General features: G+C 29.2%; 9 protein-coding genes across 13 annotated transcripts; 5 read left to right on the top strand and 4 right to left on the bottom strand.

Annotated features, from left to right (window-relative positions):
- Positions 1–63,998: 63,998 nt before the first annotated feature.
- Positions 63,999–64,667, bottom strand: LOC118066595 (uncharacterized). Its single transcript, XM_035082716.1, has 2 exons — positions 64,596–64,667; positions 63,999–64,495 (listed from the first exon to the last, which is right to left on the bottom strand). Exons 1-2 carry the CDS (start codon positions 64,602–64,604, stop codon positions 64,187–64,189), a joined length of 318 nt encoding a protein of 105 aa, XP_034938607.1. The 5' UTR covers positions 64,605–64,667; the 3' UTR covers positions 63,999–64,186.
- Positions 64,668–66,839: 2,172 nt separating this feature from the next.
- meng (meng-po) lies at positions 66,840–71,669 on the top strand. Its single transcript, XM_035082709.1, has 2 exons — positions 66,840–67,156; positions 68,172–71,669. The coding sequence occupies exon 2, from the start codon at positions 68,172–68,174 to the stop codon at positions 69,333–69,335; it is 1,164 nt and encodes a 387-aa protein (XP_034938600.1). The 5' UTR covers positions 66,840–67,156; the 3' UTR covers positions 69,336–71,669.
- Positions 71,670–76,336: 4,667 nt separating this feature from the next.
- On the bottom strand, positions 76,337–79,645 carry zuc (Mitochondrial cardiolipin hydrolase zuc). The gene is made up of 3 exons (XM_035082715.1): positions 79,333–79,645; positions 76,824–77,014; positions 76,337–76,729 (listed from the first exon to the last, which is right to left on the bottom strand). Exons 1-3 carry the CDS (start codon positions 79,551–79,553, stop codon positions 76,521–76,523), a joined length of 621 nt encoding a protein of 206 aa, XP_034938606.1. The 5' UTR covers positions 79,554–79,645; the 3' UTR covers positions 76,337–76,520.
- Positions 79,646–79,870: 225 nt separating this feature from the next.
- LOC118066587 (hrp65 protein-like) lies at positions 79,871–88,095 on the top strand. 2 transcript variants are annotated; one of them, XM_035082705.1, is made up of 13 exons: positions 79,872–80,244; positions 80,398–80,583; positions 81,136–81,354; positions 81,542–81,843; positions 81,931–82,226; positions 82,462–82,652; positions 82,736–82,820; positions 82,904–82,923; positions 84,658–86,126; positions 87,108–87,228; positions 87,425–87,513; positions 87,730–87,781; positions 87,974–88,095. In XM_035082705.1, exons 1-9 carry the CDS (start codon positions 80,023–80,025, stop codon positions 84,886–84,888), a joined length of 1,752 nt encoding a protein of 583 aa, XP_034938596.1. In that variant the 5' UTR covers positions 79,872–80,022; the 3' UTR covers positions 84,889–86,126; positions 87,108–87,228; positions 87,425–87,513; positions 87,730–87,781; positions 87,974–88,095. The 2 variants fall into 2 exon arrangements, with proteins under 2 accessions (XP_034938597.1, XP_034938596.1); XM_035082706.1 differs by lacking the exon at positions 84,658–86,126 and having other exon boundaries at positions 79,871–80,244.
- Positions 88,096–89,565: 1,470 nt separating this feature from the next.
- LOC118066592 (cilia- and flagella-associated protein 298-like) lies at positions 89,566–130,110 on the bottom strand. 4 transcript variants are annotated; one of them, XR_004690276.1, is made up of 7 exons: positions 104,937–105,374; positions 103,952–104,253; positions 101,626–101,889; positions 100,830–101,023; positions 95,018–95,340; positions 91,433–91,681; positions 89,566–91,351 (listed from the first exon to the last, which is right to left on the bottom strand). XR_004690276.1 is itself a non-coding variant. In XM_035082712.1 (6 exons), the coding sequence occupies exons 1-6, from the start codon at positions 129,466–129,468 to the stop codon at positions 91,571–91,573; spliced, it is 873 nt and encodes a 290-aa protein (XP_034938603.1). In that variant the 5' UTR covers positions 129,469–130,110; the 3' UTR covers positions 89,566–91,570. The 4 variants fall into 4 exon arrangements, 3 of the variants coding, with proteins under 3 accessions (XP_034938603.1, XP_034938601.1, XP_034938602.1); XM_035082712.1 differs by lacking the exons at positions 95,018–95,340; positions 100,830–101,023; positions 101,626–101,889; positions 103,952–104,253; positions 104,937–105,374 and adding exons at positions 126,395–126,610; positions 126,673–126,843; positions 128,678–128,763; positions 129,100–129,249; positions 129,330–130,110 and having other exon boundaries at positions 89,566–91,681; XM_035082710.1 differs by having other exon boundaries at positions 89,566–91,681.
- Teh2 (tipE homolog 2) lies at positions 106,766–118,480 on the top strand. Its single transcript, XM_035082714.1, has 5 exons — positions 106,766–106,867; positions 112,974–113,471; positions 114,636–114,894; positions 114,981–115,148; positions 115,713–118,480. The coding sequence occupies exons 2-5, from the start codon at positions 113,171–113,173 to the stop codon at positions 115,756–115,758; spliced, it is 774 nt and encodes a 257-aa protein (XP_034938605.1). The 5' UTR covers positions 106,766–106,867; positions 112,974–113,170; the 3' UTR covers positions 115,759–118,480.
- Positions 110,388–112,977, top strand: Teh3 (tipE homolog 3). The gene is made up of 2 exons (XM_035082708.1): positions 110,388–111,974; positions 112,112–112,977. Exon 1 carries the CDS (start codon positions 110,627–110,629, stop codon positions 111,962–111,964), a length of 1,338 nt encoding a protein of 445 aa, XP_034938599.1. The 5' UTR covers positions 110,388–110,626; the 3' UTR covers positions 111,965–111,974; positions 112,112–112,977.
- On the top strand, positions 118,698–124,130 carry Teh4 (tipE homolog 4). The gene is made up of 5 exons (XM_035082707.1): positions 118,698–118,929; positions 119,049–119,259; positions 120,954–121,411; positions 121,906–122,203; positions 122,840–124,130. Exons 1-5 carry the CDS (start codon positions 118,787–118,789, stop codon positions 123,116–123,118), a joined length of 1,389 nt encoding a protein of 462 aa, XP_034938598.1. The 5' UTR covers positions 118,698–118,786; the 3' UTR covers positions 123,119–124,130.
- Positions 130,111–130,365: 255 nt separating the features above from the next.
- cv-c (crossveinless c) lies at positions 130,366–143,353 on the bottom strand. The gene is made up of 5 exons (XM_035082704.1): positions 142,627–143,353; positions 141,620–141,789; positions 131,705–133,738; positions 131,443–131,594; positions 130,366–131,357 (listed from the first exon to the last, which is right to left on the bottom strand). The coding sequence occupies exons 1-5, from the start codon at positions 142,631–142,633 to the stop codon at positions 130,781–130,783; spliced, it is 2,940 nt and encodes a 979-aa protein (XP_034938595.1). The 5' UTR covers positions 142,634–143,353; the 3' UTR covers positions 130,366–130,780.
- Positions 143,354–144,179: the final 826 nt, after the last annotated feature.

The raw sequence follows: 144,179 nt of genomic DNA, 5'->3' as shown, positions 1-144,179 counted from the left end.
TTACCAATTTTTTTGTCATATCAAGAATGAAAGATAAATAAAAATGTCCGTCCATCTTAAAGCCATCGAAATCTTCGATTTTGTATTACTAAGATGTCATCATCCACAAACTCGTAAATTTTCCATTATTTCTATCCTATGATATCAAAAGTTTGTAATTGGAGAAATGTCTATTGCTATCTATAAACAATAGTTTTTTCGAAAATAAATGTTCTCAACAAGATAAAATTGAACACTAATATCGATAGGTTTACAAAAATAAGTGAATATAAAAAAATAATTAAATGACAATCAAAAAACATTTTTTTTCCTCTCTTTAAATCACCTTTTGTTGGTTTTCTATAAAAAAAAAGAATTTATTTGCAAGTGATGTTGACTGACGAGGAATATAATCGATCATCAAAGTTATTGCTGTGAAAAAAGAAAAAATAAAAAGAAAAAAAACTCTAACAGGAAGGCTGAAAAATCAATTCTATACATGGGTTAACAAATTGTATCGTAACATAAATGGACCAATTTCCAAGTTACGCAAAGTGATGTTTTTTTCTATTTTCATTGAACCTTAGTGAACGTTCATGTGTATTAGCTACGATCAATATCACTAATTAGATGAGACAGCCAAAAGTGCACAATGGATAAAGGTAATGACAACAAGTAATTGGCCACATATCCTACAATGTTTCAACCGCAAATGCATGCTTACATCAACGCTTTACGCGTGTCAAAACACTGGTTGTTCGTTTATGTGTACATGAGATAACGAAGTTCTTTACTCAAATATATCTTCTCAATGATGCAATGAATGCAGTGTTTCTCGTTTATTTATATTTATACACAAAATTTTGTTTAATTAAATCACCCTCAACTTATGCACCAGATTTTCTTAGTTAAATTGATGACTTGTTTCATTGTGCTTTTCGAGCATATTGTTAAGAGAAAACCAAGTTGCTTAACTTGGATAATTCAGATTTTTTACATGATACTCTGTAATTGATATTGAATTTGTTAGGAAATAGTGATAAACTGAAGGTATAATTTGTATTTAATTCACTCCTTTATTGTATCAAATACATTCCATAACAGTCGCTAAGATCCCATTGACGCAGCCTCTCAGTTGACTCGAACAAGATGGTGATTTGATTGAGTCCGGGAACTTCACTACTGTAACCTAGAAAATGAAAAACTTACAGTTTTCCATCAGCAAAGAGGAAACTCTTATCACCAGGAAAGGCGGACTAAACTTCTCACCAGCAGGGGTGGCTTTAAGTCTATCACCAGCGAGAGTGGACGATCACTGTTCATCAGCGAAGATGAACCTTCACCTGTTACCAGCGTGGGTGATGAAACTCGCAACAACACCAAAACACTTCTTCGACGAAAACCACTGTACCTGAGAAGCGTATCTTAGAAAAACCGACGATCAACTGGCCCAGAGAAAACACGCGACGACTCTCGAGAGGTTCTTCCCTTCTTTCCTTTTTTTTTTGGAAGGAAAAGGATGTGCGGCGGGCGATTGATTGTGCTGTGAGGAGTAGGGGCAGTCCCATGTACTGGGTCTAGAAGGCTCCGGGAAAAATCCGTTGGAGTCTTTTGTGGTGGTTTCCCAACATTGTGGTTTTTCCAAGGGACTTTCCATGGGATTCTTTTTTTGTCGTAGTTTTCAGACATTCCCGCCGGCCTTCGAACCTCCAGGGTCCGAATTATTGTTGTCATCCATTAGGGTTGGCAAAAAACAAAGTTTTATTACTGGTCTGATGATAGTGGTCGATCCTGTTTTGAGCGTTACAACTCTAACGATATCATCCTTTCCTGGGTGAGTTTTGATGATTCGCCCAAGCGGCCATTTTGCCGGTGGATATCGCTCATCTATAATGAGAACCAATGTACCTGTCTTGATTGGGGGTGGATTGTTTCCATTTGTAGACGCTGTAAATATTCCCTTGACCATTTTCTCTAGAAGCTTTGGATCATTTGTGACATGAGTTACCAGCGAGATAAGTGGTTGATTGGAAGATGCGTCAGTTGAGGCTCTGGAATCGTTTGAAGGGGTCTACCAATCAAAAAATGCCCTGGTGTCAAAACGTTCAAGTCATCCGGATCATCTGTCAGTGAAAAGATAGTTTGTGAATTCAGGATGCATTCTATTTGTGCGATGACAGTGGACATTTCTTCGTACGTGAGTATAGTGTCTCCTACCACTCGTTTTAGATGAAATTTCAGTGATTCAACACTGGCTTTCCATTTTCCGCCAAAATGAGGTGAAGCGGGTGGATTAAATGCCCATGTGGTACCATCTTCTGCAATAAGAAAGGCGAGTTTTTTCAGCTCCCTTGAATGTTGACTAAACAATGTTGTTAATTTCTGATCAGCCCCTTTAAAATTTGTTTTGCAGTCACTCCACAGTGTTACTGGGATGCCTCGGCGAGATGTGAATCTACGGAATGCTGCGAGAAAGGCATCTGTAGTATAATCTGTAACAATTTCTAGGTGGATGGCGGAGGTTGCATGACAGACAAAAAGTGAAATCCAGGACTTATACGTTTTTGCTCCTCGCCCCTTCCATGACTTTAGAGTGAAGGGACCGGTATAGTCTACCCTTGTGTGGAAGAATGGACTCGAAGGTGTGACCCTGGAGGAGGGTAGCTGTCCCATCAGTTGTTGGATTCGTTGTTGGCGAAATCTCGCACATCTTATGCATTTCAAGATGTGGGAACGTACAGGTGCTCGTCCTCCAAGTATCCAGAAGCGGTTGCGGATATAATTTAAAGTCTCTTGGGTTGACCCGTGCAGGGTTTTGTTATGAGCATCCCAAATAATTAACGGTGGGAGTGAAGACTCCTTTGGCAAAATGTAGGGGTGCTTTGGCAGAGTTGTGCAGGCGTCCTCCAACACGCAGCATTCCATGACCATCAATAAATGGCAGAAGTCGAAGTATGGGTGTGGTTCTGGGTAATTCTTTACCCTTTGTTAGTATTTGCAGTTCAGATTGGAAAGCGTTTTGTTGGACTACACGCACCCAGTAGGTTAATGCTTCATGCAGTTCAATAGGAGTAAGTTCTGCGTGAAGTGGACTACTTGATCGTTTTTGAAGCAATCGGACAGCCCTGGTGCAAAGGGCTGTGATTCGAAGCAAGCGTGTTAAGGACGAGTACCTAAAAATTAAGCCCCAAAGTTGGGACGTTTGTACGTGGGCGACTATGAGTGGAATTCTTCTCGAAGCCATGCTGGTCCTTGCCACCAGATAGTATGTTCCTTTAATTCCTTTGCTGAAAGCCCCCTGGTAGCGCAATCAGCTGGATTAATTTTCCCAGGAATATGTCGCCAATATCCATGAGGTACAGTTTCTTGAATAAGACATACACGGTTGTGAATAAAGTCCTTCCAACGCAATAGGTGGTTGCTCAGCCATGTATGGACAATCGAAGAGTCTGTCCACAAGTAGCATGGCACATTTTTCAAATTGAAAACGTCTTGACCGTGTTTAACCAGTTTAGCAAGTATTACGGCAGCTAACAGTTCCAGGCGCGGGATTGTCATGCGTTTTAGAGGGGCCGCCTTGGTTTTTGCGCAGATCAGATTAGTAGTGATGCCAGAAGAGGTATACGTTCGTAGATAAACGACTCCAGCCATGGCTAGTTGTGATGCATCGCTGAACCCTTAGAGTTTGATCTCTGCACCGGGTTCCAGTCCCAACCATCTGGTAATATGGATATCACTGAGCCCATCTAGGAGTTGAAGAGATCTGTTCCATTTATTCAATTAAGGATTTGGTAGCACTTCATCCCATTCGACTTTGATTGACTATAGTTCTTGCATAAAAATCTTGAAATTGATGATAATAGGTGACAGAAAATCGAGGGGGTCAAAGAATTGTGCTATCTGCGACAAGACGCCCCGTTTAGTAGACTTGGTTGTATTGCCTTTGAGGTCAAATTGCACAGTGTCCGGCGTTGGATTCCACGACAGCCCCAAGGCTTGCACAATGTCGTCCTTTATTGGTAATGATGTTGGTGGTGATCGATGATATTCGGGAATGAATGCTAGAATTTCTGGGCTGTTACTGCGCCATTTGCGCAGCGGGAATCCTCCTGATGAGCACATTATTTGAACATCTTGTGCAATCTGTTGCGCTTCCTCAATGGTATTGGCTCCACCAAAGATATCATCTACGTATCTACCTTTCTTGAGTGCTTCCGACGCCGCTAGGTATTTACCTCCTTCATCCTGGATGAGTTGAGTAAGCGTACGAAGGGCCAGATAAGGCCAGATCCTAATCATCTTTGTGGATAGAGATTTGGCGATACATTTTTTCAATATCACATGAAAATATGTATTTGAATTGGCGCACCTAAATGAAAACATCAAGAACGTCCAATTGGAGCTTGAGACCGGTGTCGAGGATGTCATTAATATTCTTGCCGTTCATGGTGCGGCAGGATCCGTTAAATACTACACAGAGTTTCGTCGTGGTACTCGGTTCCTTAGTTACCCCATGATGCGGAAGATAGAAGGTTACATCAGGATCTTTTTCAGACAGAGGTATCTGCTCCATGTGTCTAAGTTCTTCGTACTCCTTCAAAAAGGCTGAGTAGGCGGTGTGAAGTTGCGGATTACTATGGAATCATCGCTGAAGAGAATATAGAGTTCGTGCTGCGATGTCTGATGAGTCTCCTAGCTCAGACTTGGGGCATTTCAAGGGCAGCCGAACGACATATCTTCCTGTAGCATCTCTTGAATGGGTTGAGTTGAAGTGGTCTTCGCATTCTTGGTCGAGCTTGGAGAGGGTTTCGCTCTTTTTGGTCGGGAGCTCTTCTAGCTGCCAGAACATTTCTAATGAGGTGTTGAGGTCCTAATCTGATACACAATGGTTGATCTTTACCTTTAAATTAGCCGGTCTAGGAGTTAAGCCAGAAATAATCCACCCAAGTGACGTAAGTTGGGCGACAGGTGCGTTGACTGGTCCTTTGATGATGGGCCCTTCCAAGAGTTGGCCATATATGTCAGCTCCGGTAAGCTTCGTAAGAATGTGTGTGTCTACATTGACTTTCATCCCGGTTGTGAAATGAGGCTGGATCTCGGTATTAATCTGCCCTTTCGTTTTGTTAGATGCTGTTATCCCTAGAGCGACGATTAAAAGTGTAGATGGCTGGCGTTTCAGACATAATCGTTGAGCTAAACTCTCCGTTATTAATGAGACTTCAGACCCTTGATCGAGAAGTGCTCGGGCCAGAACAACTTCTCCATGATTTCCTCCAATCTTCACTTGGGCAGTAGCCGGAAGCATTGTTAAAGTCACAAAGAGTTCACTGTTGATGTTCATGTGGTTTACTTGTTTCACAGTTTCCGTTTCAGCTGTTTTAGAACCACAATTCACTGCTTCTGTTTTAGGTTTAGACGTAGCCTGCTGATGGATCATAGTGTGATGACGTTGACCGCGTTTCATACATCGACGTGTGGACTGACACTGAGCCAGCCTGTGGGGTCTAAGGTAGTTGAAACATAGCCGTTTTTTCATTACAATTTCATGACGTTGTTTCGATGTAAGTACATTAAATTGACTGCCGTGACTAAGAAAGTGATTCTCAGAGCACATTGGGTACTAGTGTCATTACGTGTTGCTTGTGAATCTTCAGCACCTGTTAAAGAATGATGAGCTCGGGCTGAAGGGTGAAGAGGCTTGGAGACCCACTGTTTTAGGCCTCTCGATGGTTGAGCGTTTTCAAAGGCATGGATAGATCCGATTGGGGTTGTTAAAAATTCTTGCATCTGTATCCAGGTTGCTGGTCTGGAAGATCCTTGGCTAAGTTTCCATGCCTTCGCTGAGTTTGGATCCAATTTTTGCATTATCAAAAACACTAAGAAGTCATCACAATGTTCAATGGGTCTTTTCAATGCCTCTAGAGTTCTATAAGCTTGTTCGAATGTTGTATACAGCTTTTCCATCTCGATTGCGGATTCTCGAGTTATGGCTTTGGCATTGAAGAAGGATTAGATAGCTGAATAAACCAATCGACAATCGTTTTTATACGCAATGACAGCATTCAAAGCGGGTTCAAAGTTTTCGTTAATTATTGCGGTGTTTTTTAAGATGTGAGATGCTGGACCTATTAAGCTGCTCTTCAAATGCTGCAGTTTTTACACAGGTGATAGCGAACTGTTGTTAAGAATTAATGACGTGAACAATCCTTTCCAGGAGAGCCACTCATCCAAACTGCCATTGAATTTACGAACGTCGATTCGTGGAAGTCGGGAGACATGATTCATTGATTGGTGTAAAGCTGTTGATTGACTTGATGCACTTGAAGAATTGCTTGATGGTTAATCACGCTGAGCAGTTGTAGTGTCAAGAAGGTCTTGCATGTGTTCTATGGCCTCTAAGTAGCTGTCCTGAGTTAGTGTATACATCTCTTCACTAAAATAGGATCGGATTCTAATTCGTTGTTGTTCGTTTCGTGACACTATAGGGATAGCTAGCTCGATAGCCTGATGATTAGTCTTGAATGCATGCCATGCATCCCTTATTGCTTGCAGGCGGATTTCTATGCGATTTTTAGATACATTTGATCGCCCGACACTTAGAAGTTTTCCATATGCTTTCTGCAATTTCTTTGCTAACGGATCGCTGTTGATCGATGCGCTTATGGATATGTTCAGATCTCATCTTGAAGTTGAAGGACTGAAAAACACAGGACACTCTAGAACTGAGTTTGTATCACAAGAATTCTCTTTCATCAAAGAACTTCACAAATATTCACTTCACAGTCTTGTCGGAGATCCGGCTCGAAGGACCAAAATGTTAGGAAATAGTGATAAACTGAGGGTATAATTTGTATTTAATTCACTCCTTTATTGTATCAAATACATTCCATAACAGTCGCTAAGATCCCATTGACGCAGCCTCTCAGTTGACTCGAACAAGATGGTGATTTGATTGAGTCCGGGAACTTCACTACTGTAACCTAGAAAATGAAAAACTTACAGTTTTCCATCAGCAAAGAGGAAACTCTTATCACCAGGAAAGGCGGACTAAACTTCTCACCAGCAGGGGTGGCTTTAAGTCTATCACCAGCGAGAGTGGACGATCACTGTTCATCAGCGAAGATGAACCTTCACCTGTTACCAGCGTGGGTGATGAAACTCGCAACAACACCAAAACACTTCTTCGACGAAAACCACTGTACCTGAGAAGCGTATCTTAGAAAAACCGACGATCAACTGGCCCAGAGAAAACACGCGACGACTCTCGAGAGGTTCTTCCCTTCTTTCCTTTTTTTTTTGGAAGGAAAAGGATGTGCGGCGGGCGATTGATTGTGCTGTGAGGAGTAGGGGCAGTCCCATGTACTGGGTCTAGAAGGCTCCGGGAAAAATCCGTTGGAGTCTTTTGTGGTGGTTTCCCAACATTGTGGTTTTTCCAAGGGACTTTCCATGGGATTCTTTTTTTGTCGTAGTTTTCAGACAAAATTGTAGGCGAATAGATAATGAACAACTTTGTGAATAAAACTTAAAAAGTATTAAGTTTATTTGGAAATAAAATCATAAAAGAATAGAAAAATAATGTCAATATAGTTATGGAATAAAATATTTCCGAGGAAACATTTTTTAGATCTTATGAGATCTGGTCAGATCAAACTAGATCAGTATTTCATTGAAGACTGTCAGATGTAATGAGATTAACCAAGAGCTGAAACTTAATTTTTATTACTTCTGATCAATTCAAATTAGATCTAGGGTCATATTGTATTACAGTTGTTCTGATCAATCTGAGGTAAATTCAGTACACTAGAATCTTAGATCTATTTAAATCTGATTATATTTAATCGAGTCTAAAAATATCTCCCAGAGTATCGAAATAATTGGCAAGAAAATTAATATACTATTTATATCATAATTATTGTAATCAAACATTAAAAAGTCAAGCAGTTTAATTAAAAAAGAAACAGTTTGTTTGAAGAAAATGTGTATCATAAACAATAAAGAATTAAAAATGAAAAATTTTTCTCCGCGTTTTTTTGAAGAAGCGGGTAAAGAAAAAAATTAAACGAAAACATTTTAAATTCACAAGACAGTTAGGAGCCAAGGCAATGGAGAAGACTACATAATTTAATGTAAAAAATAATTATTTTCTTTATAATCGCTTTTTTTCGCTAGCTGATGTATTAAAATTTTGAAAATGCCATTTTTAGGTAGCTTTTATGATATGGTATGACAACTGAAAACCATTTTTTCTTTGTAATTTGAAAGACAACAATTTTTATTATGTATTACATGTTTTCAATCTGATCTTTATGAATTAATAATGATCGTGTGAATATATTATGAATTAACAGAAGTAGATAACAGTTGGATAATTAAAATATGACATCCATATTTGAATTCTGATTGTGTCAATCCATCGAATTAATAACATTCAACAAATTCTTAGTTATATTATCGTTAATCAAATAAATTAACATTGTCATAATGTATTTAAAAAATGGTTGCTCTTTACAAATTGAATTTCATCATAAATTTTCTGCTTTCAAATTATATTTATCAACAGATTTTGTTTTATCATTTAACAAAAAAAAATTTTTTTGTAGTTAAAAACTAAATGGTTCATTTTATTTCTTATTTATTCGCCATTTAATTATAAAACCACATTGATTTACTGGTTTTTAGACGAGTGTAGGTATTTTTTTATTGTATTTAGGATAAGTGAAGGATTCATGGACCTACAAGGGCTTTTGAATGGTAAATAATGATTTGTTTTAACCCAAGAGCTAGGTCAACTCGAAATTTTATTGAATATTGACAAAATCAATATGAATGCACAGACTAACATCTCTCTTACTTAAATGTAATTTTAGGTTCTCTATAATACAAAACAAGATAAAAATACTCTGATTACAATTATATCTTCGACAAAGAATCAGTACGAAGACCGCAGAAAAAATTCCAACCACTTGGTGATGATCACCAATATGATGCTTGCTTTTTAGGATTTCTTAGGCTTCTCAGATTGTGAGATCACCACTCAAATGGCGTTGACTACCAAGATCGTCTTGTCCTGATCTTAGCCAGTATTCCAACAATACATTCACGGTAGTTTCAATTAGCACGAGGTGTGGATGACTTACAATAACACAGTTGTACTCGTACAGAGTAGACTTATGAGTTCTAATGCCTGGACAGGACGTGACTGTTTAAGCATGAGTCTCTCTTTCACTTAGCAGAATCTATTCTGATCCCGCAGAGCTTTTCCAATTTTTCATGGGTGATTCACTGGTGGTAACAATATTAATTTTTTAAACTCAATCAGTCGTCGATGAACTTTTATTTTCCTACTTTTTTCAGAGTATTATTCTTTTTACTTCAAGATCTTACAGCCGACCTTTCAGGGCAAGGGGCGCGAAATCATGCGCCCATATTGAGATACATTCTGGAGTGTTGAGTAATTATTTCCAATATTTAATGATTAAGTGATTTGATTCACCTTTCTTACAATAAACTTCCTCGATGTATTTTAGCTTATTGCAGCAAAATTAATGTCATATTTATTCATCATTTAAAAATCGATAATGAGATACGGTTTAAATGACCAGTAAAATTTTGGGAACTCTCCCCTGTATTCTTATCAGCTGAAGCTTTATGAACTTATATCATGATTCTTTGTGATAAATGTGAACCGCTTCAAATCGAACTTGGTGTTCATTGGGGAACGATGATAGAACTACCTCCCAATTCCTAACCCGTAAACCCGTTCATCGGCACAAACCCGAGGTGAATATCAACCAATCTCTGGTTGGCAATAAAAGTGGCATGTCGACCGAAGCGTACGTAATTTGCATTCGCTGACGTCACGTCCTGTCGACGTCAAGGGAGTTCCCCGTTCGTAGACAAAAAGAAATAACAAGAGATTGCAGAAACAAGGAACAAAGGAATTTAAATTCTACAAAAATTCGAGAAAATTACTAAAGAAATTAAATAAATAAATTGAGTTATGAGCTATTTTCCATCATTTACACTAAAGTGTTGGTTTTTTTTATGGTATATCTTACTGATAAGAATAAAAGATAATTGCTGTTGAGATTGACAGATTTAAAATGAGAAATTTCCTGATTGTGCCTTGAAACAAGCACAATTTTTCTGGTGTACTATGAAAAAATGGAACGAAACAAAAAGAAATAAATGAAAAGAAAAATGTTGAAGTTGATCTTTGTAGTAAGACAAAGATAGAGAATAGAAAGTGATGAACCATGAACAGTAATTTTCTGTGATGTCACCGAATCCTATAATCTTTTTTGTGAATGATAAAAAAACAATTTTATTTTAATAATTCTTGACTTATTACAAGATATTAACGAGAAATCACAAAGATAAAGTGCAGTAAGAGAAACATTTTTCTGCTATCCATTTTTTCTAAAAGATAAGTTGAGCAGTCGTTGGTTTATTTTTATAAATCAATGCTACATTTTTTTATTGATTAAAAAATGTAAAAATATCTTTATTCAATAGCTAAAAAAAAGATGCAACAACAAATTCCATCTTCTTGAACTCATTTTTAATAAATAAATTTTTATAAAAAATATAGAAAAAAAACATGATTTAATAAATATTCTTAATACGAGTTTCTTCTCGATATAATTTGAATTGCAATTGAAAGATTTAAAATGTGTAGTACCAGTATAACTATAATTGTACTGAATATTACTGTAGTACATACAAAAGGTAAAAGAGGAACTCACAAGAGTAATATTATTTCTCAAAGCTTTTTACTAAGTCGCGGTGTCTCTTTAATATGTAGAAGTGACCTTTGAGAGACTCAGCCGTCATTTTTTCTTATTTTCTAGTATGCTGCAATGTACTTTGCAGAACTCTCTACCATACTCACAATACTCAAAGGCTCTTTGTAGAGAATTAAACGATATATTGATCATTTTACCAATATTTTTCTCTTTCATTTCATTTCTATTTGCTTGCAAAGTATATCGGGCATTAATAATTATCATAATAAAAAATCCGATTAAAAATGTATTTGCGAAATATTTTAGTTGTCCCATAAAAGCACTATACTGATGTGCTTATTCTAGTAGCAATGCATGTCTAAAGATAGTATATCTTCATTGAAGCCGACCCTGTAAAATGGAAGGGTCGCACGGTCGGTTGGGAGATATTTATTTACATTTCACCAATTAGCTAACCATTAGTCGAGCCTCCAGAGCAGACGACATCCTATTCACCCCTCAGGGATATGGATGAGGAAGCCGGGAGTTTCTCGCACTACTTCTCTACACTGTTTACGTTTCACATTCTAAAACTCTTGTTGACAAATATCATATGAATTTATTAAATTACACCTATTTCATGTGAAAAATACAAACATTAGCTTTTATAAACTCTCCCTCTCTCTCAACTATATTTAAACTTTGTTTCAGGATATTAAATGCATTATTCTTATACTGCATGCTTCGCAATTAAGGCATTCATTGGATTATTAAGAATACTTAAATGAGACTTAGGTTGAGTGATGACAAAAATGGGATTTTGTTGAAGCTTGAAATCATAATCATATTTGCCTACTTCAAATTATTATAGTCAACTCCCATCAAAAAAGTTTTGATCGTTTATGATGAAAAAATTTTTTTATTTATTCTGAGGATAAATAAAAACTCAGTGAGAGTGTAATTAAGCATCAGAAGTGGAAATATTTTACTGAAAAAGTATTTGTAGAATCAGCTGATGAATTTACCAGCTCATTATTGTTATGAGTGTTGTTAATAAAAATTAAAATTTAAGTGATGATTTTTGACTGAAAATATGAGTGGCTTTTGATACAGTGATTATGTAGTGTTTTGGTTAAAAAATTATATGTCATGTATAAAAAAAAATAAAATACCTTGTGGAAAAAATGAATAATGCAAATTCTACAGTGACAGCAGAATAATTTGGCTATAAATTTTTTTTATCGGTAAATTATGATGTAATAATTAATTGTTATCACTGGGACCATTTTTTTAACACACACTTTTTTTTGAGGAGTTAAAGTAGATCATCTCGTTCAAGATACTTATAATTTATTTAAATAAAATTAGAGTGTCTGTCTGTGATTTCGAAAACAACTGCCTCAAACTAAACTAAGAAGGTTATTCGCATGCTCTGAAAGTGTAAATGACTACTTTTAGAATTTTTGTCTGTCCGTCTGTCCGGGGTAATCTCGAAAACGGCTGAATCGATTTTAATGAAACTTTGCAGACATGAAGAGATGGATGTCAGGAGTAACGTAGTCTTCTTTTTGTTTATATGAATTTTTTATGACAATTGCATTTGTTATAAACAAGCAAAAACGATATCGGTGCAATATATACGAGTCTTACCAACGTGATATTTTTTCTTTCACTAAAAGAAAGTTACTAAAATTGGTACAGAAATAAACAGTGACTCTTTTTGTTTATAACAATTGAATTTGTAATAAACAATTAAAAACATTATCTTTAGAATACGTTCAATTTCTTCCAACGGAATATTTTTTCGTCTACTGAAAAAAAGAAACTAACCATGTAACATTAATACAAACGAGTGTTTTGGATTTTTAAAAATTAAATTCATTGTAAACAATTAAAAACAGGATCTATGTTATATATGAGTTCTTCCAACGGGAGATTGTTTTTGTTTCTGAAAAAATATTACTAACTAAGTGACGTGGATAACAACAAACTTTTTTCGTTCATAACAATTAAATTTATTTTAAACATTCGGAAACGAGATCTATGCAATCAATTCGAGTTCTTTTAACGGAAAATTTTTTAATTTATTCCAAAAAAGTTACTAACCACGGTTACATACATGTAACATGGTTGGAAACGAGATTTGTTTATTTATAACAATAAATCATTGTAAAGGAGCAGAAAATGAATTTCATGATGAAATTTGAATTTTTTTCGTTGATTATTAGTACTTACGAGTTTATTACTTTCGTTTTAATATCATCACAGAGAAATACGTGTCTGGAATTAGCTTATTCAAATTTTAAATTAACTATTCAAAATTTCTTTGATCAATCTATTGTTATGTAACATAATCATGCACATTACGCGAGTGAAGTTACAGGAATCAGTTAGTTTATAATAAAAAAGAAGAAAATATTATAATTATAAGTAAAACATGTAAACATATTTAATTAATTTAATAATATTAAATAGATAAAAAAGAAAATTATTATTTACAATTTAAAGTTGGACTATTATGTTTTCATATCACTTCAGTAGTATAAAGTTATATACTCCAAGCTTCAGCATTTCCTAAATGAAATTGAACTTGATTGTGTTGTGTGGTTTACATTCTTGATTCCAACGAAAAAGAAATTCGTTAGAACCATTACTTCCTCAATTAAATTTCTTGAATAATAAAAAACAAAATTTAATTCGTGTTTTTTCAAAACATAGTTTACCATAAAAAAAAAGGAACCAAGTTCAGTGTGTAATTGATTCTTTTATCTCACCACTTGTACATATACAAAACATTTTGTACGATCAGTATAATTAAAAATTAATTATTTAGACAACCCAATCGTCAAATTATACAGTTTGTTTGATGTATGTGTTACTAAAAGTATGAAATAGTCAAAGACAAGCATAGTTGAATGATCAAGAACGAATCAATTTAAATGCTGTTTTGTGCTACACATACTCACAGTCGCGGATGATATGGACAATCTGCATTAATGCGTTCGATCGAATGGAATTACTAAATATTGGCCGGCGGTACATAGCGAACTCTAACTCAACCTATCTATACATCTCCACATCTGAATATTACCATGCCCGATGGGCAATTTCCGCTCAGCACATACCAGCCACTTTGAAGACTCTCATAATTTAAATTTCATTTGTCAACAATATTACATCGTTACTAATTACACGAGTAAATCTAATAATTTTATGAATGACGTGGCTATGAATAAATTTAAAAAATGTTGTTTTTTTAAATTTATAATCCTTAATGCCTACCTAGAGTTACCTCTACCTACATAATATTGCATTGTATCGAAAAGATAAAAAAAAGTAAACCCATCACTATATGAAACGAGATTCAATACGTATTTGCAATTCATTTTATTCGTTGAATTCTACGGAATTCTAGCTTCTCTTCATCTGCCAAGTGGTTTACATGTCGAGTGGAAAACGAGTTGGTAATTGGATCAGTACATGTGTCAATCAAATTTTTTTATTCAAACGTTAAAATTTAAATCAGAAATAAATATTTTGGTGTTTTCAGTATTTTCTTTTCTACTTTTTTTTTCAACGATTGAACGATTGTGCAATGATCAGATTACGAAAAAAATTATTACCATTTCATTTTTACAACTTTGCTCGCACGCAATGCGTGGAAAAAATCAATTGTAATCGGATTAAGACTTCGTGTTGGACGACATATACAGCTAGTTCTCTTGGAATACGTACCCACATGATATGCCGGTGTGAAAGTAAGCTCAGCCGCACCCCCTCGTAAATATAAATGCCGCCAACGTCGGACAACCATCGACGGAGGAGCGGCCGCAACTTAACGAGCACGAGCCATCAATTTCTACCTAATCAAATTCAAAACATCGCACTCGGGTTAGCCTGTAGTGGATTTATCATTTCCGGTCATAAGTCTCTTACGATCTCGACTGTATACTTGAAGATAATTCACTACGATGAGAAAATATTGTCATTGTCTCTACCATTATTGTCTACTCATTCACTAATTATGAAATACCTTGTACATGTTCTTCCTGAGAATGATTATAAATAATATCATTTATATGATTACAAAAAATTACAGCATGAGATTTATAATTATTATTAGATGTTTAAATATTAGATTGTTTCAAGGAAAAGTAAGAACGATATAAGCAAATATTGGTGATGTAATCTATCATTCAAGTTCTGTTCACGTTTAAATCATTAATGCAAAACGATGGAATTTTTTTTTTCTTCAATTGTCTACATTAAAGAAGGTCATAGCATTTAAAATATCTTGATTATTAGAAAAGTCTTAGAGGAGAGGTAGGATCATGGTCCATCAGGTAAGCCTTAAATATATTGAAAAATAAATTCTTGGCAACAAACATAGAATTTGAAAAGTGATAATTGGTGATAATTGAATAGAGTAAAGTATGATTTAGTAAACATAAAGAGTGATCTATCATCCTAACTGCTTCTCCTATCTCAGTGATGTCCATATTATTGATAAATAGCAATTTCTATTCAAATCCAAACTAGATCTAGCCTAAGCCTATCCAGGTCTAATTCAGATCATTTCGATCGAATGTTATTAACAACACTGCGAACCTAAGTGTTTAGAAACTAAACACTTTAAGTGTTCACAATGTAAAACATCATCAACGAACTATGGCAATTTTGTGGTCGATTTTTAAACGCTTTTTGCCGTTTACCAAAATGCTATAGTTTGTTTATTGGTATTCAATAGTATAAACACTTAGGTGTTTAAATATTAAACACTTTAAGTGTGTAACGAAGTTACATTTTTAGGCCGATATTATAGCAAATTAATTCGTTTAATGGATCGATAATCAGAAAAGTTGATTTATCGACCCATGAGAAGTAGAGCGAAATTTAAATTATCGGCAAAGCCCATTAAAACCATGTATTAGAAAGAGAGGGTCATAAGAAATATAATAGATTTGAGAGACAGAGAGAGAGAGATATTGTGATGATTTTATTGCCATGACGACTTCCCCACAACTCACCACACTAGTGGTGGGGGATAGTAAAGTGGGCGGAGTCAAGCTGTATAAATAGGGCCGATTTTTCTGCAGTCGTCACACTTGTCTCCGAAGTATTAGACTGACGAGATCAACGAAAGTTGTAGCTCATGTTGTAAATCACAGAGTTGAAGCTCTGGCTAAGAAGTTGTAGCTTTTTAGTTCCCCGGAAAGTTAAAGCTTTCCAACCTTAAGACCTGGAGGGTTGTAACCACCAGGATTAGCCACGGAGGGTTGTAGCCTTCCGGCCAGGAGTTGGTGCTTTTGGTATCAGTTAGCAATCGAAAGTTGGTGCTCACGATTGAGTCCGTGTGAGAGTTGTAGCTCCTCGTTGACGAGTTGAAGCTCGTCAGTTCTTTAGGCAAGGTTAAAGCCTTCCCTCTAGGAGTTGTTAGCTCCTAGAGTACTCTGGGACGAGTTGTAGCTTGTCCACGTTTAGATAGGCCTTTTAGGTTAGAGGGTGAAGAGTTGTAGCTCATACCCGTATCCCTAGAAGAGTTTTAGCTCTTCGTCGACGAGTTGAAGCTCGTTGATTTCCTAGGTAAGGTTGTAGCCTTCCCTCTGGGAGTTGTTAGCTCTCAGTGTACTCCAGGTTAAGTTGTAGTTCATCCGCGTAGTTGATAGGCTTGGGAGTACTCGTTTTGGGTGGGTTTTTATGATATCCACTCTTTCTCGAGTATAGTAGTGGTATTACAGTTCCAATCGGTAACTAAGGATAGATTGTAGTCATATAAAGACATTTTAAGTTTATTTGTAGAGCTGCACAATTGGAAATCTTGAATAGAATAAATATATGTTGTAAATTGTTTATATAATAAAGTTGAAATTGGATTTTAATTTGTGTTTAAAGAAATTACTTTCTAACATATCCGCCATAGAATCCTGGGCTATAAAATTCGATAATATTTAAATTGGGGCGGGATTTTTCTTGAGGATTCGCCTTAAGGAAATTTTATTCGTTACAAGTGTTTTATCACTAAACACTTGAATTTTTTCGGATTTGCAGTGAATTTATGCTCCTGTAATCGATGAAAAAAGCAATCAACGATAATCATTTTATTCAAAATGTGATTGAAAAAGGTGTCAAAATAAAAATGACAGAAATTCATTTACATTATTATTTTTTACAATACTTCATTTCAGTATTACAAGAATTCGTGGTATGTTTCTGAGTGCATAATAATATCGTTTATGAATAAAAACTCAATACCATCTAAATTGTTAGGTGTGATAAATTAGCGGAAAGGGCATAACATCGTGGAATTGCATAGTAATATCTCATAAATCTGATGTAAATAATGATGAAGAGTTTCGAGATAATTAATTGTATCGATTTGTCATTAGTACTGTTTTCTAAACAAACTACATTGCAAACCTCAAATTTTAGAGTGTTTTATTTCAATTTACTTATAGTGTTTTAAAATAATGTCACCCATCTAATAAACATGGTACATACATTGTATACCGCGATAACCAAGAGTTATAAATTTGACATCAATTGAGCTCAATAGGTTATAATGCATACATATTGAGTGTAAATTGATGTCAAATTTCAACTCTTGTCTATCAGAAAAGTTATGTTTAATACACTTGAACGTGTTTAAAAAGTGATTACAATGCTAATCAAATAGGTATCATCATATTAAACCACTTCAAGTGCATTGAAATAAAACACTAAGATTGCAGTGTAACTAATATGATTCTGTCTTCCACTGTACACTGCAAATCTAGGAAAATTTCAATGTTTAGTAATAAAACGCTTCAAGTGTTTAATAATAAAACACCTAAATGTTTACAATGTTGAACGTGATTAAAAAAACTATAACCTTTTTGTAAACAGCAAGAAGTGATTAAAATTCGTGTACAAAATTACTGTAGTTTATGGGGCTTAACATTGTAATCACTTAAAATGTTTAGTTTCTAAACACTTAAATTTACAGTGTAAATCCCAAGATTTAACAAACGTTTTAAAATAACATGCATAAAATGTGTTCAATGTAAAATATCCATAAACAAACTGTACATATGTGCATATGATTTGTAAACACTTTTTACACATTTCATAGTGTGTTCAAATTTATCGTTTTTTATGGAATTTAATGTTTACAAGCTTAGCGTATTAGAAGTATCTACAAGAATAGCACACTTGGATTTTTAGTGATGCTTAATAATACATGCATTGTAATTATTTTCAATTAAAAAAACCTGAAAATAGAAAGCTTTTAAAAGTTTATTTGTAAAAAGTGGAAAAAATGAATTTTGGAAACCAATACTGTATAGAATTATTTTAATAGATGACTAAAAACTACATCAGAAAGAATAGTTTAGTAAAATATTGAGGAGAGACTGAAATTTTTGTAAGAAATTCTTATAAAAGAAAATGGCAGTTTCAATATCATATGTAAATGACGATGATAAAACGAATGGAATGGACAGAACGTAAATTCAAAATATACATAATGAGCAAAAGATTCTGGAAAGAGTATAAAAGATAGAATTGTTATAGATATAGGTATATAGTTGAGCAGAAGGTGACGAAAATAATTCAACTTTTTAAAGTGTAATTAATAAAAACTTTGGAAACTTATTATCAATTAGATTTGTGCAGCACTCGGTCGCAGCAATAAGTTAATAAAAAAGTCATTTTTCCAACCAACTTTCGTAACAGTCGCATTTGAAAAATTACCGCAGTGACAAATTAAGTGGATAAAGTAATCAGATTATAATTATACTTTCATTGAAAAATCGTTCCGGTAAATTCACTCTTTCAAATGTCTGTTTTCTTTTATGATGGTTGAGTCAACATGGTATGAACATCTGTTGGAAAGTAAAAATATGTTTGACACCATGACTGAATTCAAATTCATAACATTTAAAATCACTTGAATTCAAATCAACATTTTTTCCAAATTTTTGTTGAAATATTTTATCAAATTCGTTCATTTTTTAATTTATAAAATAGCTTCCCTAACAACAACAAATGTCTCATATTAATAATAATTTTTAGTATTCATTTATTGATAATATTCACACATTCGATCCAAGTATTTTTGTTGAAATCAATGACAACTTTATCTTAAATAAAGCCTATAGTTCATCAATCATAGACTTAAAAAAAAATTTTGTAAGCTAACTGTCGACCAATAATTCATCTATTCATTTATGTACAGGTTTATTTGATTTAATATGAACTGTTTTTTTTTTAATAAATGATTGAACGACCAATTGATTTTTCATAGTTCTATGAATTAGTCAAATACTAGATTTGGTTGATCACTATGATATTCTCTTTAATGTCGAATGATTTACGACTAATTAACTATGACGAGCTTCTTTCCGATAATCCAACATAATGTCAATCTCCTCTAATCCCTATCTTAATACCTACCAATAGATTCTTGAAACTGACGACAGGCCATGATAAAAAAAATTTCTTGTATGTGATTATGACTACATATAGAGAGCAGCTTGAAACGTTCAATGAATAAAACTATGTTGAACATCAAAAAAGTTATTAAAAAGAAAAAAAAATGAATCTTATCCAGTTTTCTTCCATTATATTTATATTTTATTAGTTTTTAATGAACATCGTAAATAGATCGCATTAATTTTTTTTCTTCAACGTTTGAAGGAGTAGAAAAGTTACTTTTCAACTCATCTTTGATGCAATTTTTTTCAATAGAAACGAATATATTTTTAAACACATATCGGAAACTTCTCGTTCCCCAAAAGATGAATGAATACGTCAGATAAAAAAATAGTGAGTCGTTAGAAAAATTCAAAAGATTTTTGATAACATTGATGAGAAGTTTTTAAGTTGATAAAAAGTATAATAACGTAAATGACATTTTCGTAATTACACCATTAATGGATTAAAATGCAATCAAATCAAGTGTCTCTTGATGACTTTTGTGTCGATTAAACTTTATTTATCGATGCTTTGATTACCATTATAACATTGTTGATTTATTCATTTCATGATGGAGAAAAAAACCATCACTTACTCATGCAATGCCAGAATAAATAATGTTAAGATTATTAACCTGTTGCAATTAAAATAAATTTTAATAAATGTCGCTCAACACAATTACCATTATTCTCGTTTATTCAATTCATTAATTTATTATAATCATTTTACTCACCATGTATGCTTGTTGCTGCCTTTTTGTAATACAATTGACATGAAAATAGAAGTATTATTTATTCAAAAAAATATCCTAATACAGTTACAACTTTCAATGATGAATTGTTAATCATTTTTCGATGAATTGATCTCTTAAGTTTAATTCCAAAATTGAAAGACCACATTTTCTAATGGAATAAATTAAGTGGATTTAATAATGAATGATTATGTGATATCATAAAGCGAATAATCAATTGTTAAAGTTCATAACAATGCGAAATAAAGAAATTATTACGTAAAAACTTATCAAATTGTAAATAATTTAAAGACAAGTGATGAATATAACTAGGGGCACTTAGAGCAAGACGGATCTATGGGGCGAAATGGTTTCTTGCACGCAAAGAAATGTATAGTAAAAATTACGATAAATTTTAAGGGACTTTGATGACACTGCAGTGTGAGGATAAAAATTACTACACACATAGTAAAAATTACTAAACTGCATAGTAACTTTCACCTTCACATTGCAGTGTCATCAAATTACCATAAAATTCATGGTAATTTTTACGATACATTTTTTCGAGTGCACTGATAGAAGAAATTTATAAATGTTAAAAAACGACTTTTTAATTATTAAAATCAATGTTTTTCAACTATTAATAAATATTTTATAACAATAAAAAAGCCTTAATTATGAACACATTAGTGGTTTTATAATAAATAAATCTCATTTTATCGTAAAGAAATATTTTTTAACAATTAATAAATCGGCGTTCATAACAGCACCTATCCATATATCAACCAAAACTGTCATATTTATCAATTTACCCTTCATAACCTCACTTTTTGCTTTATGCATATCTTTTATCCCAAATCCTAACCTCATTCGAATGGTATGTCATTTTATATTAGAAAAACCATATTGTCCATAATAAAATATAAATTATATTGGTTACATTATACTCCATAATAGTTAAGAAGATTAATTAACTGTTAAAAAATATTTTTTGTACTGTAACAAAACTATGTTTAATAGTTAAGATATAATTTTATAACTATTACAGAATATCTTTTAACAGTTAAGAAGCCTCCTTTATTATTACAAATCTCTTCTATCAGTGTGTGAATATTGAAATGACTAATGCACAAGATATTGTAATTTGAGCAATATCAAATTCGAAGGTGGTTTATTTTAATGCACTTGAAAATGTTTAACAAGTGTCTATATACAATGTTGATCAAAATGCTGACGTCATTTTCAAAGTCGATTCACAATCATCTAGATCCATTAGACTTCATTATTTATTATATTCAAGGATAATCCGTGATATGACGGTAATTTTAATCCAAAAGATTTTTCCAATATAACAAGGCCATAGAAAGTACCAGATTATTATTTACAATTGATTTTCATATCGCAAAAGAGATAAACATTTTCCTTTTCTATTCATTGTGTAGATTTGCGTTCTCAATCCTGTATCAAACGAGGCGCTTCGAATGCAGACAAGCGAAAGCCTCTAGTGGAGGTAGAAACTACATTAATCCTCGATAACGAACATCACTTGCGCGGCGTCTTCATTCCAAAGGTACATATGACAAACTATGTAACAACAGCCATGAGAATGTTTATTCTCATGAAATTTCACCGTATACAATTTCACGATGAATATTGAAGCTGAAGATTCAACACAACTCCTCACAATCATAACAACTGAATTGTCAAGAAATACCTCTCAAATACTCACTGATATAAAAATAAATTCTTTTTTTTACTCTTCTGTGGTTATGATTTATATTTACGAATATAACAAGCGTATAAACCTTTTTTTTTATCATTTCGGGTATGAATATTTTTATACAGGATTTAGTAAATTAGTGAAAGAGTTTTTAGTGTGTAATTTACGAGCCTTCGAGGATTTAACGGGCAAATGGATGCGAGAGTAGCCCGCGCACACCATCTGCAAACGAGAACGTGGAGGAATACGTTTTCGAAACGAGATTCGGATCCAGGATTACCGGTACGACAGCAGTAATGTTTGCGCCACGTGAGCACCCGTCACGGTATTTTGAACGAGTAAAACCTACGACATAGATGCAAATAATTGGATTGCAAATCGAGGACTACGACTACCCTCGCAATTTAATTATATTATTCAATCCTTTTATGGGTAGCTACATGATTTCGTGATAACATACTATATATCCATAAATGAGAGTAGCTTTTCCGAGTACTAATACTAGTGCTCATTATATTCCGCAATGCTCAAAGTTCAATGGAAATGAATATGAACCCTACGGCATTATAAATTTAAAATATCAATGATTATATTAAAACAAGTTCATTACATTTAGATTATTATGAAAAATTTAATTCTTTCCGAACTTCCGTTTAGTTTTGAAATTCGTTATTTTATGCACTGAGAGAAATATAGAGTTTCATTTACTCATTATTAGTTCAAAAAGGACTTACCTATTTTCTGTCGAATGAAAATTAAATCAATTGTAAATTCAACTATGGGACTCAACTATTAATTCTTAGAGTGTGGATGATAAATAATTTTCTACAATTTTAGACTCGTCGTAATATGTTTCTGACATAGGACTGCTTTGATAGTATATTTAGTCATGTTTCACGGACATAATAATTTCATAATTATAGTAAAGGCTTTTGGTAGATATTGTTATCGCAAAATCAGTATATAAATTGATATTATTATATATTATGTAATTAATTATTCTATGTTTATTGATAATTATATTTTGTATAATAAAACGTCATTCACATAAATAAGTATCTTTAAATTGTTCCGGATTTTTAGCTTCTAATTAAGATAAAAAGTTAACGCTTGTACTTTTTTTCAAGTGTTCTTCTTCGAGGTAAATGTGAAGAAGATATTTATAAGTAAGTTCGAACTTTAAAGAAGCTGCTTTAGAATTCTTAAGTGGAATTTAAAATCTCCTCTAGGGCTAATTTATTTAAAAAAATACTTTACAAGCTTCAATAGCACAGTCATGAAATATGGCTGCAGAGAATTTATTAAATATATTTTCAAAAGGCTTACAACCAAGTTATCTCATAATTTGCGAATAATCCTAACCTAAATAGCAATAATTAGAAGTCTATTAATAAAAATGTTTCAAAATTTCAACTCATGGAAAAAATATATGCACTTCGCATGATATTGGAAACTGTTAATATATCATCCAAAAGCTATTTCTTTTCTATGATGTGGTTACTTTCCTCTTTTGAGGTTCGCTTTATACAGCATATAGTCTATCAAACTGCATCAAAAATCTATAAAAATAGATATTTTAAATTTTGTAAACAAACAGAATTTTTATCATCATTCAGTTTCGTTTTATCACAATCGTTGAAAATATTGATTTTCAAAATTCTTAATACATAAAACATGCTAGAATTTTTTTAAAAATAAATTTACATCAGATGTATAAGTCTGAGTATTTATCATATGGTAAAATGAAAAAACTTAAAACTTTAACAGAAAAACTCAAACAAAGTACATTAAATTCAATAAGAAATGAAGTGTCATAGAAGAGAAAAGTAAAGTTTTTCCAACAATTACAAGTACGAAATTTTTTACAGTCATGGACAGAGTTGTTGGCATGGAGAATTCTCATTCAAAGAACATAATGAGCTTTAACTTAGAACCGTAATAATAACTGCTAGTAAGTTGCCTAAGACTTAAAGTCCAAGACTTAGATTCCATGACTTAGACTGTAAATCTTAGAGCCGAGAGTGATCATAATTTTTATGGTCTAAGAGCATGAACATGGTAACATACGGACGGTTAAGCGTTGAGTAAACTTACTTCACTTCATGGCATTCTCTAACTTTATGATTTATTCTCATGTCATTCACCACTTACAGTCTATCACACATTTGTATTTTTTTTATGCAAAATTTTTCTAAAACTAACTTTCTATTTTAACTTTCCCATTATTTTATTTATTTTTTTAACTTGTTATAAAAATAACACATAATAAAGTAAATACAGGTATTTATTTCTTATCTTTCAAGTTTCTGAAATGTGAATTTTTACAATAAACTAAATATTTTGAATTAAATGTACATCTGTAATGAAATGACTGTCAATATCTTTTCCTGTAAATTATTCAAATATTATTTGATACGTTGTGTGTATCCAGAGAGTTTGATACATAAATTATTTTTACAAACCAAAGTGTAACGAAATATACTACAAAAAAGTATTAAATATTTATCTAAATATGTATTGTATAAATATAACTCGAAAGTAAGGTATTGTAATATTAATGAAAATTTTTTATTAAAATAGAAGAGACACTACTAATACTTCCATAAATTAAATAAAAAAAGCTATTACCTGGATAATATTCTTAGCACTTATAAATTAATTAATGCACAGAACACCAATTTTCAAAAGCAACAAATTATACACTGTCATATAATTGATAAAAAATTTCTATAACGCACGATATTTTTATTTCAACCATTACAAATAACCAATTACCATTCTCCAACAAAATGCAACAAAACTTACTTTATAAAACTTTAATCCCCATTTTTTTCTACTAAAATAATAGTCTCAATAAGTTATATAAGCACTATTAAGTTACTTACATAATATATCGATGGATTATATTAAATGCTTGCTATGTTTACCTCACTTTATCTACCAATTATTGTGATTCATATTAAGGAGGTTAATTTTGATGATAACGTACTAAAAATAAATATGACAATACAATAGCGAATATTGTTGATATATACTTGAAAATGATAATCAATTGTGTGAGCCAGTTAATAAATAATAATACTACAAAAATAATCAGCAATAGATATATAAACTAATACGAAATGATGAAACTGCTCTTTGAAGCATAATAACATTCACTGGCAAATTGTAGAATTGGGAAACGAGGAATCCAAATTTTCCACACGACTACCCAGCTAACTCGTTGAGCAGACATTAAAGAAATAGAAGTAGAATAAAAATAAATGAGTTAAAGAGCAAACAAATCTCAAGTAAGATCCGTGCCTTAGATAAAAAGTAAACAACTCGAATAGTAGACTGGCTCCATCCCAGTAAGTACATACACATATATTTTTTTCAGAATACCAGCATTTTTGTGATTATTTGCTCATTTTTTAGGATCAATTTTTGTAAACAGACTCAGCGAAATATGTTTGAGATGAAAATAGGAGAAATGGAATTTTTTATTGATGAATTATTGAAGTGTAATAAATGAATTTGAGTATTCTAATTTCTGTATTTACACTGCAAATCCAAGTGCATTCTTGTTACACGTCTAAACGTGTTAAATATGACATCACCCATTCCATTAACATTTTCGTCACTTTTTACACACTTAGTAATGCATTAAAAATGACTACAATGTTAATCAAATGGGTGACGTCATATTGAACATGTTTAGATGTGTAACAAGAATGTACTTGGATGTACAGTGTATGTTCATGAATTTATACCATTGATGTTAATTATTCAATGACAGTTTTTTATAATATAATTGATAGGTTTGATGAGTCAACATTTTAAATGGGGTTAACCTACTAATTGTTAGCTCTGTACTAATTATTGATGTCCTCAATGCAGTAGTAGGAAACAAAAGTGAGATAGAGTAAATGACAATAATTTAAATTAACGTACTAATAACTGGTGAGTTTGCTCTCCATACGGACATGTTTTTACATATTTTGTTAGCTTGATATACAGTGACATGTTGATATTTATTTTTTTCACCAAGTTCCTAGCAGGATTTCGAGCCATGAAATGTGCTAGATGAATACATATTGTAGACTAGACTTATTCTAAAATTATTTCCAATTTTAAGGAGAATGACTTTCAAGCATGTGGCAGGTGAAAAAATTGAAAAATATTTATTTTAAAAAATGTATTAAATTCCAAACTCATTTTTCAGACTTCAAACTCACTATCAATCATGAACATTTCCATCTTCAATGCAAGCTTTATTTTTACTGGAATTTATTTCAAAATATAAATATGTACATTACCAGTTAACTATTGTTTATAGCAAAATAGCAGATTTTATGTAGGAATCTTTTAAAATAAAATACATTGTATATTCTGATATATTTCCTGAACAAAGAGGAATTTTCTGTGCATAAGATAAAGGTGTAATTCAATACAGGTATTATCAAGATGATGGTGATATAACGTTATGTTGGATGATTGATAAAATAAGTGTCTTGGATCGATGTTACGACGAAAGATACGTAAAAAGGTTAGAACATTGAGAAATACGAGAACATCGAAAGTGTCGTGGGTAAAGAGATAAGTGTCACAACAGGGAATACGAATGTAAAGTCTTCGTTCACTCGATTCTTCTTTATCTTTTTCAAGAAAGAGAAAATAAAGAGGAAAAAACTTGTACCTTTCCATCTTTTTACCACAACTTGGTGAAAAATACATCGCTACACTTTAGCAGTATAGGTATCCAACAGCACATATATATGTAATCTATACTAAAACCAGTAGTGTCACTACTGCGCTCGAGAAAATGCTATAAATTTCACGCTACGAATCTTGTGATATACACGAGCCGACCAAAATATATATATCTCACAGTGTTTCAAGAAGACTGCAAAATGGGTAGGGAGACTCTAAAATCTGCATCCACTGCGGGAATGTCTCCTGCGTTGCGAGCTCAGGCGTGCTCACTACTTGGCCAACTCTCGCTTTATCTTCTTTAGATAGGAGAATGAAATTCACCAAGAGTGCCTGAGGTGCAAATGTATAAATGTAGAGACACGAAGGAGCAGACTAGTAACATGAGGTACTGGCTGAAGTAGTAGTGGTAATCTTTAGCAAGTGGTCGAGTGCAAACGGCCATACCGAGAGGTTACGGCCTCGAGGGCGGTGAAACGACTTTCCGCGCCTTGTGGACTTTGCCTGTCGTACCAAGTAGAACAGCACTACCAGTAGTACGACTCAAGTGGATGAAGCGGAAGCTAATTGTAAGGATGGTTAGAGTCGTAACGACTTCGTACAGTAATTTCGGGGATGTAGATGACGCTGTTTGCAAGCTATGGCAAGGATACTTCTACTTGTGAATGAGACCTTAAATGGTTTTACTTTTATACTAACACTTTTTTTTGTTTTCTAAGACACTTGTCATTTTGGACTCTTTTGATAATCTAGGTGTCACATTCAGTCTATCAACAACCGTTAGCTTCATGTTATTTTTTAACCAAGTGATGTTAATTATTTGATTACTTTTTGTTCATTTTACTTCCAGTTTTCTACGATGAAAAAGATAACTTTGTCAAGAAAATATGACTAACGGTATGATGTTTTTGAATCATTGATATACCTTAGGACAACTCAAGAGTATTTCTTCTAGGATTAAAAATAAAAGATAATGGATGAGCTTTTAAGTTTTTATCTTTTTAATTTATTGAAATGATAACTTTTTTATAATTATTTGTTGAAACTATTTAAATTAGATAATTTCGACTCAAAGATGAACTTAATTTAGGTATCTAAAAATTTCATCCTAAACAATTCACATTCGTTGCTGATAAGAAACTTAAATTGATCTTTTTTGGAGTAAAGTTAACACGAGTTAAAGCTTACAGTGTTATAATGTACCAGCTTGGACCAAGCAACTTGCTATCAGAGGGTTTAGCATCTCTAGATACCTTAATGATATATAATCCGCATTACCTCAATGTGTTAGAACTATTCCTATTAAATCTATCTTAAAAAAAGTAGTTTGAATCTTCCTTTTAACAAAAAAACACAATTCAGGTAATTTTCAAGTCTACCATAATAAGGCAATTACTTTTAAAAGAAAAAAAAATTATTTAATCCGGAAAAATCAATGACTTTCTTGATTTAATTTTATTGTTATTCAACACCAAAGAAGTCTTGTGGTTGACTACATATAAGTTTTAAGCATCTCTTAAGATTTTTCAGTTACTAAAGTCTTGTTAGTTCAGAAGAATAGAAGAGTTGTGATACGACTAAACTTGTTCACTTTTTTTAATCCACTACTTTTATTTCTCTTATTTCTTAACAGTTCTTTTCGTTCTCACTATTATGTATACACAATCTTAAATGAGTCTAGATAACGTGAAATGAATTGAAATTTGAGAGCTGTATATTTCTAAAGTGCAGTAAGTTTGAACTCAAAGAGACAGGATTATTCTTGCTTTTGTAAATAGAACTTAAGATAGCAGGATAGTAGTGTAATTAAAACCTAGCCATAATTATGTTTAAAATTGTTATGAATTTTCTTACTGCCATCCCCATGACTTCTACCAGCTATTATACCGTAGGTTTTTATTATTTCAAGATTAAATAGAATGAAATTCATATTTTAAATATTAATTTCGCTGTTACTTGACAGAAATAAAAAGTAGTAAATCACTTTATTTCTTAAAATTAATAAATAAAATAGTAATTTGCTATTCTTAGTAGGAAAGTAAAGGAATATATTCTTCTAAAAGATCATATTTCAATGATACTGTGACTATGAAAATGTGTCCTTTCCTTTGCACCTCACCCCTAGAAATAATAGTTTTCTAGGAAAAAAAATCGACCAACTTAACGTCGACAAGACAAGAGACGAGTTTGTGTGCAGTAAAACAAGACAGTCAATACTCAGTCAAATTTACCAAGCCCTCCAGAAATAACAGGTCGCAATTTCACGTAACGAAAAACAAATAATGGGGTACATTGAGCCAACGACGCTAGAAGAGATATACAACGTTGAGTATGAAGCAATGAACGTGTCAGCTTCGGTCATGCGAGGTCATTCACTTTAAGTTGTATCAATTTTTTCCTCATTTTTATTATTTTTTACCGGAAATTTCGGAGGCTTAAAATTCACACCACACAGTTAAAAAAAAATTACGCCGGAAATTTCGCGAGAAAGATCGCAAGTATCAGCGTGGAATCAATGTATTGACGTTGTTGGAATGAAAGTATGTGAACGAAGCTGCAGCTTTTAAAGTGGCTCACGAAAAACCGTAAATGTTTGAATGCAAGCTTTATATTTTACTGAAGAGAAGCAGTTCATTCGCAGTTGGCGCACGCGGCTGAAACAATCGGTTTTTCTCTTAAAATTTCAATGTGACCAGGTGAGCTGTAAGAAACGAAGGTCGTCCTATACAAGTCCATCCTCGTGTGATTCTTCATCCCTTTTTTCTCTCCAATATTCACGTCTACATACACTGGAACTCACGTACAAATGTATATACTGGCTCCATCTCTCTTTTTACGATTCGTTTCGCCTCATGGGAGTCTAGTCTATGTCTTAAGATAGAAAAGAGGATCCGCAAGAGTTTCCCTTAAAATATTAATGCATTCTAACACGTCTCTAGCATTCCTTTTAGGTAAGACGCATCGAAATGCACAAGAGCTTGCAATGTAGGTATATGCTATTTTGAGACTATATAAAGTCACCATTTTATCATGTTTCACATATTTCCTAGTTATTTTAGGTGACCTCGACTCACATTTAAGCTTCACGACACGGTTAAATCGTTTGAATTTTACTAACTTACACTTACAGATGACTTGCACTTACTGATGGCTAAATCGTTTGAATTTTTATTAAAGATCTTGCAATAGTTTCGTTCGTTAGAAATTCAAATATTCATCGAAAGAAATCGGTGTGAAACTCGTTCACGACTACTGAATATTTCAAAAGGTTATCATTCGTTCGCCATCAGTAAAGAGTCTATTTGAATCTACAGTAATTGAGATCTTCTTCTACGCATATATTCGAAAGTCAAATACTGTATTTTTTATCTTTCTATTATGATGATATCAACTTCAATTTCTAGTGATAAAGAACTTTTGTTACTTACCTTTAATTGCATAGCATTCAACATTTTTTAGTTATTCAAATTTAAACGAAAAAATTATCAATTCATTACACAGGAGAGAAAATTTAATCAAATAAATAACATTTACCTAAATTATTTCCGTTTTTATTAAATATTTTGAAATTCATGGACAGTCAGATAGTCATGAAGTGTTGTTAAATGAATGACTTTTGAATAAAATTTAAAGTTCCAATAATAAAAGCGATTGATTTTTTTTTGAATTGAGATTAGAAACATTTTGACAAAGTATTAATAATGAAAAGTTTCTTTAAATGAAGGTCATGAGAACGATCATAATAGGATAAATTAATTTTTATAGTTTATACTTTAAAATTAAAAGTCATCTTTCAGAAAAAATTATCAAAGGTTAAAGTTATATGAAAATAACTTATTTTATTAATATTATTGTCTTATCATGTCATCGGATTACTCGTCTCGATTTTTTCTGCCCGCAACCCGAATAAAAATTATCAGTTTTTGGGCGCACCTCACACTGCAAATTCCACGATTTCACTGACGTGTTTAAATAACACACATAAAGTATGTTTAATGTGAAATAACGGTAAACAAACTATAGATGATTTGTAGATACTTTTTACACGTTCCATGGTGTGTGAAAAATCTATAGTTGGTTTACGGCGTTTAACATTGAAGACGGTTAGCGTATTAAAAGTGTCTACAAGAATAACACACTTGAATTGACAGTGCAAGGAGGCCTAATTCGAGCCCAAATTATTTTTCAGGCGCACAACGCGTCCAATTTAAGCTGAGAAACATATTTTAGGCCCATGCTACGCCTAATTGAAGTCTAAAAACATTTTTAAAATTAAACAAAAATAATTGTCATAAAACTTATCAGCTTCATGCTACAAATTTACAGTTATAATAATTTATTGTCACCATTGTCGAAATGATCTTAGAAAATGGACTTGAATAGTGCACGTTATGGGCCTAGAACATATTTCTGGGCTTCAATTGTGTCTGTATTGGACTTTTTGCTCATTTTGGACGTGTTTTAGGCCTATTCAATTCTACTCGGGAAACTCCCTTTCGCACCTACCTATCTGATGATTAGATTTTAGGAAAAATACCGTAATAAAAATGGATAAAAATAAGGTAGTGGGACAGAAAACGAAGTGTTTGAGAGTAGAAAAGCTTTAAGATTTCTTTAGGATCTTCAGGGACAGTGCACTGTTGAAAAGCAAACTAAGAACTTCGTTACTCGATTACAGAATGATTTTTTGATTTTAAAAAACAAAAGCGAAATAAAAATGAAATTTAAATGTATGAAAAATAAATCATCTAATTCAATCAAATTAATCTAAAAGGTCGAATTATTCATTAAATAATTATTTAAAGTCTTTAGGAATTACAGTAGTATGACAGGATAATAAGTGTAGCATACAGGAAGTAATTCTGTTGAAAGAGCTAAAATAAAACAACAAATCCCTTTAGATATCAACACTCTGTAAACTGAACCAGATACAAAATCATGCATGTAAATTTATAATTTGGAAAAAAATAAACACTAAATACTTATCTATAAGTGTTATTATAAGTAATTGTATATATAGCATCAATCACATGCACAAACTTAACGCTTGTACGTATGTTCACATGCGCACCTCACCACTTATCGAATTTTTTGAATGTACTTTTTCCTTAGACAATTGTTATTAACGAGCCATACTAATAATAACACTTTTCCATCTAATTCATTCTGTTTGTAAATCCCATTACTAAACATACAATAAATCCTAATAAAGTTTTAATAATTGGAAAAAAATGTAGATATATTCTGTTAGAAAGAGAAGTTAATTTTATTTTAATTCCACAGATTATAATTTCAGAATTCACCTTAAAAAATGATAAAATTTTTTTAAATCTTTCTGAACAATATTTTATCTTTTTTTTGCAAGAATATCTCACATGTTATCGTATGAGAAATTTTTCTAAATATTTTCGCGTTATTGATTTTGAATGTGAGTTCAATTGGTTCAAATTTTTCTTTGACTCCCTAGTCAATAGCTGTTTTGCAACCAAAATAGTATATATCGTTTTTAGTCAAATTTGATGTACCGAGATTGAATAGCCGGGAAAATATTTTTCCTTGTTATACTCCTTTTTAATACTTTTTTTCTTCTCAACGCTTGGTTGAAAAATGAAAAAAAGTCTTTCGACTTTTTGCAATCTTCAGTCGTTCTCTCTGTAATAAAAATAGGTAATTGTGAATAAATTTAAGCGAAGTCATTTAAAGTTTTTATTTTATATTTTGAAATTAATTTATATTTTTAAAAAAAAGTGAACTTTTGGTATCAAAAACCCCTATCACAGTTTGCTATTTGTACAAAGAATGCGTATATTTATCTACTGACCGCAGTTAATTTTTTTTGTTGGACCTCTTTGTTTCTACAATAAAATTGAAAAAAATTATTTCTAGTAGAAAAGAAGATTTAAAAATCATTGACCCGATTTTTCAATCACTGTTTGTACTAACGAAATGAATTTTTAAAGAAGAAAAAAAAATCCCCAACTTTTCATCATCCGAGAAAACGTTCATGGTGTAAGTTAAAAAATATTCCAGCTAGTTGAAGTACAGTATTCGTAAGCGTATGTATCTTTTATGTTTGTTTTATCATCCTAGTTTTCCTGAATTAATGAATTATTTTAAATTCTCATATATCACAAGCAATTGAACAAAAAAACTAAAACGTTGCAATCCTGTAGTTCGTGGTCTTATTGGCAGACTACTAAACCTTGTTTCGTTCATTCTAATAACTAATTCTTAAAAAAATTTAAAGATATGATCGTAGTTTGGACTTTGAATTTTTTAATTCAACAAAATAAAAAAAAACTTATTGAAATTGAAATAAAAAAAACTCATTCTACATTTCTCAGTGGCATCAATCATAAAGAGTTGAATAATATACGATCACAGATCTTTTTAATATTAAAAATTCTATCAAAGCACATAAGAAAAAATGAAAATTATTTTCAAAATGACTGATGAATTATAATACCAGTAAATTTTTATGTAATTTATCAAATGAATCAGAAAAGCGCATTTATTCTTAACATAAAGTTTCATTTGTCGACCCAAAGTCGATTTATGATATTCGATTATATAAATTTTTTTTTATATTTATCGAGTACATTTTTATTAGATTAAACTCTGGTCCAATAGTCTGCTGACAAATGCATAAAAAAACTTCAGCCAGTCTTGAGAGCTATATAAGGTGAGAAACTTTTAGCTGGGGCTGTTTTTGATTTGTTGGTCCCCATGAGAGCATGACAATGGCGCAAAATATATAGGTATATATGAGAAGAAAGCACAGGGAAGAATGAAAAAGAATTGCTGAAGAACAAAAAAGGATAGCAGTAGCTTAGGGTGAGTAACCGCACATTATATGATTTCTACAGGGAGTCGAGCTAACTTGGCGATTGAATTGTGAAGCGACAATGGCAATCTGCCAAGGTCGTCGTCAAACTCTTTGCAAGTTCCAACGATTTTCACCTCAACGCTGCAGTCTAGTTTGAGTTAGTTTCAGCATAAACGCATTTCAACTTTTCTGCACACATTGGAAATGGGCTTTATACGATTTTATTAATTCATTCTAATAGATAAGTTGAATGTCTATATGACTTCTTCAATTGGAGCTAATTATACCGTATGATCAATGACATCAGGTGAATAGATTTAAATATATTTGACCGAAAATCTACTGGTTCTGTTCATGTAATTGATGCTATATTCCTCTGAGGTCCAAAGCTTGCAGAAGCATAAGGACACATTCATTTTTGATGACATCTAAACCAATCCCTTGTTGTTGAGACACTTACACAAGACTTGTATATTGTACTCCTCTTGACGAAAATATTCTGAAGGTGTTGTGGATGCAAAAAAGAGAACATTCATTTATAGGTCAAGATATAATTAACTTTTTCAATTAAAACCTAAGATGATAAAATATATTTAGCCAATGATTCTTCTTGCAATAATAAATATTTGAGATAGTTAACTCTGAAAAATTTTTGTGAAAAAGTAATTATCTTCTGGTTAGAATATTGATAATTGAAGAATCACCAATCATTTATTCAATGAAAACAATTTTCGAAATCATATAAAATCCAAATCTACTCTCTTAAACTGAATCAGTGAAAACTACTGCGATTCAGTAAATATTCACTGATTGCCAGTGTCAATCGTATCACTGAAAGAATCAGTCATTGGATTAGCACTGGATATTAGTGAATATTCACTGGATCGCAGTAGTTTTCACTGATTCAGTTTAAGAGAGTAAAATTACTCTCAGGAACATGAATCTAAATTAGTGGCTTTTAAATAAATTTTTATGAATTATTTACTATAGTTATATCTGGAATTAATTGATAGAAACATTCAGAAGCTATAATTAATGAAATTTTATCTAAGTTCCAATTGACCTCCTTTTCTAGATGTACTTGGAATCAAATGAATTTTAATGACGTTTGATTATCAAAATTCAATTGAAGCCACTAAACGTTTTAACCAAATAATTTCATTTAATTTCTGCCTGTTAATTCATCTGTTTCTAAAAATAAGATCCTATAGCTATGTTAATTTCTCAATTCATTTTAATATATTTTACTATTCTGAAATTATTTTAATAATTATTATTAATATCATAATACTCTCATAAATAAAAATTTCATATAAAACCGTAATTAATTACATATTTTCCAATTAACCAATTACCTAGTTATTTATTATACAATTTGACTGAGTGAATGAATTAAAAGAGTGACGAAATAAAACTTTACTAGAGTTTAAGAATTTAAAAACACCTTCAAAACTATCTGTGTAAAAAAAACAAAACTTTGTTAAGCCTAGAAAGTATTTCTGAGTTACCTTTTTAAAAGTTTTGCTTCATTTCAAATTTATAACATTTTGAACTTTGATTTTTTCTCAGTTTCTCTCGATATAGAGACTTATTAAAAATTTGTAGAAAACTAACTTCATTGACAAGTGGTATAGCACAGAAATACCTTGGTTAGTAAATTTGGATTTAATATAATCAGTGATTTCAATATAATTAACTATAATAACCAATTCAGTTGTGCATGTAATACATCGGAATCTGTTTCAAGCTTAAAAAAATTTTCTAATGCACTAATACAAACTTTGAGCTGATATGATCAAAGTAATTGGTACCGTGTGTATTGGATGAATGTGTGTAATGGAACTAAAACGAGCGTAACGATGACCGACTATCGTCACGCTACGTCGGCAAAGAGAAGTGGACCTAAAACATTAATACAACTTTATCAAAAAAAAAGGATATTAGATTAAAGAAAAAAAATACACTATTTAAGGGTAGAAATTTCTCTTCTCTACCACCGGAATTCCGGAATAATTGAATGTACATATTCAACTATAAAAAGGAAACATTAAGGTTACTAATAAAAACTGTTAAGGATATGTAAAAATGTTTCTGTTTGTGTTTATCTACGTATGCGTGATAAAATAATTAATTGAAATATACAGAAAGGAATGGTATTGTTCCATACTTCGATTCGTTTGAGCATACCAATGTAATATACGAAATCGACTTTATTACCTGTACCAATTTTTTTTCAAAGAACTTTCTCTATTTTAATTTAATAAAAACTTTTTTTATTTTTTTTTTTATTATTTTACTAAAGAAATTTCCGAAATGGTTTTTAATTAATATTATACATTAGCTTTTGGCGTAATAACAAACATAAAGTAGCTTTAAAAAAACATATTATAACGAAATAAATTAGCACGAAGAACTTCAAATGTTAATGTCTCAATAATTGTGAAAGATAAAGCATTCTTGCTAAAGTACAAAAGAGGTTAACAGATGTAGCAGGAAAAATATTAAAGATGAGAGGTCTATGAACTTTCTACCATGATTCTAACGGAAGTGAAGTTTTTCATGAATTTGTGAAAAATCCTTTGAATTCAAAAAATCATGCTCATGATTAGTACCTTGAGAAGATTTCGTCGAAACGAATTTAATGGTATATATAAAATATTTGTAAAGTTCATAAGTTACGAGGTATTTACAGAAAACAGATTTTTGCTCGATGAATCAGTATAAAAAAACTTCAAAGGCTTATATCTAGGACACCGTGAGAGATAGAGAATTTCCACTAGAGTTTTAAAGGCTTCGGAACTTGTGACAGATTTAAAAACATTTGAAATAAGTGTGTTAAAAGTGATTTAAATCTTAATCCACTGGGTGTCATCATATTTACCTACCTTGAATGCATTGAAATAACACACTTAGATTTACAATGAAAATGAAAATAATTAAAATAACAATGTTTCTGGTGTCGAAATTTGCAGTGCTATTTACAACTAAATTTGTGCGATTACCCGTATCAGTTATAACCTATAGAATGAACGAAAAATCCAATGAACGCACTGTAAATTTAAAGTGAAGTAAAGTCCAGTTAGTTTATCACTGCAAATCTAAAGATTGAAAAAGAAAACACTTGAAGTGTTTAAAATGTTAGATACCATAACTAAACTGCCCGAACTAAATTTAAAGTTTAATTTTAACATCAAAATCTTTAATTCCATTTATGTTCCAATTTCCACCGATAAATTAATTCCATTTTGGGAATCATCAACCTTATTGGAGATTTTAATGTTTTAAATTACAACGAAATAACAAATTTGAAATCGAAAATGGGCTTAGATTATATGTATGATGATTTACTTGTAATTCAAACTTCAACTTCAAAATTGTAATTGAAGACTCTGAAGTTAAAAATGTTCAAATTCTGTCTTGGGAATGTACACTGTAAATCCCAGTGCATTCTTGTTACATATCTAAACGTGTTAAATGTGACGCCACCCATTTCATTAACATTGTAGTCACTTTTTACACACTTAGAAACGCATTAAAAGTGAAGGATTTGCAGTGAAATATAGAAAAAAACTGTAATTACTGTAGTCAATTATAGTGGGGGGCGGTGGGGTAACGTAAAACGCAAAGAAAAAACGTAAATTAGCAAATTAATTAATATATTAACAAATGTTAAAAATTTTTAATGCATTAATAAATTAAAAAATTGATATACAAAAAGTGCAATGAGCGTTTTCGAACTTATTTTAATAAATTAATACATTTTCTCGAGTGTTTCATTTTGCCCCAACATTCCAATTTGACCTCCCTTTCTCTGTAGTATAAACAAACTATATATACAGCATACGCAACATTTTGTAGACGACTTCTAAACGCTTCTTGCCGTTTACCAAAATGCTCTAGTTTGTTACTGATGTTCAATATTATAAACACATAGGCGTTTAATTATGAAACAATTGAATTTTTTAGTGATGTGCAGTGATAACAATTTCCCGATGTTACGAGACAGAATTTAATGATGAAATCGATATCAATGAGGTTAATGATTCCTAAAATGAAATTAAATTATAGGCGGCAATTAGAACATCAAAGGAATTGAAGATTCGGAAGTTGAAACTGAACTTCAAGTTTAATCTCGGGTTGGCATTGGACACACTTTCGAGCATCATGCTTTATATATTTCAATTTGTAGTATGAATTATATATCGATTGCTAATTTAATCACATTCAATCCAATCCAATGGATGTTTAAAATGTTTTCGACATTTGTAGACTTTTATCAAAAATCACGTAATTTGCTATCAATTGTCAATTTTCCTAGTGATATGTTTACAGAGGTGTACGTAATCCGCTGATTGTCAATGTATCATATAAACTGGTTGTTCATGAATTGAACTGTGCTCGACAATTTTACCTTTTACATGAACAATATCATGTGGTATTGAATTTGATATCGATGTTGATGAAAAAAGAATTTTTTAATTTCAATGGCATTAAAAACGAAAGTGTTGATAGAAAGATATTCTAACAGATGTGAGAAATGGAATTTACACTGACTTTATTCGTTCGGAAAGTTTAAAATGATTTTTATAAATACTTTCTAGAACTCTAATACATGTATTGATGTACGAGTGAGTATATAATAGATATTCCGTTCGATATCTCGAGAATAGGTAAACGGATTTTGATTCAGAACTCGTAATTGAATTTGAAACATAGTTAAAAGTTATCATTAATTCGCAAAAACCTATTCTCTGAAAATAACTGAAATATGATCGTCGATAGCCTTTAGAAGCATTGAGTTGATATAAAAATGAGCTTCTCACAAAACAACGCGTTCTTGATGAACACAAAAAAAAAATCATCTTTGATCCTATTCAATCATAATTCGAGTTTAATTCCGATATTCGCGTGCAAAAAAAAATTCTGTTACAGAGGAAAATAAATTTTCACTCAGTACGCTATGATGGACATGTTGGTTAACACTTTTTTTTCAATATTTATTTTATTTGAATTTGTTTTCAAACTTAGCCGATTTCTACTCATCAATGAAAGCTTCACTGAGTAAAAAGCGATTTATTTTTTGCTAACTTATTTAAAAACAAATCACTACCAGAATTAAAGCTTCGAAATTTTTTTTAATGTTTCTACATGCAGTGAGTAGAAAAAAAATTTAATAAAAAATTTGTTGTTTCTACCATTTTGAAATATTTCAAGAGTAAAATTAAAACATAAAAAACCAAATCTCTTTCAGATATGACTTATTTTTTTATAAAAACAGAAAAGTTATAATTAATGAACATGCTTGATATATTTTATTTGTTTTAAGTTTAACGTTTTTGTATCATCATTTTCATTAATAAGCTCAAATTAATCATAATTAGCTTATTTCAACCAGGAAACATTTTGACAGCTAATTAGTATAATATAAATCCAAAGTCCATCAAAATTTTATAAAATGTAACAATTATCTCCAATCATAGATCATTTTATTCATGGGATATGTTTGAAAATGTTATAAAAGAAGCAAATATAACGAAAACTCTTTAAAATTAACTCCAATCATTAGCTCACGTTATCCTAGTTTACGTCAAAAATTATATATAATAAAAAAAAAGAATTTTAAATAAAATAATTTAGATCTCCAGATATGAAGACATAAAAGAGTGTTTTTGTGCAGATGAGCAAAAAAACTCAAACTAAAATTATCAAGTACAATTGCACCCATAAAAAAAATTTCGAGCTGAATGAAACTATTGGGGTAAAATTGGACAAAATGAGGCCACTCGTATTATATAATATTCAATTCAGCAAAACCTCGAGAATTGTATATAATTATCTTGCTTTAATTAGTACTGAAAAAGTATCTACTCATATATGTAAAAACAAAAAATCGTAGTTTTATTTCTTTCTGTATAGTTTTTCTTACTCAATGACTTGCAGCGTGTTTAAGTGTGTCGTACGTGCTAAAGTGTATACCGATGTTAGAGAAACGCTTCGCCCCAATTACGAGTTCTCAAGCCATGCGGCACGGAGCTTCCGACAAGTAGCGTGACTAAGAAACGCCCAAGATATAACCGAATAATAAAAATGAACAAGACTTGAAAAATGCTTCCACTTATGGTTGTAATTTTTTCAAATAAGATTTTTAAATGAAGCCCGAAGAAAAAAGAATTTAAATTATGTACCGGATAAAATAATTTCAGCAATATGGTGAATACATAAATAAATGGCAGTTATATAAAAGTGATGAAGACGTTACCTTCAATTAAAATCTTTTAAAACATAAAAAAGTTATAGTTAAGTGCCTCCATGTCTATTCCAGGGATTCTAAAGAAGAGCGTTTTTTAACGCGAAGACGCTTCGTTATAATAACATCCAGAGCTTCATGAATCATGAGTAAGAGAGTGGTAGAGCAACTATCTCCACAATGTTCTGCCTACTCTTGGTAATTAAATGTCGAGCAATTTCCAGAACGTGCATTTGCCGAAGGCAAGTTGTGCTAAAACACGTAATACTCGCTGGCGCATTCCCTTGCCAATATAATCTGCAAGTGTACAGTATGTATATGTATGTATGAATGTAGTGTGGAATGCAAGATGCACGAAACCGAGCACCGAACCACTTGTAACACTCGTACTCTGTCCCTTTCAACGTCGACCAGTGCCTCTTATTCACTCATCCATTTAACTCTCAAGCATCTCATACCACTCGTCACATTCTCTACTGCGATTAATTCACCCCAATTAAGCCACTACGTCAGATCGATGACTCTTGCTGGTGGTCGTGTCTGTTCAATTGCTATATATCAGATTTGGTAGTGCTAATTTTGCTGTTGACATGTACATGACAGATAAGTGAACGTCAACCACTTGTATTTACAGAAATTCCTCTTGTTTTCCATCAATACTCACGTCTAAACTCCATTTTCAAGTTCAATTAGTAATTTAACATGACTGCACATGACTACATTTTTAACATGTTTTCGTTTTAAAAAGACGAGATGAATCAATTACTTCAAGAGGTGAATTTTATTGGTCTAAAGTGATTTTAAAGCTTTCATATGATTTTGTGATAAAATAATAATAATAGTAATCGTATGATGAAATATTTGAATCAATGTACGATCTAGTCTCAGTTAAATGTAGGGAACGGCGGGGTAGAGTGAAACACCAAGGAAAAACGTAAATTAGCAAATTAATTAATATATTAACAAATGTTAATAATTTTTAATGTATTAATGAATTGAAAAAATGATAAACAAAAAGTACAATAGATGTTTTCGAACTTATTTTAATAAATTAGTACATTTTCTCAAGCGTTTTTTGCCCCACGTTCCAATTTACCCTTCCTTCCCCTATATAACTGAGACTAGACCTAACGATATGACTGATGTGATCTTTGAATTATCCTGTCATAATTGATAAAAAATCCCTTAAATTTTTCATAGTAATACATTGTAAGTCTCAGTTTTCCAAAATACATTATTTTTATGCGGATAAGTGTTATAATAAAGCATTTTGAAAAACTGGGATTTACAGTGTACTCAAGGTATTATTTCATTTTTGTTAGAGGACTGCTTGAAAAACTCATATTTTTACTATTTTATTTTTAATAAAAATTCATTATAATTATTGGAAAAATATTTCAGTACAATTTTATTTGAAGCACACTGCATCAAATTTTAAAATTGAAATTTACTAAAAATTTAATAATGACGATTGAAAAATTTATTGTACATTTATTATTCTTTAGTTTTTTTCCATCTTATTATTAATTTGTTTTTCAACTTCCCAGTGAGAAGTTATAGTAATTTTGATTTTTCGAATCCCACATTTAGACAAATTTCAATGTTTCAAGGTCCCCAAAGTCAAATATAATAGTTTTTGAGTGGACGTCTGTGTGTGTATGTACGTATGTGCGTTTGGAATTATTTTTCGCCTTGATTATCTCGAGAACTAAAAATGATATCGACGTGGAACCAACTGCATTCGACGCAACTTAGAATTAATTAGGTTTTCAACAAAATCAGTCCAGCCATTTTTTATGCAGAATCAAACAACTGGATAAAAGGGTAAACTAGCTAAATCTTATCATTCTTTCCATTGGGAAGTTAGTTGTGTGGACCTTTCGGGTCGTACCCAGACCACTGCAGTACACTGATATTTAATTTTCTAATCATGCTATCGTTTACAATATGTTATAAAGTTATGTTTTTTTTTATTTAGACTGTAGTTTTTGTAACATTCATTATGATTACGTGTGAACGTTGATAAATGCTACTGTAATAATGTTTTTATATGTATATGGGCATATTTATGTCAGTATATACGTGAGAAATATACATGTATAAATAGGTAAGGGCGGCAGGTAGGAGAATTAACAGAGGTACCTAATAACACTTCATTTATTCAAGAGTTGTTACATCTTGTTAAGACTCTTAAAATTCAAATGTCAATTTAATTTATTTTCTTAACTATGAGAGTAAATGAAACCTAATATTTAATATTATCCACTAGGAAAACTATGAAATTATGTGTGCTTGACAACAGTAAAGGAAGGTTCAATTTTAAAAATTTTTAATTATAAAACTACAAATGCACCTACTCATAAACGATTATTCAATTTATTAGTTATTTGGGTATGGGAACAGTGAAATTATTAATCCCTTCTTTTTCGTTTTATTTTTATCAATTTATTAATATTGAATTATGTAAGAAAGAAGCATCTGTATCATAAGCACTCTTATAGTCCAGTAAGGGTGCAATTTAATTAACGAATCTAACCTCCCATTTTGAACCAAATTATTTTATTTTAATAATCCCAATACAATTATTATAAAATATTAATTTAATGATTTACTCACGTCAATTATTTATTGATTACTTATTACGAGTATTAATTTCAAAGAGATATTTTTAATAGAATGTATAAATGTGGAATAAAATAAACAAAACGTTAATTTAATATCCAATGTTGCGGTAGCATAAGTGGTATTATTACAACCTTAATAAGGATCAAAAATCCTACTAAAACTTTTATTCTATAACGGACAGACCCTTTAAAGGATTTAATATAAAAATAATATACTATTGTGATACATAGCTTAAATTACATAATACCTCTTCATCCACAAAGAGAAACTGATTAGTAAGAGACAGATTTATGAGCTGAAAAAGTGAGGTGGCTAAAATGTTCCTCAAAGCGTAAGCAAAAACTTTTTTATAATAAACCCATAGTTGATTTCGACTTTGTTTAAGAGATATTAGTGAAATATGCTGATTTATTTACCAGGAAATCAGTCCATCAGGTATCAGGTCATACTTTATACTTTCATATTAAAAATGCACATTGACTGAACTAATTTGATAATCACAGAATATCCGGCTTAAGCTTCGGCCACAACAATGTTCATTTTTTATACTAAGCTCATACACTTACCATTAATAACTCATTGAAATTTATTTTCAAAATTTTGAAATATTACAATGTTTTCTAATTTTTTTTAAACTAATAAATATTTTTAATTTTAGATGAATTCTTTTATGAGTAACATTAATATTTTTCCATTTATTTTTATTTATTAAGAATTTTAACTCTTTTGCTAAATTTATAAATTAAATTATAGTATCTCATTTATTTATATTTTTAGATATGAATTTATCGATTTACCTAAGAAATAAAATAATGATGAATCACATTATGTATTTAATAAACTACAATTAGTTTTCGAAAGACTTAATAATTTAATTATACCAGTTAAGTATAGAGTAGAGGAATTTAAGTAGACACATGCAGTTAATGTGCACATCAACACTCGGTCATATTTCGATTAGTATTCGGATTTCAGTGCTAATCACCACGCTAAGTACCGATCAAGACACAATTCGTACTAATTTCAGACAATACCTGTTCACTGTTGAGTGCTAATGAGCTCTGTTATCCTCTTCTTCATTTCTCCTGGACTAATCAAACCCCAATCAAGAGTGTTTAGTAAATTACACTACATATTAAGCAAGCAAAAATTTTTGCACATTTAATTAATATAATTCATTGTATAATCATACTCGAAATGATTCAAATAATAGAATTTTATCTACATTTAATTAAATTGCATTTATAATAGATAATGTTTTCATTAAATTGTTATAATATCTCTAATTATCATTATTATTTTAATAATTAATTATTGAATAGTACTTTTTATCAGTAAATTACTTGAATCTAGTGCAAAAGCATCAGAATAATCAATAAAATGCAATAATTTTATTTGAAGATAGTATTCAATTTCAATTATTGCATGCTTTTATTGTTCAAAAAGCGAATCATTATAATTAATTTATTACAATCGTTTAACTTAAAAAAAAATAAAAATGGGATTATATGATTAGTAATAGGATTACATTATTAAATTATCAATCGTTATTTATTGCTAGTTGATAAATATATTATTATACATTGGTTAAAATAAATGTTCAATAGATATAATTTATCTAATTGGACAGAGAAAATGAATCAATAAAGACAAAAATATATTAGTGATCAGTAAATATAAATTTTCATGAGGCATTAACATAACTTGTACATCACTTGCATATGTATATTCATTAATACTCTCATTACCCATTACCTTAAATGACCGGTGACTTATTAAGTGAGTCTCTTGAGGCAGAAGATTTACTTTATCATTCAGTTGTTTCGTTTACATGCAACAACCTGATTATTCGATGGCCTGGTCAGTCTACTTCGGGTGCGTGACTACAATAGAATTGAATACGCATGAAATGGAAACCGCAATTCACGAGAACGATAGCATGTCCTTTAAATAGCATAACCATTTAAAGTTTTCAATTTATTCTATTGCAGAATCATTTCCAGCAATTTTCATTTTTGTTTTTTTGTGAATGAAGAAAAAAACATGAGTTTTGTATACAAAGTTTAACTCAGTTGAACATTTAATTACAAAACTCTTAACTTGACAAGAAGCTAAATCATTATTTAAAGAGCAAAAAAAAGAGTATAAAAGGGTTTTAATATTTTTGATAATTAATCATATTTTCATGTTTATTAAAGGTTTATTATTTTTGTAGACAATTATAATAAAAAATTTATAAATCTTTTATAAAAAAAAATAGTTCAATATTGGAATAAATAAAAATGAGATAAATTAAATTTTAAACAAAAACTCTACTGGTTAATAGACAAATATTTATAATTATCCTTGAAAATAAAGTACACTGAGAAAAAAATTTACTTCATACAAAAAATATTTCATTCGATCATTAACATCGAAATTTCCAATAGTCGTAATGGAATATTTATTAAAAATTATAAATATTTTATTAAAATTATTTTATTTAAGGCGCCTCGAGCGGAAAAATATAGATATATAAAAGTATAGGGACCTTTGCGCACTAGTTTTAGGCAAATAAATAAATATAATAAGAAAATATCTGTAGGAAAAGATTCGCGCAACAACAATTTATAGAATGAAACGAGATAAGGATAATTAGTTGCAGAATAAGTAAAATATCCGAAATTAAAAGTCTAAAGCGATTTGACAGATTTTGGTCGGCCATATGTAAACGAGTAAGAGTTAAAAATATAAAAATCTTTTCTCAATTATTGGATTAAATAAAATATTATCTTAAGAATACTTCAAGTTCCTTATATTGGTTGAATAAAAATTTCTTTCATTTAACGAAATGTTTTTCTCAATGTACTAATTTACTAAGTCATCATTGCTCTAATAGGGTACGTCAGGCTTGTCAGTAAATGAAGTTATTATCCAATCATGGCTAAGTACAGAACCATTACTCTATGATAACTTTATGTCAATCTCAATGATGGGACTATTGTATACTTCTACTAGAATAAGCCAATATGGACGGATAGCATCCAGCTTTGGAGCTCAGTACACATTAGCTCAATCCAAGTGATACAATGATTACAATCCAAAGCTTTAAGAGTCTTAGCAAATGCTTTATGATTTGTTACGAATAAAGATATTTACAATGACCTTGAAATTAACACTGTAGGCTTAACTATCCCTCGAACCGACTGGCCTCAACAATCCTGGGTAGAATAAATGATGTCTTTTTAATTAAAAAGAAATTTAAGCCATTAAAGCTACCATAAAGATTCATTTAGTAAAAACCAAAAGATTTTTAGTACCCTATAAAATTATGAGACCTAACGTACAGAAACCATCACAATTACTTATTGCTTAATATAAAAACAGATTATAATTATATCTTAATGAAGAAAATTAAAATGCACATGTGTCTCCTGTAGCTCTATGGAAACCTTTCAGTGTAACAGAAATAAATAAATAAAAAAAAAAAATTTTCTCAGAAATTAAAGCAGAATGATTTTCGTTCAAAAATTTCACGTAAGCAATTGCTTTTAAGTAAATGACACTTGAATTTATAGATAGAATATTAAAATTAAAGCTTTATAAAATAGTAAAGTATTAGTAGAAGTCAGAATAACATCAAAAAAATATTGTTATTATAAAAATAATTCATCACTGAGATGAAGAAAAAATATCTATAAATATTTTATGTATTCATAAAATAGATATAGACATAGATATTTTTATGCATACATATAACATTAGTCTTGATAAATGTATACAATTATTGTAAAATCGATTATTTGATAACTTTTGATTATAGACTGAAAATATTATCCGTAGACTGAAAAAATACCATACTGTAGCTTGGTCAGATAGCCATATTGAAGAATATCTGATCCGGATCTGACCATACACCGGAATACCTGAACTAATTTCTAGTCGGGTTACTATTATTTATTTATAAGTTTCTTAAAACTAAGTAAAATTTACTGAGGAATAGAAAAAAGGACAGAAAATGCTTTTCAGTGTATTTGTCTTTTTATTCTATAATTTAACAACAGTGTTAAATTTAAGAATAAAGTCCCAATTAGGAGGTACCTCCCTTTGGCCAAAAAATTTTCTGTCAAGACAGGGAGTCGAACGCGGATCTTCCAATTAGATGTTGGCTGCTCTACCAATTAAACTATCTCATCAATCTATACATTCCGCTTTGAATCGTACTTATATTTGTCAAACGTGACTCTCCCTTTCATCCACTTCATCACTCATACGGCTGAAATGAATTTCTTTACCATTTAAGTGTAACCTCAAACAATTTATTTTTGGAGATGTCCCCTAATCGAAACTGTACCCGAATTGAATTGCCTCATAAAAACATCAGTAAACGAGAAAAGTTAAGTCTATTTTAATAAAAAAATTAGCTTATACAAATGTATCCAAAAAATATCTACAGCCCAAATCTTTTCAATCTATTTTGCAATTACAAGTTAACATCTTGCTTTTACCGGGTTTGTACATATATTAACATACAAATATAGTGAATCATTTTTCAACTAGTTCAATTCTTGATTTGCATGCACCATATAGCAGTCAAATTTGCATATCAAAACATGGGTGAAACTTTTCTCATAAAACACGGATTGACCTATTCGTCATAGTCGATTATCCAATGGATTCATCTCAAAAATATTGATATGTTGTTTGTTGCATTGAGTAAGACTTCACCTAGGATAAAACTTTTATTCAAAAAGATACATTGCATATTTTCTTCTTGAGTATACGATCGTTCGGTTGGACTTATCTTAAAACCAATTAATCACCCGTGGATAACGGATTAAAGAATTTGCTATCAAGACGCCGCGATCTTACAAAAGAAAAGAGGTGAAGTGATAAAACTGGTACGGCTAATCGGCTAAACAAGTTGGAAATAATGTTACCCGCTGTATCACATTATGGTGCAATAAAAGCTTTCAAAACCATGTGAATAAATGTGAATGAAATGCATTTCGTAAGTGAAATTTTTTATAAATCCACTTTAGTCAGTCGATTCCGATCACGTGCTGTTATCGATCGATTCGATTGTCGTTGGGTCAAGTTTTTAGTTTCGAGTTTCTCGGAGAGGCTTTTAGACTATGTCTCAAAGGTCTGACTTGTCCACACTGTGACCACTTCAATGTTCTAACTTAGTCGATGTTGTTAGCAGTTTATTTCTCTTATATTGAATAAAATTCTATGTTCAGAAAATCCTTGAGATATAAAACATACAGTTTATATAGTGTGAATATGTTTCTTTATAAAGTTGAATTTCATTTATTTCAAAAGGAAATTTCATCGTACCTTATTTATTAGACTTGTTGACTTAAACGTTGTTATTAAACCTCGAGAAATTAATACTACTTCATCTACTGAAAGAAAAAAAAACTCGAGCCTCAGAGTTGAAGTTGACTTTATTAAGTTCTCGAAATTATTTACGTAAAAGTCGAAGTTAATTTTAAATTATTTAGAAAAAAGTGATTTTTTTCATGTTTGATAAATAAACGAGAAAGTTTAATTTGGTAAAAATTGCGAATTCTTTAAAAATATTGATGAAAGATAAAATTTTTTAGGAAAAAAGTTGGTTTCATAAAATAATAATGAAGTTTACATAAATTCGAATATTTATTGCATCGGAAACAGCCTCTCTCCTTCAGAGTTATTACGATAAAATTTTTATGCTATTTTTATAAAACTATCGTCCTTGAAAAATAGCTAAATCATTGAAAGTCAAGTGTGTAAATTTAAAAATAAATTTAAAGTAGCATTCAAATATTTAAATTGTCAGAAGAAAAAAACAATTTGAAGAAAGAATTCATACACAATAAACACTTGAACGATTTAAAATGTTGTATTTACAAACAAATTCAGTAATGTGAACTGTACTTTTATTCTTTCAAATAACAAAAACTTCTTGTAACTACTGTAAACAAATAATTAACTTGTATGATACATTCAAAATAGATACAGTTATTTCAAATTTTCAGAATAAATTTTTTATACAAGAAGCAAATTGATTGAATTTAAACAAAATGGTGTTCCCGGTACGAATAAAAGTGAGCAAATCATTTGTTTATCTTTCTCTCAACGGTACATATTAAGTATTCTTATTTCGTTCCTTGTTCGTTTTTACTTGCACGGGATATCCCCCTAAGAATGCGGTGAAAATATCATTTTATAACTTTTCTCTGCATTTTCCCATGAGATTCATGACCTATCTAAGTTATTTTTTCATTTTACTACTGGCTTTGTATATACATAGATATTTTACACTCGATCTCTAAACATCATATTAAGTATTTTCTACATTAACTTGAATAACGTAACTTTATAGCAGAATAAAATAACCCTCGGAATGAGTCAGATAAGAAGAATAGATAAAAGAAAAAACAGTATCCTTTTTATTATTTTCATTTATTATTTTTTACGTGACGAACACAAGAATCTGGATAAAAAACTCTTAAGCAAACTCTCTAGTGTGGATAAATAGTGATAAAGTAAAATAATAATCATAATTGTAACTAAAAATATGAGAAAATAGAATATGCTTTAAAGATTTTAACTTAGACTGATTTAAACACTTCCTATCTGGAGATTATTTTATTTCTACAAGTAGAATTTAGTTTAAGTCAAAAAAAAGTTGGTTCTGTTTAAGCAGTGAAATTTACTTTGCTCTGTAGATTTTTTACTGTGTCTGGTGAACTAAGGTAAGTTGATACAGTCTTTTAAAATTTTATTTTAACAGTGGTAAAACCTGATGGCCTTTTTCGTTATTTTATTGCAGTAACTTTTGCGCTAAAAATTACAGCTTTATCTTTGTTGATATTAAATTAAATAATTTTATCTATAATCTCAGCAAATTTCATACTTCAAACGATTTTATATCCATACATAGGGGAAAACCGAGTAAAGTGGAATACCACGAAAAAATTTAAATCAACAAATTATCCATTATAACAAAAAATTTCAATAATTTTTAATGCATTAATAAATTGATGAACAAAAAGTACAATAGGCGTTTTTAACATTATTTTAATAAATTAGTACATTTTCTCAAGCATTTAACTTTGCCTCTACATTCCACTTTACCCACCCTTCCCCTATGATGATAAATCTTTTTTAATAAAAGCTACGTTCTTTTTGAAAATTGAAACAATTGGAAAAAATATAATTTTCCGGTACGGTATAATAAACTACATAAACAAAAACAATCAAAATTTATTATAATACAAAGAGATCAAAGCGTAGAAATAATCGTGCTTGAATAAAGAAAAATACATCATAGTATTTTAATTTAAGATCGTAGACAATAAATAAAAATAGTTTTTAGATATGAATAGATATTAATTTTTTTTATTCTATAAGAAAACTTTTTTTATTTAGATGATATACCTGAAAGATCTTCTAAAACATTAATTTAGAAACTAAAATTATTAATTAAATTTTATTCATACTGAGAAAGAAGATATTTCAGAACAGAATAAGAATAGACAGTAACAAAGAAAATTGAATAATTATTTTTATTGTTTCTAAATTATCAAAATCGACCTCAATTTGTTGTAGTGAATAAATTTTAAAAAAATCATTTTGAAAAAAAACCTAAATTTATCATACAAATACACAAGATAAGTAATATAACATATAACAATATATGATCTTATTTTTCTATTCTTTTATAAATGTAATTAATAATTTTAGTCAAATCACTTGGATAAAACTTTGCTGTGGGATCACACGATTTTTTATCAAAACTATGTTACCATTCGAGATAATATGATAGTTTTGATAAAAATTACATAATCCCATAAAAGCTTATGCATTAAAATTTACTGTAATTGTTAATAACTACAAAGTAATGCAATGAAACATTCCCAAAATTACCACACTACTTGCAATCATAATAATGAACATTTTGTGGGAGCTCTAAAAGTAATTTAACTTTCAATTCTACCATAGAAACAATTGAGCCTTTTTAAAAACGAATATTTCTTACTTTAATCAATCACAAAAGGAAAAATATTATCTAAATCGTGTGATAATAATGAAAATAATTAAAAAAAGTTTTTTTATAAGAAATATTTCATTAAAATAAATTAATTATAAACATATATTAGTTATTATAGCAGTGTAGGAAGCTCATTGTATGAAGAAGCTTTTTTGGGTCAAGGTTTTTGACGGACCCGTTAGGTTTAGAACAAGAGATCTGTATAGGATTGCTACTTGAAAAACAAGAACTTCAGAACTGCTCACGCACTATACCTCTACTCTAACAGGCACAACTCAACAGAAGCTTAAACAACTTTAGGTCAAAATACCAACATGTACTTCGCTCTCGACTTCTCTTTGATAAAACTAATTACTTTAACGGAATATATATTCAAATAAATATAAAACACAATTTTGTATTTCAAATTTTTTAATATTTAATAAATGTATAACAAAAGTTTAAAATATATTTGGAGCGATGATTTTCTTACCAAATTTATCTAGAAATGTAGTCAAAGACTTTACCGAGACACTCAGCTTTCTTATTATTTTACAAGAGTAAATTTTTACGAGAGAAAACATTAAAAATATTTCATCAAAGTGAATTTTTAAATTCGGATCATTAGATTCAGCAGAGATTTTTAAAAAGTCTTTTTTAAATTTATCTTCAAATTCCTAAGACTACAGCCTACGTTTTTCAAAAAATGTATTTAATTTGATATAATTTCTACAATGATGCTAATTTTATTTTCAACTTTCAAGTGGTTTTTGTCTCGATTACCTAGAGAACGAAAAATGATTTCAATATGGGACCAACTGCATTTGATGCATAATTACACAACTTAGAACTGATTAGGTTTTCAGCAAAATCGGTCTTGCCATTTTTCATGAAGACTCAAAAAACTGAAAACAATGGTAAACAATGCTAAATCTTATCATTCTTTCTACTGGGAAGTTATTAGTCGTGTGGACCTTCCAGGTTGCACTCAGACCACTACAGAACACTGATATTATTAATTTATTTTTATCTAGTTTATATTGTAAAATAAGACCTAATAACAACTTTAGAAAACTGAATAATATTAAAAAAGTTTATTAAAGATTGACAGCAATTAATTAGAAAGAAAGAATCTGTGCGGTCAACTCAAGTCTCAGTCAAAAACTGGCGATAAACAAACTCTCCCCTTGTTGCTGTAAATAATCTAATCGTCAAGCAATCGTCGTTAACTAACAAACTGTCGGTAGTCTAATAGTCATTAGATGGCGACATACAAATATTTTACACTATCAATTATTTGGCTGTCATCATTCAGTGAATCAATAGTACCAAAAATGTTATTAATTTTACATACTTTATATTTTATGATAACAATATTGAAATAGTTCAAGTTTTTTTTAGGTCACATAAAAACAGTAAAAGGTATCCAACAGAACAGGATAACATGCACTCCAACTTTCATGTTGTACAAAAATGTAGTTGAGAAGCAGGAAATCATATATAGAACTTCAAGGGATTTATTGAAAATGAAAATCATTTTCAATTATATTTCTTTATCATTATCATTTGTTTCTAGTAAAAGCAATAATATTTTTGTTAAATGAAAAGTTTCGAATATTAAAATAAAACTAATTAATTTGGTTTATTTTTCAAGATAGATCGGTGGTCGAAAAATATGGAATATTTGATTTACATAAAAGTCAAAACCAGGTTATATAATATTCCTGAAATACGATATATACCCTTTACCATTGATTTCCATTGTACTTGTTTTGATATTTAAAGCAGACTTTAATAGCACACCGCATAGATTATTTCATAAATGTAATAATACTCATTTTTGATTGATGTATAATGCAGAATTATTATTAAAATTCTTATAAAAATTGAATAAAAATCCTTTTGTTATCACAAATATGAAGGTTTATTGAAACATCAGAAAAAAGGTGCATAAGAGAGAAAGAGAGAAAGAGTATGACAGATTCATATACCTTTTCTTTCTCTACTCATGTACTACGATACTACTGATACTAGGAAGGGCTTTTTGAAGTTTTAGAAAACTTCTGTACTCCTGATACTTCTTGAAAAATAGATGAAAAATTCTACTGTGTTTAAAAATATTTTAAATTATTACAAAAATATTTTGAAAAATTTTTTCAATGCCAGCCTTTTTATAAAAAAATATTTCATTAAAATAAATTAATTATAAACATATATCAGTTATTAAATCAAGAAAAAAATGTAAACTTTTCATTTTACAATTTTACAGAGAAAAGACAACTTAAAAAATTGAATGTTTGATTGTAAAAACTGAAACTACTGACTTAGTTGAAAAAAATTTTTTCATCTAAGCAAAGTACCAATGCTATAGAGCGAAGTGGTTTTGATACCAGTTTTTTTGTGCACTCTCAACGAATGACTTTTAGAAAATAAAATGTTCTGTATCGAATTTTGCAATAAAATTTTTTTTTACCACGTACCAAATACTCATAGGATTGAAAAAAGCTCTTTAGTTTCTAAATATCTGGAAGTGTTAATGCATTCAAAACTAATTAATGAGACGTATTATCTACTTCTATCAAGTTTATTGTCATTTTCGAAGTGAAATTTAACCGAAAGGTTGTCCAGTTAATAATGAGGTAATACCAAACATTGTAATTGAGATGGCTCAAATTTCATTTCAAAAATACACACAATTAATTCGCAATTTAAACTTGATAATAAATCGAATTAAAAATACCACAATAATCAATTATTATATTTCTAAAAGTAAAGATATATAAATACTCAATTATTTCTAAGTTTCATTCACTTTCCAGATAATTTTTTTTAATATATCACCTACATTGAGTCGATAATCTTACATTATTGAAGTTCTTATTTTATAACGGAAATTGAATTTTTTACTCCAGACTTTTCAATTATTGATAATTATTTAAATTAAACCGATGAAAATTAGTATCATGTCGAACGCCTATATTTTATTGATAGATTGAAAAGATTAATAATTTCTTTATCTATAAAAAATTTTACAGAATTTTTTCGTATCAAGCTTATCAAGTATTTATAATAAAAAATTTACGAAACCAATGAAAGTAAGAGAGGCGGATCGCTGCACAAATACAAATAGACGGTTTTCTCTTAAAAATAAATCGTTAAATTTTAGCTAAAAAATCTATTAATAGTTTTTTTACAGATTTTATCTACATTATTCATAATTGAAAAATAATAATGATATAGATTTCAAAAATATCAGTACTCTCCAGTGGTCTGGGTACAACTCGAAAGGTCCACACGACTAATAACTCCCCAATGGAAAGAATAATAAGATTTAGATAATTTACCATTTTTTTCAGTTTTTTGATTCTGCTTAAAAAATGAACATACGAATATACACACATAGACGTCAACTTAAAAACCATTGTATTCGACGCTGGGGACAGACCTTGAAACGTGGAGATATGTCAAAATTTGGAATTCGCAAAATCGTATCCATTACAATGACTTTCCACTGGAAAGTTGAAAATTTAATTGAACAAAATGACTGTACGATTAATGAGTAAAATTACAATTTATTTAAAAGTAATTTATAGCTTCTAATGTACCACTTTTTCAACGAAGGTTATAAAAATTAAAATTAGTTTAGTATGAAATGAAAAGTAAAGTTGAAAAAGTAGCTGTTTTTAAGTTTGCTATAAACAATTACATTTACTTTGAACAAAATTTTTAAAAAAAGTATGAAGCCATTTATCGTACGAATAAATTGAAATAAATTACTCTCATATTACAGACAAATTGACAATGAGTCAAAATATGATAAAAATGACCAAACTTAAAATGAAAGTTACTTTGAGAAAGATAAAATTGAATTAACTTTTTCTTTTACTAGTTATTTTTATTTTTTTGAAATAACAGTTACTCTAATTTTAGTTATTTTTGTCACACTTTCAATTTATCTTTAGTTTACTGGTAATATAACCGTAATTTTTACACTGCAATTCTTTAAGTATATGATACATTTTCACTCCTAAAAATAAATCATCTTCTTCCTAACTATTTCTTTTATTTAAACCTTGAACATATTTTTTTTTATTCTCCATGCAAGTCCTTGTTATCCAACATTCCTCTACTCTTTCATTTTCTTTGTGAGTCTTACTCTTCCTTGCTTTCATTTTCTACAATTACTATTTTTATTTTTAGTTTAATATTTGTGGTAAACGAAAGTATTGTATCGAAGTCTCAATTATATAAGATGGTTTTGAATGAAAATAAAAAAAATCAATCAAGATTTTTTCTGATGTGATCTTTTATTCCAATCGTGACAAGAGCTTCAAAGCCGTACTCAAGATCTCCAGGGTAATGGACTCCTTGATATGAGAATCTTACGAATCAGAGACTCAATGAGACGACTGTGTATCTCTTTTAGTCGATACACTTGAGCGCATTATCGTGATTACTTGAGGTATCATCTGCAATATTATCAAATGTAATTCAATCACAAGACACACCGTTAAAAAGATTACTTTCATCCTCTTTTTTACTATTTTTTTGAGGTTACAAAGATTAAATATATTTATTTCTGTTCAAATCATTTATATACATTAGAATAATTGTAACTGTGTTGAACAGATTTTCAGTAAGAGTACGATGTTTTATGTGCGTGACAAATACGAACGATAAACATTAGATGCTGATGCTCTACCTACAGCAGGTGAATAAATAAATAAACAGTGAGACTGAGTTTGACCACCATTAAATGCAGTTGTGATCAAGAGTTACATGATTTACTCATTTACTTGTTTGGATTAATTAAATTTAAAGTTACCTTCAAAAGAATCTTGCATTCTCGAAGAAAAAAAAATTCCTTTCAAAATCCACTAAAAGTGTGTTTGTAATCACTAGACACTAGCTACCGTACACTAGTTACTGTTTACTAATACTATCTCTTGTTTATTGTCCTGCACAATCATGATACAATAATAGTGGTACAGTCTATTCCATTAGGATAAAATGAAAATGTATTAAAAAATTAATCTAATATTAGTTCTATTTGATTCAAATTAATGCCAAAATTTAAAGATTTCGAGTACGTCAGATGTAACAAGTAGTACCAGAGAATAAAAAATAATAACTATTAACAATAAGCATTAGAATTTAAATAAAACAATTTTGTATTTATCACAAATATAAATAATCTTTTAATCACAGCAAGACTGAATCTAAGTTAGACCGACTGATTTAGTATTGATTAAAAAATGGATCAATTTTCTAGCTTTCTTATCAAAGTGATGGTATTATAAATGATTTACTTTTACAATTTTAAAATTCTTTTTATTTAATTAAATATAAACAGTAAAAAAAGAAAGAATAAAACAAAGATATCGTACTTAAAAGAAGTAGAATAAAATTAGATTTGTTTTAATAAAAAAAACTTTCTTTCATAAATAAAAAATGTTCTATTGTTCGCTTCATATTTTATCTTTTTTGAATAATTGCCTCGGATACATAAAATCTATTTAGCTCCAGTGTGTACAGATAAAAATAGCTTTCTTTCAAACTCCCCTTTAACAAGCCCCTATACCTATGCTCACACATGCGAGACTAAAGAATAATTCTATTTCACTCTTTAACTCGGATATTGAGGAACTATAGTACATATTTAGCGTGTAGTTCATCAACGCCTGTATTTTCAGGAAATGATAAATTTCAATATGAACCCAGCAGACAAACCAGCATAACTGTTTATTCAATATTTAATACATAAATACACATTATAAACATTGAATATAGTTTGGTAGCGTTGGGAGATAGCAACATAGATTTGTAAATTTCTCTAACACTTACTATCACTAATTACATACAGTCAACTATACAACTAGCAAGTAACATCTACAACGCAATAAAACAAAGTTTATTGGAACTACTATGAATTTCTATCTATGGCTATGAGTTTTCGTACCTTCTAAGCAGAAATAAGGATCTGAAGCAGTGAGCAAATTTTGATGCATTGGAAATTGAAATTAGTCCACTGGGAATGCCCGGACGGGAATTCATGGCTTGCATCAAAGTGAGGAAGTGGTTAACCCGCGGAAACGTCAGGCACTGATGCTGTGGTTGTCTTTGGTTCTACTCGATCAAATATTCCAAGCAAATTTTCACATTAATTCATGTAAACAAATTTCTTCTTGCAAACAAACATTTTTTTTATCTCACTAGAATAATTTCCATTTTGTTATGGTTTTTTTTGACTTTTTTCTTTTAAAAATATTCAAATATGTGTCACACAATGATACCAATGTTTCCTAACAATCAATTCATTTTTATGAATTTTTAATTTTGCATCATCAAAAATATCTTGCTTTTATAAAACTGAATAACTTATTTTATTGAGTAAAATATTTGAAATAAATTATTACACCTTTAATTGAATATTGTGTTAAAAAGTTATCCATAAATTATTTACTATAAATTGAATTTAAAGTTTTTAATTACTGTTTGTTAACAATTTTATGATCAATAAAACCATAAAATAAATTTTAATTGTGTGAATATGTTAATTACTTGATTGCAGATTATTATAAATTCTTTATCAGCAAGTTGAATTACCAAAGTGACTAGAGTATTATAATATAGGAAGATAATGTTATAAGATAAATGTTGACATTCCCAAAATTATTGATTGACATATATTTAAAAAAATACTTTTTAAATTTAATTAAACTCACCTATAATTTGATTATTCAATAGTTGAAAATTTATTTAAAATATCATTTTCAATTACTGAAAATCTAGTTGTATCATTCAAATATTTTTTAAATTGAATTTAATAAAATTTGTGATAATTTTAATTATACTTTTTGATAAAATAAATTTAAAAACATGAATTGTGCTCATTTTCATCCACTAGAAAATTTTTTATCATTTATATTAATTATGTTAAATATACTTGCAACAGTAATAAGTATGAAAACGTGTTTCGGTATTCCTTATTACACAGGGGCTCTGTCTAGACATAAGGTATCCTTTAAAAGGGCTTGATAACATTACGTGACAAGGCTTTTGTACATTAATATTATTACTATAATCTGTTTATTTATAGTATACACATCCACTACAAATCATCATAATTGTATTACGTCATATATTTATATTGTTACTGAAATTCATGTCAACATTTTCTGATTACTCAAAAAACAAATAAATTCTCATCAGAATTGTTTCAATAAGATTGGATTATTAATTCTCTCCAATTAAAAAAGAAATATCAATTATTTCAAATTATCTCGCAAATATAAAACATTAATTGAATTTGATAAAATTCTATAAAAAAAACTCTACCCCAATTTTGATGTTAAAAATTGTTCAACGAATGGAAAATGTTCCTAATCATATTAAATGAGTATTCTAGTTGAAAATGGTCTCAGAAATTCATTAGATAAAGTTTTCTGTTATTGTCTGTAAATTTTTTCAAAAATAAATTCATATTATAAAGTATAGCAAAATGATAATTAAATACTTAGTAAAACCAATTAAAAGTTTGTTAAAATAAAATAAATTATGACAGATTAAGAAGAGATGTCTGATGAAAGCTAGTTTTAGTCAGATACTAAACATAAACAAATAAGTCAAACGTTGCTAAAAACAAAATTAGTTGTTCATCAATTGATACATAGTTGGACACAATTATTATACAATTTTGTCAACATCTTCCCTTCCTAAAATTTACTTGCTGTAGGTAGTGGAATTGATATTAACAGTTAGAAAAAATTTTACTATTGAAATAGAAGTGAAGTCTTACTTATAGGGTATTGTTTTGAGTATTATCGTTATAACTTTCATTGCAGAGTAATTCACAATTATTATTCATTATTTTCACTCTACTATATATTTCGTTTAAATGCATGAAACACATCTTCCAATAAACTTTGTTACGATCGATTATAAACTCTAAGTAGTACTAGACGCCTGTGACAGACAAACAGAATACGATGGATCGAGTTTCTCTGTTAAAAGATAGCATCTTAAATTCTTAAGTTAAAGTAAATAACCATTTAATCATTTATCAATAGAATGACAAACCATTTTCAAAATTCTAGTGTGGACATATTCTACAACACATTTCTCAGTGGTCTATGATTCCCTAAAGTCCTGGCGTACTGCTGACCCCTGCAGCAAAGTTAAAATGTTGCAAGAGGGACCAATTTCATCTAAACACGAAAATGCTTCTCGGCTCAGTGAATTAATTTTGCTATGGTCAGGCCAACTTAAGTCTATCATTCTATCATTTCCTTTTACTACTTGTAGATAAAATATTATTTGTCAGCTTGTTAGTAAAAAAATAAATGTTGAATTAATTTAAGTATTTGAATTTCATTACCATCGAGTTTCACATGCTTTCAACAGTTTCCAGCAAAATAAAATTCAACAAAACAAACTCGTTAAAACTGCAAATCGAATGTGTAAATTAAAAACAATAATTGGAGATTTATTTTTGATTATAAAGCTTCCAAATCCATAAAACTATTTGAAGTTTATGATAATATATTTCAAGCTGCTCAAACATATAATGGATGTTTAAATTAATCAAAATATTGGGAAAAATTATCTGATGAATTGACGTTTATTTTTGGTGGATTCATATACACTTTAGACAGAGAAAAAGTATACGAAAAAATAAGAGCGAATACACTCAGCATTAGCTTATACAAAGAACTTACTGAGATCAAGACAGCGTTAAATTTCTGTACATCTCTTTCTGTTTTGTTTTTCAATAAACTACTAGTACAATCTTCTTCAAATTGTGTGATTGCTATATCAACAATTTCGAGTTTAACGCTACAATAATCAACACTATCATTGTGGTCATCATTGAAAACCAATGAAATTATATTAAAGTAATTATTGGGTGATCGACTTTCAGTTGGATGTATATTTAGCAAAAAATTATATACAATAGTTACATTTTAATTCAATATATGCTTGATAATTTTATTAAATTAACTCACATCAACATATCTGATCTCGTTTTCCAGGATATCAATATTCATCATAATTTTACAAATATAAACCAATATTAATTTTTACTAAGTAGTTGATTAATAATTTGGAAGACTCTTGTTGCTGCCGTTTTTTCTCTGAACTGGATCAAGTTTTAAGGATAGGGTATAGGAAGGCAGAAATGATGAATATATTTTCTACAGAAGATGACAACTCCTTTAGTGTCAGGTCTAGGATCTTCTTCGCAACATAAGAAAATGATGTGCAACATTGTAGCATAGGTTTGCGGTCGTGTTTACTTGTAAGTTAACAGACAAACCAGACTTTTTGCTGAACTGAAATTGGGCTGTGATGGTGCAAGAAGAAACGTCGATGATGACCAGAGATAGTGTGACACGGCAGTAAGCTTGTAAAATTTATTTACGGGTTTACCAGGTTTTCTAAGTGATGCTCACATAGATGATTCTGGAAGTGATTGGTTAGTTTTTCTTACCAACATTGACTAATACTTGATAGTCGTGTAAATTCTGAGTATAAATGCCAAGGTTTTATGGCACCACGAACTTAACTCTCTGACCTTCACAAAATTCACTAACAGATTTTTAGTACAGTAGTAGCTTTTTATCACCGAATTTGATAAGTTTCTTGGAACAATCAGATTAAATTTCTCTGATATGAACAATTTTTAATCTACACAATTTTCTGTAAGAAATATTTCATCGTAACTCATAATTTTTTAACTGAAGAATTTATTTTTGTAACAATAGACAATAAATCAATATTAATTTTGAAACATTTCAATATTAAATAAAGAATAGATGTAATACATTTGAATGACTTTATGATCAACAAGTCGTTCAGGTCTTATTCATTAAAATTCTTTGTTGGAAAGCCTCGTTAATGTATAAATACATGTTTAATGTTGTACAAGAAATTTACACTGCAAATTCTAGTTGTAAACACTTTTAACACACTAAGCCTCTTCAACGTTAAATGTCGTAAACAGACTACAGATGTTTCACACACTATAAAATGTGTAAAAAGTGTCTCCAAATCATGCATAGTTTGTTAAATGGGCATTTTACATTGAACACACTTTACGCGTGTTATTTTAACACATATGTAAAATCTTAGGATTTGCAGTTTAAGTTTAACTAAATTAGAACGTTTTATTATTTTATGATTCTGAAGATCCCTCGGGATTTAAATAGTCAATTTTCTTACGACTTGCAATAATCACAATATTGATGCATAATCAATTAATACAATTAATGAAAATGCGACTTAAGCAGGTATAGGAAGAGGCACTTCATTAATAGGATGAATCCAATCGATTTCTCTCCGAATAAACTTGTATCAAATTATAAAGAACCTTAAGGATAATTATGAATTAAATTCAAGTTCATCTAGTATATTCAAACTAAAATAAAATTCAGTTGCGTTTTAGCTAGTTCAGATTAGTTTTATTTCTTCACCTCGGGTGACCAGTTTAAGGAATACATCTTCTTGCTGAAATTCGTAAGGAAACCAAGGGTACGAATATCGAAGAAGAGTAAATGAAGCTGACGAACCAGGCCAACTATTCTACCAATTCCATGGTGACGACCACCAACAATCTTAGAAGAGCAAAGATGAATAGGACGCTAACTTTAGAGAACTACTCGCATTAATCAAGAGTACGCAACCCTTATTTAAAAAAAAAAAATTTTTTTTCTTAAATCGTAAATAACTTTTCGATAATTGTAAAAAAAAATTTTAATATTACAACCAATTTTGCTTTCTTCTTTGGTAATTTATATTAATCAGAAGTATAAAAACTTATATTGGAGAAGAAAGTATTTTTTATCAAAATTTTAAATATTATAAGACTATTTCTGTTATAATATTCTGAAATATCAGTTATATATCCCAAAAAACATATTTTAATTAAGAGTGAACGGCTAATATGCACGCTGATTAATTGAACACAAATAATGTAATTTATAGCCTAATTCAATCAATTAATCAACTATTATAAATATTGTTATTACATAAAATTATTAAATAAAGACAAATTCTTTCGGTTATTTAACTTTTAATCATTTTCTTGCAAGATCAAATTAGCATCATCTTACTTAACTTCCTGCTGTACTGATACCTCTGTAGTTAGAAAGTACAAGTATAGATTATAATGTGATAATTTGATTTACAAATTGTTGAAACATTTCCAATTCATTTATACTAGTTTACATGGAATCATTTCTACAATTACTGTTTTGGGATTCATAAATTTATTTAAAGATATTTAAAGACAATACAAATTTTAAGACAAACTTGTAATCATAATGAATCAAATCTTATCAATAATACTCTAAATGTAAGTACAAAAGTAAAATACAAGAAAAAAACTGTTTATTAATTCATGGTAAATTTCATGACTTATAACAAATAGTTAAACTACTCAAGATTTATCAAGATAGTAATATGTCTGAATATGTAATCTTTCATTAACGTTTACATAAACTTGATAAAGTTTTAAACCGGATTTATGTTTAGACACGTTCTTAGACTTCACAAGAATTAGATGTAATCCGGTGTTGATTATTAATAAACAGAAGAGTTACATTTTGTAAATATAATACAGATAAAAGACGCAGTAGATTAAATATTGTTATTAAAATACTCTGTTGTGATTGATCACTTTTTTATTTATTTTTATCTATTTATATTACTACTCCATTATTTTCTACAATTCCTACTTTTTGAAATGAAATTTCTCAATATTAATGAAGTTATTGATTCATTTGTTCTAAAAATCAAATGAATTGTGAAATAGACTTTCTTTAACTACGTACGTGTAATTAAATTTTCAATTAGTTCTTAGAGGAAGAGTTTTGTCCTGGTTTCTCCTAATTTTTAGTCGATAAGCCTCTTACTAAAGTTAGACTGAATTTCTATTGTACCAATTTTGATTCAAAACAGGTCTTTGATGTGTCTTTGATAACTTTTAAACTTAATGGGAAAAATTTGAGAAAATCTTAAAAAATTTCGGATTCTTCGTACATTTTAAAAATAAAAATGCTAGTAAATTATTTACTGTGAAGATTTAAGTTCAGTGAATCTTCTGGCATTTCTCTGGACATAGTTTGCATAAAGAATTCCTTTGGTTGACCACATGGCAGCCTTTATTGACGTTTATTCTTTCAAATTTATTATTCATGTTAGAATGTTTTTTATTTAAAAATGATATAAGTAACGCTTATTTATAGAAATTGTAGGTAAATAACATAATGATTCATTGCTATAACAAAAAACACAGAGGAACCTACAGTTAAATATTTATTTATTGATTTTTAATAAAACAAAATTGCCGATATTGAATGTAAAAATCTGTTTATTATATTTTAATAATAAAAGTTAACATAAATTCATATAAATTTCTAAATTTCGTTGAACTAAAATGTTTTAATACTTCTTTAATTTTTTTTAGTCAGGATTATAAACTATGTATATGAATGTAATTCAATGCAAGTGAAAAATAATCCTATTAATTATTAATTGTATTGGTAAATAGCTTACAATTTTATTTTAAAAGCTGAATGTACAATATTTTATTCAATTCCTTTTTTAACGTGCTTTTCATGCCATAATTCGTTATTTTCAGAAGGAAAAACACAATTTTTTAAAATGACCTTATTTAATCCTTCATGATATTGACAAATTCACATAGATTTTTATATAATAGCTAAACTTGGATAATGAAAAAAAAAAACAAATTATTTATGATTTAAAAAATGGACTACTTAACAGTGTCCAATAAATGTATAATTTTGTACTTCATGAAATTAAATTTCACGTTTGAATTAAATTGCAATACACTGGAGAAATAGATATTCTGATGATCATTAGTAATTAAAATGATTACTGAATTATGAATATGCAAAATAGTAATAGCCAACCAAATCGATTCGTAAACGTTATTATGGATATTCATTTAAATTTAGAAATATTATCATATATTATTAATTTATTATCAGTTGTTACTGATGATTTTGAGTTTTTCTTGAGTAAATATGATTGAAAATTTAATTTTCACTCCACGGTAATATTATTTTCACTTGAGCAAGTGATCGATAATCAACTGTAGTTAAGATAGAAAACGTTTTCAGCTCATTGATAGCTGTTAAGTTAGGTTCAGAAATACAAAAGTTAAAAACTTTCAAATCTCGAAAATATCAAGACACATAAAGTACTTTGTACATAAACTAAAATTGAACATTAATCTTTTAAATTGTTAGAAAGAATAATCAGTGATTTTTACTCCAAGTGATACGATTAGCATAATGGTATCAATATTCACTGAGAATCAATGTATTCATGGATTCAATTTGCAAAAACATAGCATATTTTATTCATTAAAATATTTTTTATCATCAATGAAAGATTAATTATGAAAAAAAAAATGTCTGAATAAATACAATCAGGCGCAGAAAGTTTTAGAACAGTGTGATATATTACTGACCAAAAAAATTCATACCTCCAAACTGTTTTAGATAAGTCAGACCATTACTGGTGTGCGGTCAGGGGCATGGCTTGGTATTTCTCAGTGTAAGGTCATGGTAAAAGCTTTTTTTTCATTTTTGTACCCTTGACCGTATTATTCATTAGTACAAAAATTCAGAAAAAAATTATTCCCCTTTTTACTAATTTGTACACACTAATAATGAAGAAAAAAATACTAAAAATAATAATTTAATTGCATAATTATGAAGCGAGTAATTATGTAGTATTTTTAAAAACTCAGAGTGTAATTTTCTTTTTATTTTAGTTGTTAATTCTAAAAATAATTAAATACATTACTATTACTTGTTATTTATAATAACCACAAAAATAGTTTTGTTATTTATAATTATTTAAAATACATAAATAAATGATTGCATAATAATTTTCTAAATAAAACGAAGCAATTAAAATTCATTATTTAAAAAAAAACTTTTCAATAATCATCTTGATGCTTTTGCAAAATAGACACAATAAATTGGGTTATTTTTTTTAGATTTAACTTTCTGTCATACTGTAAACACTTATTGCAAAATTTATTTTAAAAATATTATTACTTAAAATCTGAAATAACGCATAAATCTTAGCTTCATAAATACATCTCTAGCTTAACATTTCATAAATTCGCGTTGAAATAATAAACCCCGGAGATCACATCTAAGCGTATTCAACAAATGGTTGAGACAATTTTTTCAATCCATCAGGAGGAATGACTTTCTCAGCAAGATTTCCAGTTCCTGGAAGTCGTTGCAATGGTACTTGAATTCTCTCCGCATAATTACTTGTTCCCGGTAAATGTGTATCAGTTGATAATTCTAGTTTTGATGATGGAATAGACTTTTCAGCAAGATTTTCAACTCCAGGCAACGATAGTTGTTCTTCGTCGTTTATTTGCACAGTAGGTTTTGAATACAAAACCGTGGGAAGTGCTGCAACTCCGTATATGCATAAGAACAACGCTGTGAGCTGAACATTAGTAAATACAATGAGAAATTAGTGTATCAATAATGAATGAATTATTAAAATAATTTTTAAAAAATTAGACAAAATTTGAAAATTGACTTACCTTAAACATGATGACTATCACGCGAGGTTTTAAGCACGACTGGTCTGAAAGATCCAGATCTTGTCGATGACACTACAGTTATATAGGTACGCAACGCATGGCTGAGCTCACACATGATCCTCACACCGGTTTGACGACACCAATCGAAATTTTATTTTCATGACCTGACCACTTGTCGCCTAAAGCAATTCAATTTTTTTTCAATCATTTTATTTATGTCATTATTTTTTCTCTCTTTGTTAGCCAAACTGGATCTTCAGCCCATTTATGTTCATCGCCTAGTTTATCTCTAAGGCAGATATACATATGTATATGTATATGCTGAATTCTATTCTCACTTATCCCATAATTTATTCTTCGCATAAAATGATGATTAAAATAGGTCACTTACCTGGTAAACGGATTCTGAAAATTGATTGCCTGCTAGTTTTTCATCGTTATTTTAAAGCAGCTGATCACTTCTGAGTGTCCGCTAGTTCAGATGAAACACTTTCTTTATGTTTAATTGTTGTTTTTATGTGAGATATTATTTATTAACGCGCCTAAAAGAACGGTGTTAAAAATAACCTGATTTATGTTTCTTTAACGGAGGTAAAAAAACTTAAAATTTCACTGTTTAGATTTTTGGGTTCTAGAAAAAATTATTGTTTAAAAAAAGAAACTAATAAGTATGTTTCTAGAGTAATTCATTAAAAGTAGAGTGATCGAAATAAAGACTTTATACCCATTTTTTAAAATACATGCAGCTAAACCATCAACATCTAAAGTCAATCGCATAAGAAAATTTGATGAATCAGATTGGGATTTACGATTCTTCAAGATGCTGTCTACAAATGTGGTCTTATTTAGCCAAAATGTTAAATTATGAAACTAAAATATCAGAAAAGCTTGAGAAATTTTTGTTTTCATAAAAACACTTTTTAAAATTTATTTTTAAGTTAAATAAGTTGAATATTGAACAAGCACCAAAATCAATCATGATGATTTTTATAATAATAGATTGGTTATGTTAAGAAAAATACTTATTCATTTTTAAGAGAAAATTTTTCCAAGCTTTGTTGTTATAAATATTTGTATAATTATATAAAAGACATTTTAAAATGAAATTAAATCAATTACATTCATGTCGTTCATGTAAATGGAAAACGTTAACAAAAATGGATTCATTAGCTTTGCAGGATTGATTGAATTTAGCAAGTTCATAGATTGAATAAAATATATTGTTCCAATTTCTTTTTTAAGAATTTGATATAATAATTTCTTTCTTCTGACATACTTGGAAAATATTAATAAAAAATCCATCTTAAGTGAAGGTGCACTTTTCTATTGTTCTTAAAATAGTGCCGATTCAGTAGAGTACTTTGCATTTTTCATTGAAATATCTTATGTACTATCAATAGTACATCGAAAAATGGCGTGGGGTTACATCAAATAAAATGAAAAAGATACTAACTTAATAAAATGAAAAAGATACTAACCTTACAAAAAAAAACCCACGCTACTTTACTCGCCAATATTGAAGACGTTTCTTATAATTGAATGTCTTATCAAAGTCGTTCCATAAAAACTTTACAGCAAAAAATATTTCCATTTGAGTTATTTTTCAAAAGAAAAAACAAAAATCTACTTTGATTCCTCTTCGCTAAACAAATCTGAAAATGTTAAAAGTAATTTTAAAATCACACTCAAAATAAGATCAATAATATTCTCTCATAAAATGGAATATCCCAAAACATAACAATAAAGAACTAAAAAGTTTAGAGTACCCGAAATATTATTAAATCTTTAGTAACCTGTTTGAAAACTCAGTTATTTATATTCTGAAAATTAGGGCGATTAAAATGATGGAAACTTAACAGCCACCTGACAAAGTTAAACTTCCACACACGTACGTAAGCAAGTATTGTTTAAATCACGAAGGGAATTGTTTTACGGTACATTGGAGATGACTTAAATTAAAGTAAATTGAGCTGGAGGTATGACGTACATACTGCGTCATTGTTAGTAACTAAAAAGCATGAATTTATCCATTTCGTGATTAAAAATTAAAGATAATCGATAATTAAAAACAACAACCCTTTTCACGAAAGAAAACTGATGCTATTTTAAAGCGAACAACATCATAGGTGTATCATAGCGTCATATATTTCCCATACACACTTGTCTAATCATCCACGACTGCGCGACCCTTGTCGGGTCTATAAAAGAGACGTCGAGTATTGTAGCCTTCCAGACGCGAACACGCGTATCGCTGAAAATGTAACCGTGGAATTTAAAGCTTCTGTTTTACGTTAACATTCGCAACAAGCGTTCATTATCTATGAAAATGTGGTAAAAATTGAAACAATTATAATAAAAAAATAAAACAAATCATCATCAAAGGAAACAAAATTTTTTCCCAAGTGACAAAAAAATGTGAAAAGATGTTAGTGCACTCATAGAACTCATCAATTATATTGTTAATACAACTGCCAAAATAAGAGAGTTACACTTTAAGACTTGTCACAGTCACTAATAAAAGCATTTTATTTGACTTTCAACATTCAAGCTTGATTATCAAGGTAAATAATATTGATTTAGATATTCAGTAATTCTTGGCTATGATATTATTATCTTAATAAATGTAAGTGTTGATATAATTTAGGTATAAAAACAGCTATGATTTTATTTGAAGTGTGCTAAACGCACGTGCACACGTGAGCATATTAAATATTACGTGCGTCTATAATTTTTCGGAGAATTAAAAATAAATACGGAAAATCGTACAGCTAAAAATAAAACGTATGATGGCAGTTTCAGGATCATAATGAAGTGACCTCGAACAATAAGTTGTTTTTCGGTAGTCAAAAATAAAATGAAGGTTTTATGATTTATAGTTCATGAAATTATTAATAATAATGATGAAGAGTTTTATTTTTATTATATGCCGAACTTACTTTAATTAATTAATGAGTTTATTAGTAACAATTATTCAATTGTCGGAGAAAAGAATAAGAAAAAATAACTTCAAAGTAAAATTTGTAAAAGATTGTCAATGATAGTTATTGAATGGGATATAAGTACGTTTTTTAGATGAATATGTCAAGTATTGAAGCCAAACATATCGCGCATATCTCGTAGTAACTGCAAAATACAGCAACGCACTTTTGGACACATTCCAAGTACCTCGTTGACAACTTGCCAACGAATATCGATTTCTTACAAAATAAGTAAAGTAAATAGATATTTGTTATCAACAACATAAAGACAAAGTTGAGTCTTTGTTTTTCATATTAACATTTGACCGAACAAAAAACAATTAATACGTCGATCGTTGAACAGCATCATGTAGAGAATTCTTTTTAGAGAGAAAGAGCGACAGTGGAGTGAGAAAGACGTAGACGATGACGCAAACAACCCCTCTTAGGGGCTAGGTATAGCGAATAGGTGAATGAAACCAAGGGTTGAAGAATTTATCGCGTCAATTTATAACTGAATAAAGGTCAAATAAGCTGATAGTTGTAGGCATAAACTATAATAAAGAATAGTCAAATGTATGACCATCAAAGTAATAGGAATTTTCTTTGTTACTTACAGATGAAGCTTCACGAGAAAGAGTCAAGTATTCATAAAGTTCAAGAAGTCGTACTGAAGGAAATTGATCTCCTTAAGGAATACGACGTGGAGAAGACTTTAGGAGAAGGTAGTTTTGCTAAAGTTTTATTAGCTACACATAGACAAACCCAAACGCGAGTTGTGCTAAAAGCTGTCCATCAAGAGCTGACTACAGAAAAAGACTTCTTTAGAGAATTTCACTACTCATACCATCTCAGTCCACATCCAAATATATTAAGTTCTTATGCGGTGGCTTTTAAGGCTGAAAAATGCTACATTTTTGCCCAAGAATATGCACCCTTTGGAGATCTTGCCGGTAATGTCAAAGCAGGTGGACTAAGTGAACAGACTTGCAAAAAAATAGCAGCACAATTAGCCTCAGCATTAGATTTTCTTCATTCAAAACAACTCGCTCATCGTGATGTTAAACTTGAAAATATTTTGGTGTTTACTCAAGATATGTCGAAAATAAAACTGTGTGACTTTGGTTGCATTAAACATGAAGGTACATTAGTCAATAAAATTAGATGTACTTGGGTATCATTTTTACCACCTGAAATTCATGAGGTAATAAAGAATGAACGATATACCTGCAAACGCAGTGCAGACTGCTGGCAATTTGGCATCGTTCTCTTTGTCTGCCTTACTGGAAATCCCCCTTGGAAGAGTGCCGATCCAATTCAAGATCCAGACTATTCTGCGTTCCAAAGATGGCTAAAGAGAAGAACAACAAAAATTCCAACTACATTCCGGAGATTCACTCCACGACTACTAAGGTATTTTCGAAGAATTTTCGAACACAAGCCTGAAAAGCGAGCCATTGTCACGGAGATTAACAAATACTTGAAAGATACTTGGTGTATCAGCAAGCTAAATCACAGTGCTACATCTACTTCAATCGAAGTCAATGATACTCAGACTGCCCGAAGAGGTGATAGTCTCCTTTACCTTGATACCATCGTCGATGAAAGGCTAAATATCGACGAGAATAAAAATAAATTACGGAAACTACTTAACAGCTATGGTCTAGAGACTGCAGTTGACCAAAAAGTCGTCACAAAGAGGATTTGGGAGTGGATAATGCAATGTGATTCTAACATCGAAGATATTCAACATGTGAATTCATTTGGTACTGAGACCATCTGAGATATGGTTAGGTCTTCAAGTGAAACATGTTTGAAACCATCTTCTTGCCAAAACCGACAATTGAGTTTTGACAGACTCAATGTGCCCGTTGTTGAGACCAATTTACGTGTACAATCGTTTAGTTCTCAGTATTTACCGGGTTCTCAGTATTAATTAAAATGTATATTCTTACATTTTAAAAATATTTAAACAAGTTCATCAGTGCCAAAAATTTGCTAAAAATTTTTTTAATTACTTTTCAATTACTATTGAATATTTATTCAATAACAGATACATAATTGAATAAAATTCATCGATAAAATTCTAATCGAAAATTCATTAATTGTATATATTTATTTATTTCACAGTACTATGTAATTTTAAGCTAGTGACGAAAAGACAATTGTTACAAAGTTAAATATACAGTCGTCTATATGACAATAAGATTATGATAACCATCAAAGAACTATCTTTTATTATTATATTGTCTGTAGAAAATATTAGTTGAAAATATTCTAGTCAGTCATCAGCCATTATTGTGTATGGTTATGGATATAGGCCTAATACTACCAAATACCTGCAAATACTCACGAGGTTTATTAATCAATTGGCAACGAAATACCTAGTCCAATCACGTACTAGGGCAAGATTGGGTATGATTATTTAAATTAAAATTTGATTAAAAAATTATTGCTTTAGTTACAATTGTAATTAAAACAGTTTTCTATAAATTTCCTTTCTAGATTTATTATCTTTGTATTGTAAATAGCAAAAAAACTCAATACAAGTTATACATCAGAAAAGTCATTAAATGAAACACTGAGGAAACAAGACAGTTTTTTGCCAATATCAGATCTTATATCAACAGATCTAATAAGATGTCAATTATATAAGTTGAAAACGGTATAAATCTAAAAATCTTACGGTTTAAAACTGGAGAAATGTGTGAACGAAGCTTTACATCAGTTTTGATCAGATCTAATCTTTGATTTAAATTGATCTGATAAATTCTTATTTAATGTATTTTTTTCCTTAAATTGATTTTTAAATATCTTCAATCTTTAAAATTTCTATTTAATCGAATCAGATTGAAAAATGTCATATTGAAAAATTATTTAGACAATTATTCGTAACTATTTGTCAATAATTCAATTATTAGCGACCAAAATTCAAATTTTTTAAATTTCTAAATAACATTGTCAATATTTTTTGATAAATATCTCAATTCATCCATTTATCGAGTAATATTTGATAAAAATATCATAAATTATGTTTTTATATCAACAAAGAAATAGATGTCAACAAACAAATACTGTCTCACTTCACCCCAGTGTCCCATTTTGAACTTTTTCCCCTCAATTAATTTATTATCACATCTTTCTTAATGTTTCTTAAATGTTACACTTTATACATATAACTACTATCGAAAATGAATTGCAAGAGAACCCAATATACTACAATTAATAATGAAATTTAACTGAAGCTTCCAATGTTATTATATGAAAAGAAGGATTGAGTAAAAATTACCTTGCAAAATAATAAAATTTACCCTTCCAGATGACAAATTTTATCATCTGGCAGAGTAAAATTTACTTTGGTCCCTCGATTCCCCGGAATTGCAGGGTAATTTTTACTCAATTCTTATTTCCGTGTATAAACGCGTTAGATCGCGTATATATTCTTATAGAAATATTTTATTTCAACGTATTGTTAAAGTAAATCATAATTATATTATTTTATAGAAAAAAATAACGTTGATAAAATTTTCTACAAGTGATGCAATTATAAATATAGTTAGAAATCTAAATGTTGAAACTGAACGACTAGAATATAATTTTTTTTTATTTGAAAGCGAATAATAATATGAAAACAAAACCTTGAAATAAAGACTGACGTACTGATAATACAATCAAGAAATCAATAAAGAATTCAATGAGTCTTGGGTCCAACATGATTTGTGAAATATATTAAATACTGAATCAAAGTATTGAAAATGCAATAAATTCATTCAATGCACCATTTTTATTAAAAAAAAAGCGTTCAGAATCAACATTAATAATCTATTAAGTGTTTAGAATAATGTTAATTTTATCCAGAATAATAATAATAACTGTGCTATTATGTAATTTGTATCGATTTAGCTACGTACATAGAATATTTTTAAAAAAAGTATATTGTAGTTAAGACATTATATTTCTGTGGTGCAATCGTGATAGCTACGATTTGTAGTTTGTTTACCATGTGAAATAAAAAACGTTTCTACCTTTGTACATTTTCTGACACGATCTCAATAAACGATTTTTTTCCAAAATACGTCAACGTTTATCAAGATTATTAATTTAAAAAGTAAAAAATAATAAAGGTATCATATGTTTGTAGATTATTATCAAGTGAAATATTTTGTAAATATCAAAATAAAGAATATAATACATTTTTACTTCATTCTGAACTTTTCTAATAATTCATCAATACATGTTGTGGAGGATTACTTTTAATCCAATCATCCAAAGTTCTTTTAAAAATTGTACATAATATATCTAACCCGATCAAAGGTCAAAATAAAATGACTATTATCAGAATATTCCATCCCGTTCTCTGTATTAGTTTGGGCTAAATTCAGCTTTCCAAGACCCGAGCTATTCTCACCCTTTGGTGAGGGATGGGGCGTTTCCATGACTACGAAACCTAGATACCCGAGAACCAGGATTCCCGACCTCACTCACTGAATCTTCTTTTATCGCAAATTTATTATTGACCGATTGATATTTAATGATAACCTCGCACTCTTTAGACAAGGTAGCTATAAACAAGTTCTAAACCATCCGGTCTCTGGAGAACCAATCTAGAACCCTTGTTTCGAATTTATTTTTGTTTTTATTTTTTTCAATTCTGGTAATAAAGTAATCGTGAATAAAAATTTTCCAATACTACCTTGAAAGCTGCTGAATGGACTTTGATTGAAAAATGTTTTTCTACATGTCTTATTTGTTTTCAATTTTATTTAAAAAAAAAAGTTTCCAATGAAAAATTAGCACTTTTTTGAGTAATTCAATAATAACGTAATATAAATTAATCATAAAATCGAACCTATTCCATACTTACTTTAAATGGATTAAAAAAGGTGATAGAAGAATACAGTCAAATATAATATTAGAAAATATGATCTTGAAAAATATTTTTCGATGATAGTGGTAATCTTGAAACGAATATAATATTAATAGACAATAAATCAATTTTATCATCCAAAACAGCATGAATGTAATACATTTGAATGATTTTATGATCAACAAGTTGCTCACGTTTTCTTTATCACTACCTCTTCTTGGAAAACCTCGCTCACGTATGCATACCTGTTTCTTGTTGTGCGAGAAATTTAAGTTTAACTGAATTAGAAAGTTTTATTATTTTATGATTGGAAAGGTTTCTCGGAATTTCGATAGCCAATTTTCCCGTGACTTACAAAAATCTTGATAGATAGATGAACATGCAGAAATTTCGTTCTCTATATGGCTTCCAGACCATGACCCCCAGAACCCTTTCCAATCATATCCTCATGTTTTTCCCATCTAACAAAAGTCATCAACCACCTTATTGTTAATTGCAAACTATCAATAGATTTAAACGATTCCAAAGATGATAAAATTTTACAATTTGTCAAACGACAACAATAACTTTAATTATGAAGTTATTAGTTCTATGAATTCTTTAAAAATTAAAAATCTTGAAATTGGTCTAAGGTATTTTTATTTTGACACTTCTGTTTACTAGCAAGAGATACCAAGAATTAATTATTTTACAACTAAATATCTATGGAATAATTCAGAGATCTCTTTACATGCGTGATAAAAAAAATTAAATTATAACTCTCAGAAGTACCTTAGTATGCCGACAGTATAACTGAGAGTTACTAAGAGAGATCCTCAAATAACTCAAAATTATGAATTATTCGTAGTAAATCGAATCAGACTATTTGATTCCAATATCGAATTGAATATTCTTCAATTTAGAAACCTGAATTATTCAAAAGTCATGGATTATTGATAGACGGATGAAAATAACATTCTGCTCCAAACCAACATTTCCATTCATCTTAGATAGGTAAATTAGCCGTATGGTTTTTTTTTAATAATTCAATCTAAATTTAAATTCTTCATAAGTCTATAACTTAATATCGATTATTAAACGTGAAATTAATATTAGTCAATAGGTATTGAATTAAATGGAGTAAGTTGGTAAAGATTGGTCATAGAATATAACATTTATTCAATCAAAATGAGATATCATAAACACTATACGAAGAGAAGAATCGAGTAAAAATTACCTTACTCAACAGGATAATTTTTACTCAATTTTTTTCTTCGTGTATTAATTAGGATAATAATCAAATTTATACAAAAAAAATCGAAAAACATTATTTTCCGCAAGAGTTGAATAATTTTATTTAACAAAAGAAACAGTATTGTTCTACTAAACAAAAAAAAATAATTCAACGTTTAAATGATTTCCAGTATCCCTAAAAATAACCACGAAAAGAGCCATTTCTTCTTTATTTTTCTAATTATTAAGAAAGTTAAAAAGAACATGTTCCTAAAAGCTCAACTAGAGCCAACAGTACAAAAATAATTGTTATAACTTTCTAGAACATTCTACGTAGCCTAATTTATCCTCCTTACATTTCTTCCCAACAACAAATAACTTCATTTTAATCCATACTGCTATTGATTTTGAAATCAATTACAATAACTTCCTCTACTTTCATTACTTTCTCGAAGCTCCGATAAGTTAAGAAAGTTTGTTATATGAAAGAAAGTCAAGCACATATGTCCGATTTACTTTAGCATCGGAAAAGTTGAAGAGGGATGCAGTGACTTATGATTATATCGCGCGTCAGAAGAGAATGATCGATCTTTATCGCTGAGGTCCAACGGCCCGTAGTCTATTTTTGTGCTTTCAAATACTATTTATAAATCATCATACGGACAATGTTCCACTTCTATCAGTCTACGACCCGGCATCTTGCATCAGTTGCGGCAATATTTAACCACCCGATGTGATGCAGTCGTGTATTTCTGTGGTGGCCGATCTCGTTTTACGACGTTGCTTTATTTCACTGACGTCAAACACTGAACAGAGATGCAACACATTAACCAACAGCAGCCAAGAAGTCTGTTGTATCAGCACATTCGGTGACAGAGAATTTGGTTTCTAAAGGCCACTCACACTCGTCAGGAAGTTCAAAATCCTCCAACGTAAGCTGCTTGCTTGAATCTGCAGATTACATACTTAAACACCCATCTGCATAATACCAATGACGTTTGTTATTTTATTACGTCGTTTATGCATTATTGTAACACGAAAATAATATATTGATTTTGAGGAAAATGAGGCTACGACTCTTTCATAATGCAGAAAGAAAAAATCTGAAGGGAGAATATATTATATTTTATATATAGAAATAGTATAAAGGAAATCAGTGTGAAACGTATACATTAACTAATGATAGGATTTCATCATTTATTTAAGGATTTGATTGATTCCAGAATAAAAATGATTGAATCATGCACGACGAAATTGATTGAACTACTTTTCATGATAAACATCCAGTTATATTTTGCCAAAAACATTATTTAACACACGTGGCAGGTGGTTTTTTTGAAGTGGTTATAAAAAAAGAAAAATCAAAAATAAAATGATGAACAAAACAGCGAACGTCTGAAAGAGAATTTATTTCTGCTCTTGTGCTTCGTAGAAACTTCTTAGTAGAAGCACTTAGTCTTTACTACAAACAAATTACTGTGTGAATATGTTAGACAAGCTACTGGTTAATGCTTCTGATTTCCAAGATTTCACTCTAAATCTGTTCAATTCAGCTGCAAGTAAGTTTATATAAATTTCAAAGCCGACAGATACTACCGAGTCTGAGAAAACCAAAACTGAATAGCAAATTAAAATATTAACAAGAACTTCCAATTTTATCATTTCACAGAAAGAATAATAGAAGTAAATTACACTTAACTGGATTTCTTGTCATAAAATAAATGAAAATTTGTTCTAAGATAGTTGACCTTAGGGGTAGGATCTATAAATCTATTTTAAGAGGGGCTGATGATTGTTGAGTGAGGGTTGGTGCTTATACAAACGTATTCAAAAATAAGTTTCAGAGAATAACAGAAAAGTCGTGAGCTTCATTTTTTTCTATTTTATTTTTTTCGCAAGAATCATTTCCTGTCGTATAAATATCATCTATTCGCTTATTTATGAATATTGTCTCGAAATAAAAAGCTTTTGGATAAATGAAAAAGAATTTATTTCTTCTCTATCTTTTTTAAACAAACTAAATATTAGCTTAATTTCTTTAATTAATTAAAATACAATGACCTCAATCTCTCATTTTTATATAAAAATACTTTTTTGATGTGTTAGCGGAATTAAAACTTAGGAATTCTAATATTAGCTAATGAAACGCGAGAAATATTGCAATGAATCTCATAAACTTCTCTTCTCGTAAGAAATAAATTCTACAATAAATTTCTGCGAAACATTTTTTTTAATAAGTTATGCACCTCTTGTATTTTTAATTGAATATAATTAAAAAACAACGACATTTCAATAGATTAAGTGCGAAATAGTAATGTATAAAAATGGCTAAAATCTATCTTTATTAAGTTTATTGGAAATTATCCAATTAATAAACATAACTCACGGCAATAGAATCTAAAACATCAACCTTTGCACAATAGAAATACAAAAGTCTCAAATACAGAGAGATGTAGTGACGTCAGAATCGTCATGGCAACACCCCCAAGGTGCTCAGTATTCTGTTAACTGTATATGTCTACTATAAGTACATTTAACACTCATCAAAGACAAAGATACCTAGTATTAGGAAGCAACATTCAGCCGTAATATTAACTGAATTAATAACAAATCACAGATCTAATTTTAGATACAGATTTAAATCATCCCACGTAACTGTCTATCATTATGTTATTTTTGACATTAATGCTGTAATCAATATAATATTAATAGTAAAAGAGTGTATTTGTTTACACCATTGAGACATTACGGAATTAGCACGTGTATGAAAGGCCAAGACTGATAAAATCAGAATATTACAGCTCGTTTATAAAAATATTTATATTTTGTTGATTTGACTTTCTTTAAATACTTTTTGGAAAATGTACTTGTCAAATTATCGTTGTTAGCTCATTTTATTTCCTCCCAAATTCTGTTGAATTCGATTATTAAAGGCTTAACGAGTCCAGCTTGATTAGTAATAATGATGCCATCAAAATTTCCAAAAAAGGCTTGCATTGTCCAATTTGTACTACCGTAAATCATGATTTTCTGGTCAATTATTCCAAATTTATGGTGCATTAGAGAATCGGCAGAACGTGCCATCCGTACTAATACACCTAGAAAACGTTTTATTCTTATAAATAAATAAAAGACTTAACGAATTGATTACAAAAGTGACATAATTAAATAATTTATGAGTTTATATCTCACCTGCATCCCTCATTTGATTTAATTTATTCGCACAGGCCTCATTTTCAGCCATACCCGCATCAACAATAATTCGAACATCAACACGTCTTCTCTGTGCTCTGATTATTGCTTCTGCAATACTTTGGCATGTTATTACATACATACAAATATCAAGGGTATGCATACTAGAGTCCAAATATGAGATCAGTTGTCTGAAACAATCAAAAAAATGGCATAGAAATAAATTCATACTGATTATTATTGCAAGGGTAATATTTTAATCAGTTGTTGATTCAACCTTTCAGTATTCAATCTCATAAAGAATTTGAACACATACAGTTTGAAATAACAAAATAGAAAGGTTACAGTTTACACAATAAACGTTCTATTAAATAATGGCATCAACAATGTGAGCAAAAACCTTTGTAGTTATTTTTATAATTAATTATGCTAATAATTAATTCAAGCGAGTATAACATCGAGAAATCTAAATTTAAATCAAAATCTATTTTAAGTTTATTACTGTCCAAAGCGTTTAAAATTTTGGTTGATGTAAAAAACAGAAATATACATAGAGATTTGAAATGAAGTTTCAAACTAATTAAAACTCAAAGTCAAGACTGAGATTTTACTTTGACAGTTTATAACTTGACTTGAAGAAAGTAAAAAAATATTTGCAGAAATAAATACAAGTTTCAAAATGTTTAACTTCAATTCAAAAAGACACTTTTCAAGCCACTTGAACTTGTTAAATTTATAAATAATTTAGTGAATATTATTTGCACTACTTTTTGCTCATACTAAAATGAAAATAAAAAATACTAAAAAGAAGTTAATAAATAATCTTTTTATAATTCATCAGAATTTTCATTACATCTTTAATTTCCGAATAATGAATTCACTTATAATGTAACGTTTAATCCTAATGTAAATCTGCATTTAAAATTTACTTCACTTTACTTTATCATACTAATCATGTTTTTTCTTTTTACTTTATACCAATAGATTCCAATATTAGCGAACTAAATGCTCATACATTTCTTCTATGAAAAGGATCTCGTAAGTTTTATGCGAATTGGAATATTCAAAAAGAAATATCTAAAATATAATATAATTTAAATGAGATTGAATAAGGGAATAATGGGTTTATATAAATTCACTATGTAACATCTTTCTTCCGAGATGTGAGCATAAAACCTGTTCCTCAATATAGTAAATGAATAACTAATACCCTGGAAAAACAAGGGTGAGTATAAATAGAATTGTAATTTATTTTGATATCACATCATTTCTTTATATTTCCTGTATATACTGTTTCCATTATAATCTGCACATAATGATTGAAAAAGGAAAGTTATTCTAACTTAAGAAGGTTCTTTTTCATTCATAAAATGTTAATGCTGATTTATTTGGTTAATTTCTAAGTGATGTTTAGAACAATAACTTTTACATTTAAGCATTAATGAACTATTCATACTTTGGTATGTAGCTTTACTTTAACTAACTTTACTCTTTAAGAAAAGTCGGCCTTTACAAAACGGATTTAAACTTTAATGGGATTTTTGTAGAAGGTTAAAGGTCGAGTGGAGCAAATATTCTAGATAGAGCAAAAAGTAATAGCTATCGATAGCCTTTATTGCCATTTTTGTTTTTATTTTTTATCAATTCTAAAATTAAATTTTATTCATTTTTATGGGTATTGTGAAAGTATTAATAAAAAAAAATTAATTATAGTTATTAAATGGACCTCACTTATTACATGTACTTCACTTTACACTACCTATAGATATTTATATCATTCAGAAATAGAATTTTCAATTAACTAGAGTTAACTAGAGATTATCCAACTTTCGATTAAATATATCTATTCGAGAAATTGCAAACATTTTATTAGTCAATATTTATGCCTGCAACTGAAATGGATTTTAAGAATATCCTATTCAAATAAATGATTAACAATATACTGAAGCGAAGTTTTCTATAAAGTATAAAATTTGTGATTTATATTTTTCTTTTTTTTGAACGTCGGTTTCAATGTACTTTTTGTAACTTTTTTAGAATTTTATCGGTTAAAACATTTAAAAGTTAATTGAAAAGTCTTTCATTGATTAAGTTTTTTCATGATGAAAATTTTATAGTGAACAATTTCTTTATTAAGCTAAGAATTGTTATTTCTTTCTTTAAATAAATTTAATAAAAACAACCTTTTTTTCTTTTTTTTTTAATGTTTATATTGTTTTAAAAATAAGGAAGGTTCTTAATTTATTTTCACTGATAGTTAACTCTTCTACTCAATTTTTTAGAGCTTTAGTAAATCTCTATTTAGGTTAATGTAGTGGAATAAATATTCCAAATAGATCGACAATATCAATCTTGAACAATAATGCCTCTCTACCAATTCAAACTAGCGAATTAACTTTAATTTATTAATAACACTTTAATTTTAATAATTGAATCTATTTTTTAATTATTGATGGATTTCAAGTTTTATTGAACAGAATTTAAAATAACCTAAAAATATTTTTCATACTTTAACTTGGCAGCTGGACATTCATTATTGCAAGGATTACCGAAAGCATGATTCCGACAATATTTTGAAGCATCAGAAAAAAGTAACACTTCAGAAATTGTTTTTTTGTTATCAGTTAATTGTAAATTGTTTCTGTACTTTTTGATAAGATGCCACACTAATTCACTAATAACTAAAACTACTCCACCAAAAATTGATAAATATATCCATTTTTGTGCCATAATTGTTTATTTGCTCTCAAGTAATAGTTATTAAAAGAATAAACAATTCTTTGATAATTGATTTTTGTTTTTATTTATTTGACACATGTCAATCCTTTTCATCTGATTTTCAACTACAAAAATGGCGCTGTCTGTCAAACACTTCGAAAGATTAACCTTATGTCAATAAAGTAATTTCCCTTCCAGTTATTACCGTAAAAAGATAAAGTAAATGTTCTGAACGAATTGTCGCACATGCGCATTACGACAAAACGTGGCGCCACTAGCGATAATTCCCATGATGCTTTGCGAAGCTCATCCGGCTTCTTCCAGAAACGTGAGATTCATTCGAGTCTCTTTGTCGGCAGACGCGAACGTGAACACAGTTTTCTAATAAGTGTGCGTCTACGTAACGCAAAATTAGAATAGTTTGCCTAGTTTTTACTTTTTGTTTATAATATTAATTAAGTTTTAAACAAAAATAAAAACAATGGCCACAGAAACTACTCAAGAAGCATCAAATGTAAAAGCAGAAGGTAATAATGAAAATAATCCACGATCTGGTGGAAACCAGAGTGGCGGCCAAGGCGGTGGTAGTGGCGGAGGAGGAGGTGGAGGTGGTCGTGGTGGCCGAGGACGTAAAGGATCACGATTTTCTGGTGGTCGAGGAGGCTATCAAGGCGGCGGAGGTCCTAGGAATAATGATATGGCGGTAAGATCCATTTTCATTCACCACTTGGCTGAAAATTGCGTAGCGTCTATTCTGGACGCCATTTTCTTGCACGCGTTTAGCACGCAAAATGGATCGTCTTACTTGAACCACGTTTTTTTCTAATAAGCTTTGAATATTAACAATCATTTGCAGATGAAAATGAGTGAATCGATGATGGAAAATTCTGAAGGGAATATGCAAGATAATTCCGGCTCCAACACCGGACCTTCAGGTCCGGGAGGACGCGGCGGCGGCCGTGGCGGTGGACGAGGTGGCCGCGGAGCCGGAGGAGGAGGCGGTGCCGGTGGTGGCGATAGAGGACAAAATAGATCACAAGATGTAAGGTTTCTTTTTTTTATAAATTGAATAAGTTATTGATAATGAATGTACAGAATAATTTATCGTACTTATCAAATTCAATGGATATACATATTGAAAAATGATAAGTTCTATATTTTATGGCTATTCAAATAACTTTCGAACAATGAAAAATTTTATCTGAAAAATTATGTACATTCATTATCTTCTCTTCGAAATTTTTAATATGAAGATAATATATCCCTCTGTAATGAATTTGTAAATTTTTACTAACTTCCTAATGGGAAGTTATTTTGTTAAATGATTTAATTTCCGTCTATAGACAGGAAAATAAGTATATCATTAATAGAAATCATATTGCATTTCGAGTTTTCTTCAATAAATATTAATTTATTTATATGAAACTATAGTTTGGTCCTTGAAAGATCAATAGAAAGTATAGTCAGATACTATTTTATATTATATCTCAGAATTGTTAGAAAAATTTATTCCAACTGTTATGTTCTATTAATTTGAAAGCTAATACAAAAATTAATTGGAATGGTTGATTAATAAAAAATTAAATTTTTTCAGGATCGTCTTATGGAAAGAATAATGAGTTTAAGTGGTCCCACACATGAATTGCCGCCCCAAGATACCGCAGAAAAAAAATTCAGCGGTCGTAATCGCTTATATGTTGGTAATCTCACAAACGATATCACAGAAGAAGAAATTACCAATATGTTCTCTCCTTATGGCGAAATATCAGAATTATTCGTTAATAAAGAAAAAAATTTCGCATTTTTAAGAATGGTAACTATTATTTTTAATTCATTATTTATTGATGAAAAATATTTTTTTACAAATGATTATAAAAATTACCGTTTGATTTTATGATAAGAAATATTGGCTGCATTTAATATGATAATATTAATATTTTAAATGTTCCATTTAATGTTTATGTTCCATAATGATCAAAAATATTGCTTTCGATCCACAGGATTACCGAGTAAATGCAGAGAAAGCTAAACATGAATTAGATGGCACAATGCGCAAAGGCCGTGCTATTAGAGTCAGATTTTCTCCACATTCATCTGCGATAAAAGTTAAGAATTTAACACCTTTTGTATCTAATGAATTATTAGAACGATCATTCAGCGTCTTTGGTGAAATCGAACGAGCTATTGTTATTGTTGATGATAGAGGAAGAAGTACAGGTGAAGGAATTATTGAATATGTCCGAAAACCATCAGCATTGATGGCTATCAGAAAATGTAATGAAGGATGTTATTTCTTAACTGCGTAAGTATTTTTTTTTCTTGATTTCTTTCTAATTCTAATACTGTCCATAATAATATTTACTTATATTATCTTTATCTTTTCAAATAGTTCACTCCGGCCAGTAATTGTTGAACCTTTTGAACAACAAGATGATATCGACGGTTTCCCAGATAAAAACATTCCACGAAAAAATTCTGACTTCTTCAAAGCTCGAGAAGTTGGCCCACGATTTGCCCAGGTTGGTAGTTTTGAACATGAATATGGAACAAGATGGAAGCAATTGTACGAGCTATATAAACAAAAAGAAGAAGCACTGAAACGAGAAATGGCTATGGAAGAAGAAAAATTAGAGGCTCAAATGGAATTCGCCAGATATGAACATGAGACTGAATTGCTACGTGAACGTAAGTTTTTCGATTAATTTTTTTATCCTTGACGCCACGCTTGTATGATGGCTTAAAATCATCAAGTGCCAAATCAAAACAAAAATCAAGGAAAATTAAAGGAAGTCCGGTTAGGAAGCACAGTCCGTTTACTTATATTGTGATTTGTGTGCCGTAAAACTTGGATACAATGTTTTTTTTTTTCTCTAAATTTATCTTGAAATTGAAATTGAATTGGTGAATCATTAAACTATAGAATTGCGAGTGCGAGAAGCCGACAGAGAGAGACAAAAACGTGAATGGGAAATGAAAGAGCGACAGGCCCAGGAACGGCGATCGCGAGAAGAGGAAGCTCAACGTCGACAACAAGACGAAATGGCTATGCGAATTCGACGCCAAGAGGAAGAACTTCATCGGCGTCAACAAGAAAATACTATCTTCATGCAGGTTGGTATTGAATTATGTCAAACTAACAAAAAAAAGTGCACTGCTAGAAAGATTTTTAAAATATACTGCATTTTTTTCAATAGGAACAAGCCATGCGTAGTGGTAGCGGTGGTAAACCTTATGACAATGTAAATAGTAATGATCGCGATGGATACGGCAACGTCGATGGTAAATTTTTTATTTCAATCACTAACATATCTATGCAAATAGTATGATACTAATTGATAACTGTTTTTTTTTTTGTGTAACAGGAGGCAACAACTTACCAGTGGTAACGTATTAATTTTTGCTATGTTTTTCTATCAATCTCAAAACTTCTCTTTTATTTAACTATCTTAAATTTGTTTCTTACTCACATTTGAGATATTTGATGCTCCGTAATCGATTGAAAAAAAAAAACAAAAAATTTCTATTTGTTTCTAACTCTTGCATTTTTAAGCTGGCATTGAAGTCAGATAAATACAAATAGTAGCTGTCTCCAGTTATACTCTCATTTCATAACAATTCTCGAAATAATTACTGTTATTTTTGCATGATCATCTCTTCTAGACAATGGAGTGAATTTATCTGAAGTTTTACATGTGCAAGTTTTATATTTGAACAAATTGAAACGAACAGAATTCTAATGCCTGCAAAACCGTTCTCTAAGAATCTATTTGAATCATTTACTATGTTTACAATAAATATATTCATTATATAAAAATCTTTTATATTTATTCTTATAATTTTAATGGATGGTATACACAAATTTAAAAAGAACATATCGCATGGAGATATCATCTAGCATCGATGATCAACTGGATTATAAGAATATTAAGTATGATTGATTCAAAGTGATATTTTTATTCTGACTAAAACAGTGAAAATATCAAATGCAAATTCAACTTGCATTGATTTGATTAATTTCTTTATATAAAACTCGAAATTGATTTAGTCTTGACTGAATTCAAACGCTCATATCTTCTGGATGGTTGTCTTGAATAAGTAGACCATCAACAAAATTATTAATACAAAATTCATTATTCTTGATAGCCAATTTAAAGTTGACCATATTTTTATTGAATAAAAATAAACCATAAATTTGTATTATATTACAATCGATAGGTTCTCTATTATTTTGGGGAGGGAATACGAAAAAAAAACTGGAGTAATTTGTCTGCTAATAAGCAGACTGACCTTTGTTATTATTCTACAAATAAATTATTACTCTCATATGCTATGACTGATTTCTCCAAGCGTTTGCAGGCAAGAGATTCTGAATTATTATGTCTTAATTATTACATTCATTCTTTGAAACAAACTATAATCTCGAAGGATTGACTTTGTCGTTGAATTCTGTTATATTATTATACAGACCGATTATAAAAAATGTCCAATCATCATGATTGAACAGATGTCTAATTGAAATCGTTGAAGATAAAATACTTGATATGTCTATTTATCTAGTCCCAATATAAAAAAAAGCTAGAAGTAAAAAGTTCGACAAAGTTTGCTCAGAAACCCTGATCAAGTTTCTCTGCTGCTTATCGTAACTTTGACACTTTATGATAAAAAAAAATCGCACGACTTGATAGAAAATATTGAAAAATTTTATCGTAAATCCTAGATTGGAGTTGGGCATTTTTGTAGGTCTGCTAGTTTATTGTGTATAATGATATCCACTAATGGAACCATAAGTATAGATATAAAATGTGTTTTCTATATATTAGATAATTAATCTTTATGGTAACGCGTGATAATCGCGTTCATGCAATTTGTATTATATCTCGCATCTTCTAACATTGTTTTTTTCCCCTTTCTTTTCTATGTGATATGACGAAAATTGACGATGACCTGTGCTGCTGTCATGGATGGTCGCCCTGAACCGTAAAATGTATTTATGGTACATCCAAAATCTACACAACCCACTGTACGTTTCACTGCAAACGTCATTCGTGGTAATCGGTTAATTGTTTAACCGCAATTTAATCTTTATATCGTGCGCTCGATTTATTTCAATCGTCAGGACCCAAAGTCATTTATGGACGCGTATAATATGGACCGCAATAATCGTGGTGGGGGTTACAATGATGATCGTGGACAAATTATGGATCTTATGGATATGAGAGTTGATATGGGCAACATGGGTAATAATCGTGGTGGAAATAATGGTGTTGGCGGTGGTGGGCGTTGGCAAGGCGGAAATGATAATAGAAATCGCCAAGAAGACTTTCCGAATAAAAGGAGACGTTATTAAACCCCGAAATAAATATATTAGCAATCACTAATAATTATTCATCTAATCTGTAACAAAATAATTGTTTTCGTAAATATTAGTTCTTGGAATAACGTCTATGATCTTTCTTCACGAATTATGATGTCTGTTACAGATTTTATAACACTTTTGTGACAAACAAAACAATTATCCACTTACAAATTTAACCATTTATTGGTCAATTTGTATTAAACAATCTTTAGACATTCTCTATAATATAACAAAATATCATTACGATGATTAGTATTGCTATAAAAATGTGTGTTATCATTAGGCATCATTTATTTATGAATTTAATTGATATCCGGATTAAAAAATAAATACTCTATCGTATTATTAAATCTTCCGGCAAATTATCAAATTAATAATCATTAGTTTTCATTATAAATTATACAATCGTTTATTTCATTGAATTGTGATCAGTTGGTTGATTTTTTAATAATCAAGCTATTAGAAAGTCATTATGTGTATGCTCAAATAAGTTGCTGTGTATACTTTGATTACTTTTGAATTACTTGACGAATTTCATGAAAATACAGAGTAACATTAAGATATAACATACAACATATTTTATCAAATGAGCTTTTTTTATGAGAAAATTTCTGTGAGTAATAATTTTTTTGACTAGAATATATCAAGTACGTATAGCTGAATTATGAAAATATGTTTTAAGTCATATTATAATATTACTGATTAAGGAATCATCAATACTTACGTATTTGAAACAATCTTCAGTAGAATTGGATTAAATACAATCATACTAGTAGGATTATAATTGATAATTTACTTGCTGAAATTAATTTATCAATAAATTTTAGAAAAAAAAATTGACCGAACTTTTTTGAATTACACTCAACATTATCTTAAATAATATTTTATTCTACAGATATTATTTGATTTTAACTTTTTTTATTACCATTATTTTTATTATTTACCCACTTAATTATGGTATATAATCATCTATCAAAAATATCTCACTTTATTGTGGATATTCAATTTTTATTTATTATTTTATTTTATACACAATTTTGTGTCGTAAAAATAAATTTATTTATTTATTCATTTATCTCGACTATTTTGAAAACGAAAAACTTACAGTTACTGCTAAATCATGTAATTTGAGCATTTGTTATTACGACATTCTTTTATGGCGGATGGACATCAATCACAAGATATTCTTTCTTTCTTGAAACCACTAGTCAATGAACCACTAATTTCAGGTGAGTAGATTAGCCAAAATATTATTACACACTGTTATTATTGAATTCCATTTGGGTGGGGTCCATTTAATGTTTTAAGAGTATAAGCAATCCTACGGAAAACATTTTATTTATCGATTTTACAATAAAACAATGAACCAAAAAAGTCTCGAAATAATTTTAGTATTATTGAGAATTGTAAAAAAAAAACAAGAGAAATTAATTGATCAATTGATTAATTAATATCAAGCTAACAAACTATTGCTTGTATTCTTCATATTCTGTTTATTACAAAATCATCAAAAGATGATTCTCACATTTTATTACATCAAAAAAATCATTATTCTTATGAATATAAATAAATTTTTCTCTTGATTTATATGAAATAGTGTACCAGTGAAATTCATAATGAACAATACATGTTAATACATTAGAAAAAAAATGTTTTTTTCTATATTTAAAAACAGTTCAGAACTTGAATTAATACCAACGACAGCCACAATATGTGAGCACTCAATAATTATTTGAAGGTTGTCTTGGTTTATATGTTTGTGAATCTGAACTGTGTTAGGAAATTTTTGATACATCAATATAAAAAGGTTCTTTATTCTCTTATTATTATACTAATAGTTATTATCGAAATTTTTCCTACTGGAAATGGAAATGATTTTATTGTACGAAAACAAGACTTCACATTGTCTCCATGGCAATGTACTTATCTGTAATCGAATAAGCGCTTCATCGTATCGTCCTCAAAATAAACTACATTAATATTTATTATATCTACTTTTCACCCAACTGAGACGCTTATTACTAGATACATTATCATAGAAGCCGTTGAACTTTTATAATATGTTACAGAGAAATTTTATTATTTTACCAGTAAAATAATTTACTCCTATTCTACTGTGATTTAATGTTATTAAACTCTATAAAAAAAATACAAGTAACAGCTGGGTAGAGTTAAATATGCTAAATTAAAAGTTTTGATCTCCATTACAGATACGAGCATCTGCGGGATGAAATTCTTTGAAACACCTGCAATCTGGGCAGTCTAAAGTCTTATAAATTGAATTTGACATGCAGAATTCAGAAAGCCACATCTGGATGAGTCATTTTAATGGTAATTGAAAATTATTAATTAACTTTTTAATATATCTTTTTTTTTATCTTATTATGATGATAACTATTTACGCTAAAAAGATTGATACGCTGTAATGATGCTAATTTCCCAACGTGTACTGACATTAAATAATATTTTCAATTTTTTTTAATATTTTAAATAATTTCTAGAAAGTAATGTATTTATTCTGTTGCAGTTCAGACAATGAAGATTAGCTGGAATTAATAATCTCATTATCAGCCTTCAGTGACGGTAAACAGTATAGCAAAGAATGTGGAATTACAAGTAAGCATTATTTGAATACACTACCATTTTTGTTTACTCTCTTTGAATGATTTTTAAAATTCAAAAAGAAAATAAATAAATAAACATGATGCTTTCATCTTTCGGGGCTGATTAACATTGATGTCACAATTATACTGATATATTTCAATATAATATCAAATTATATAATATTTTTAGAATTATTATTAATGTTCAACTTATTATTTTGATAAATAGATTCTGAGAGCCATGAATAAAGCTAAGGATGATCTTGCGTGAAAAGAATAAGGTAAGATTCTTTTATTTAGTTTGCGTGGAATAATCCATCTCTGTAATGGACAGAATGATGATTTAAGGCTAGAGTCCTGACTTGAAGATGACAAATTGTTTCGTTAAACTTTCTGATTTAATGAATCGATCGTAAATCAAATTATTTATTGAAAACTTCTCTGATTTATAAGAGTTGCATTATTTGTTACAGTTTTAGCAGTATATAGCTGGAAAAGAGCACACGGAAAACTAAGAAAAATAATCTTTCAGTCATTTGTATTACAACTTTGTACTAACTAAATAAATATGAAGAAAAGAATTTTATTTAATAGATTGAAATATTTTTTTATTATATAAATTTAATCAATAATTCTTTATATTCAATTTGCAAATATTTTTTATGATAAAATTAGTAGTAATTTATGATAATATACAAAAAATGTCACTTCCAATTATTTATATATGACAAAATAATTGACGAATTTAGGGTGAAGTCACGTCCAACAAATCCTATAAATACTTTACGTGATCTAATTATTAAGAACATTTGGTCGACTTGTCGATTAGCATGTAGAGGTTAACAGCACGAGGGTGAATACTCTCCATGTCGGACAACACTAGAAGTCGGGCAGGAAATTTTAGTCGGGGATAAAAATTAGACTCGCTCTAAAAATAATTTATACAAAATATAACAGTCTGGCTGACTGAATAAATAATATCTTCAGAAAAATAGCATTCAATTTTGAGCCAAAACCTTCTAGATGAAATTTAATAGAATATCTTTATTAAAGAAATACTATTCTTATGGAGTAGATTTATTTTCTTGTTTATTTTTAAAAAATTATATTTTATTCAACATGAAAATAAAAAATCTGAAAATAATTTATAAACATATATTTATATTTAGGAAATGCTAATAACTATTATGCTAAAAATAAAAAAAGACTTCTGAGTGAAATAAATGTTCACTTGGACTACGTACCATTTCTAGAAATAAATTTTTTAAAAATATTCCAAATTTATTTCAAGCACAAAATTATACAGAATATAAAACTTTTACTATTTTAATATTATGCTACTTTTTTCAATTCCTGTGACATTACATTGACTTTTTGGTCTATCGAGTTTCATTATTATATATCTATAAGCATTTATGTTCAATAAACTGTGAAAATTATTACATCTTCAACTAAATATAGTAAAACTTTTCAAACTTCAGAAAATTAGTTTCTATGTAATTTGGCAAGTAATATTAGCATATACATAGCATTTATGTATGTACTAATGAGTGTTTATTGAACTAAAAAACATCAAACTCATAGATTCCAAGAATATTTAATTTTATTTTCTGTATATTCAATTTTTTTCAAAATATTTGTATTCATTATAAAAACTCCATTCTTTTCAAAATTACTATGTAGGTTGATTTTCAATCTTTTTTTATTTCAATTGTTCAACCAGTCCAATTCCGGCCTAAATGAGAATAACAACTTTGGAATTAATCAATAAACAGTTATTTGAATAAAAAATTTATCAAGTTTTAAAGAAACAACTCAATTTGAAATAATAGTTCAATTAATGTTTATTTTTATTTATAAACAAATCAGTATGTTTAAAAATAATTTTACTAATCAAATTCAGAAATAATTCTATTTGTGATGTCTAATATGCTGCCTGATACCTACACATTACAATTATTTTTGTTTGAAATTGAGATATTATTATTCAGTTTTTCATGAATTTGAAAGGAAATATTGTATTATAATGAACAAATAAGTAGACTACAATAAAAAAAGCTTTGAAATTTGTTTATTGTTAGTCGCAAAAATGCATTATACATTTGTACATAAAATTAATCGCAGCTGACAATGATGTCGATAATAAATAACAAATAAAATAAATTCAACATGTTATAATGTGTAGAATGTGCTACATAATATAAAATTATCATGTACATTTTTCCAAACATTTTATTATGGTTTATTTAGTTGTAGTGGTATTTAGATTCAAGAATATACTCAATTTGTTAACAGATATTAGTACTTTTGCTTCAACTTTAGATGCAACGCCATGTAATAAAGACAATCAAATATACGGCCGGAGCGGGTGGAAGGAATGAATTTTGGTGTTTTGAGCTTCTATTAATCTATCTAGATCTATATTATTTATAAAGGTGATAAGGAGGTGCCATATTTATGATTTATATTCGGTAATAATTGTTTTAATACTTTACTTATTTCGTTTTTCCCTTCTTGCAATTGTGGGAAAATCTATAACAGCAGTGACAAGTTTTATGATCAAACAAATGTCAACTGTTTTCAATTCATATTTTCAATATGTTATTTTACACAATATTTGTTTGCATTACTTTGAAGAAATTTAGTTTATAAATCATTTATCCAATCAATAGCTTTGAACTGTTTTTTTTTTAACGTACATACGTTTATTAACGTATTAATAATTTATACTTTTATTACTTGTCGATACTTTTTACATATTTATGTCAATTATTGTAGATCACAGACAACTTGTTCTTAATTCATAAAAACAATTTAGTTGTTTATTATTATTTATCTTATTAATATTATTATCATTATTCAAATGGTTTTGTTTTTTTTTTCTTTTTCGTAACTATGATAACACATGTCTCACTTGTACATCAGTGTACCATTGTCATGTGCGCATGTCCAGGCAATTTTACAATTATTTTCAACATTATTCGCCAATGTAATAAAATAAAAAACTAATAAGTCAAGTAATTGAGCACTGCTGGATTAAAAATAATTGTTATCATGACATTAAATTTATGATTGATGTTGGCAATATTTAATCAGATATTTATATTAATTATTTGTTTCACTAGTTAATAAAAAAAACTTATGTTTTGATGGATCTAATTTTTACTTGTCATAATTAAGCGAGAAGCACAAGCAATGCTCTTACCAGGTATAACTTGAGAGAAAAAAGCATTACCCATGGTATTTCTGACATTTCGTCCTCATGCAAGTACTCTTTGATTAAGTACAAATCAATGACAGCCTGACAATTGGACGGCTGGGAGATAAAGTCAATTAGTATTTGTTTTGTTTTCTTAGATTATTTCAATTAAATTGTGGACTGATAAAGTTTGAACAATTCGCACTTGATTAACCGATTACATTAGCTTTAAATATTTGTAAAGCTTATTTTTAGTCTTTTTACATAATTTCATTGGCGTGGAGTGAATAAGTAAATTGATATTCTATCGTATAAATTACAACGATATAACGGTGAATACGCATGGTCACACAGCAAGCGAATTATTTAAGTATATTTTTAACATTTTCATTATTTACCTATACCATTTTTCAAGCCTTTATCTTTGTATCAATAAACAATGTAATTTTTTAATACATGATATAAATTAAATTTCCAATTTTTTTCTTTATAAAATATTTTTTTTAATTATTATTCACGAGCGAACCAGAGTAATTTATTATCATTGATTTTCATTGAAATTTGATTGCTAAAACCTATTGAATTTGCATTCTCCTGACATTTATTCGTTGAAAAATTATCCAATATGTTGTTATCATTTACCCGTAATTGACTTGATGACAAAGAATAAAAGACAAACAAAAATATTCTCGTTTTGAGTATTTAATTAATCTGTTAAGTATTAAATCATTACCTTCTCAATAGCCTCTGGTTCACTCGATGGCGTGCAGTGACGTGCTGAAGTATCGAAAACTTGTTTCATCAACAGAGGACTGAGGAACCCTTGAATGCAAACCTCATCTTCTATAATTTGACTTAGAGATGATGATCTCTAGTGGGGCTTCCATGAGATATTGTTCAAACCTTGAAAGTGTCGCTTCAAACTGCTGCTGTCGGCCCAGGTGGAGTTAAGATACTCGTCGTCATCATCTTGTTCAAGTTTCTAGAAAAAAAGAAAGAAGCAGCAAGAAGAAAGGAAAAATAATTATCTATTGTTTCTATGACTATTCTACGCATTCTTTAGTCAAGAGAAGGTGCTGATATAAACCACTCTCAATGATATTGATTGTTATTTGTACATTTGTATATATACTTGGATAGAAAAGCATCTAGACACTTTTACGTTTCACAACAAAATTTGCATATCTTTAATTGAAATCTTTAATTAGTTTTCATTATATTGCTAAAAGTTCTACTCTAATAACTATTCGTTTATTATTTGAAGCATTTTGATCATTGACTTAAAAAGTTTTGTCATCCATAATTGGATCATTGTTATAAACTATTCTCAACTAAGTGGATATTGTCAAATTCTATTATACTGATTATTATGGGTTAAATGGATAGTAATTTCATCAAATCTATCGAATCAAAAATCATTCGAGTAGCAACTATATTAAATCAAAAATCTAGTTAGTATACTGATAGTACTAGTTGACAAAGATCTACATGTTTGATACTTAGCAATTAAAATACTTTTTATTATTCAAAAAATATTTATTAAAAACTTTAGAATGGTAAAAGAATTCATTACTTTCGTAAAAACTTGAAAAATGCTAAAGACTCCTTCAATGTACATACTTCATTATTCTTCACCGCAGTAGAATCGATTTTTTTATACTGCATTTAATTCCCACTTTGTTCAGAAGGAACTGCAAATAAATCCTGATAATGCGTTCGATTTTAGTAGTTGAATTCTAGTGAATGTTAAATCTTGTGGAAGAAAATATTGGTAATTCTACTTTATTTATTGGAATAAATAAGTTTAAGCTTCCTAAAATATAAGCCCTTTAGCCCTAAAAAGTAATAGAGACCTCGATGTGAATAGAATTTAATCAGTGTTATTTCATTGTAAAGCAGTCCTTTAAGTCTAAAATAGAGTAGCCTACAAGTGCTCAAGAACTTGATGTTTATACGTACACAAAATTAATACTCATACTTAGAACAAAATATCTAACATGATTTCAATTTATAGTACTCTTTGTTTTCTTAAACGTTTTTATTTTATGTACAGACATTCTTTTATGACTATTTATTTTTAAATAATGGTATATATTATGATATAAACAATTAAGCGTGCATTCACGTTTATTGGTCTGCATAATGCTTACCAAACCATGATCATATTTTATCCACTCATTGATAAATTCAAAATGAATCTTGTCTAAAATGAAGCTTAAAATATAAAAAGTACATTTTTATTATCATAAAGTTCTGCATTTTTTCAAATTACAGAATATCTCCTGGAATTATTCTACGGTAAATTTACTTTATTGAAGTTTGTTGATAATATGATCATATTATATTACATCAGGATTTCCGAACATAGATAAATTAATGCTCCAACGGTGTCTCTAATGAATGTTAAATAATTACCAATAATTTAATGATGACGTCCACATAAATAATAAATATCTCCAACAGTATCTAGATAATTTATTATAATTTTAAACATAGCTATCTCGAAGATTTCAATATACCAATTCACCAATCAATTATTATTTAACAATAATAAATGAGAAATTTTCAAATTCATAAATGACGAAATATAACAATAGTTTTACTTTTTATCCATGAAATCATAAAAATAACCAAGTAATGAGAAAATTCTCAATATATAATTCACTTGGATTATTTATCAAGAAAAGTACCAACATCTACTTTTGCTCTGTTCTCTATCAGTTCTCAAAAAATCAATACTTTTAGTGATAAAAATACTCCAATAATCTAGACAAACTTTCAGACGGTTGATTAATTAGTACCAATTGATTATCTAAAGCGATTTACATTAACTCCTTTTCAATGAAGAATTCTATCAGGTCCAATACTTGAGGAAATTGCATCGATTTGTAAGTAAAGAACAAAAATAATCCAGCTCCACTTTGATTATATTCCTTAAGGTTTATTTAAGCTTGACCTATATTGTAATACATCTCAGTATAATTTCCATTAGCTGGATCAAATACATACATTTCGTGATCGAAACTTATGTTAAGGCACGACATGCAGGAGACAATCGAAGCTTGATATCAATCAACTAACGTGATCCAATCATGATAAAGATGGCTTTAACAGGTAAAGCACAAGAATAAATTGCTTAAACCACAGTTTTCACCAACCTAATCATTTGGGTGCAAATAAAAATAAACTTTCTATATAATTTTATATCTTACAAGAATATTTATTATGAATCATTTGAGATATATAAAAAACCAATAACTAGGCCCAAGTTTATTCATATTTAGAAAAGCTGTATAGATAAATTACTGTCCTTTCGTGTCGCTTTAGAATCAATATTTGCTGTCCTTGCATGAATTTCACTATTCTTGTATTGTATATATATTCTGGCTTTTATGTCTTCTACTCAAGTATTAGCAATAAATGTACCACCTTTTAGTACATTCGGGATATGCACACACCCACTTTCCGGTTAAACTAGAGTATCGGTCTGTTTGTTCGGTTAGAGAGCTAACTTCGTCTTGGGGGTTTTATTGGAGCAATAAATTCCAAAAAATTGAATTGAAAAAATCTTTGAGATATAATAAAAGTTTATAATAAATTAATTTTCTTTTTTTTTATCGATAAATAACTTATATTTATATATGATGTGTGGGAATTTTTTAATAAAATTTTTATAACTTCTATGAAGTTGATATCATCAATTTTGATCAAGTTATCAACGATAAGAGAATTAAAACATTAGGTATTGTGTATTCTCTGGTGGAATTGTTGTATTGATTTTAAATTAAATATAAAAAATGCTTTTAACATGTATTTTTTATTCTGATAATTACTATGGAAAAGTCTCATCAATTGTAATGACATTTAATAGATAATTTTGATAACGAGGGTAATAATAATGTGTACATATGAACAGGTGGTCTTTTTTCATGCTTATTGTCTGAAAATGAATATCAGCCTGGAGTGAAACTATAACTGGAAACCAGAATTTATTGAATCAGTTTTATCTATAACATATGTGTTGATCATGAGTCGGTTTCCAATATGTAGTATTTGAATATGATGGAGAAGAGGTGATATTATCATTGATAATAGAAGTTTTAGCTCATAAATGTACCCCAATAGTATTTTACATTTCAGTTAAATTTAAACAAAATTGGTTCATGCAATATCTTCTTCATTTATTTATTTATTTATTTTTTAAATAAATAAATAAAATTAACTTAAAATATTTTAGTTATCTGAAATAGTTTATTTTTCAATAATCTATTTAGAGTTGATGTAATTAACTGCCAACAGTTTTTTGATAATTACTTACCCCTGAACTGAAATTGAATTCGGTATTCCATCAAGGCTCTCTCTGCTGACCTCATCTGCCATAGCAACTTTGAGTTGATGACCAAAACTCGCAAGGTCCTCTCTGAAGGCTTCACTTCCGGGTGTAATGGCACCACTTGTGGGTGGAATTGGTGTTGCGTTGCTATGAAGACCTTCGACTTCCTCATCCTCGCCATCATTTTTATTTACCAATTTTTCTTCGTCTTCGTTGTAAATTTTGAAGTAGGCAATAGTAAGATATATTACCGAAATTATAAAAGATGGTATTGGTATCGCCATTGCATATACCAAATTCATATAAACCTGAGGATTAATCGTTAAATTTCGTTCAATAATTTACCCCTACTTTATACTAGTAGTTATTTTCATCTTTTACGTCATCACGTCAAGTTCATCAGGATTTCCAACAATGAAGATTAAAATACATTGAAAATGTCGAACAAGTGGAAAAAATATTAAATGTACAGTGAAACAAGATATATAATAATAGAAAAGATTCTTTTGATACAGCTCCGTCGCAAAGATGATAACTTCCGTTTTTTTGAATTGTAATACATTATGCACATGCATTGACACGCGCATTCTATTGTTGTCGATACTTTAAAGTTTTCCTGTTATCATTGTTTCCGCCCTTTTTGCCAACCAAGTAACCGGAACTTATTCGCAGTACAATTTATACGCGACTATACACTCGTTAATTGAACAATCCTAACGAACAAAAAAATTTTTTTAAATCTATATTGAACTAAATTTAATGAAATGTGATTTCTTATTGTTACAGATATAAAAAGGAAATTTCTATAAAAAATTGCATTTAAAATATAAAGAAAGCATTTGACATTCTGTCATTGCAGAATAGTTGATATCAATATTGACGTGAAAAATTTTTTTTTATTCCAAGTTTCTGGAGATATTAAACTATTTTAAAATCATAATATATTTTTTGCTATACGCTACAACATTATGTATTCTTGTGATGCAAAATGCAATTTAATAGGAATCAAATATAATGAAGAATCTATCAGAAAAGTGTTTAGACTTTTTAAAAGATAAAAAGACAAAATAATTATGAATCTTATGTGAAGCATATTAATGCTAACATAGCAGATATAGAAAAGTGTGAAAGTAAACTGATTCAAAATGAAGGTATGAAGAGAATTTTGAAGTAAAAATAACTTCAACAACCAGAGTAAACTTAGGATCTTGTTGAATGACAAAAGAAATTGCCAAATAGTATAAGTGTTTCTCTTTTTATACTACATTTCATACTAGTCTTTGATCATTTTCTCACTTTTTAGAAACATCTTAATTTTTTTTCTCTTTAAAAACTTTTTTATTACTGTTAAAATAAATAACTAGCATTGCTTGAAAAAATATTAAAAATCATAATCAATTTAATAATATATTATCAATCATAATTTGAAAGAAAGACAGTTATTTTTTAAATGTTAACACCGACAGATTATCGACACGTCAGATACATTGCTTTGGTATATCGATAATAGATTGTTTCTGATAAGACACTATAACAAGGAATTAACTCGGAAACTTAATTGATTATTTTAAAGTGTGAGATTGATTCTCCAAAAAAAGGAACAATGTAATGGAAAGAATAACATATTGAATTATGAATAGAATGTGCTATTCACAAGGGATATTTTCAATTTCCTTGATAACAAAGCATATATCATTTTTAGAACAAAAAGGTTTTTTATATAGTTTTAAATGAAAATACATAAATTTACAATTGAAAAAACATTACTCATATTTTTTTGATGTTGGAAAATTCTTTTTAATTTTATTAGAATTATTTTAGACTTTAGAAGATCACTTTTTTCACTACAAATCCAAAAGCATAGTTAAATTTGTCACTTCAAATTCTCAACTCTCTTCTATTAAGAAAACTTTTGATTGCAGTAAGAAATTTTTTTCAACATAATACTGTGTTTTTGAATATGCAGCAAAGAAAAAAAAATTTACACTGCTGTGATTCAACTTATTATTCCTTTAAAAAACTGAGTTATGAGAAATAACGAATGTTGTATTTTCTACTATTTCACTTTTGATTATATTTCTGAGTAATAAAAATATTTAGAGAAAAAATATGTTGCTTATTTATAAAGTGAAAATGAGATATATTTCAAGCAATCACAATTTTTCCTTTTAAAGTTATTTAAAACTTTTTCAGATAAATTATGAGTTCAGTTAGTCATTAAGAAAAAGAAGTCTATATGATAATATTAAAATCACATAGAGTGATTTTTTAAAAGTAATTTTTCAATTGTCAGTTTTATGGTGAAGTAATATGAAATTAAGAGTTCATCAAGTTTTTCCTAAAAAATTCAAATGAAGAGTGTACTTAGTTGTAAAAATGTCTGTTGTGAAAAGATATATAATGTAAAAAAGAGAAAAATTCTGTACATAAAAGAAATTCTCAGGAACGAATTCACATACTAAGTACACACGAAGCTAAAGATATTAAGATTATCTTACGAAAAATGGTGGAATTAAAATAAATTTTACTTCACTGTGTAAAATTGTCTCTATTTTTTTTCTCAACTAGTGAAAATCATTAGTTTTATTGAAAAGTTCAAAAATGTACACTGTAAATTTAAGTGTTGTATTTGAAAACACTTAAAAACGGTTTAAAATCGAAACAATGTTAATAAAATAAGTGACGTTAGATTAAAACACTAAAATTTACAGTGGTATTTTGTAATTTTTTTTTATTTTTGGACTATACATTTCTAATATTAAGTTTAAAAATCATTACTATCAATAAAATATTCTATTAAATAACTATTTAATAATTTAAAAAGTAAATATTAATTTCAATGTATATTTTTGTCATCTATTAATGCAGAAATAACACGAAAGTATCAGTTAAAAATAAAATAATCATGGCTTCTGATTCAGTGATATTGTTTACAATATAAACATAAATCGTTAATAAAAAATAAGCAACAAAAGATAGTATTTGTGTTATCGATCCCTCGCTAATTTAAATAATGTTGATAAAACATATTACAGAAATATTATCTTCAATAATGCTTCATACAACACGTATTCAGTTACTTCTTGACAATAGTTGTAGAGATAAAAAAGCAATAAAAGAGAAATCAAGAAAGCCTGTGAAAAAAAGTGTAATCGAAAGATCCACCGCAGTTTTATTAGCTTGTAGTGGTGTCATCAATTCTTATCGGAAAGCAAAGAAAGTTGCTTCTATAAGTAAATAAAATCTTGTTATGTAGTTGTTAAATTGAAATCATGTCACGATAAAAATTTATGAATGCGCATTGAACAACTTCTTTATGGGATGCTTCCACAAGAAAATTAAAAAATTTTCAAGATTGATTGGTGAAGAGGAAACCATCAATCCACTGTCATTTATTTATTATTTCTTTGATCATTCTAATTATCAAGAAAAAACTTTATCTATATTATTAAAATTAAGCTTTTTATTTATGCTCATAAATTATTATTAAATTAACTGAACTCTAAAACTTCAGGAATTTATACATGTTGTACAAAAATTATTATGTAAAACTATATGAGATTAGTTTATATTAAAAGATTGGTTTGTATGTAATAAAAAATAATTTGTATGGACGAGTAAATGGCTTTGAAGTCGATTTAATTATTACTTGCTATAAATGATGTATATTTTTAGAAAGTGAATGCAACATAAGATATTTGTGATTACCACGTAATGTATAAGTTATTATATTAAAAAATTTATATTCCGGAAATGAATAAGATATACAGATGTATGAAAGGTGTTCTTTCATATGAATATTCACTAAGAAAATCAATTTGTGTTAAAAAATGTGTTATTTAGTAGTAATAAAGAAATTAAAAATTCTTTTGTAAAGACGATAAAATATTCTTTGATATAAAATCCCACTTTTTTATTTGCTTGACATAATATTTAAATATTTATTTTATTTTATAACATGCAAAAGGAATGTCAATATTTAAAAATGAAATTACCAGTATCTACCAACAAAATTCTTGGTGGAATTGCTGTATAAAATTGGATCGATAATAAAATGATTTCATTTATGAGTGCTAAATGTGATAAATGAATAGTAGTAAATGATTTTCATACAAGTTTACGATCAATAATCGCATTTATTTTTGTAGTGACATTATTTATAGTACTGTCTAGAGAGTCCAAATGTACAATCATTCAGTCACTACAGCCATTAATTTTATACAATAATTAATAACCTTTTTTACTAGAGTAAACAAATCAATAGCTCAATGCAACTTGACAGATTAATTGGTGAAATCGAAGAAAATTTATCGTGAAAATGTTGTATCTATTTTTTATTTAACTTTTTTTTAAAAAATCAATCATTGTTATGTCAAAGATATGTGCATGAATAGAGTAGAGTTTCATCCTAACTTAAAAAACAAAATTCACAATTCAACTTTTTATTTAAGATGCTTTTAAAAGAGAATTGTGCATAAATTAAATATGTTTAATTAAATATCGTACTTTTTTTCATCATTAATTTAACTGAAACTTCCCCATTAAATATTTACAATTGAATATTGAATAATAATAATAATAATAATAATACTTTTTCATTTAAAATAATTAATAAGTTTCAATTAAAAGTTTATTGAGTTAAATTCAATAAAAAAAGAGAAGTAATATTAATCATAAATTTTTATAGAAAATTGAAAATAAGTTTTTGATATTTGATAAGGAATTGTGATGGATTAACTTGATGAAAAGATTTAGCATATAAAATATTTCTCTACTATAAGATCATTTCAAATAGATAATAAAAGTCTACTATATTGCATTCTTCCCCTCTATTGCAAGAAATCCATTCATGCTTATATTATTAATAGATTATCTCAAGTAGGGAATAGAACGTTCAATCATTCTAAAATATTGGATGCAATCAATTGAAAAATATCATAACAGAGTGAATCGAACTGATAACAAAAACACGGTGAATTCAAACAAATAAGAACAGTTTAATCAATTTAACTCATAAACCCCTACGGCATTTTGATAACGAGAAAATTGAATCACATGAATACTTTCAATTCAAAAGAATAAAAACTACCTTTAAATTGAATGTTAAATTTTGTGAGTACAATAAATTTTGTAACGAAGTTTTATCTTGTTTATTCTAAGAGAATCAGTATTTTTATTTCAATTTTAAATTTTTTGTCGAAACTTTTCAATTAATTTATGAAACTAGCTTGTAATGATTCCATTACAAATATCAGAGTGTGAATAAAAATCAAACTTTATATTTAATAAATAGTGAACAATAAACAATGCACCTCAATATTAAATAATAAACAAATTCAATCGATTTTAATCTTCTATTATCTTTATAATTCTTTTGTATAATTTTAATACAAAAACCATATCTTCAGAAACAATCTCCTTTCTAAAACTACTGTGAAAGACTGTGATGAATTTTCTTTATCGAAAAAATTAGGTAATTTGTAAATAGAATTTAGCATATAAGAACACAAGAATGGTTCAAAATACTTAAATGAAATTTAATTTAGACCGAAGAAAATAAAATGCAAAATCCAATCGTTAAGAATTCTTTGGAAGTACAGTAAAGTTCCGAGTTCTAAAAATTTATTGCATCTTTGTTATTTTTACAACCAGGAACTTCACCACTTGGTGATCATTATTGTGTTGCACACAACTTCATCCAGAAATCCAGCAGTAATTTTAAGGATGTAATTATTTCTACATTTAACCACTCGAAGCAATAACGTAAAAGATGATAAAAATTTTGTTATTTAAAGACCTGCCACATATCAAGATCGCTGATGACAATACTAGGATCAACTTTGGAATAGTAACAGCTAAAATTCTGTCCTATGTTGGCATATTGCCGGTAGAAAATACTGCAATTCAACATTGGAGGGTATCCACAGCCTTTTACGTTAGGAAACAATTTAGCTCCAGTGAAATACCACTCGGAATTGTTACCCATGAGACCTAAGAAATATTGTAGATTTTATTACAATTTAAAGTTACATAAGATTCTAAACATTTCAATACTATTTAGTGAAGAATTCTTATTGATATTATATAGTTAGGTTTAAATCAACCAATAGGGGACAGCTATCCATTACTTCTACCACTATTCATTCTTCTCATGTTCATTATATTCCACAGCAAAGTATACTTTACAGTAAAGTTTATTACATCATCAAATAAAATGGTTCAAAATAACATTTTAATGCATGACCCTTTACCCTAATTCACTCCAATTAACTTTGTTTTTACATAAAATATTAGTCCATTGGTACAAACTGTTTATAATACATACATAAAAGCATTTAGAATAAATAATAATGCAAGGAAATCATTTCCAAGAGAATTTTAAAAATTATCAGCTGAAAATAGTTATTAAATTGAACTTTGCTTTGCATACCCAGCATGAAAAATTGTAAATTATCGTTAAACACGTCGATGAGTTGAAAAGTCCTGGAGCTACCTTATTATCGCGAATTGAGGAAATGTCTGAGTAGCTTCGGCCAGTATTGAAGTTGATGTTTATGTTTATGATGAATAAAAATAAAATAATAAAATTATACCTGTAGGAAAAGATTTTGGCAGTTTGAGATCGACGTCTTCATCGAAATCGTCATCAAAATCTTCAATGTAATTATTGTAATCTCTTGGAGATCGTTCGTATCTCAATTTAGCCTCGGCCTCGTCATCCTCGACACCTCCTCCCGCCCTGCCCTTCCCGTCAGTTCCATTCACCGGTAATTTATAATTCACGCGTATTTGCGTACAATCATAAAGTTCCTTTGTACAACCCTCTCTACATGATGTCCACGAACAGTTGCTAGCACCTGAACTCATGATTAATGCGACCATTGACTTAAGCTAATTTTGTGTGTCATCGATAATACAAGTAACAAGTAATACTTGATATACGCAGGCGTACACTAACCACGTGAAGATACAGATCGCAAGGTAATGATTGAGAGGATGTAAGACAAGCACAATTAGTGAGAAACAAGCACACTTGGAACACACACAAAGAAAAAAATTGCTTTTAAGAATTTAAAGGTCAATGAATGAAATCAAATTTATCTAGGGAATTTTGAAAATCTGAATTTGATGGAATAATTTATGCACTCTGATCATCAAGGTTGAAATTAAAAGCATTATTTGGTAGTTTAAAATTATTTATTAGAAAAAACTCCATTCAGGATCTTCCATTTTATGAAGAATTAAACTTAGATCAACGAGAAAAAAACCTTTAATAATCTCTAAACTTTGAGAACATCCATGACATACAATATTTTTCAAGGAAATCTATATTAAGTATTGGAAGCTGATTTTTATCTCAACAAACTTTTCTGTTTTAATGGATATTTCATATGATTTATTTAATAGACATATTGGTTATTAACAACATGTTATTTTTGACTTTGGACTCCAATAACTTCTGACTAAAATATCATATGGCACAAAACTGAAGATGATAGAAAAGTAAAAAATGTCTTCTAGAACATTCTGGTTTTAGATTTTCATTAAAAATCTTTGTCATACTTTAATTTTTTTTATTCAAAAGTTTGATCGAAAAATTACTTTTTAACCTATCTCCCTTATGTAACTGTCATTTTCCTAAAACTGCAAAATCAAGAAACTTTGAACATATTTCTTCAGTTAAATCTGTCCTCAGAACTCGTGTAAAGCGACAATTGTCGTGATTCCTCTTTTTAAGTGTTCACAGCTGTTGAAAATTAAAAAAAAAATGATCATTTTTTTTTTGTTAAGTTATAGAACAGAGGGAAGATTAAACTTTTCTCTAATCTCACATTTATAAACTACAAAAATAAGCACTTAATTGCATCCTCATTCACTGGAGTACAAAATTCTTTCATCAAAATACAAAGTTTTTAAAATCATCAACAATTGTTTATTTTTTTAGTTGACTTATGAATTTTTTATACAAACTAGCATATTCCAGAAATAACTTTAAACATTTTTGTCATCTGTTTACAATGTTAAAACAGATTTTGAGGATAACAGTAAATTGAGAAGATAGTTTAATACTTATTTAACAAGGTTACTATTATATTCACAGCAAAAATCGTGCAGACAAGTAGAATGGTTAACAAGAAATAGTTGAATGATGGAATATAAAAGTAGATAAAGAAAAAGGCTTTAGCAGTCAGAGGACATATATTTTTATTAACTGACAAATGATATGAAGTAAAAGTATAGATGTGTGTCAGTGTATAGACCAAGAAGAGGAAGGAAATAGTATATTTGCAAAAATATACAATAGAACATCTGTCTTGATATTGAACAGTAGATTCGAAAGTAATGATGACGAAAAAAAATACTCTGGGAATTCCATCAAATATAGTGAATATCATTTGAAGTAACGGAATGTTCAATAAGATTTTTTCCCCGAATTGCATGATCCTGTTAGGATTAGTTGATATATCACAGCATGTTATTGAATTAATCCATTATCCAGATTGTTTCTATGTGTTACATTCTATCTTTCTAAAGTGAAAATATAACATGTAGACTTGAAAAAAAAAGTTAATTGAAATTAAAGAATTCTTCAATGATTAAATTTGGAAATGAACTGAAGAATTGTTCAGATTTATTAAAAATAATAATGTAAAACCTTTTCCAAGAGGTTTTTTATATGAAATTCATTCATTCATGACCAAGTTAAGTGTGTATTGATAGATGAAATGGTGAAATAAGTAACAAAAACAGAAGTCGTTGGTAAGAATTGGATGAAGTAAAGGAGAGTATGGAAATATAAACTCGTTCACGTTTGCATGTTAAACGAGTTCATAACATGCACAGCCACGAAGTAAAAGCTATTTGCATTAAACAATGTGAGTTACACCAATGTTTTTGTTTTTTTTTCTGATTGTTCACCTCTCCTCGATTCTACATCAATGGTGATACATTCAGCCGGTTGTGTTTCGAAATCCATGAAAATAGTGGTGAATGCAGGGTCGATGACGAAAGGAACCAAGAAGAGAAAGGCGAAGAGGCTGAAGGTGCCAAGGAGAATGAAGAACGCGGTTGTATAGAATAATAGTTTCTGTAGAAACGTCTGGTCTTCTTTCCCGTCCGCCATCTTGGTGAACGGGGGCAGTGCTGGTAGCGCTGAAGCTTCTCAATACTTGCGTTGGATGTCCAACGATGCAGGGATGATTATTTTGTAGAATTCGCCTCTGAAGAATATTTGAGTTTTTTAAATATTCACATACATTAAACTCAAGTTAAGCACGTGGTACTTTTACTTGCGTCAACCATCAGTAAATCGATCCTTTTCTTCAAGGTTAACTAAATCAATGGCTATACATATCGGAGGATTTTTATAAATATATCAACATATACATTTTAAAATTATGCATTCATGTCATTTAATCAAATTACTGTATTTTTTTATTTCTCTCTACAGTTATGAAATTTCTTTGGATGTTTATAATAATTGCTTCAAGTTAAACTGTCTAATTAAAAGACGTAATTAGGTTTGATCCATAATTTACCGGATGAAAAATTCAACATTGAAAGCACACGTGAGTCTTTAACACGCAAGCTTATTACAAAAAAAAGCTTGAGCGTACAAAATACACGATGGCATTAAGAATAACTCGTTTTATATATATGATGAATATTTTTTTTTTATAATATATATATATATATTTTTTATGCAATACGAGTTTTTTCTTTTGTTATGAATGAAAACTAAAGTGTATAAAAAATTAATATATCTGATCAATAATAGTCTCACTTTTAGCTTAAACTATTCTGGATATTGAATCAATCAAAAATTTTCTTTTGAGATGAAGTCGATTGTAAGCCAAAGATTTTTTTTAAATGTGATGAAATAAATAAAAATTATTAATAATACCCCCTATAATAAAACGAAACGATGATCGGGCATACTTGCCCCTTTCTGGTGCCCCCGCATCCTTTTTGTCCCTCCTATTGTCGTTTTCTTCTTATCTTCCACAATAGCCCGCAGGCCTCCTTTCACTATCTGCCACTGATATCTACTGAGCACATTTATCCGACAAATATCATCGAAAAATTCAAAAAAAATCTTGCCACCTTCTGTCTTTATTTGTCTCCTTTACGTCATGATTCTTTCCATTTATTTTCTCTCCTTAAACTTACCACTTATTTTTTGTATTTTTAATACTCAACAATATTTTTCGTATTATCTCTCGAGTTTGATCAATTAGGGGGGGAATAGTGTTAATCTATTAAACCGTTTATTCACACCCTTTTTCAGTAACGTGTCATGACTGGTCTCGAGTAATTTTACACTACACACTTAGTACGGCGGCAAATGCCGGGCTACTGCAGTCCAAGGAGCTTTTGGGCGAGCTTATTTTCTAGACGACAGCAGCGCCTCAGCGGCATCTAGTAGCATCGATCACCACTCTTCCAGGGCATCCCCATGTACGAGAGTTGAACAGTAATCAGTTCATTTATTCAGTTATTTTAGTCTGGTGCTACTTTGCTTAATTAAATAATTCAACTATCACTACATTCCTATAAATCTCGTTATTAGCTATAGATCCTTTCAATTACTAACCCTTTTTTTGGTGTTTTTTTCATTGATTATTGAAATTTAAATTCATACTTATATAAAAATAGACAATTTTTGACAAATGCTCATGCTTCCTTGATGTTCTTTTAGAACAATGACAAGGTAAAAAGTTACTTCAAAAGTCTTAACATCTGAAATCTATACATGTTTAAGCTCAAAAACGTCTTAACGAACTTCCAGGGATCTATACTTGCTTTGAATCTGCGAGTATTCAAAGTCAAGAACTCTCGACTCTCGAACCTATATCGAATTGTTGATATAACAAGAGTCATAAAGTGTAGGTCACTTGATATCAAGCATTATTTATATATCATCTATGAATTTTAATGATTTTTTATTTATTTATTCTCACAGGTGCAGAAATGACTGGATAGCTATATACCTACAAGTTACAGTCACAGTGACAATTAAAATAACAATCACAATTAGTCGAAATAAGATCTATAAATCTTATGACTTTACGGCTTTAAAATTGAAAGAAAAAAATATTTATTTATTGTCGACATTTGAATACATTTCACACTAATCAATCTATTTTTGTTAACAACATTTGACATTGCTGGAAAAAATTGGCCCACATGCCGACACTATTTGGGCTTGAGCCAATAGTGTCTAAAAAATTTTGCCAAATCCTTTGGAATATTTATCACGTCTTCATGTCTGAATTCGCGCAGCTGTAAGTCCAATAGTATCGCGTGCCAATAAAGAATTTTTCTTAATTTCAAAATTTTTAAATAAAAAAATTCATATTCATTACAAATAATATTTTTAAATTAAATTTGTTTTCACACTCGCTGAATGTCAGCAAAAAAATAAAGGAAAAGAAAACTTTAATTGAACCTTCACTTATTGTAAAGCTCTGAGACTTGTGAATTGGACAAGTAGTAAAAACCGATAAGTGATCAGACCTAAGGATATCTGTTGAATCGTAGAATTTTTTCATTTTTTCTTTAATAGATATATCAAAAAGTTGATGAATAGAAGCTTTTGTAAAAGGTTAAAAGCTCATGTCATGGACAAAGACATTGTAATTGAATAGCTGGAGGCAATGAAAAGTCATAAAATTTGTGATTATATGGTATTGATTAAGTAGTAAAATACGGCAAACTACAGACGGCGCTACATTCTATCTTGTGTTACTGCCATGTTTGTTTCTGCTTAAGAAAGCTTAACTGCGGAAAGTAATCTTTTTACTACCGAAGAGCTGACAAGGTCTTCTCAGTTACGTAAGTAATCGTTTCATTATTATTTTGTATACATCAGTGAATAATATTTCTTTCATTGAATTTTTATGAATAACTTCTCTACACGTGGGGTGCGCACGCGGTCTGCAGTATATCTGTCTACTGTAGTATCTAATGGTCGTTAATGTAAACAATGTTATTTCCTTTATTCAAAACAACTTTTTATCAATTACACAACCACAAAATGATCATCAATACATTTTTAATCAAAATAATCAATTGTTTGCCATACGAATTTCAAGCTTGTTTAAAAATAAAAGCTATATATAAATATTTAATTACACTGCAGAGATGTGTTATTAAGTGACATTGAATGGTAAAAAATAATTTGACAATAATTAAGTGTTATGTATTGAGATGTTTTTTTTTATGAACTCGAGAAGAGTTTGAATAATAATGAAAAAGTGTGCGAAGTGACAGCATCCTTTTTCTGTTGTTACTTAGTCACGTGGTGTAACGTTGCGGATAAAAATGATATCAGCATTAGGTTGCTCAATATATCAAGCATAATATAACGCTCCAACGAGTTATTATGTAGACTTGTTAGTTTTATTAATGTGAGGGTTGTACATATGTTATTTTAGAGGTATAATATATGGAAAGAACACAAAAAAATATATGTAACGGTTACATTTTTAGAATAATCAATAACTATCTATTCCTGTATATAAATTGATATATTGCTAGTTTGTTGAATAAACCAGGAAGAAAAACGACCACAGTAAATTATCTCTTAAAAAAAAAAATAATTCAATGTATGATTTTAATTTATTAGTTTGATTATTTAATGGATTATCTTTTTATTTGTCAACTTCAAAGTTAGAAAGTTATAATGAAGATTATGGTATACATGTGACCTGCATATTTTATAATTGCGGAAAACGAGTAGATACGTATTACATTTCAACGGCGCCACGCCGTCTCTACAACTCCTGCACGCAAAGGCGTACGCTCAATAAAACAACTTTCATGTTAAAGCAAATGCCCTCATTTCCTCTTTTACATTAAATCCATGTGACCTGCATTAAGTTTGTGTATTTTACTTTATATATAACACTGCTGCTAAGTTGTAAACAATTTCATTTATTATGCTTTATTAGTTTGTTACGGGAATAAGAAAATATAATTGATGTCAATATCTGTTTCAAATTTTGGTGAACTATTTATCAATAATAAACAAAGTAATACAATTACAAATAATATGAAGTTAATCAAGTTTTAGTTTGATGTCATTTATTTAATTAAATATCCAAGTTTCACTAAAAGAACACTAAGTAAAAATAGTATTTTATTTCATGCATGGTGGGATTGAGTAATTACTCTGAGTCATTGATCAACTGAATGATTAGAACTGAACAGAAATATTACTGCTTATTTTGTTTTTTTTTTTGTTATTAAAATAATATTATAGTTACAAAAAAGTTTATTTTATTTTTATTGTTTCAAATTCTTATTAATATAAATAAAAAGCTTTCTCACAAATATGTAAAATACTTTTTATTTACTCTTCTTTAAATTTTTATATACATTCTAAGTTCAACTAACTTTTAATATCTATAAAATTCATAAAAATATTTTGTTTAACATTCTTGGAGATTATAAATAATCTAATTTTTTAATTTATGTAAATATCAATTATTTATGTTTTTCATAAAATTTATTGACAATAAACTTCAATGGCAAATTAAATTATAAATAACATAAAGTACCTTTGATTAATATTTATTATTGAATGATTTTATTACTTTATTTAAATAAATAAATTACTAATTTTCCAAATGACTTTATTAAATACTAGTTAATAATTCAATTTATCATGAAAATATCTCATATATTATTTCTAAAAGGTATTTCTTCCTGGAAAGCTTAGATCATTATAAATATATAACCAAAATTAAAAACTTATAAATCATTTTAAAGCTTATGTTCTCCACTTTGGGAAGAAAATCTAAAAAAAATTGGTCAAAACCAGTATCTATTTTTTTTTTTTTTAATATTTTTTTTCAAATTGTTTTCAAACATATTATATAGCTAACGCATGCGAATAATTTTTAGAGCATCAAGAACTTATACATTTACTTATGTTCAAATCATATTAACAAATAATATTAAACCACAGCATTGTGCGAAATTTTTTCACGAGTCAGCTAGTTTATAATTAAAATTGTTGTTGATAAAATAAGTTTGATTAGAGAAAACCTATTGATGCATCTGAAGAATGAATTGGGATAAAAATAAACACGATTCATTATGGAATAGTTTGAAATAATTTTCATTCATGAAATAGATCAATTACGTAAAAAGCTCATCTTCTTATCTGATATGAATACGGTGAATTAGTACAAGGAAATTATATCTGTTATTAACTTTTTTCATTATTTTGAATTTCGTAGAAAACTAGAAATAACAGAATTCAACATTCAATTATTAAAAAAGAAGGTATTGGATTTATAATATTTATAAAAAGTTCGATGATGTTGAATTAAAAAATGATTCAAACTCGTAAAACGTTTGCTATACGTTGTGATCAGTCTATGTGAAACAATTGCCAACTTAATTTACATCAATCATCAAATAATAAATATAATTTTTATCATAAATCTTTGATTATTTGATTGGCTTTATACAGTTACTAAATTTTTTCTCTCTAAAAATTTAAAAGTGTATGAAAAAAAATAAAATTCTCTCTTATTCTTAAACAAAAAAATTTCAAAATATGCCCTAGATTTTTTTCAAATTAAAAAAATTTCGTATCATTTTCAAAACTTGTTAAAGTTTTCCAACAAAATATTTCATGCTGAAATTTATAATTTCCAATCAATAAAACTTGACATATTTTTTACAACTTTTTTCCATTACTTCTAAAAATATATTAACTATCAACTCAGACTCTAAAACTCACCAACAATATTAACTGTACTGGTTTTAATCAATCATAGTTACTGATAAATCATTTTATAATTTCACTTTTCCACTACCTAGTTTCTATACATTATTATCAATTAATGCAAATGTGACCTTTTGTTCCAAAGTTTTCTACTGATTGCAAAAATTAAAAATTTCCTCAGTTACTATTGATATAACCATTTCCATTACATCTAACCCCCATTAAAATGAAAAACGATAAAAAAATAAAAAATAATTGAAGAGTTATTTTCCAATCAAATAATATGTTCGACATATCTCCAAAGTTATCAACTCAGTAGATTCAAAAATATTTATTTTCATCTGTCATGAAACAGATATACAATAAATGAAGCTTTCTGATTGTTGATTTTGCACATTACAATTTAATAAAATCGTTGCATGATGTGTAAAATTATAGTGACGTCACTGCGGCATAGTCTACTAAATTGACCTTCAAATGCGCATGCTCATTTATTGATTCTCCCCTGGTATATAATCTAAAAGTGAAGATCACGCGCATTCGCAGGTCGATGTTGGTTGTGCAGGTCGCGACGGCGCAATACAATTCGCATATTTGCTCATGCTGCGGTAAAAACGTTCGTGATACCGTAGTGACAGGGCTTTTTTTAATGTAAGTTAGATACCGGTACTGTTAGTACCAAGAAGTGCTAATAATATCAAAAAGACGTGACAATATAGTAAAAATGAGAAAGAAAATGCGAATACAATGATCATGTTGGCTGTGAATTATTACTGAAAGACTTTTTATTTTAATAACATATAATAACACAAAGGTTGAACAAAACATCCTGACACAAAAGTGGAGTCAAGATCATGCCAAAATCAGTGCCTGTGGAAGACCTTGTGATACCACCACAGGATGGTCGTATCTGCGGAACTATTTGTATCTGTCAGATGACAGCAGTCTTATCATCAGTTGCCCTAGTATATCTTACAGTAGCCATTTATATGCCTAGTACACGAGCTTTCTCGTCTGGAATCACTCCCGTCCCTGTTATGTGCACTACAATACGCACTGTAAATGCTGACAACTGTGACTGGGGCAGCTGTGGTGAATGGTGTCTATCAAAGACATCAGGACCGTGTTCACAAATTCATGTCAATTTACGTAGAAATGGATCCACCATACTCTTGGCAAACTGTACCAATATAACAAATAAAACTTGCTATGGTATTGACCAAGAGAATGCTAAAAAGTCCAAGTGTATAGCAGATGAATGTAAAAATCTCACAGGTACATTCAATTGTAGCGCGGGTGTTTGTATTAATATTACTGATGCCTTTGAGTGCAATTTCCGTGACACCGATCCACCCTTAAAGTGTTCTGGAAGACGTGGTAAAATCACGTGTATAGCCATAGATGGATTGTTTAATTGTAATCGAGGGACTTGTGAACGAATTAGGACACCTTACAATTGTGATCGTAGATGTGTTGATATCCCTACCAGAAATAAAAATGTCATATTGCTAAGTGGGGACAAAGTGTATCTGAGTCAATGTGAGAAAGCTTTAGATGTTGAGACTAATAGAGAAATTTGGAATGAAAATAGAGATGATGTGATGATGGCATCTTGTTATGGCATTTATAATTCTAGTTTAGGTATTGAAGCTGTTGATTGTATTAATGGATCAGTATTAGAGAAAAATATGCTCACTGACTTAACTAATTTTACATACTTATCATATCTTAATTTGTATGCTACCAAGCTGCTCGACGAAACCGGAAATGTAACGCCACCTGAGCAGAACTTGATAATAGCTAATGAAAGTCGATTATTAATTAATCTTGAGGGTTGTGTCAATACATTACGTGATGAATGTAAAGATTTCCTGCATGAATATGGTAAAGATGGTTCTGATCATAATGCAAGAGCTAGATTTCCTTGTTTTTATGCTAAAGACAAAACAGAAATTGTAGTATCGAGGTTCGACCTTGAAAATACATGGAAAGAATTCCTTGTCTCATTACTGTTACCTAGTATATTATTTGTTGTAAGTTGCTTGACATTAATTCTCTGTCAGAGAACTGTGGTTGTTGGTGATGATGCGAAAATGAGGTTCAAGCTAGCTGGAGGCATGAGTGACATTCAGAAAAGCACTTCTGGCACTTTGGGTGATGCTGGTGGAGGAGATTCTGTTATGGCACTCTGAGATCCGTCACGTAAGTCATCAGAATTATTATCAACATCATCATCTATACACTAGAAGGAAAATCGATTTTTTTCTAGTGTATTTTATTTATAATTGACTAAAGGTTCTTTTTATAAGTTTTTCTTATAATTCAACACTTTTTTACAGGCATTCCCCTCCTGGAGGAGAGCCCAGCTCGCCAATCAATATTCTCCTTACGCGGGCACTATTAAAAGTGTACAAGAAAAAGGAAAAAGAACAGAATGAACATGTTGAAGGAGGGGAACGCGTGATTAAAATTAAATCTCCATACTTTTAGATCAATTGTCAGTCGAAGAAAAAAAAACATAAAGTAATTACAAGGAAAATCAATAATCAGATAACGCTATAAAGTGCAGCATGATTTTCCTATATTTGCACTGCCTGTATAAAAGATTAAATTTAAAATGAATATATAAATTGTTGGAAATATATACACGTGTTCAAAAGTGATAGTTTAACAGAATAATGAAATGAGAATAATGAATATTACGAGTAACGTGAAGGGATAATAATTCTTCAACAAATAAATACAAGTGCGAAATTCGTATTCACGCTTCCACGTCGATACTTAATATAAACAAATGATTATTTTGCATTACAAAATCTATAAACACTAATTACACTATAACGGCATACGTACCAATAATCTGCAATGAAAAAATTAATTATTAACAATATTAGATAGGAACAATAATTATAATAATAACAATAATGATAATTTATAGCATATTTAATAAGCACTACATATTAAATCATCTGGTTCGTTGGATTAATTTTTTTATTTTTGGTAATTGATAAATAAATTATTCAACTGGCAGGCGACCGGTTTGTACAATCACTCTCTCTTTCTCTCTTTACCATAATAAATAGAAATTAACTGCAGTAGACATAAATAAATAATTATTCTGTACCCGAGGAAATGTGAACAATAGTTGTTGATAATTTTTTATTTAACACAAGTACTCCATATGTAATATAAAATTTACAGACGTGAGTTGCTTGTGTGTCTAAGTGCTGAACTGATAAACGTAATCGCGTGACCTGGAGTCGACAAGGAAAGTCCGCAATACGCCGAGTAACTTACGGCGGAGGGTGGAATCATACAAATATTCTAATTCCGAGTTATTGGGTCTTAGTGACCCAAACCACACATTCACTATTGACTCCGACGAATCAACGGTGATAATGGGGGCTCAGGAAGAGGACAAATCAAGTATTGCTGGCGGGAACAACAGTACCACTGGACCTCTTCCAATTATTCAAGTTGCCTCATTTGTAGAGAAAGCTAAATTCTATACCTCACTATGTCTAGGAACTACAGCCATTCTTGCAGTTTTTGGCTTTCTCTTCCTCATTCCATTTGTGGTAGAACCAGCGATTACAACTATTCTAGCTGATTTTTCACCGCATGCTGTTGCTTGTATTATCACTGATCATGTTTATGCTGAAGGACTTAAAAATTGCTCTTGGGCGAGTTGTAGAGAAGGTTTGTATCAAATTCTTTCTTTAATTAAATGGTGGAGAGTAGGAATATGTTAATCACTCACAAGAACTATAATTTATTGGGAAAATGTCTTTTCAGATTTAATATGATGAAAACTAGAGATTAAATCGTTTTGCATAATAAGGGAAATTACTAGCACTCATTCAAGTTGATAAAATACCATAACATCATGCTCTCTTATTATAGGTTTCATTTTTTAATTTAAGTATTAAATATCTCCAGTCAACTGAGAAATCATTCACTTTTTAATTTAATGCTGGAACTTGATTAGTAGTTAGGTTTTAAAAGCTTGGAGAAATGGTCTTAAATTTTATTTCAAAGAATTTAAAGAGCTTTTTTTCAAAGAAAACTTTAAACAAAATTTGTCTAGATGAGCTAAAGAATGTTTTGTTTAAAATACTCTTCTAGAGAGAACATAGCAACCTTTTTCTCTCTCAAGGTTGTTATCGATGAAAGTACTTATAAGGGATCTGATAATAACTAACTCTATCTTCTTTGACGTTTTTCTCAGCTGACTAGAACTCGGAGTTATCTAGTGATATTTAGAAATATCTCTCCAAACATTTTCATTAGAAAAAATTACTTATCTCAAAGGGGTGAAACCATCCTTTTCAACATTATCTTCTAGATTATATTTTGTACGACAACTAGTATTTATTTATATTTTTCACTTTATTACTGAAGTTCATTCTATTAAGTTAGATTTCTTTTTATTTAGATATCAAGATTAAGATTTCTGAAACGATCATAATGGTTAATTAATTTTTAATATTCTGATACTTAATTACGTATTCGACTTTTTGAATAATAAATTTTTTACCAACAATAAAAACTAGTTCACATTTTATTCAATAAAGAAAGCTATAAAAAGATCATAATCTTTAAAAGAATCTTTTGAATAATTTATTGTATAAAATATTTCTTTCACCATTTCGTCATCATAAAAATATAACAATAGAACATAATAAAATATGTATTGAAGACCTAGTGGAAAATTTAATTAAATTTTTATCTCTGGAATTGAAAATTATTCATTGTTAATTTAATTCCATATTGATCTTTATATGTTACATTATTTAATTATGTTAACTATAAATTACAGCTCCCTGAATTCACCGATTTAATTCTAATATTTATCTATTCCAGGCTGCACAAGTGCTGCATTACGGTGCCATCAAATCAGAGTCAATTATTCTCGATTACCATACGATGAATTCATATCAAAACCACCAGGTTCTATATCGTGGGACGTAGCAGATACGAAATTTTTCATAAACACTGAAGGCTGTGGCTACCCACCTCGAGTAAATTGTTCAGAATTTGCCAAAAAATTTGGATACCGAAATATTGGAAAGATAATTCCTTGTTATTATAGTCGAACATATCCACAAACTGTTGTTTCAAGGTAGGTGTCTCAATATGCCAAGTGATCATTACCACGAACCATATACCAAAGGATTAATTATATTAAAAATTTTTAATAATTTTTAGGTATTCATGGGATGAGAATTTGAGACATCTTGTGCTTGCTTTAGTGACACCAATTATATTATTTGTGATGTCTCTTGCTGTGTTGTGTTACTGGTACTGTCCACCAATGAGCAAGAGTTGTGGGAGTCCAGGTCGCAATCTCATTGAGAAATACTCCAGAAAGGAAGAGTAAGAGTCTGATCTTAACTTATTTTTATCACTAATAGCTTAATTAGCTGGTCTAGTGATGAAATCATATAAACAATAAATATTTAAAATAAAATAATTGATCATAGTATATCATGATCTTTGATGAATCAGACTTGAATTATTAGCTAACTTGAAGCTAATTAAAAACTGATTGAATGAATTTTATTTTATAAACAGATATGTGATAATACAGACTTTCTATTCATATTTAGTTGAAAATCAAGTAAAAATAGATAGTTGATTTATGGCATAAAACAAATTTATCTGTGATGATTCATCAAAATTGATTTATTTAATGAAGTAAATTCATAAGACTGCTGTTTTAAAGTATTTAAGGTGTAATATTAGAATTACGTTGATACTTCAATTGATTGTGTCATCAACTAGATTTACTTAATAAACTATATCCTCAAATAACTTGAAAAATAAGCATAAAAATTCAGCAGTGACAATTAATTGATGGTATCAAGGTGATTCTTGTTGGAAAGAAAATATAGAGAATTGTTTCTTCAACTTGTTAATAGTGTAACACCTCTTTTACAGCATTCTTGCAGAGGACGAGTTCGAGGAAGACGAGGAAGAGTACTGATTGTTACCAAGGGCTCACCCCCCTGCACGGGAGTGACGCCGAAAGAACTGTCAAGCCAATCTGAATTATTTCATTTCATAAATATTGTTGAAAAAAATTGGTCAGTGATTACAAAATGTCGTACAATTAGGGTTTAAGTGGAAGATAATAATTTTAAGATATGATATTTAACTTGTGATATTTTCAACATATTTATGAAGTGAACGAATCTTTGTGATTTTAAACTCGATCATCTGCCAGTATTCTTAATGTCATCATTTTATGCATTTATACATAACAATGTCGCGACGTTCAATACTACAAAATCTTTCAACTTAATAATTTTGAGATCGAGAAAATCCATTTAAATCTTACTCTTCTGGAATTAGTTTTAGATTTTAGTTTGAATATTTATGGTTTGAGTAGTTTTTTGTCTAATTATAGATACAAAACTTGACAGAATTAAACAATCACTCGATAAAGCAAATAGTGATTACCAACTTTTCGAAAGTAGTATTTGAGAAAATATTTTTCCACCAAATTGAAAAATTAATTATATTTTCAAAATTAGAAAATAGAATCCAACTTTTAATTAAAATTCGTTGACTGAAAGTTCGAACCAAACTAGTTTTTCAATATCTAATTTATTGCTATGCAATGTTTGTTTCAAGAGTTACGAAAGTTTGAAGTTGAAAACAAAATTTGTCTTTCAGTAATTAATAACTCTAGTGTAGAAGTTGAACAACAGTTATCAAAAAGCGATACAATAGATGCTAAAATTAATAATAAATTTTGGATGGAACATTTGGTAGAGTGATTGAAGTTTTAAAGTTTTGAAATAATACATTGCTCATAAAACTTCTGGAAAATTTCTATTTTATCGAGTGATGTTTTAACTTTACTGAGTAGTGTATTGATTTTCGATATTAAAATAACTTATTCGTATTCCAATAAATTAGTTGCATTTAATCGCCATAGATTATCGATTAAAAATAAAAATTAAGTTTTGCAATAATTATTCATAATATTATGAAAGATTTTCGTATAAATAATTGCCACAATTTTATACATGATGATCATTGAATGAACAATTGTTCACATTTCATCGAATTTTATTACGTAAAAATAATGTGAACAATAATCTCATTTTCTGTTTGTTCTTCTGAAAGACGATTTTAAAAATTTTCGAAGTATTTGCATTTTTTTTATCGATAAAAATTTTTATATTACGTCTTCGTGATTGTCCAATTATGGAGACTTATCACAGAAAAAGAATAAAACAGAATTACGGATAATATTACTAACAATTTAAATGAAACAAAAATAATGATAGATACAATGATGACTTGAACATCTGGAATATGATTGTGAGTACTAAATCAATTTTGACATCAAGGCTTTAAGTAGGCATAAAAAATTATTACAATTAAATTTAAAAAATCTCCTACATCTTATATCAATATTTCAATAGATAACTAAAAAATTCATTTTTAAATTTTCAATAGTTAAATAAAATTACAATCAAATATTTCTAAATTCAGCATCAAGTAAAAACTTCTAAAATACCCTTAAGGGTAATGAGAATTAGTTTTGGTAATTTGAAATAATTTACTATCATTGATAGTTGGTATAATTTTTAGTTAGAATAAATAAATGAATCGTTACTTAGTCACATTGTATCTCTTTCAATTATTCTCCATCTTTTAAAAATTTGTAAATATGACAATTGTCTGTGAGCTGTATCGTAATAAGTGACCATTGTAAATAACTAATTATACGATTTAAAATTTGACAAAGCTTTTATGTATTTTAAAGTAATAATTATGCGTTGTTCTCAAATTTAAATAAATTTTTTGCTGAACGAATAATCTTATTGATCGATAATACTTAACGCACAATTTATTTAAAACCTTTTAAGTAGATCAGCTCTGAAACATGATAGAGAAGAGCTTTCATAAACTTGTCGAATTTATTTGAAGGTTAAAAACAAGTCTTTTTTCACTTTCTTATCTGTGTGCTCCAGTTTTAAGGCGCAAACTCACCCCTAAAGTGAACATTTGCGCTCGCGCATGAACCTAAATATATGTGTAGACCTCAAATAAATATTGTACGCATTTATCCTGGTCTCCCCTCTTGTCTTCAAACAGTTAACTCGAGTGGTTCGAAGAAGCATAGGAACGAATTTGGGAGTTGAATTTTTATTTTGTCTTTACTTCACGTTATATTTCACTACGAATAGGATTATAACGTAGTTTATGTTATTGAACAGTAAAGACAAAGGATGGACGGAAATGAGATCAGTGTCTTGTGTTATTGTAGATATTTAGTGTGGACCTAAAATTTAAGTTTATCACAAAAATAAAAAACGTTGGTCAAAATACCAACGAATCGACCTACTGTGATCATTAGAAATTTTTTCATCAAATATTTTTTTGAAATTTTCATCATTTTTCAATTCCAGTAAAATCATTATTTTCATTGTTTTTACAATTATTTTATATAAGCAAATATATAATAATTAATTATTACAAATATTACATGTAATTATGCAATAATTAATAAGCCATTTCTAAATGTTAAGCGATGACCTCCATTACGATAATTACTAGCTTTTACGGAGAAAGTATTTTTTTAATGATCGAAAACATGCACTCAAGCTGTTGGGTATCAAGTTTCAAACGTTAATAAGTCTCATTGTTATAAATAGATTAATAAGTAATAAAAACAAAGTATAACAAATAAATAATTTACACAATTGTGTACTGTTCGTGTTTATATACACTTGTTTCTGCCAATGTACATAATCAGAATGACATAAATTAAAATAAATATCAATCATAAAATAATAAAATAATAAATTTTTATAAATTTTTCATCAACTTATATTCAAATCTAAAACATTTTTCATAATAAAAATTAAAGCTAAAGTGGGATTGATGAGTGGAACAATTTAAATTATATCATAAATTTTATTCAAATAAATTTTATCAAGTCAAAATTTATTATATTATAAAGAGAAATTAAATAGAGGCTTAATTGGCACATTGAGATGGGCCGAAAATACAAGTCACGTTTAATACCTGAACAAGATCGCCGAATATGTGGGAGTATCTGTTTCTGTCAATTCACCATAGTCATCAGCTGTGTAGCTCTAGTCTACTTAAGTGTAGCTATCTACATACCTTCACATAGGTAATACACTATTCAATGATACTATTGATGATAAAACTTTCTTTATCCTTGATATTACTGACATTAAGAGTAATAATACCAATTCTATGAAATTGATCAAAATTACTAAATTATTTTAGAGCATTCAACGCAGGTATCGATCCAGAACCAGTAATGTGCCAAACAGTAAATACAACACTGGTAAATTATTGTGCTTGGGCAAGCTGTGGAGAATGGTGCTTGACCAAAACAACAGGATTCTGTCCACAGATCCATGCAACAGTTAGACGAAATGGCACTGATGTTATATTTCAAAACTGCACCAAGTTTACAAGCATCTCATGTCCACAAGTAAGTTTCTCTGTCTCATCAATTATAAATGTCATCAATAACTAAAGACGAGAAAATCAACTATGTATTACAAAATAGATGTCAAAGGTTATCGGTCTACACCTAAAGGAAACACTACCGTTACCATGGTTATAATTACATTGACGCTCTTATTTTCCTTTGTCCTAGAATTCTCGTTCCATGGATACTTCGATTTCTCAACATCAATATTATTATTTCCTACTTATATTAAGAAATGGAAGTACTAATATAGTCAGGTTATTTAACTAGATTGTTGATAAGCTGTAGTCAGGTATATTTATCCACTTGGTGTATACTCTCTTGATAAAATTAAAAAATAGGAAAATTATTTAAAGGACATGTGGTTACTAAGAAAATCATTGGGTGTGTACATATTTATTTTTGTCGTGATCATATTACCTGAATCGATCAGGTAAAGTCATATAAAAGAGGACATTCATTTTCTAATTAGATGAGAATCAATTTTTCTGATAGCAAAAGTAGACCAGTTGATGGTTATCGTTTAGAAAATGAAAAAATTGTTTTAATGAATGGGACGTTGCAGTTTAATTGGAATAAATTAAAATATGAAATCTATAATAAAGCTGAATGTCAAATATACAGCTTTTTTCTGAGTTGTTTCATATAAATGGATCATATGGAGCTTTGGTTCAGACTCTAACAATATTTTTTCGAATTTTTTTTTCTTTTTCATATAAATTTAACACTGAACTTTATTTAGTGAATATTATAAAAAATTTTCTGCCATCAATTTCCATTTTTTAGCAACGAATGAGGACAAATTATAATTTAATCTTAATAGCCATCATCTTTTTGTATTAGATGTTGACAATACTTGAGAAAATATACTACTGAATAATAATTCTTTGCAAGGTTTCAGAATATAACATAAATTTAAATTTTTTGTAAATACATTTCCTCAATTCACATTTGCATTCATCTCTTGGAAATTCAGCGACTGACAATAATTCTTTTCATGATTTAATGCAATGAAAGTAAAGTTTATTGTTGGATAATAAAAAGCAATTATTTACAAAATAAAATGTTTAATGGAAGATATAATATAAAGTGATTTGTACTTTTTTCAATGATTAAATTATCGCACAAAGATCTTGATGTTATCATGTTTTGCATCATGTCAGATTAATTCATAAGCAATTAATAGACAAACGAGCATAGATATTTTTTTCCAGTTTGAAAACTTTTTATCATGAATACTCGTAAAAGTCACGAAAGGTTTGTCTTTTAATTAATCATTTTTTCTATTTAAAATCAAATGATATTTTCTCTTTCTTTATGTACATTTTTTATCATCTCAAGTGGAATAATTCCATCGCTTTCATAAGAATCTTGAAAAAGTAATTCTGAATAAGTAATATGAAAAATGAGAACAGGATTGTCTGAAGTGAGAGGATCAAATAAATTCTCAAAATATAATAGCATAGCTTAAAATACATGCGAAATACAAACTTTGTAAATTCTTTATGCACCTCAAGGATTCAGGCAATAAAAAAATTCTCAAACATTATCATTAAAACTTAATTTTTGATACTATAAAAAGTGATTTTTTCAATAAAATAGAAATAAACAATACATTCAAGTGAAGCATTGCTAAATAACCATAGAATGAACCAAGAAAAAATATTAAAATATTTTTTGATATATTTTTCAAGGTAAATCTTCGAACTGCCAGGAGATATAATTGTAATAACGGAAGTGCTTGTGGCTCTTTATTTGGCGTGTTCAACTGCAGTCTCGGTCATTGCACAAACATGAGTGAGCTTATGTTATGTCACTACAAAGCTGACGGAATAGTTGTAGACAGTGAGAAGGATAATATGAAACTTAATGGATTCTTTAGCTGTCATTATTCAAGATGTACAAAGATCAAGCATGCTTTTTCGTGCGATCGTTATTGCCCAGCAATATCTACAAACGATACTAATATTTTTCTGATGCAAGATGACAATATACTTATAGCTAAATGTTCTGAAGCATTCGCTCTCAATCAAGCCAAAGGAAATCTACCTGGTACCAGGCTTACTGAACCACAAAAAATATGGAATGATGATAATAAACAAGGAATTATTGCTAGCTGTTTTGCTGTCAAAAGAGAAGGAAGTATCATGAGGTAAGTTGAAAAATATTGCTATAAAATCTTCGTGTGAAATATGAGAATTTATTTTCCATAAATTCTATAGAATTGAAGGATTTGTTGAGAAATTATGACTTTATAGCTGTTGGATATATTTTTATATCTCATAGCTATAGAATAAGTTTGCTAAAAATATGAATAAAGTTAGAAATAGAACAAAGTGGCATAAATAAACAACAGATAATGTATTTTACATTTAGATATGCTAAAGTTGATCAAACTTGATCTGAAAATACAATTTTTTATTATTTATATTCCCGAATGTTCTGAATATCATAATCATCTAGATTATACCAGGATGCATCAACAACCAACATCAATTAAATGCTTTCAATTTGAAGAAATTTTTCAACACAAATTTTCATCAATTGATAATTTCCTATCAAATGCTCCAATTTTTCCTTACTTATTTGTATACAAACTTTTTTGATTTTATTCATCAGACTTATTTTATTGTAATTATTTTCCAGGGCTGAAGATTGTGTAAATGGAACGTTTATAGAGAAAAAGACAATCCCCAAACCTGCAGTGAATTTTACTACATTTCTGGGCTTTTATGAGAAGAGTCTGATCAATCCTGTTGACCCCACAAACATTTATCTACCTTCACAGCACTCACTAACCATCTACAATTCTTCGCGGCTTTACATCAATCTTGAGGGCTGTGTCAACACTCTCCGAGGCGAATGTCGAGATTTTCTTCAATCCCATGGCCGAGATGGTGATAATCAAACTGCACAAAGTCGATATCCTTGTTACTTTAACAAGGTAACTCTCAACAACTCAATCAATTAATTTTTTGTTGTTTCACCAGCATAAGGAACTTGTTTCAACAAGAAAAAGTTTATTGTAAACGGAAATACTCTCATTATGATTTTTTTAAACAATTTCCTTTTTTTTGCCATCATTATTACTGAATCCACCATTACAGCTTCATTTCTTGAGATCAAAAGTTTAAATATTGGACTGGAAATATTCCTTTGTTGTGAATTTTTTCAAATAAATTTGATAGCTAAATATCAATTATTTAATCTTCTTTTTTTTTTAACAAAATAAAAGAAACTTGATGTTATCAACTTATTATCATATTTTTATTAATGAAGTAAAGAAAACAAACGTAAATAGCTTATTCTTGTAATCAATTCTTTTGCTGAGTATTTTTTTAAAATAAATCAGTTCAAATTACTGCAAATTAGCATCTATTTTATGATTATTAATGCTAAATTAATTATTGATTCATTTAGTGATAAAATTAGCACTTGGTAATCAATTAATAATAGTTATTAATTTACAGTGATTTGAACTTATTTATTTTAACAAAGTAACATTGAATATTGCTTGGCTATAAACTAAAAGATATCAAATACAAGTACTATAGTATAATAAATTTGAATGATTTTTCAGAATGACTCGTTCTTCGTTGTTGCACGATTCGACTTGAATAAAACACGAACCGACCTATTAATTGCCACGATAGTTCCATCCGTACTGTTTGTCGTCAGTCTTACTAGTCTCATTATCATTACACGCGCAGTAAAGGTTGGAGATGATGCTAAGATGCGATGCCGATACTGCACAGATAAACAAACACGTGAAGAAGAGGACGAAGGACTTGTTGAAGGGAGTTCCTCAACGCCCCAAGGTATTTTCAATGAAACGGAAGTCCGAAGTATGGCACTTTAGCAGTTTAAAATAAATATTAATCACTCAAGAAAATATGAGAAACTGCCTCTAATTGATATTGATCAAGCTGAAGACTCATTCTAAGTTTACTTTGATAATTTATTATTTATAATTATAAAATGAACATCCCGAAGTACTGATTCTAAATTCATTAATTATGTATCGTTATCAATATTGCAAAACCGATAATTGTCTTCCTTTTTTATTGCGTTTACTATAATTAATGTTAAAAAGAAAGTCTCGTAAATTGTACACGTTAAAATCATACTCATTACTCCACTCTTAGGGGCCAACATAATGTAATTTTAATATTTACATAACCGTTGTATGCCTTTGAAAAAACTGCTGAAACGTTGAGAGAGAGAAAGAAAAAGAGAGAGACGTAAGAAAAAAATGACAAAAAGTCTGGTAAAAAAATTACCTGTTCTTTACACAATATGTATGTGTATATGTATATACATCTGTGTACTAAAGGGAAACGCTTAAAACACTTTGATCAATTTTTTTTTTTTCATTCAAGGACGATGCGTAAACACTCGTTTGTTATCATTTCGAAATAAAGATTTTATGTTCTTTATATTAAAAAAAACAAGAGGCACAAAAAGTCTTCATGTACTTCAGATACATGTATTGAAATATAAATTGAAATTTTAATCGAAGTCGAACGAATATGTACTTGTCGGTCTATAAAAAAAATTACAGACTTTACCGATCGTGCATATCGAGCAATTTTAAGACTTGCAAGATATTAAGTAACATTATTATAATTATTACATCGGTCTACATTTACAAATTTACATTTTGGCTACTACGTTCAAATTTTTACTGTATTATAATTATTACTACTATATATCAAAGATAATGATTAAGCACTCTATGATAATAATTGATGTAATCACTGATTCAAAAGAGCTATTTTACATTCTTGAAGACAATTGAGAAACAATACTCCGAACAAAAATTTTAATAAATAATTATACACTAGTTCAGAAGATTTGAAAAAATAATAAATTTTTTTAACAAAAAATAAATATATTCTGAATTTTGTCCAAGAGTGACTGATATTATATTATATTATTGCAATGTTGATTGTAAAACTAAATGCTAACAAAAACTGACTTTTCAGAAGGAGTTTCAGCTAATGCTTATCATAAAATAATTTTTTACTGTACTCACTACTGTAATTATACAATTCAAAATGAATTTACCAATCAATTTTTCTACTCATGTATTAAGTACCATAATATTTTGATGGATATATTAAATATTCATTTTCTGACTGTTTTGCTATTCAATAATAACAATCGAATATTTGCTATAAATATATATCACTGAAACTCTTTCGGCCTAATTATTATTATTCTCTATTATTAACAAAAAAAATCATGGAATCCAAAAAAGCGTAAATAAATAACAAAAAAACATACCATTAAATATGAATAATAAAAAATAAACTGGAGTATCAGCTAAAAATATTTTTTTACAAAATTGGAGCAATTGAAGAAATTTATTAACAAAAGAGTATATATTTAATATTTAAATGGAATTTATGACATTTCTTTACTGATGCGGCTTAAAAAAAATATATGTTAGTTATTTATTGACTATTTGAATATGGTTCAATAATGCACTGTCCTATATGTGCCTTCTTCCATTTGTTTCAGCGATTTTTATTGTATTTTCTTGTATAAGTGAACATGTATGTGTCTATCATTCAAACAACGAGAGAAAATGTCCATAATAAATAATTGTATTTATGTAAAATTGTACACTTTTGCAATATACAGCTTACGATATTTTGAACTCAGATATTCCTACCATCCATTTATAATCTAATGTACGGATTCAATAAGTACTAATTACATCATAAGTTATGCTCTATTTATATAAAATATTGAGATCTCATACAATATAATTTTCGACACATATTGCAAAATTTTTGAATGAACGATATATGATACAATAGCCATATTATATACTAATAAGTTCAATCATTATCATTGATGAAAGTAGACTTGGAAAGTATGGAATGCATACATAGAATCTACTCTATAATATAACTACTTTATTATGACATCCATTTTAATGTCTATTATACACGTACTTACTGCTATTATTACACTTGAATCTAACTTTGTATCAAATGGTATAAATATATGTATATGTGCTAAATAACTTTTCATTTTTTGTTTGTAATATGAAGAAAATTATATATTTAATGAGGCATAGAATTTACAAGAGAGTTTAGCATCGAAACATAAATTAGCAAATTTCAGTGTGATGTTGATTTATGATTGTTAAACTCGAAGCTTATTTAAAAAAAGCCATGTTCTGCAATAGCCATTAGAAATATATGAGCTAAATAATTATTTTATTAACTGAGCAGCTAGATAATGCAAATTGTATTCAGTCAATAGAAAAGATGCTTGACTTTTAAAGTTTAGATGCTCTAGTGGATGCATGTCTTTAAAAATATGAATAATGCTTTAGAGAAGAATATTTTTAAGAAATAAACTCAAAACATAGTTGCAGAATAGAATGTTTCTGTACTGACCATCAGCTTTTTATGTAACGTTTGATGTAGTTGGTATTAAAGTTTAAAATTATTTCATCAATAAATAATGCTTCTTAATTTATTACGTTTTAATGTTATCTGTCTAACATAATTGCAACAATTTTTAGATTTATAGATTGTTGCAGGACTGGGTATGAGTTCATTTGGATTCAAATATCTTACATAATTTGATTCGCTTAAATTATATTAACCCATTAGCATTTATGATGTTGTGAACCCTCTAAGTAATTTATGCTCAGAGGAATTCGAAAAAGAAGTTTAAAACGTCTTAATCTTTTTTTCGAATGTTTTAAGAATAAAATTTAATTCCCCACGATATAAAATAAACTCTTTGAAGATGTCTTGAGCCTTAATGGTATATAAACTGATTATAAAACCTCTATACAAATATATGAATGATAAATTTCAACAACAAGCTTCAATGCCAATTATTTCAAACAGACAGTGAAGCTATCACGAAGATGAAAGGTAACAACAGAAAACTAACATTTCAAAACCAAAAAAAATTAATAAGTTTATTGAAATCAATAAACTTGTGCTACTATCCTTGAAATAAATCGATGCAATTCCTCATTATGTCATTATGCCATATTATATTACATGTACGTGAATAACACATACATGAGTAAATGTACTTTTTTTTATTATGAAGAGTCTATCAATAGCTATATTATTCTTATAGGAATATGACGTCCACTTACCTTCAGCTCTTCTTGTCGACGGTATGCATACAGCATCAATTGTTTACGTGCTTCCTCAGACATCAAAGGCTCGCGTGCTGGACGACCTGATCCTCGTTTCTGTAGCTTCACTACTATCTTTGTCTTTTCATTTGGTCCAACGTAATCTTTAAGCTTTTTACCACGCAACATTTCTTTTCCCGAAAACCATAATTGACTCATCTGCAGATCTATTACCTGTACATAATTGAAATATTGTTTAACTGCCTCCTTTCACGCAAAATTTATGTTGATAATACCTCCAGCGAAGCTTGAGTACCACTTAAGTCTTCAGTATTTTCAAATTCTTGACGAATAATTTCCTGGGGTGGCAATCCCATGGGATAAACTATCATTATTGCTCCGCGTAATAAATCTAAGGCTTCTTGGACTGTTTTTAAAGTTACTAATTCCTCTTGATTGACAAGTTTCTGAAGAAAATCAAATGGAATTATTAGTTTTTATTTTTCAATAATATCAGTAATGTTTTGAAGATTGAATCGAGTAAATTTACTAATATGCAAACAATCAACTGTTTAGTGGAACTTCAATTAAATTTTTCTTTAATACTAAAATTATTACTACAAATTAATTTACTTTGACTTATTAAATTTTAATAAATAAAATTGAAAAAATATTTTAAAGATTTAACATAATTATTTGAAAGAAACATGAAAAAATTTCATTAAAAAATAGAAGTGAAATTTTCAACTTTACTTCAATTTTTACTAAATTTTTTATGCATAAAATCTTATAACTTTGATTTTTATATTCTGATAAAAATAAGCTAAATTTACAACAGCAGTAAAAATTATAAACTCTCCATGAAAGAATAAAAGTTTTAAATTTTTTAAACTAAAAAGTCTGGAAATATTCAGAATTACGTCTTTCTATCCTTTTAACTTCAAGAAGCTCTGATGTAATGAATAAAAAGATGCTCTTTAACCATAGAATATGACTTGTTTTCTCTTAAAATTTTATTTCACATAATCATTTTATAATACAAAACTTGAATGACATTCATTCAGCGTTTTTCATATTTTTCTGTAGTTTACTTTAATGAAATGAAGAAATTTTTTAAACTTTCCATGCAAAGTCAACTTTAATTTTAAAAATATCAAAAAATCTTGTCAACTTGTCTCAGTTCATAAAGACTAATAATAATAATGAAATTCTTATCTAGGCTACCTTTGAAGAAAAAATATCAATCACTCTGATCTACTTTTCATTATATATAATGTTTAAGAATTTGATAATTAAATAAAAAAATTATACAAATATTTTTGTTATTTATTTATGGAGAAAAATTTTAATTAGAGGAATAGCCTTGTTAATGACCTTGTTCTACATTCGGATTTAATTTGATATCTTCTTTATAATGAAAATTATTGTGAAAGAATATAGACTGTTAGTTGATGTTAAAGTATCTCGGATGAATATTACAATATCCTTCTTGTGTTCATTTAATATTTCCTGTTAATTATAAAACGATTTTTATTCAAACTATCGAGAATGTAAGTTAATCTACATACTAGTAATTTCTTGATGCATCTATTCTATTTAATTTAATAAACAATTTTCTAGATCACTGTATCATTGTAATTTTGTCATTGTTCATTAAAAGTTGATTAATTAAAAACATAATCACCTAAATTCGTATCAAAATAATAAAGCTAGAGATAAAAGGGCGTTTATTTCCCAAGAACTTTCCATGAGATAGTTGGGAATTAATTTCAAGTTTGAATGGCATAACTTTTACCATGTTAGTAGATACGTAATATGATACATTACACTCGTATTCATTGTGAATATGTAATTTCAATGTTCAACAATATAATTAATCTAGTCAAGTAGAATAAATGCAATAGGTGGGACAAAAGTAATAGCTGCCGTTAATCACTTTTACATCAGTTTTCTTAAGATTTTATTTTGTTTATGTAAAACTGCTGTAGAGAAAATATGATTACTTTTAGTTCACTTGCTAGATATTCTACTTGACCTTCTTTTAAAAAAATTATATTAAACCAACAAATATGTTTAAATCGATAATTAAAAAAATCTAGCAAGTAAGCAACATCGTTATATTCCAGAATTTTTTTATGCTTTGAAATACTAAGGAATTTTTAATGTTACTGAAAAAAAGTGCATAACCATACTTTATTTAGAATTGGACATTTCAGTACCCAACTTATTTAAGTACTCAATGAATAATCATCAAAACTTCAATAAAAAAAATTTCTGGTCAACTTTATAGTAATGTATTACCTTAGATATCATGTTTTGAGCATCTTGGACTGCTTTCGACAATACCTGTTGCATTTTATCATTTGGTTGACGACCATTTCTACGTCCTTAATATAAAATAATTTTAAAAAATGCATGAAACAATTTGTTCATTAAGTTTTTTTTAACCCCTAAATTGGTAAAAAAAAAAATTAAAATCTCAATAAAAACTAAAATTCTTTTTTCAATCATACTAATAAATAATTGAATTTTTATTTCAGTTAAAAATCTGTTTTTTTTTTTTTTTTTATATTTCTTGCCTTTTTAACGAGCTCTTTAAATACAAATGAGCTCATTGAAAAGATTTCCATCGTCAGACGTGATACTTAATGGTGTCGTTCGAATTACATCCAAATTAGGGGTTAATTAAAAGAGGTTAAATTGATGCAAGTCAATTGATTTACCCATAACATCTTTATTAAAAGTCCATCCACCCATTGGACTACATTTCTCACCCCATTCATCTTTCAATTTTAACTCTTCAATTTGTTCATCAGTTAATCCCATCATATTGGACGGTAATAGCATACCGTGTTTAATAAGTTGTTCTATCTCTGTTTTGTAAATAAATTAAAAAATATTATATTGACTAATGAAAGTAAGTATTATTAATAAAGGGATTATTATAACATACCATGACTTATTCGCATAACTTTTAACCGACCATTATAAATTATAGTAACTTCATTAATTATTTGATCAATAGAACAATCTACAAATGTATCATAAAGGAATTGACTTTCATCACCTTTTTTGATATGCAAACGGACCATTTTTGTTTGATTTTTGATTGGAATCAAAATGCAAAAATTACAATCACTGATGCTTCAAGAGTCAAGTGACTTGTTTAAAGTGTTGCCTAGACAACAACGGTGCAATTTAGGATATTGACCTTAACCCGCCATCTACAACATTATCAATGGGAAATAAATTTAAACACCCAAAAACATAATTGAATTATTTTTACATATTGTCGATATATTGTAATATACATATTTACAATTGATAACACATTGATTACAAGAATATAGACTCAATATTTTTCAATATTATGACAAACTTTGATTTCCATATATATATATATATAATATTTATATATATTTTTCAACACCTGTACAATTCACAACATGGACATTGATATTTTTAAAATTTTTTATCAACTTTTAAAGACAGTTTATAATCAATTAAAATCAATATACTCATTTCAGTCAATGTATGGACGTATATAACTAAATTAAATGACTAGTTGTAAGTAAATTAAACGTAATGAAAATTATTCATATTATAATGTATTTTTATAAACATTATTATGATATATTAATATTAGCATATATGGCCTGTGATGATTATAGACACAAAATTATAAACATTATTGTAGGATTATATAAGTAATGATCCCATTTTTCCAGGTACTTTGAATAATTAATGCTGTACAATAATACATATTTATCTTTCATACATTAAATTGATAAACATACATATAGATATGTAATTACTGCAATTTGTATAATTTAGTAAACGAACTTTATAGTTATTTGCTAGATTAATTACACTATAAACGTTATTTATATATAATAGACAGTAGATAAAATAATAAAAATAAACTGATATTTGGTCCAAAAAAATTATAAAAAATTCTTACATAAATATATACGTATAAAGAATGTACGTAGCTACAAAAAATATTAACATAGTGTCTTATTTTCTTAAATATTTTCACTTTTGATTAAATAATTTATTCAGATCTTCATTCTGATTGGGTTTAAAAAATATAATTGGATCATTTCTTTGCTGCTTTCTAGCTAAATATCATTTGTTTTAGATCTTTTTTACTTTATTTATATTGGTCTTGGTATTTTAATTGATATGAAAAAAATATCAAATAAATATGATACATTTAGGTTCGTTATCAGTTATTTAAAATGTAAATGTTTGTCGTGGAGATATTTACTCTTGATTTGTTGCTGAGGGAACCGTTAAGAAATCCATGTCATCTCTTGATCCCGATGAATAATCAGATGCAGTGGATTCTTGCTCGAAGACTTGTGATCCGTACAATGACGAGCATTGTACGGAGGCGTTATCTCAGACTTTACTTTCGGGACCGTCGGTAGTGTGCTTGAAAGAATTGCGGATCTTACTTAAATAAAGGGCCGCAATATGGCCATAACTTTTATTATACCATTCTGGAGTCCGTCCCTTTGTATCTACTCTGGACAAATGCATTATACGTGACTTTCCACTACCACATTTTTCTATTAGATAACGTGAAGCCAATACAATCCCACGAGTTCCACCCGGCATTACTGGTGCATCCGGATGTTGAACGGATGTTTCTACAATTACACAAGCGTCCTTGGGTAGATCCGTACGCCAAGTCCTCAGAACACAATAATCTCGAGCAGGTAATGGACACATATTCCCCGCAGCGTATTGAAAAATTTCTGCATTCGTAGCCAATTGCTTTACCACTCGAGATTTCAATAGCTGTGGATCCCAAATGTGTCTCTCTTTCAGTACACGATGGAGTAATTCATGAGGTGGAGCCTCAACTTCCGTTGAAACACGCCAAAGTCGAAGTGGATGACCATCTCCAACTTTTTTATATGCCATTTCAACGCTAGTATCCGCAGGATTGTTAACTGTTACCCAACCGCGACTCCTGTAATCATTCAAATTATTTTGATTAATTTTCACAACATAATAAGTTTGAAGATTTATTATGTAGTAAATAGAATAAAACCTACTTCTCACGTGCTTCTTTCAACAAAGCGTTCGTACAAGCATGCATATATCCACTCCAGTCTTGCTTCATTTCAGATCCCAATTCCTCCAATCCAACTGGTACACTCTCCTCCATGTAGTTAAAGTGGCACTGCGTCAGCATGTCTGAAGAAATCTGAAAGCCAATGTACAGTCAATCAATAAACAGTCAATAAATCAATCAACCATTCACATTCCTTTGATTGTTATAATAATTGAGTGACACAATAAAAATCAGAATCTTACCATGAATAATTGACGATGCGTTTTTATTAGATACAGAAGACAGTCATAAGCAGCTTTATTTTCTGATAACTCTCGTTGATCTACCATGCCAACAGTTTTTCTTCTCCGAGGTGATACACTACTTGATCTGTTAGTTACATTTGCATTGCTGTGATTTAAGTGGAATAGACTTGGCGCTAAACATACTGCCAAATTGAAAGCAGTCATCTGATTGTATGGTGCATTACTTGCTACTTGATGCAAAAAGTCTAAAAGTGTTTCTAACGCTTCACGATGTTCATCAGGTAATAACAACAGAACACACTGTACTGCATCTGGACGTAATTCTGGAGGAACATGTTGGAAAATGGCAATAAATGTTTCTGACAGTTTATTAGTAAGCAAAGCTTCTGGTAATTCTCGGAAATATTGTTTAACTAAATCGGCCACATCAAACGCTTGTTGCCCATCAAAGTTTATATTATCACCTTGAGTTTCCGTCATTGCTTTTAACTTTTGTATCCTTGACCGCATACCACTCTTCCTGAATATACCAACTTGATCTAAAGCATTAGTTCGTAGCCACCTCAAAGCTATTTGAATACATTTAGGTAAGGCTTGTCCTGTCCGTTGCAACGATAAAAGTAATGGAACACCAAAAACAGTTTTGTCTTTGTAATCAGGTGATTTAATTTTTCGGATAAATTTTGGTAATTCCCAATTCCATCCAGTACGATGCGTAGGACAATAGCGTTCCATGCATGCTGTAAGCTTCAACAACGATAGCTTCCTTAGAACAAGCAATTGACCGCACGACATAGATGCCATTGCTCTGTTACATAGTGGATTTAGTTCAGGATATAAAGAACCTCTTTGAAAACTGTGCCACCTTACAACAGTACTTTTGTGTCTTGGAGATTCATCCTCTTGATCTGAGTCTCGACTAGCCATCGTGGAACTGCTCTCTTGACTATCAGCCAGATCCGAACTTCTTGACCCAGATTTTTCTCGATACACTGTCACTTCTTTCGACAACTGTTTGCATTCTTTTAAAGAGTCATCTCGAGTGTACCTGAAGCTTTTGTGAAATTTATCTTCTCGTTTGAGTACGGCTACTTTGTCCTCTTTATATTTTGATTGACTTAATTTATCACGAAAACCCTGTGATTCTTTGCCGAGATTGAGACTCCCACCTCGAGTGTTTATTAGAGCTGATTTTCCGGTATCTTTTAATGCTTGAGGATGAGGAATAACATACTCAAAGCCTTTAGTATTATTACTGTTAGCATCTTTAGATAAATACTTGTGTCTCCAGCTGGATGGTTGACATTCTGAATCACTCAAAGCACCTTGATCATCACGCCCACGATGAATTAATTTTTTTGCTTTGTTTAATCTGATCCTTGTTGGTGTTAAAGTGGGTCCACCACCTTGTGAACCATCTGAACAATAACTTGATGAGTCATCGCCAAAGGGGCTCACTGATGTCTGATTACTGGATGCCAGGTGATAAGGTGAAGGTGGTAAAGTTAATGGCGATACTGATCGATTGATGGGTGACGGTGGAAGTAAACTTCCAAAGGAAACTGGTGCCGGCCCAGTTGGAGAAACATCTACGCAGTTAAGATCTTTTACCTTCTGCTGCATCGATATAGCATCCAATACTTGTGGTCCACTGATAACGATCCCCTCACGGTTCTGCCGTTTCCTTCGGCGTGATTTTAATGACTCAACACGTCTGAGTAACGCTTTAGCTCCATCACGAAGTCGCTCTGATCCAGTTCGACGAAACTTGGTGTTTAATTCATCTGAAAGTTGGTTTAGAGCAATATTTTCAAACTTCATGTTACTATCAATCATTGTATCTTCTGATTCTTCAGCCTCCAAACGATCTTCCAGTGTATCTGTACGATTAAGTGCAGCAATAGCTTGAAGCCTTTCAACATTAGCTTGACTGATATCACAAATCCTAGACCATCTTCTAGTCTTTTTTTCATAGGTCCAATTCTCGCTCAAAGCACACTGAGTATCTTCATCTGAATCGTCACCTCCACCCTGTAACAATGAATGTATATAACTAGTAAATAATGGATCAACAGACTGTGAAAGGGATTACAAAGGGTCGGCTTAATTCAGCAAAAAAATAAGAGGGTCGTGTCCGTGTCACTCGTGAACTCGTGGGTTATAGCTACTTTCAAAGCCTCCTCTCTTCTTTCTTTATTTTCCTCACCCACTCAAGTTCGTTACGAAACTTGACGCCTTTGTCACGAGTAAAGCAGAGATACATAGGGAAAGAGAAAAGCAAATGTATGGGGCTGTGACCTGACCTCGTGTGACAATGGACCTAGTTTCTCTGCATATACCGGGATACTTTTCACCTACTTAATCGACCAATAGTTTCTCAAAATGGAAAGCAAATTTCCAATAGTTGTGATCTAATTTTCCTTGTCAACCGTATCAAGCAGATGATAAATTGATGATGTAATCAGAAAGCATTTGTTGGGATTTCGACAACTTTGAGTAACAAATCCTCTTTTGTAATCGAGTACAATTATTGACGATTGATAAATTCAGTGTCTGCCAATTATTCTCGATGTATTTATGGAGTTGGTACTTTTTCTCTTTGAACATTATATATTCTTTCCCTTATCCTTATTTCCGTTCCAGCACGTAACCTTCACGACGTGACGTGTTTTTGCTGGTACGTGAGTTATTTTTGCGGGTTCATTCACCGGTATATACCTTGTTACTTACTACATCCTCTTCCTTTGTTCCTCTACGTGTGACAATATGTACTCAAATATAATAGTTATCAATATCATTGTATTGTATCATATATGAAAAGACTCCACTCACTGTGATCTAAGAGAAATAAATGAATCGAAAGCATTACATGCAGTGGGTGTACGGAAAATGATGTACCTATAGTGTGGCTAAAGGAAATAAATAATTTTAAAGTGATATATACTGTGAATCTAAGGGTAATAAATGATTTTAAAGTGATGTGCCTGGTGAGTCGAAGGGAAATAAATAATATTCAAGGATTGTATCTAATGGGTTGAAAGGATATAAATTATCGAAAAGGAATGTCGGTATGTTTGACCACTAAATTTCGTTTGTTTGTATTTTGGAATTTATTGTTTTTACATTTTTTGCGAAATTTTGCAGTATAAATTATTTATTTGTGGAGAAACATTAAATTATGTTGGATGTAATTTATTTTATTCAAAGGAATATGAATTAGTAGAATTAATATGATACAGGGAAAATAAGAAAATTTTGTATTATTGGAAAAACAATAGGTGCTTTGCTATTAACTAACGATCAATAAGTTTAAAATAATTTATCTAACAAACAATATAAAATGGGAGTGGAATATTATTTTTATAATATGGTAATAAATAAAACAAAGCATTTGAGTAGTGGATGAAAGCGAAAAAACGAGAAAATATTGATCAATAAAGAACAACAAGCAAAAAATAAATGCTATTTTATTATAAAGTGTTTCTTAATCCAGCCTTTTGTTCCTTTCAAATAGTAGAGTTTTATCATTGCTGTATAAGCAACTCTATATAAAACCTGATGTAATATAATCGGTATTATACCAAATATAATTTTAAACAATTTGTTAGCATTCTATCATTTTGATGACTTTGATGGTTACACATAAATAAGTCAAATATCATCATTTTTAATACAAACTTTTAATTATTTTTTTGTAAATATAATTTAATCTAAATTTCATAATTATTTGTTTATTCGGTATACCTCTCATGAGATAATTCAATGGCAACATTTTATCTTACTTTCAACAAATATTTCTCTAGAATATGATATAATCTAATAATTGTGCTGTCATTTTCATACCAGCTCTATCAAAATTAGTAGGAAACAATGTTCATGTCACGGTAATAATGAAATGACTAATGACAAGAGTATTTAATTGGAAATAATATTCATCTCCTCCAACATGAAGAAACTTATTTTTCTCAACTTTAAAATTTTAAATTGTTTCAAATTTTCATTCTCGATTAAACAATTATTTTCTTTTAAACTTCTTATAACAAACAATCTTTGGATAAATATCTGAAGCTTTGAATTGAAAAACTATTGTTAGATTTCATCAATTACACTCAACCTATTTTTGCAATATTTCAATTGAATTAAATCATAAAAGCAGGCCATCAAAGTTTTAGCTAAAAGCCTAAAACATCAGTCAATTTATTATTCAACAAATAAAAAGATCATCACTGCACTAAATGTCAACAATAATTAATTGGAATCAAAATAAAAGTAATCTACAAGTCCTACATGGAGTTGATTGATAAAAATAATTTTTCATTCAAAGGAAAAAAATCTTCAATGAATGAATAAAATCTCATCATGTGTAAAACTTTACTCCAATAAAAATAAACTTTTTTATTGGTGGATTGGATGTAACAGATTTAAAGGAAATCGATAGCATCAATGAGCTTTATCTTGAGAGACTCTAAGGAAATAACATCCGATTAACCGTGGTCTCTCTCTGGTCTAATTTGATGTGAAAGGGTCATTTTGACCCTGTGATATTTACATTAGCACTAAGTAAAACCCTAAAATCTCATTAACCATTATATTACTTGATAATTATGTGGGAAAACTTGAATGTGCTAATATTATAATATTTATTATGTAATGGTGAAAAAGTTAATGTACGAACAATCATTTGCATAGTCAAGTGTTTGTAACATGATAAAAAAAACTTATCAAGGAGATTGAAAAACCCTGAAGTGTCATATGAAGAATAAAAAAGTTTCCTTTTTATCTAACAGTTAAATCTAAAAAAAACAGTTTGTTAAATTCATAGTAAGTTGTTTTTCATCAGAGAATGGAAATGTAAACACGCTGAAAATTCCAAGGTTTTAAGAGCCAAATGATTTCGAAATTGGAGGTCAAGCATACACGAACGAACAATGGAGTAATTGGAATTCCAAAAGGGTTCGATTTCTGACCCATTGTAAACACAATCCTATAAATCAATTGTACTAATGAATGTTAGAGAAACAGAGAAATTAAAATACTTAAACCTGGTGGGTCGATGATTAATATTTAATTTCAAAAAGGTATATTGTTAGTATAATCAAAGAAAATAATTGATTGATAAGGAATAATTTCATTACATTGCACACATCATGAAGTACTTGCTAAATACATTAATCAAATATTCTCTCTTCAGTTGGAAGTTGCGATTTTTTACTAATTCTGATTGAAGAATTAATAGAAAACTGAGATGAATCTTACTCTTCTCATCGTTATTATTATGTTTTTTTAATAAAATAAGGAGAGAATTTTTCTTAGATACATGGCATATTTTTCGATATGAAATACCACTTGAGAATTCCAAAAGTAATTCCATTATTTTTTTTATTATTCCATTGGATGAAGAGAGTTTTATTTTTCAATGATGAAATTTTATTTCATAAATGAAATACTTCAAGAATAACAATTAAATCATTTCTATCATGACAAGTCACTGATCTTTACACTTAAAAAAACATTACTCTAAGAATTATTAAATCGATTAAAAAAATAATGTAATTATATCAGTAATTATTGTATGCATACAATATTATGAACAATAATATATTCATTTGATTAATTAAAAACAAAATTAAATTATGTAACTGTTATTAGTAATTATTATTCCCAGGTAAAAAAATGTTCAAAAATAATTAATTGTTAAAGTTTAATTTGAAAAATAATTGTATTTAATAAATTGATAATAGAATGTAAAAAAAGTCGTTTTGAATTAAATATTACGAATACATTTTTCGAAGTGAATAAGGTCATTTCCTACATTCCTCTTAAGCTTCCAGATATTTTATATATGTACGCATTTGATTACAAATTAACAATTGACACTTTACTTTTATAGTTACATGATAAAAGCAAATGTCTCGATAAAATAAGCAAAATTCTGATTTTATTACACCAGCAATTTAGAAGATATTACACCGATAACTTATGTCAACTGAGTGTTTAAAATTCACATTTTATCGGTAGTTTAGTTTGATCATAATAACACGCCATAAAACCTATATGGTTATCCTCTAACTGTTTTAGGTATACATTGATTTTGTTTTATATTTTTATTAAAATTTTCAAAAGCAAAATGTTATCATGGTTTATGTATATCTGAAGCTAAAAAAGGATACTTTCGTGATATTTTTATATTCATTTATTTTATTCACAAAGAAGAATTCAATTTAAAAATGAAATAACATTATCATCTTAATCGATTGTATTGTTTCAGTGATCCATAAATTCGAGAACACTGAAAGACAGGAAGTTATAAGCTGTGACCCGACCTTTATCTAGTAATTTTAAGCTTTTTTTTTTAGTTTATAAAATAAACCTCCTAATAATCAATAATATTGATTTTAAATAATCTAATATTATGCTGTATTTCAAAAACATGTTTTCGATTCCTTTGTGTATGAATTGCTAATCAATAAATACAATTTTTATCTCAAAAAAATGTATCTTCCCACCTGACGTACTTCTTTGGTCAAAGAGATTTTTAAATTTGAATAAATAATGACGTCAGTGAAGATACTGGGATAATTTATTCATTATACGTTTCAATAATAATTAGTGTATTGGTAAATATAACATGATTGAATTTTTTTTGCAATCAGCATTGTAATCAAAAAGAAATCATAAGCGTAATAATGCAATTATCGACTGAGTATAAAAGCAAAAAGATATTTCAAAAGAGAATATAATGCCTCCAGTTAGCCAATTATTCAAATATACATTAGTAGAGTTGAAATTTTTATTTTTCACTGTATTTACAATTAGCTAAATAATTCAAATAATTGGATGTAGTTAACAGCAAAAAAAAACAGTTGTACAATTAACGTATTCGAAAATGAAATATGAGTTGTAAAAAGTTTAACAAATTTAAGAGATGTAAAATGATGGATACATTTTGTCCAATGTAATTCTATTAATTTTTTTTATTCAAAATTAATGATGAAATTTATATTTTTTTAAATTAAACCTTGATCTACTTGAGAATTATTTGGTCTTTTTTTGTTAGGATGGTTTTCTTTGTTGAAATTAATAAATTTTTACAAGATAGAAGTAGAAGAATAGTTTTAAATAACATTTAGATTTTTTTTAAGGAGAAAATTATTTTTATAAATTTCTTTTTAATAAGTTCACACAACTTTGTAATCGTTTTACGAAAAGAACTGTTAATTCTTGAGAACGTTAGACAAACTTTGAGGGACAGTTTTTTTGTCCTATATAGTGATGAATCAAGTCAAGGTATTAAAACTTGAGAATCATTCTAGATGATTTTCGAAAAGTATCTTTGTTTCCCTGTGAATAAAAAAGATGCTTATATACCGTAAGATCAGAAAAATGATATTGACTTTACTTTGGAAGAATTCTTCTATTAATAAAAAAAAATGTCATCAAGATGAATTAGAGTTTTATTAACAATAAAAGTAACGTTTCCTAGGGTCAAGTCTTTTTTTTTTTTTTTACTATTTGCTTTGTTAAATTATTCACAGTTCATTGGTATAAAAAAAAGTATAATTTTCATTTAAAAAAGATGAATATTGAATGTATTTTTAATTTATTGAAGAAATTAAATTGTTTTTATTTCATTTCGTAAGGAAATGAAATTTTTACACTTTAATTAATAATCAATTTATTACTCATCAAAGAGTATCTTTCAAACTTTTTTCTTAATACATTGTTAAATAATTAAATTCAATATTATTTTACTTCACTTTTTTGATGATAAAAAAAATCTATTTTTAAAAATTAAAAAATTACATGTTTCACTTTAGAGTGAAATAAAAGTTAAAAATCTACTTTCAATGATTTCAAAAAGTATTAAAATAAATAAATTGAAATAAAATCAAGTGATTTTTCCTTGAGATATGATTCCCACGAATTCTTTTTACATAAAATTCTAGCTGTTCAAAAATTTCGAATCTGGGCTTACTATTCCAAAAATACGTATTTTTACCAACTTTTTCTTGAACTCAATTTAAAATTCGTGAAGATATAAAACAAGATAATCGATTAGCAAATTCCACTATTTTAACTGTTTCGAGATAAACTGCTTCCTGAAAGTATGTTAATTTTATTCGTCTCTATTTTAAAATATGAATTCAACTGAATTTTGCAATCTTAAATGAAAACAGCCAAAAACCGACTTTCGCATGTAATGCAATTAAAAGTTAAATCGATTAACATATGATAATTAGATAAAAAAATTTACAATAAGTTTGAAATAATGCTGCATCAATGCAATCGAAAGTATTGGACCATAATTGTTGAAATAAGTAGGTTTCCAACACTCGTTATACTTATTACTTTTAATGTTATTCATTTAATACTGCCGATTCACGCTGGAAAAAGTTAAATGCAGATCACATCAGGGTTGATTTTAACTGCAAAGTTGTTAAGATGGTAATTATCATGATCGCTCAACAGCAACGATAAAGGTGGTTACGTGACTTTATTTCAGCACTAACGATGAGAAAGTATCGCCGGCTTTTTTATGCACTTCGAATTACATTCGATCTTCAGCTGATTCGATGTTGGATTTGAGTGATGTATCTTGTCTTTTAATGATACCTTTTCTAATCTAATCATAATCTCATTATCACCGCTAAATGCACAATTTTTTAAATGCCATAATAACATGCGATAAGTATCAACACTACGGGAATTCTTTCAGACATATTGTGGTATCATATCTCTACATCTTTCAAGAGATTTTTAAGTACAACTGTACGCAATAAGTCCTTGTGAAAAGAATTGTTTAAGATTTACCAACTGATTTATATCTTTGAATAACTGCCTAGTGAGTTTAGTTGTAAATAAACAAATATGATTAACGTGAAGAAAAGATTTGGAAGTGTGATCAACATCTAGATTGTTATCACAACTTGGTAAATTTTGAAAATTTTTTTTTTTTTTTCAATCATAACTTGTCATTTTTCAACGTGGACAAGTAGCATATTACCGTATTTAGTAATTCTTATTCTCGTACCTGTTTGTACCAGTTAAACTCGTATAGAACTTGCACTCACTGCAGTATATAAAATCACTGAAGGTGATCGGTATACAAGTATACGCAGGTGCTCGAAACCGTGCCGCGCAGTCTGTTGCTCTCTTAGTATATAATGTAGACTCACGACAGAAACGGTAGCAGTTGGGTAGCAGATATACAGGAATACCAGTTTTCTACTTTTATATATACACAAAAGCCGCTGATTGGAAGCTGTGTATATGAACGTATGTTTGTAATTACAGTGTCTGGTTGATATGTATGTACGTTATAAAAGCTGACCGCAATACAACAATAACTTCAAAGCAATAGGAAGAATAACAAAGAAAATCGTTTTAAAAAAGTCCATCCATGAATTGATTTAAAAGAGACAACTAATCGAAATGGAATTGTGGTAAAAAATAAAATATCGAACAAAATGTTGGTGTAGAGTGAAAGGCTACTTGATATAAAGATTCATCACATGACTGCAGAATTAACGCTTACACTTGCGAGTCACATACAGCTTCAAGTTTGGACACTCATCAGAACCATTTATAGATGTAGAAAGTTTTCAAAGATATGGCATAATGATCTATCAAATAATTCATTGCAGATTCTTGGATCTTTAGAGTGTGTGAAAGCGTGTTGAAGATACTTGATTCTATAATGACTTGTCGAATTCAATTGAATGCGATTTTTTGTAGAATCGATATAGTATCAATTGAATTACGCTCGTTCATGATGGATGTCGATGATGAAGATTAAAATCTCTTGTCCTATCGAATAACATATATGGGAATAAGCATACAAGGACCACAGATTGACAAATGAAAAAGATGTAGGCGGGTTTCCTTGGAATTATAATACTTGTAGGTACTCACGCTTTTGCTGTGGCTCGTGTTGTGATGATGGTGGGTGTGATTCGTATCGAGTTTCATATTTGCGCAACGGTTAAGCGCATCAAGTCTCCGATACAAACTCTGAAGCGAGTCAGGCTCTAAGAAAGGATGATCCTTTGCTACACCGGACACATCGATTGGGAATTGATAATCTGTAACATATCAAAGGCATCAATTACTTAATATTGTGATGATAAAAGCTAAATGTTTACCATTTATTACAATATTATGCCAAGTTATATCATAATTATTGGTTAATTTTTGCATCATTTTTCGACCTAAATACTTTTACTTCATTTTATTATTAGCCTAATCAAATTGCTTGCTTGCTGTTGAAGAAATTACGTTAAGAGTAATCACATTATTATGGTATTAATTATGATTTAATCTTTTGGATACTGATATACATTACGTGTAATATTGTATAACTTTAATCGTATATCATCAATTTAATCATGGAAGAAAGGCTATTCACGTGTCATATCATAACTGTTCATTCAGTTTAGAATTACTCAAAGGTATTTTTATCATGGGATTCCCTCATCCTCATCAACTCTATGTTAGCAAAAATAATTATTTATCATAAAAAGAGAACAATACTTCAACTAAACTTCAATAGTTTATTAAGAGTTTCTTATAAAATCTTGCTTGTAGCTGGAAAAAACCCCCTTGTTCTGCAGTAACTTGTGATCAAAGTAATTTTTCTTTTAAAAAAAAAAACAATATGAAAATAATAAAGGATTTTCTTCTTTTATAATAGATTTCCTAGCAAATGAAAGTTCTTTGCTAGGAAATGTTTTGAATATTAAATGGAAATAAATTTTTTATTGAAATTTTTTTTATATCTAGTATTTCATAAATTTTAAATGTTGAAAATTAAGTAAAGGAAGAATTTGAACAGTGTAGTCTGCTGATTTATAACTTATTTATATAGGTCACAAGATAGAATAAAAATTAAAGGGAACTGAGCTGGAATTCTCAACACTTGCCTTTCATGTTTTTCGTCTATAGTCTCTGCACATTCATATCAATCTTACTTGACTTTTTTCGTTCTTCTGAAGACGATTCTCCGCGAAACTTGAAAGCCTTACTGTTACCAGTTTGCTGAAGACTGTTCCAGTATCTAAAAATTCTTAGTGATTCCTATCAGAGCACACAGTTACACTGCATGTTGTATAGTATACGATCAACTGACATTCTGTTAGCTGTACTGGATTACACACCGTTAATTATCAACTAGCTTAGAAGTCAAGCATCAGCACAGAATAGTAGAAATATTTTATTAATTACGAAGAAATGCTAACCGAGAATTATTTTTTTATATCATGATGATAAAAAACAAGTAAGTAGAATGCCCGTCGACTTGTTGCATTGCAAGTAAACTTATAGCGAGGTCCTTGACACGCTAGTCAAGTCTCTCCTTCTTATTCATTCACTCATTTTCTCACGCACAATTCGGAGTATTTTATAACGCACAAGTAGGTCTCTGTAGTTGAATATTATCACAAATAATAATAAACTAATGATAAATTGATGATCAACTTGGTGTAGTATTAATTTGATTTTATGACATTTTTCAAAAAAGTTTTCAATCCATTTTCAAATTGATTGAAACTATTTGATAGATGGTATGATCGATGACGAATAGCACGTGACTAATGCAAAAAGTTATGCATGTTAATTCAAGAGCAGTTCGCCTTCAACTAACAGTTCACAATACGAACACTGTATGTAACCAAACAGGAGGTCTTATCGTCAAAAAGTGGGGGCGGCTTTGAAGAACATACGAAGAAGGGGTAGACTGGTATGGTAGGAAGTTGTCTCACATATGTGGAGGGGCAAGTGGTCAGAGTGAAATAGAAGATGCCACATGAAATAAGTGTGTGATAAAGAGGTAGAATTAAAAAGATTAATAGCGACAGTGACGGTTGTATGTCTTGTACTGCATTTAGTTTAGTCTAACCGCTGTGCGTACGTTAGAAACTGAATGCAGCCGTCGACGTCACCATCAACGACGTATCTGACTAATTCAAATTGACCAAATATTTTGGATTTATTAATATAAAGTAACACGTGAATATCAAGTTAAAATTGGAACAAGGTGATGAAAGATAACAAGAGTTTGGAATAAAAATACATAACGACAATGCAAAAGTTGGATCGTCATTGACCTGATTACCCGGACAAGCTATTTTTTTAACACCTTGTAGCTTTCTCAATGTCTTTATAGATTACGGATGCTTCACATTGGCATCTTGAAATTGGATTATTTTTATTTACACATTGACAGAGATCATTACTGATGAATCTACGAGTTTTATTACTTATTGAAGGCAAACCTGCTTTTAATAACCTTTTTAATATTGAATCTGCTACAAATAATGTCAATGGACATGGATCTATTTTTAATTTTTAATTCAATCAAAAATACAATATTAATTAGAAGAGCTAAACATGATATTTTGCACAGATGATTCTCTGTCTTTCTATGCTAATTAGAGCATGATACTTTACCATCTAAAAGCAGGTAGCAAACTTTAAT

This window comes from Chelonus insularis, unplaced genomic scaffold (genome assembly GCF_013357705.1).
Source record: "Chelonus insularis isolate UGA/USDA-ARS -01 unplaced genomic scaffold, ASM1335770v1 contig_350_pilon, whole genome shotgun sequence".
NCBI classification, from domain to species: Eukaryota; Metazoa; Arthropoda; class Insecta; order Hymenoptera; family Braconidae; genus Chelonus; species Chelonus insularis.
This window is presented reverse-complemented; position numbering and strand designations above follow the sequence as displayed.

What these genes read in the sequence shown, in the direction of transcription:
- meng (XM_035082709.1), top strand. Translation starts at nt 68,172, where the DNA reads ATGAAGCTTCACGAGAAAGAGTCAAGTATTCATAAAGTTCAAGAAGTC.
- Teh3 (XM_035082708.1), top strand. Translation starts at nt 110,627, where the DNA reads ATGCCAAAATCAGTGCCTGTGGAAGACCTTGTGATACCACCACAGGAT.
- LOC118066587 (XM_035082705.1), top strand. Translation starts at nt 80,023, where the DNA reads ATGGCCACAGAAACTACTCAAGAAGCATCAAATGTAAAAGCAGAAGGT. An exon ending in GGATGTTATTTCTTAACTGC is followed by an intron (nt 81,844 to 81,930) that starts GTAAGTATTTTT and finishes CTTTTCAAATAG; the next exon opens with TTCACTCCGGCCAGTAATTG. An exon ending in GACTGAATTGCTACGTGAAC is followed by an intron (nt 82,227 to 82,461) that starts GTAAGTTTTTCG and finishes ATTAAACTATAG; the next exon opens with AATTGCGAGTGCGAGAAGCC.
- LOC118066592 (XM_035082710.1), bottom strand. Translation starts at nt 104,156, where the DNA reads ATGGCGGACGGGAAAGAAGACCAGACGTTTCTACAGAAACTATTATTC. An exon ending in TGATGTAGAATCGAGGAGAG is followed by an intron (nt 101,890 to 103,951) that starts GTGAACAATCAG and finishes TCATGAGTTCAG; the next exon opens with GTGCTAGCAACTGTTCGTGG. An exon ending in GCCAAAATCTTTTCCTACAG is followed by an intron (nt 101,024 to 101,625) that starts GTATAATTTTAT and finishes AATATTTCTTAG; the next exon opens with GTCTCATGGGTAACAATTCC.
- zuc (XM_035082715.1), bottom strand. Translation starts at nt 79,553, where the DNA reads ATGGCACAAAAATGGATATATTTATCAATTTTTGGTGGAGTAGTTTTA. An exon ending in TGTCCAGCTGCCAAGTTAAA is followed by an intron (nt 77,015 to 79,332) that starts GTATGAAAAATA and finishes TGATTGTTTCAG; the next exon opens with ACAACTGATCTCATATTTGG. An exon ending in AAATCAAATGAGGGATGCAG is followed by an intron (nt 76,730 to 76,823) that starts GTGAGATATAAA and finishes AACGTTTTCTAG; the next exon opens with GTGTATTAGTACGGATGGCA.
- Teh2 (XM_035082714.1), top strand. Translation starts at nt 113,171, where the DNA reads ATGGGGGCTCAGGAAGAGGACAAATCAAGTATTGCTGGCGGGAACAAC. An exon ending in CCACAAACTGTTGTTTCAAG is followed by an intron (nt 114,895 to 114,980) that starts GTAGGTGTCTCA and finishes AATAATTTTTAG; the next exon opens with GTATTCATGGGATGAGAATT. An exon ending in AAATACTCCAGAAAGGAAGA is followed by an intron (nt 115,149 to 115,712) that starts GTAAGAGTCTGA and finishes CCTCTTTTACAG; the next exon opens with CATTCTTGCAGAGGACGAGT.
- Teh4 (XM_035082707.1), top strand. Translation starts at nt 118,787, where the DNA reads ATGGGCCGAAAATACAAGTCACGTTTAATACCTGAACAAGATCGCCGA. An exon ending in CAAGCATCTCATGTCCACAA is followed by an intron (nt 119,260 to 120,953) that starts GTAAGTTTCTCT and finishes ATATTTTTCAAG; the next exon opens with GTAAATCTTCGAACTGCCAG. An exon ending in AGAGAAGGAAGTATCATGAG is followed by an intron (nt 121,412 to 121,905) that starts GTAAGTTGAAAA and finishes ATTATTTTCCAG; the next exon opens with GGCTGAAGATTGTGTAAATG.
- cv-c (XM_035082704.1), bottom strand. An exon ending in ACACGAGCCACAGCAAAAGC is followed by an intron (nt 133,739 to 141,619) that starts GTGAGTACCTAC and finishes TCATTGTTACAG; the next exon opens with GGTGGAGGTGACGATTCAGA. An exon ending in TTGAAAGAAGCACGTGAGAA is followed by an intron (nt 131,358 to 131,442) that starts GTAGGTTTTATT and finishes GAATGATTACAG; the next exon opens with GAGTCGCGGTTGGGTAACAG.